A 134,348-nucleotide genomic window follows, 5' to 3' on the forward strand; every position below is an offset into this window, starting at 1 on the left:
TTGAATGTGTATCAGAGTCCTATAGAGATGGAAAGTTATTTAAAAAGAGAGCATAGAGTTTATTCCAAACTATTTATTTCTATAAAAAAAATGTCTATAATGATGTTTGGCATGTTTGTGTTCAAGCATAAATACATCCTGTTGCCTTCGTAACTGTTGACGATAGTCGCTAGAATTTTAGACGTACAGTAAGAGCTTTATACCGCTTGCTGTTTCTTTTGATTTTTTTTTTTTTTTTAGGGTTTTTTTTCGACTGAACGATCTTTGCGCCATGATATCGAACTAAAAAAAAAAAAACGAGGAAAATGCTAGTGTATTAAGTATTAAGGTGTTATTTGATGTCACTTTGTTTAACGTGGAGCTTTTTGCAGTATTTGACAAACGATGCACTTTTTTATCCGAGCTCTTTCCGAGGTCACGGCCGCTCGTTCTGTAAGGTTCCGGTACTTTTTAGCCAAAAATGCTAATCTGTCAATGCTAAGCTTTATTGTTTATATTGTTTATCTTACAACACATAGCTTTGGTTCTACTGTAGGAACCTTTTCTTGATGTCTAATGCCCCTTTTCCACCGGAAAGAACCGGGTGCTGGTTCAGAGCTAGCGCTAGTGCTGGTTCAAAGTTTGCCTTTCCACCGGCTAGAGCGCCATCACAGCGCTGAGTGTGATGTCACTGTATACGTGTCACGTTACACAGCGACGTTAGCGCAGCAGCGACAAACACAAAAGCAACAACAATGGTGGATGTTGCTTTATTGTTAATGCTCATGGCTTTGCGAACCTACATCGGCATCCAAACAAGCCGAATAAAACGTGTACGTGCGGCTCCGTGTAATCTGTATAAACGGAGGTTGCGATCGATAAAGTACATAACGTTATTTTATCGTTAACACAGAAAAAACGTTAGCCTTAGCATGTAGCTACCTACTATCATGTGTGCTGAAAATGTATCATATCGCGGTAAAGTAAAAGTGTAGTAAACATTAGTATACTTAAGGTACATTATCAAATGTGCTAACAGTAGCCCCGCCCACAGCTCCTGATGCAAGCGGTTCTTAAGTCTAGACCAGCAACGTTTTGGTGCTACTTAAGAACCACTTTTCCTGGTTCGGAGCCGGTGTTTTGGCGGTCGAAACAGAAAGAACTGGTTCTAAATTAGGCTCTGGCTCCGAACCAGCACTCGAACTGCCTCAGTGGAAAAGGGGCATTAGACTTTTTAATTTACAATTAAAGGGACCAGAACTGAGTTTAGCTCTTGGGACACAATTCAGGATCTTTTAAGCTCCTGTTCCAGGAAGAACCCAAACTCGAACTTAAAGATTTTTTTTTACTACCATGAACATTTCTTGTTTTAGCTTATTGACCATAGAATATTTCTCTACCTCAGTTCATCTGAGACGTGCTCCAAACCTTCTTATCCCATCAATATTCATATCGACAGCTGAACGACGGGAAACTATTGACAAACTCTATCCCAATGATTCCTGGTCTGGTTCCTTTCTTTCTAACTGTTGCCAATAAAGTAAACTCTGGTGGTGGTCATGCTATCACGGCAGGCACTTATTTCCAGGGATTTCAGTACAGCGTAACAGATATTGCGTCATCAGGTAGGCGTGGCCTATTTGATAATCTAACCCTAACCGTAGCTTTTGGTTGTTTATTTGTTTTCTAAAATAAATCAACCTGTATGACTGTTTTGTCCTTCGTAGCATGCTGTTTTTTTTTAAAGAGGGCGTTTTTCCAAGACCTCCGGAAACACAGCCACTTTACCTTGTGGTAACGAAACCCCTGGAATTTAGTGCCTTCCATGCGTTCACACTGGCACCGAAATGGTTGCCACAGTGAAAGACTTTCATCTACCAGAATAAAAAGACAAAAATGATGAAATCCCGAACCCGAACCCTATGAAATCACCGTTCATCATTTACGGTGAATGGATTTGTTCCTCAGTGCTGCTGTGAGTGCAGAGAAAAGTTCCTAGAAAGGTTCTGGAAAAGGTTCTGTTTCAGTTTGATCAAACACAGCAAGTCGAAAACCAAGTAGGAGAAAATACGTGGAACTGAAAATAACATACTGTTTTGAGTGAGGAGAAAAAAATGAGACAAAAATATCTCTCAGTCCAATCGGTTGTCAGCGTATCCCTTAGCTTCTTATTTACATAAAGTTCAACTTTAATTGAAACTCAGTCTGTGTCACACTGCTGACTCCGCCCACTAGGTGTCGCTAATGGTTACTACCCCCCCCCCCCCCCCCCCATGCTTAGAAACTCTCAATTTCTTTCTAAAAATGATTTATTGCTTTATGTCACTGCTGCTTAAAAGTTCCGCAAAAAAGTTCTCTATTCTAAAACAAAAATCAGGAACCAAAATTCCTATTAAAAAAAGAAACATACCTCAATCTTTCTGCTCATCAGTAAAGGCTGTTAATTTGCATATCCTTTGCCCTGCCCACTTTGCCCTACTAGGTGTTTCTTGGTCACCGAAAGAGATCCAGAAAAGGTTCCTGTGGTGTAAATGCGTATTTTCTTTTAAGGTAACGTTACAAGCTAGTCTTTATGGTGGAGATCCTGAAACCATCATGATAAACTGTACAAACTTATGTTTCTTCATAAGCTTTTAGCATGTAGAAACAGCACACTTGTTTATTTCTGTCTTTTAGTCCCATGTAGACGGAACCTACAGAACGTGCAGCCTGCACCGGTGCAAGCACCTCCGTTTTCTCGACTACGAAGGCCGTTGTAGAAATCAGTTGTAGTGGTGTTTGTTGTTTTTTAAAGTACCCGGTGTCGTGCCCTTTTTCTCATGTGGCTGTTCTATGAAAACATCTGTATCCATAAAGCTCTTACTAACACCGTCCAGACGACACGGTCCTCTGACGCCGAGACGAGACGTGTACGTGGAATAACGAATGCTACATGATATTTATGACTCGGTCTGTGGGAAAAAGATCGCTCTTGTTTTCCCAGACTAAAATGGTGGAATGGCACATTCCTGGACTACTCTACTCTACACTATTTATACTGTACAGATCAATATCAGCGTCATGATTTTCCTTTCAGCATTTATCGGAAACGGTCCGTTCTCTCTTTCACCTCATCTCCTGGATTCAGCGCCGGCGACGCTTGAGAGATGCCTCTGGAATATTTGTTTTTAATCTCTGATCTGCTTTGTGCCAAGGAATAGTTTGGCGAAAAACCTGAAATTTTCCACTCAATGCTCGGTGTCACCACGTAGCTATTACAGGAACATCTGCTGAAGCCGTTAGGAACAGACGCGTTACGCGTTCGCACATGCTAGCTAAAAACGAGCAGAAACAAAATTATTTTCAGGATTTTTTTATTTTTTTTCTATTATTATTTACCAAACATTATGGAGCTTAACAGTATTGTATAAAGTCTGGGTGTTGATGTATTTATTTAAGAAAACATTGCGTGACAGACTCGTTATCTACATCAGCATCGACGCTCCAGCACAAAACTAAAGAACTAAATGTTAGTCACAGATGACGAAGTGGAAAATGTTCACGTTTATCACCAAAGCTTTTTTTTTTTTTTTTTCCCTTAAAGTGTAAAGCAGCATTTCTTCTGAAGCTGTACCTTTTCTGCACATGTTCCTGCTGTGAATGTATTTTACATCCGTCAGCCAGGATTTAATCCTCTTGAATGCAGTGTACAAAAGTACGATTGCACTTTTTGTTTAGATTTTTGTTACCGACTGCACACGGAGCATGGCCGGCGTTTCTGTACGAACCTTCCTGTCGCTGCCTGGCCTGATAACTCCATTTATCGCTTCGGTAGCTTTGCCTGCTCTTAATTAACACCGCCATCATGCGTGTGATGAGATGCAAACGTTTACATTCTGGGTTTCATGCAATTTTATTCCAAAAACAGCCAATGAAACAAAATAAAAAAAACATACAAATCGGCATGTCTCTGTCAATTTTTTTCAACTTGTCCATCCATGAAACGACTCACTTCCTGTTCTCATTTACCTTATAGCAGCTATAAACAATTTTCTTTCTGTCACCAGCCTCAGATTTTGAAGACGCTAATCTGTGCTTGTCACATAAACTTTAAATTTGACCTCATCTGACTGTTCCATAAACATTACAGAAAACATAAACCTATGATATAAAGATGCTCTAAAATTTAAATCCACAGCATCTCATCTGACCAATCAGGATCCAGCAGTGTGGCGGCCAGTGGGGATGCGAGGATGGGGCTTCAGCGGTGTGGAAACATTGTACACCACAATCATCCTGTCTGTGTGTTAGCACTTATTTTACACGTTCATTCCGCTATACGCAGATTTAAAACTTACATGCCGGGGTGTTGAACAGAACCGATTTCTGTCAGCAGGTGGCACTGGTGTTAGTGTAGGGTCATTGGACAGTCATCATTCATTCATTTTACATTTACGGCATTTGGCAGACACCAAAATTTATTTAGTTTTTAGCTCATTTTGTACAACTGACCAATTAAGGGTGTACGGCCTTGCTCAGGGGCCCGGCAGTAGCAGTGTGGTTGATGTGGGATTTGAACTCAAAACCTTCCCATTGATAGTCCAACACCTTAACCACTAGGCTAGGGCATCCCTAGACATTCAACATTGATTTGTTATGCAACTGTTCATGCAACTGTTGGTGAGTCAGTTTCAGGGATCCAAGACCATCATCCCTTCCAACCCTGGCACCGTCCCTTGCCGTGGCGTCCTTTTGTTACAGGACGGATCATTGTGATCTCGAGTGCAGAGTGAAAACCTCCGCATGATTGATAGATAGATAGATTAGATTAGATGAAGGGTTTGGATGTGTCTCTATGAAACCTCTAGGCAGCATGGTTACAGAGCTGAGTTATAAGGCAGCAACAAAAGCAAAAGAAAACCAGGTACCAAAATGGTGCACTTTTATGGTCACATCTCAAACTAAATCAGGGCCAAATAATAACGTTACACGATTACAATTTGGAGCATTGAAGGAATTAAAGACTTTACAGTGTATTCTTCTCTATATTAAAGTTTTAGATTCTTTCTCTTTCTTTAAACAGGCCTTAAATATCTCTTACAACCCCATACAAATCATATCAGTTACCCCTTTAAGAAAAGAAGGGCAGCAAGAGCTGGCTTTAAATACCCCAACTGACAGGTGCAGGCAATCCTGGTTAATAAGCAACTTTATTATAGCAACTTTAGCCTTAGAGCTCCGGTGCACAAGAAAATAGAATGTGTTTCGTCATTTTGCGCAATGGCCACCAGGGGGAAGCAGAACACAAATAAATGACCCAAATTGTGACACGTTCATTCCTGACTGTTGACGCCTTAAACCCCGATGTACATTATACATGACAAGTCTTAGTAGTAACTTTAGTTACATCATTTTCTTCACACACCTAGTGGAATTGTATTACAGCTGTATTCTGATTCAGAGTTTCTGTTTAAGATAATGAGTTTGTTAAAGCATGAAAAAACACCCACGTGAAGTGAGACACGTGTCCAGATTTCAGATACACTGTCACGTGACTTCATATTCATATCAGAATTTTCTCAGAATTCTATTACATGTATTTTAAACTTTATAGTGAGCTGAAGATTTGTGACTCGACACATTCACAGTAGAGAAATCAGCCGTAGAGGTGTGAATCCAGGACAAAGGACTGATTAGAAAAAGTGTGTGTGTGTGTGTGTGTGTGTGTGTGTGTGTGTGTGTGTGTGTGTGTGTGTGTGAGAGAGAGAGAGAGAAGGAGAGAGAGAGAGAGAGAGAGAGAGAGAGAGAGAGAGAGTTCATCGGTTTGATACAGACTTCAGCTTTCTTTCATTATTTTGGAATGAATTCAAGATGACTATTGTAAAAAAAAAAAGCAACACACACACACACACACACACACACACACACACACACACACACACACACACACACACAAACACTCCTGCTAAATTCTCAGGCAAAAACGAAGCAATAAAAACCCAGTGCAATGATTTAGATTTTTTTTTTTTTGCCTCCAAAATGTGGTCATTTTTATTTACAACTCAGGGCAAATCACATGCAACATTTCTTTTTATTTATTTTTTTTAAATGAATAAAATGAAATTAACAAACGAACAGACGAAATAAAAGAACATCTTCCATCTTTTTGACTCTTTTTTTATTTTCTCCAAAATGTCAATTAAATATACAAAAATAGAGCTTACAAATACTGTACAAGCAAGAATGTCTCCAAAAAAAAAATTATTCTGCTGCAGAATTCTTAGTTTTACAACCATGTCTGTGAGCGTCACAAACATTATATATCAGTGTTAAACGTGGGGGGCGGGTGTGTGAGTGCAAGGGTCAAACAATTGGCGTGACGGGGCAGGACGCGAGAAAACACTGTACACCACCATTTATGAGGGACAGGACAGGACAGGACAGGATGGGGAGAAGATAAGAACTATACAATATTATGGCCAGAGCCCACGATCTGGACGATAAACCACTCAAACAAGTTAAAGATGACTCCACTGTAGATTATGTGTATTAACAAAGTGAAGAAGAGGCCAAATGGCATTTAACTCAAATCTCACACAAGAGTCATCGTCAGACGCCCAGCACCGACTGAGACATCCGAAACACTATGACAAATGAAGCCCAAAAGCAGGAACCTCTCCACATCAGGAGGGGGCAGTAGTGTGTAGTCTGAGCCTATAATCATAAATAATCATATCAAGATGCACTAATATTAAATATTATTGAGCTAAGAAGTGCAGGAAGAATAATATAAAAATCTCTCCACACCAGCAGGGGGCAGTAGTGTAGTTGATTATAACGTCAGGAAGCAAGATCGCTGTATTATTTCGTGTTTGTAGTCATCCATAATACTATGCTTAAAGAGGCTGCACTGTCGAGGCTTCAACGTTCCTCGCGGTGTTCCTCGCAGATATGCGAAAGACACGATGAGGTATTTTGCAGACAGCGGGGACATCGATTCCTGCGGTTTAAACACTGAAGACTCCTATTATTTCTTCTGTACCAGTTTGATTAGGCTTTTCATGGGTTGATCGATTTATCGGAAAGATTTAAGAGCGAACGAGTCTTCGAGAGCCTCGAAGACAAGAAGAAGAGGTTGAAGAACAAGCACCGATGCTGGGATTCGTGTCAACCGAGCGTACGTTCTCGGCCAATCCCACGGATGAGATGTTAATCTGAACACTTTGGAAAGATTTTCCAAACATCGCTTATGAAAAGCAATGGGATGGAGACCGGAATTGGACACGCAGCGGTGAAATGAGCAAAGCTTTCAGCACTGCGACAAAGAAAGCCTTCTGCTTCATATCATTTTAACCCAGAAGATCTATTTAAAGCCGCTGACCTCCATTGAAAATGCCCTACACAGCACTTTCCAGCGAGAACAATGCAGCCACGGTGAAAGCACCAGAACGCAGATTCAATAAAGGTGCAACGTGCTGACTGAAGTGCTGCAGCCAAATACACTCAATGCATTTCCACCTCTTTGTGTATCACATACAAATTGCTGGAACCACATTCTGATCCATGCTACTGTAGGACCTTGCGTACTCTGGCTACGGCTTCACAGTCGGGACCGTCACCGTTCACACGTGGATGCGGGTTCGTCTGGGGCGATCATATGACCCACATGACTTGAGCTGTGGGTTTTGTTTTAGTGCAGTGTTGGGTTGTTGAGGTTGGTATGTCTGGTTCAAACGAGGACACAAGTCTACTCCTTCTTCTGGAAAAATCTTCTTCACATGGCTCCAAGTGCAATTCGAGTCCCTTCCTAAGAGCTAGCTGATTGAGCTTGACTCTGTACACGCTAGCATGATTGCGTAATCCTGTTTGGCACTTGAAATGACTGAAAAATGTCGAGAGCGATGATTACTCGTGTCATATCGATGTATGACTTTGAAAAACGACCCCAAACTGAAACGAACGGCTAGCTAGCTGAGCGCTTGCTAGGTGTTTTTTCTTTGCAACATGTTTGTCCTTTTCTCCACTATTTACACGTTAAGTTAAACATTACAATAACAATTACCGGTTTTTGTTCGTCACTAAAATACCAAACGAGTCTCGATTGAAATGTAAAAAAAATCGGCAAAAATCAAATGAGCTAAAAAAAAACGGGAATGATCTTAATTAAATACGACGATTCTTAATTCGGGGCTTTAGTAAATGATTCAAGAGGCTTCGATCTCAAAAGGACACTGAAACGATTCCAGTACCTTCAGAACTGGACTGTTTTTGGGATCCAAAACATGTTTTTTCTTTCTTTTCTTTTTTTTGAGCAAATGAGTGTTCAGATATTTGACTATTGTAAGAATTTTGGTGGCTTTTTGTTTGGACTTGTTTCTGCTGCTTGTTATAGTACAATTTTGTACTACTGTATAACATGAAGTCTTCTTCTAACTCACATTTGGTTGAGTTCTTCCAGCCAATCAGATTGCTCCATTCCTGCCCTGATACACAAACTATAATATGACCACCAAACTGGTCTGGGATCAGCCCAGAAGAGCTACTTCTATCCATGCAGGATGCCTTCCTAATGCACTGCGACACTGGAGCTGAGCTGAAACTCTATTTCCGATTCCATTAACAGATTCTTCATGGACGAGGACTCGCTTCCTACGGTCCTTTCCGCGCCGCGAAAAACCCTCGTCCCTTTATTATATCACGTGGTATTCCTCGAATCGGAATTCTATAGCTTGTTTACATCGCTAAAGAACAAAAAAATAAAAATAGATGCAGTTAATTGAAATAATACAAAACTTGCTACCATTTTCACAAGCCATTAAGATTAAGGTTGAGTCCATGTAAAGTGCTTGTTAAAAATAAACAACAAAAAAAAACCCACACTTTTTTGTGAATCGTCCTTCTTTTCCATCGATTCCATAAATAGTCCGTGTCGCTCCTCTTGGTGTCCCCAGAAAAGTGCTTTGGTGTGGAACAGTCTGGATCTCCACTGGTTGGGTTGATCTTGGTTGGAATTGTTGGCTATCGATGATCCGTCCGATCTGCCGTGGTGCAGAAAGCAGGACATCACCACTTTATGTCGTTGTTATTGTTGTTGTTGTTGTTGTTGTGTACCGGTATAGTAGAGCAATTGAGGGTGGAGGTAGGAGGAGGAAGAGGAAAAGACATGAACATCGAGGCTACACCAAGTTCTCCACCCCAGGCAAGGGCTGCTGCGTCAGGGCCGTCGTCTCTGAGGTTCCCTGCTGCTGCGCCAGCTGTAAGACGGGCATGTTACACAGAGGACACACCTTCCTCACCTCCAACCACTTGATGAGGCACCTGAGAGCGACAGAGTGAGGTCAAAAGAAGGTCGGAAGGAGGGGAAGAGAAAGGGAACGAAGAATTAACAAAGGGTTAAATAAATAATAATAATAAAAAAAAAAACTGATATGTTCGGCTCTCTCGGCTGTGCCTAAACCGTAAATATTGGCACCTCTTATTGGCTACAGATCCACTCTGAGTGTCCCACGGAAACAAGTCTGAGGTGTGCTGCTCTTCATGATGCTCCACCATGAGGTGGAGCGACGACTAATAGTTTCTACATCCCTCAGCTTTGATTGACTGAAACATTGGAAGCGTCCTGAGAGACTACATGAGAAGAATGAGTCAGCTGTACTGTACATCATGTTCTCCAGGACTCATCACCCTCATCACGTGGGCTCTGCTCACACGTTACACGTTACAGCATCAGGTGTGAGATGAGATTTTAAACATCATTTGTGTGTTTATCTAGTTAGCCGTTTGTGTTTAGCTAGCATGATTTAAAATGTTTATCCTCATTGGATTACAGTCTACGACGTATCACGATCACAACTTTTTTAGACACTAATAAAATTCCCCAAACTTTAACCCTCTGGGGTCGACAGGCGCGCCGGCGCGTTTTTGGCACTTTTTTCCTCTTCAACGTGAAATCCACTTAAAATACTCTGTCATTCATAATCATACACACACATGTAACACATCATTCGAAACTGTGAAGTGTCTACTTTTATTTGACTGCCTTCATAATAACAACAAAACGCTGTGCTTTTGGCAAATAAAGAAAATACCCAGGGTGTGCATTCAGACATCTCTGTCTCCCTGACCATCTTCCTGAAACACGTTACAAACATGAACTGATAACTCCGCCAATACTTATCACACGAACATGATACATATGTCTAATGAAAGCCTGAAATGTCCACTTTTAAATGAGGTAATTAAAATCGAAAACAAATATTGTCTTTTTGTGTAATATGTATGTAAGTAAAGAGAGGTACAGTTTTTCTGGCTCGACCTCATTAGCGCTTAATGTGATCCCACCTACCGCGCGCGCGCCATTCATATGAAAATGACCTGAGCGAGCTATGCAAACAAGATCAACGCCCCCAAACAATGCTATAAGAAGCACAAAGTTTTAACAGATTCATTCACTCGTGTAATCATACAGATTACACAAAAAGACAATATTTGCTTTCGATTGTGAGGCGAACATGCTAACCGCTAAGCCACCGTGCCCCCCTTGAATTTATATAATTACATTAAAATTAATTTAATAATTTACTGAAAGCTAAAATGTAGCCTCATGTAGTCAAAGTGCTGCTGCTGGAAATGTTTTGCTCTCAGCGGTTACACAAAACAAATAAGACCACAGTGACAATTTTTGCTCTCAGCGGTTACACAAAACAAATAAGGCCACAGTGGACTTAGGAACCTACATTTTCACAAAATAAACTGGGGCTTTTTTTTCTCTTTAGTCTGAAACTGAAAGTAGACTTTTGTTTTTTAACTTTTGTTTTATTAAGTGCAAATTAGGTAAAAAAATATAAAAAAAAAATGGTACTGTACCTTTTGTAACTTCTAAAGTTAGTATGATTTTACTCAAATTAAGCCCAAACAAACGACTATGTGCTGCCACCTCCATAATTATTGGCACCACCTATATATATATATATATATACAGTACTGTGCAAAAGTTTTAGGCAAGTGTGAAAAAATGCTGTAAACAAAGAATGCTTTCAGAAATATAAATAATGAGTGTGTATTTCTGTCAATTTACAAAATACAAAGTGAGCAAACAAAAGAAAAATCTAAATCAGATCAATATTCGGTGTCACTACCTTTTGCCTACAAACCAGCATGAAGCGATGGCACGACCCCCACAGAGCCCTGATCTCGACATCATCGAGTGTGTCTGGGATTACACGAAGAGACAGAAGGATGTGAGAAAGCCGACATACACAGAAGATCTGTGGTCAGTTCTCCAAGATGTTTGGAACGACCTACAGGCCGAGTTCCTTCACAAACTGTGTGCGAGTGTACCTAGAAGTATTGCTGCTGTTTTGAAGGCAAAGGGTCGTCACACCGAATATTGATTTGATTTAGATTTCTATTTTGTTCGTTCACTGCATATATATATATATCTATATATATATATGTATGTGTGTGTGTGTGTGTTCCTAGGAATTTGAAATTGTGTAGATTTTGCGGTTTTAAGCGGTGAGATGATAAACATATGAAGTCAACAGCAGTGTAAACTCCACACTCATCAATTATTCACTCGGTCCTCTGCTGTATTTAGGACACCGGGAGCCGTAGGGACGGCAGAAATAAGACTGTTTTATTTCTATAGCAGTTGCAAAGCTGAGTGCTGGAGTGCATTCAAATGTTAAATGTTTACATTGATGTTTTACTGATATTTAACACCAAATCCATTTACTTTTATTATGTAAGTAAATTTTATTATTTACAATAATTGTAAGAGACTTATTGTTTACAATTTTGTAGCTTTTCATCTCAAAATTCAGACTTCTCTAACTTTAGAACGATTTCAGAATTCTGATTTATTATCTCATGTGAACGTGTGTATGTTAAATAGCAGATCTCGTCTGCCATGAGGCATCTTTCTGCTCTCAGACCCCCCACTGAGGCTGTTTTCACCCTTTGGAGAGGTAAAGTGAGAGTCAGGAGCTGGCACTGAGCCAACAGAGACCTCTGTCCTGTATAGACTGTACTGCTGATATCTAGAAGCTTCCTGTCCCACCAATGTACACACACACACACACACACACACACACACACACACTCATATTTAAATGCATTCAACTATCTTTTGATCTTTTTTTTTTTATCCAGAGCAAGAACGTCTCACAGCTACACACTGTACACATCGTACATCCAAGCACAGATATATTAACCCACTCCATGCTAAGATGCAGGTCGATATTTTTATCTTTTGGTCAGATTTCATGAAAAGATTCCCACCCCGGCGTCCCAGCCCTGACCTTTAGTCTGGTCCGATATTTGACAACATTAAAATGTTTCCAGATATTCGGAATACTCTTTGGCTACACGATAGAAAAACGCCACTGTGACATGAAGCTCACGGATTTGAATCGTCACGGAAACCGCATGATAGCGTTTTCGGGAATCTATATTTCGAAATATTGCACGATCACCATGATGTGAAAAAAGAATCAGGATTTTTTTTAGATTTTAGATTTCAGACTCATTCTGAGGATTTGTTGATGTTTATTGCAGATAACATTGTCTGATACTCACTTCCTGTGAAAGGCATGTTTGCACGGACAGATCCCCAGCTCGTCTTTCTGCTTGAACTCCTCCAAGCACACGGCGCAAATCTGCAGGCGCAAAACAAGAAGCGTGAAGTGAGCGAAAGAAATATGTTGCTTAGACACGATTTACCGGAGCGTCAAAAGTGAACTTTACGGAAGATTCGGGCTGGTGTCGGTGTTAGACGTCACCGACACGCCTCGTTAAAGATCGACGATAAAACCGCTGATGTTTGCTTTGCTTATACCATAAATTGCTTCAGAAGAACCTTATTTGATTCATCAAATACATTCAGTTTTATCTTTCATTTTTATTTGGAAACTTCTACACATTTTTTGTCCAAAACAGAAAGATAAAAAACAAACAAACACGGAAGTAACAATAAACTGTCCATAAACAATAAACAAACAGATAAACATGATTCAAGAAAACAAGTCTCGGGAATTAGACATTAAACACGGAACAGGTGAACACGTTAGGATAATGAACCAATGACAAGACAGAATTAGAAAGACTGTACATCGAGACGAAAAGACGACTAAATCGTTCCTTCTGTAAGGTGGACGGATGGGGGCGGGGCTTACAGGTGGATGTCAGTTAATACAACTGACAACGCTGAAACTAGCTCAGTTTGTGATGTCATGTGGCAGGTGCACACTGGGACATCACAAACTCGGCTAGTTTGATAAAAAATAAATAAAAATAATCAGTTCTGAGAAACTTGAAACTTTACACAGTACATGAATAAAGTGAATCATTCATTTTACTTCAGCATTTTAAAGAATATTTACATTCGTTATATGGATTTTTTAACACCGTTACAGAGTTGAGTGAGTGGAGCTAGCTAGCCAGACCGTAACCCTAACCCTAACCCTGAATTATTAATATCGATGTCATGTTAAACATATCAAAGTGCTTCTAAAGAATAAATGTACTGCTCATGGTTTTATATATATAGAAGTAATTTGGATGAAATGTGACTAGAAACATACAAAGTAAAATGAGCTAGCATGCTAGTGAGCAAACAAATCTAGCAAGGGACTGAAATCCCCAACAGCTTTTGGCCAAGATCCTTTGTAGCCACATTTGAAGGCAGTTTAATAACTTTTTTTGTGTTTGTTTACTTTTTGTACACTAATTTTGACTTAGAATTACTTGAACTCAAGTTTGGTATTTTTTCCACCACAGTACATTATTAATCATCCGACTTCCAGGCAATTTAGAGAGAGAAAAAGACAAAAAAAAACAGTTGCTTATTCCGATTTGTTCTATTCACAGAAATGAGAGTAGGCGATGACGTACTGAGGCCAGCGTGCGGCCAGTCGTTTACACTCGACACCTAGCGTAAACCCAAAGCATGCGAGCAGTGACGCCTGAACGACGAACCCCTACGGGAGAAAAATAGAGCGGTGGGAACTGAAGAGGTGAAATAGCAATCAAGCACTAGAGTGTTTTATAATGCTCAAGAGTCTGAGCTTTTCTTATAAACAAAAATCCCTTGCTGGGAGGCAAAAGAAAAAAAGAGATAAAGCATCCTGCAGGGAGGTTTTAACAATAAGCTAAACAGCTAGCTTCTTTCCAAGGATCTGCGCTTCTTAGCTACGGATATTTCCGCATGGATCACAAGAGTGTCTCGGGTTTTAACATAATTGCTGTTTTTTATTAGATTTTGCATGAGTCAGTGTTTGTAGCTTTGACAAACAGAACTTGGGCTAAGCTTCAGCTGGGGAATTCACACTGGAGCGTTAGTGCTAGCCTTTCATTAGCATTCATCCAGCAAGTCAAGGCAAGGATTCCAGACATTTGCTATATATAGCAGATGGGAGCAAATCTATCATATCTTTTTTTCAGCATGGGGCTGGTATCTGAGACATGTTTTATTCAAGGAAGCAGATTTTGTTTCCTCTTGGATTTTTAATCATATTTTATGCTCACAGACCTGTACAGTGAACGCTCCACATAGTCAGAATTTAAATAAATAAATAAATAAATAAATAAATAAATAAATAAATAAAAAGGTTTTCTTGAAATAGGAGTCTTAAGTGGCACTCGGCACTCAGAGGGAAATCTGTAGGTTTATTTTAAGTAACCGTAAGACACTGAAAAAAGACATGCTGGTCAAAGGAGGACTTTTAACAGCAGCTATGATGGGACCGAGAACAGGAACTGACTCATTACTCATAAGTAATGCATTGATAAACGGACAAAAAGCCTGACGTGTCGGTCTGTAAGAGAAAGACTATAAATATCCTGAATTGCGTGTGATGCTTGAATCGTGCTAGATACAAAATCCATCGTCCAATTTTCTTTTTGGGGGCAAACACAAAACCTGTTTGCTAATCTGTATTTGAGCTAAAATCCTAATCACGGCTCTATTTCACCTTCGTAAATTTACAAACCCGAGCCAATCGTTACAATTTATCTGTGGACCGAGGGCCAGATTTGTCCAACAAAACCCTTCAAAGCTAAATCAGTCATTGGCTTGTAACGAACTGTACTGACACGGATACCCTGAATATGAGCTGACAGAATCCTGTCTCCTGAATTAAACGTGAGATCACACATTTGGAAGTGAGTAAGCCGTGGAAGATAGGCTGTATTTATAGCCCCCACCCCCCACCCACCCCTCTCTGTGTAAGCAATCTGTATATTAGCATGCTGTTCTCAGGTTCGTCTGGCAGCACAATCTCCATCAACACCATCACACGACTCCGACAGATCACTTTTACAGCTGTGTTGCTGTTTTGCTGGCTTTAAATAGAAACACGGCGCGTTAAAGTAGCGGTTGAATATCGTTAACGCTAGCTAATGTAGCGATATGCTACAGAGAAATTTTTTCAAATCGTCACCAGTCCTAGCTGCTGGTTAGCTGTAACTCCTACTTCCTTCTAAATGACTTGTGGATTGGCTAAAATAAAACTTTTATATATATAACATATTATATATTTGGTGGAAATCTGGGTCTTATTGATTTGTGGTGAGTCAAAAAAGCACAAATTAGAACTTTGGTCCGTAGAATATAAAACCTGTATAATCCATAAACAAAAATAATCGACAAGGGATAAATAAATAATCTAACAAACTAGGAAACGAAACACAGAACAGACGCACACGTTAAGAGAACATGGCGGCAACTACAACAAAATAACACCTTTTCTACCTAGTTTCTAGAACAGTCTCATCTACGCTAGCTCCAACCATTACGCCAATACCGTATAAGAAAATATTAGCACCTTGTCATGATTTGAATGAAATAAGTTGTCACCATGGTAACTCGGTTAACCACCACCATGTACAGTAGAGAACAAATCAAACCGGTACCGTGTTCAGAATTTTTAATGTTAAAGGCGGGTCTCTCATTTTTGAGAAATGCTTCAGAAAACTGAGTCACTCTGAATGATAAACAAAAAACAAAACAAAAAACAAAACAAACGTGTAGCCAATGAGCAGAAAGGGGCGGGGCTTGTCGATAGGCACCGGAGAGAGTGTTCGGTGCGCATGTGTGACATTAGCAGAAAGCGGTTTTAACATTGACATGGAGGATAAAAACAAAGAAAGAAAGAGAAGAAAGACTTACGATAAGGCAAGAAGTAGGACGTGTTAATATAGGATCAGCTTTCCAGCGCTGGAGAGAACTGAAGGAGCAGGAAGTCGGCCACATATTCACAGGATGGAGTTTCCCGAGTCAATAACTCCTGAGCTAAACGCTGTTACTACACAAATAACACCTCTTTTCTATCGTAGTAATGTAGAGAGGCAGCTACAACCGCGTTTTGTGTAGTAACAGCGTTTAGCTCAGGAGTTATCGACTCGGGAAACTCCGACCTGTGAATATGTGGCCGACTTTACTTAAGACGCCGAGGCGCTTTTTTTCTTCTCGATAGGTGAGTAACGTTGGTTTTGCTTTGTTACACAGAACTAATATATGCCTTTGTCCTTTACATCATTATGCTTGTGTGGCATTTTTGCTTGTTTGTTTATCTACAATCGTATTGTTCTTCCCTTCAGCTATGATAAAGACACGTTTCTTTCTGTTAGTCGCCTGGGTTACGTATGTACGTGTGGGCGGAGCTATCGATACAGGGGTGGGACCCGTTTGGGTTAGGGGCGTGTTTGTTTTGGTGATTTTATATGTCAACATCGGCTATCAAACATCAGAGACCGCACCTTTAAGGAGACGTGAATGGAAAAATGCTTACCTCATGCAGGTTTAGCTCTTTGACTTTTTCCTTCTGAATAACCTGTAAATAAATAATCAGCAGTCAGTTTGAGGTATTGTGATGATTTACCATGTGGCTCAACGATTACTATGCAGGTTAAGGAATTTCTTGTAACACTGCTAGCATGTAGGCAAACTAGTACAAACAAATCGTTCTGTGACTCTGTGTGAACCACACCTCGGCATATTTAAGTATTACATGTGAAATGGACAAGCTGCTGGAGGGAAAAAGTGAAAGTCATATTCTACATCATTCATGTTAGTAAATCGAGTGCAATCAGTAAATCAGGGCTCGAGTGTGTAGGAAGCAGGCTGTCGGCTTGACGTCATCACACACAAGTGTTATTAGGTTTGAAGAAGCACCACGGCTCAGTTTTACATATTACTCAGCTTTATATCTGTGTGCGGTCTTTAACGTCATATACAAAGTGTTGGGAGTTATGTAACAGGGCTGGGTATCATCACAACTTTCTATCACTTTAAATATGAAATGCAACTCAGATGGCTGTGAAAAAAAAAATAAATAAAGAACAAAATAGCACAAGAGAAGAAAATCTGAGAAAATAAAAAACAAATTCAATGGATATTCAAAAAAATCATTCTTAATATTATTATTATTATTATTATTATGATTAATAATAATAATAATAATAATAATAATAATAATAATAATAATAATAATAATAATAATAAATCAATTTTTAAAGGCATCTTTTCACTCCTTAGTTCTTGGTTTCTCTCTATTTCTCTCCTTTCTTTTGTACGAGTGTTCGTTTAATCGTTTTATTCGAGGAACATCTGCCAGGAGAAGGAAGGGAGCTCGACCTTGTCGAGGTCGTTAAGGCTGCTGAGTCGTCAAGGACTGCAAATGCAATTAAGCGATAGTAGGGGGGTGATAACTTTAGGAACGGGCTAAACTAAGCATTGCAACAGCCTGAATGTCTATTGAAGCAACACTGAAATGACTCTTTATAATACACATAGTCAATAAATACCTGTTTATATGCATACAGCTCCTTGTGTGCCTGGTGCCGTAACCTGCAAAACACAAATGAGACTTTTTTGATTAGTGACATTAAAACAGCAGATGTTTATAAAGAAGTTTGAAGACGTTTGGAAGGTCTTGAAAATGGTGATCTGAGGTTGACCTCAACTGATGTGGACTTATATGTGTTCAGAGCCCTGTGACTTCCTGGTTCAAGGCTGGTGATGGTTGGGAAAAGGTTCTTACCTGTACGGTCAGAGCAGAAAAGAGGATCGTGCTGAGACGAGACTAGGCCAGGGGACTCGGGGGACAAGGGGACGCCCTAGATGGGATGCCAACCCAATCACCAATCACACACTTGCACACATTATGGTCAATTTAGAGATGCCCATCAGCCAACAACAACTATTTTTAGACTGGAGGAGAAAACCAGAGAACATGGAAAAATACAGGAGGAATCCAGCTCCCAAACCTCGTGTGCTTCTAGTTCTAAATAGAACCTGTTTGTAATATTAGAACTCCAGCACTCATCTTCTCTCCTTTCTGCAGAATATACTGTATGCAGTAGACAAACGCGAGGCTTGTAGGTGTGCTTTCAAGGCCGGGGATCACTTTTATGTGTTTGTGCCATCTTTGGTAAGGAGCTGCAACATTTATCATTGCCTTAGTGAGTGTGTGTGTATGTGTGTGTGTGTGTGTGTAGGATGAATCATGGGCTGTTTTGTGCGTTCGTGTTAGCTCACGACTCCCTCGTGCTACACGTATTGAGCGTGCTCAGAAGCTCTGTCAGGAAACACTTTCAGGTGGAGGTGACGTGAAGTTGCGCAATCCCAAACAAGCCGAGAAGAAGCTCGGAGAAGAATGCCGCTTCCCTGCATTGTGCGAGCCACGAGGCTGCTATTTTTGGCGCTTGTTAAATTGGCGCTTCCCAGCAGGTGCACCTTATCCTGCTGGTGTAGAGCAGCATGAATTTATCCGAGCTGTCGAGAGAGGCACATGGGTTGGGTCATGAAATCTTACAGCATTTGGCCCACTGGCAAAAGAGAAGCAAGTTTTAGAAGCCTATAAGTACATAAAAGCAACCCTGGAATGTTCTCCACCTCTCTCTGGTTCTCCACCTAACTTTATTGTAATATTTGATCCCATGGGAAACATCAATGGATTCCAAACATGATATGGAGAGATTTCAATTAAAACTAATTCAATTCCCAAGAAACAGTACAAATGAAAATACGTCTGTTTCTGTCGAGTCGGGACAAACTTGTGAGTGTGAAACTAAACAGCAACTAACAGAAGGAGCCTTGTGTTTGTCACAGATACATTACAACACAGTGAAATTCTGTTTTGACATATTTCCAGCTTTGGAAGTCGGGGTCACGGCTCAGGGTCAGCCATAATGCAAGCCCTGGAGGGTTAAGGGCCTCTCTCAAGGGCCCAAGAGTGGCAGTGCTGGGGCTTGAACCCTGACCTTCCAGTCAACAACACGGAGCCTTTCCCACTTGAGCTAACACCGCCCAAAAGTCTAAAGGTCGTCAAGGGCCACATTACAACTCAGCTTACCCTGATTTTGTGGGCGTGGCTAAAGCTGAACGTTTTTTCTCAAAACACGATTGTGAACAAAATCAATAAAGAGTTTGAAATCTGGCTGGAATCTAAGTTTGTATTGGCGATGATGATGATGATGATGATGATGATGATGATAAACCGCTAGCTATAATCTTGTCATAGGTATTTTGTCTTGATTTAATTCCTAAGTTTTTGAAAAGGTTTCGTTCTGAACTCCATGAACTTCAGCTCATTTTCACAGCTCGGTAGAAGAGTTGAGTTTTTTTTAGCCAGCCTCATTGTCACTTCTGATGTACAGAAAAAAAATTGCTGCTGAGCATGAAGGAGTGGAGAAGATGAAGGTGTGCGGTAGCATCCGTAAGGCTAAAGTCGGTGCAGGTCGTGACTGCTCGAGCGAGGATCTATTCAGTATGCTGACTAGAACACTGAAGGCTTTGAAGAGCTGTTTGAAAGTAACATGACTGATCTTATCAATGGGAGTTTTACTTTCTTTTCTATCCTTTTATTCAGTCTGAGACTTTAAACTGTGCTCTTTAACCTTCTCACGCTAAGTGACGAGCGAACGTTGCTAATTTATTCGAAAGCTTAAGACTTTCCAGAGTCCAACAACGATCACTTTATTTTCCTGTTATTTCTCTAGCCAAATAAATAAATAAATAAATAAATATTTTTGAAATAACAAAACCACCCAAAACGCCGGTGGGTTTTTCTTCCTCAAAATATTTTCTTTCTCTAAAAATAAATTAAGGAGAAAAAAAACACCACCATTTAATCTCCATTTTTCCCTGCACAGGATTAATGATGAGGGTTTGACTACGCAGTTCAAAGTCATCGCTCTCTTCAAAGTAAACGTGATAAAAGCGTCGTGTTCTCTCTCCTCGGTCCGCAGATGAAAGGCAAATCCTTCCAGGCAGCACCATCTGTCAGCAGTTTCTTTCCTGTCGAGGACGAGTCAGCTTCTCGCTGCCCCACGCATCTCCTCCTTCCTTCCTTTCACGATCCTGCTACTGGATGAAGCTGAGATAGCTGCCGTGGTTAAGGTGTTGGGCTACCAATCGGAAGGTTGTGAGTTCGATTCCTCCCTCCACCAAGCTGCCACTGCTGGGCCCCTGAGCAAGGCCCTTAAACCTCAGTCGTTAAATGAGATGAAAATGTAAGTCGCTCTGGATATAATGGCGTCCGCTAAATGATGTAAATGTAAAGATAATATGGGCAAAAACTGTAGACAGATGGCATGCTTTTTGCTAACCAGAGACAGTTTTGTTAGCCTTCGAAAGGTTTTTGGTAAAATTAATTAAATGTTCAGGGTCATGCAGCTTTTCTAAAGAAACAATTTCATATTTTGAAGGCGCTAATCAAACAATGGAAAGTCTTGCTAACTGGTAGCTATGCTAACTGGTAGTTTCTAACTGCAATTCTGAATGAAGTCTACAGAGTAACACCTTGAGGGACACGGTGACTTAGTGGTTAGCACGTTCGCCTCACACCTCCAGGGTCGGGGGTTCGATTCCCACCTCTGCCTCGTGTGTGTGGAGTTTGCATGTTCTCCCCGTGCCTCGGGGGTTTCCTCCGGGTACTCCGGTTTCCTCCCCCGGTCCAAAGACATGCATGGTAGGTTGATTGGCATCTCTGAAAAATTGTCCGTAGTGTGTGAGTGTGTGAGCGAATGAGAGTGTGTGTGTGCCCTGTGATGGGTTGGCACTCCGTCCAGGGTGTATCCTGCCTCGATGCCCGATGACGCCTGAGAGGTAGTTAGGATAAGCGGTAGAGAGTGAGTGAGTGAGCGAGTAACACCTTAGTTAGCTGTCTGGATTCAACTCTAATGCGACGTTCAGTGTTTATTAATCACACATATTGTTAGCATTAGCATCATGAGTGTTGATTTTTCGTGTGTCGATTTTTCTTCCTAGTTACACTAAAACTGCAGATAACACAAAAAAACACATCAGCACCGAGTTGAAGCTAAATCGGTGGGCAGAGCAGTGGTATGGTCCTTTACTGTGAGATTGGTGGAGCTTGATGGAAGCCTTGTGAGAACTTACCGTATCAGATAGCAGCAGAACAGAAGGCTGAGGATGAAGACGAAGATGGCGGTGCCGAATACCACGATGTAGATGTTGAGGGGGAGGTTTTGAAATCCTATATTCGGCATCCTGAAACTGTCGTGATGGAAATCTGAGGTCATGGATGTCCTGGTGGGGGAAAAAAGAGAACAAAAAAGTTTTTGTATGTTTTTGTCCTTGTGGGGGGAAAAAAAGAACGTTAAAAATGCTAGTTTTAGCGACAAAAGTAGCAAAGATCGCGAAGTCCACCGGTGAGTCTACAGTATGTAGTTAGCATGCTAGTCATTAGCTTGTTTGCTAATCTACTCTCAGAACAATGCAGTTCTATTGTTTTGTAGTTACTTTGCTCTCTCCAACAAACGACACAGATGTCAACAGTCCCCCGCGCTAATCTAGCTAGCATTATGTTTAGCTGCTAGCGGGACTTTAGTGGATAAAATCCCAAAACATCAGGTTTAATTGGCCTTTTTTTGTTTTATTAAATTGCTCAGAAACCTAAAGGCTTCGTCAGAAGTAAAGGAGGGAATATAGATAGATCTGACAGGTCTGATTAGCGAGGCTAAATGTCAGGGAGAGGCCGTGAGAGCGAGTGCCCTTTCCGAGTCCCATCCATGAATCAGAGCGCAGACGTGTTACAGCTTCATTCCCACCTCACAGCTCTTGACAGCATGCGGCCTGCTTCCTGTTCGCTCTCATCGTCTGTCTCCATAACAACAGTTACCAGTGAAGTTACGACAGACGTGTGTGTGTGTATGTGTGTGTGTGTGTGTGTGTGGGTGTGTGTGTGAGGAAGCCAGACTTTGGTTAAGTGAATGACACTGTGGTGAGAGCTTGAGAACACCAAGTCATTACACCACACACACACACACACACACACACACACACACACACACACACACACATTCTCTCTCTCTCAGCCTTCTGTGGGAAAACTGCTGTTAAGTGATCATCCTTTAAGACTCTGCTGTTGTCTTTATACTGGCGAGTAAAAGCAGTGAATCAGATCACCGAGTGGGACGACACATCCTATTTAACGACTAAAATTTAACCCCAGTGAGTTCAAAATGCGTGTAAAGTGTCCTCTGGAATGCAAAGTCCAGTCCTACGCCGTCCATCTGGACGCATTTAGAAATATGAGAACATTCTGGAAACCGGAGTTGATGGAAAGCGGGTGGATCCCATGGTACGGTATGCTCATATTTATTTGTCAGGAATGATGAGGCTTTCCTTCAAACTGCTGGAACGATTTAAGGTTTAAAATCTCCAGAATCCTGCTGGTAAGGAGCACACTAGAAAATAAACAGAGGCATCCCACACCAAACACATCCATAAATCAATAACGCACTGTTTTAGGAATAATACAGAACGTGTTCTGTTTACACACACACACACACACAGAGCCATAAAAACAGTAATAGCTCAACTATAAGCTCTCCAACAAGCTGGTTGTAAACAGTGGAGGTTTTTTGGTTGACTGTGTTTGCCAGTTAGCCCTGGAGCTAAATCCAAGCCCAACATCTGATTGTCATCGGTTAAACAAAATTAACTTTAACTGTAAGATTCTGCCTGTTTTTTTTTTTTTCTGATATCGGCGCAGGCGACGTGCCGGATCGCCACCGAATCACGCAGATCCTTGTGCATGTGCAGATGAATTTGAATTTAGCACAATTAGCACAGCATTTACTCATGCAAACACAACAAGAACATCGAGGAGCCTTGCCAAAATCGGTGCACGATATGAAAAGACAGGAAGCTGGATATGTTTACTTTAACAATGTGGCAATAAAGACAGACAAAGATGAACAAATTCAGGGCTAGCTGAGAGATTAACGCGAGGGAGGACGCTTTCTACAGACTAAACTAAACGGGGTTCAAAAGTTGACGTTTGAGGTGCAATTTTCAGATGGTGGATCTTCAGATTGAGAAGCATGCTAACATGCCAAGAATCTTTAGAGCAAGACAGGAATACCCCAGCATAGGACACCAGAAACTCCACTAAAAAGTAACTCCACTGAACATAGCTAATGAGTGATCTAACCGATCGTTTGATCTAACTAATCGCATGTTACATATTGTTATTGAGAACTGGTTTTTGACGATCTCTGAGAATATTCCTGTGGCGCAAACACGGCCAGAGTGACAGGCTGACCTATGCACTGGTACATCCTGTGTTCTTCCTGTGAATGTGCTCATTCCATCTCCATTGACTGAGATGTTCAAAGGTGGAAGAAACCCGCCGTTTTCGATTTGTGTGCAACACGGGAACCGCATCAGGAATGAAGAAATGTTGATAGTTGATAGATGAACCTCCACTAGAAACGTTCTGATCTGTAGGTACTTGAAAAAAACCAGGAACAATTTCCTGCCTATTATTAATTAGCTGTTTTCTAAAGTTTCCCTCAAGCTGAATCTAAAAGGTTCCTGGAACTATTCTCTTAAAACAAAAGTAACCTTCGATTCCACTTGTGGAAACATGACCAAAGTTCCTGAGTTGATGTTAGAATTCCTGACACTACTCTAGCAGTATCCCATGTCCTTGATCGCTTGATTAAATGCATCAGGAGCTGGAACTGATGAGCCACGTGGATCGCCTAGAGGATTGTCCTGTTCTGTCTAAACCACAACATAAAGTCATCACCAGGGAAAGGAAGAGAAAGGTACGATTTAGTGTCTCTGAGATAACGGCTATTAAACTTATCTTTTTATGATCTAGCTGGCAAAATGCCAGTAGCCACAGGCTTCATGTTTCAATCCCTTGTATTTCTGTTTATCTCTCGTTAATCTTTTAAAGCCAATTAAATGCCACCCATGATAAAAGATGATGTAGATTTCATTAATAATGTGACACTTCAGACGGTTTATAAGATCCGGGTGTGAATGTCAGTTCAAGCAGTCGCCCATGTGTTGTGTGTGAGACACAGTTCCAGAAAGACTCGAGCAACTGGTTGGCAACTGATCCAACAGATCCCTTTCTATCCTCAGCCTTGCTATTATTTCTGTGTGCCATCGTCAGGATTCAGCACGGCGGAGAGCAACTCCAGCCTCCATCCTGCTGCGGCTTACAATCCCGACTACAAAGCCGCTTTTGAACTCCGTGTCAAGCTTTTCACTTTTAAATCCAAAGAAGCAGGAAATACCCATGAAAACCGGTATTCCTGCACTTTCTCCGTCTATTCAGCATTTGATCCTCAGCTATAGGTTGGCGTCTCTTTTAGACTGGCCATCTTCACTCCACCGTTTCACATCAAACGTCTTTTTTTCCTTCAAATCCATGACTGATAACTTTACCAGTGGGAGTTCGCTTTGAGATGGTGCGATGAGTCACATTCTCTCATGATTCCGGTATAAGACGTCTGGATCGTCATGAATGTGGAAGCAGCGCTTTCAAAATCCTTCTATCTCTGTCCTAGGGGGGAGGTAAAGGTTTTGTTTTAATGACTTATCAAGAGTGGAACTCAAAGGAACTTTTGAGGATCATCGAACACCAGAAGTCGGACCCAGAATGTTAGCACTCGTCTAGTTAGCACCTGGCACATGTAACGTAGCATAGCGATCGAACCTGTTAACAAGAAGAACAGCGAAGTTCAATAAAAGAGCACTCAAGAGAAGGTCCACGTGTGGATAACTGACGCTTGTTTGGAATCGAGCACTCATTTACCCCTCCTTCTTCTCCTTCTTCTTCTTCTCTTTTGTTTCTGTATTACGTTGGTGCAGTACCACATTCCAACATATGAACGTTATCTCTAAAGCATGTCCCGCATTTCCTGAGCCACTGTGCTTTCCATAAACACTACCACTGTTTCAACAAAACACAGAGGAAAAACCCTTTTCGTCAAAGTTCCAAACAGACAGAGTACTCAAAACAGCCTGAGGATCGGGAAGACTCGTATGTGTGCAAAGAAAACCCCTGATAAAAAAGCACCTTGACGTTTCCTTCGACTGTGAAGGAAGTTCAACTGGTCAAGGGGATAATGCGTTATCATGTGTAGTACTTAAAAATTGTATAGCATAGCATAGGGTTTGGGAGGCTTTTAGGTTGTGGAGTGTAGAGTAGTGTAATGTAGTATAATACAGTATAGTTTAGTATAATTATTAGTATTAATATAATATAGTATAGTATAAGTATTAGTATAGTGTAGTACTTTTAAGTTGTATATAATATAGTGTAGTATAAGTATTATTATTAATATAGTATAGTATAATTTAGTATATTACTTTTAAGTTGTATATAGTATAGTATTAGTATAGTATAATATAGTATAGTGTTGTACTTTTAAGTGTAATATAGTATGGTTTAGTATAGTATTGTTTAGTATAGTACAGTTCTCAAATATATAGTTTGGTAAAATACTTTTAAATCTTGTTCTATAGTATATTATTGGTGAGTACAGTGTAGTATAGTATATGTAAATCATTCAGTATAGTATAAGATTTATAGTACAGTATAGTACAGTATATAATATAGTATAGTGTAGTATAATATATAGTGTAGTATAGTACAGTATAGATATAGTATACTATACTACACTATACAATACCACATACTGTACTATACTATTCTACATCTATACTGTACTATACTACACTATACTATACTATATACTGTACTATACTACACTATTGTATAGATGTAGTATAGTACAGTGTAGTATAGTATAGTGTACTATAGTATAGTACAGTATATAGTATAGTATAGTATAGTAAAGATGTAAATAAATTGTGTTCCCAGCACAGCGCTCTTCAATCCTGGATTCTGATTGGTCAGAAGGAGTTCTATTAGAGCAGCTGTAACAGTCGTGAAGTTACAAATCACAGGTTTATGTCAATGCATTATGTTCTTGTTTCTATGGTAACAGCTCATTCAATAGGGATGACACGTAACATAGATAAAAAATAAAGGAAATGTAGGACGTGTCATTTCATATGAAGCCTGTGGTTACAGAACACTCCGGGACATGCTGTTTTAGGCAACTAATCAACTTCCTGCTAGTAACAGTAACACCACTTCATCACACCACACCATCATTGATTATTTTCCTCTAACAACACGAGGCCAAGAGCTTTACTGCTTAATTAATGACCTTGTAATAACTGTTGATGCCAAAGCTTTGAGGCGAAGCTTTATTACTTCCCCCATAAGATTTGCTCATCATCCATTAAGCAGCGATAACGAGACACTAATTCTAAAGGCGGTAGAGTGAGTTTGACGTACTGTACACGTCTGTGAATCTGTCCATCGGGAAGAGCTCACTAATAAAGGAGCACACTAGCTTGTGTAAGCGTACAACAGAAGTGCTTGCTAAAGTGTTTGGATTCGCTGTTCCTGGTTTAAAACTCACTGAGGCAGACTATGAGCACACACACCTTTATAAGAGCCTCTTTCACACTGTCTGGCACCCGCAGAGTACAAAACATTTTAAATAAATAAATAAATAAATAAACAAACAAACAAAGAAATAGATAGATAGATAGATAGATAGATAGATAGATAGATAGATAGATAGATAGATAGATAGATAGATAGATAGATAGATAAGGAAAAAGGTCTGATTTGAAATGAAAGGTTCTGAAAAATAAAGCGTGCCATATGGAAGCTCGAGTACATCGACAGAGCCAGCGAGTACGGAGGATGTGTCACCATCCCGGATACAACGTTCTACTAATATCGTAAACAATAGCACACTGGGGCTTATTATAATATTCATTCATTCACTCACTTTCTACCGCTTATCCGAACTTCTCGGGTCACGGGGAGCCTGTGCCTATCTCAGGCGTCATCGGGCATCGAGGCAGGATACACCCTGGACGGAGTGCCAACCCATCACAGGGCACACACACATCTCATTCACTCACACACTCACACACTACGGACAATTTTCCAGAGATGCCAATCAACCTACCATGCATGTCTTTGGACCGGGGGAGAAAACCAGAGTACCCGGAGGAAACGGTGTGAGGCGAACGTGCTAACCACTAAGCCACCGTGCACCCCGCTTATTATAATATACTAGAATATACTATATATATACATCATAGTATATTATAGTATATATACTATAATATACTATTTCAATGAGCTGGTTTTTGTATAAGAGTTAAAGTTTTGCTTACAAATACATCAATAAAAAGTCAAAAATGTATGTCTGTCTCATAATATATAGATTTGCTAAGATTATATTTAATGGATACGATATTTAAATAAATAAATAAATATATATATATATATATATATATATTATGCTTTTAATAATTTAAAAATAAAATATTAATTATCACAATATGTACAAGTTAATAAGTCTTTATTTATTTATTTATTTGTTTGTTTGTTTATTTATGTATTAAATTATTAATCCGAGGGGAAAAACTTGTCTTGATCAAGCAATGAGAAAAGAGAAGCGTCATCACGACTCACAGCATCACACAAGATTCCCTCTGACCTTCAACACCGTCCCGCTGCTCTCTTAAATAACTATCAGTAAAATGCCCTTCACTCGGACCAGCTCTGTTTTCCTGTAGCAACGATAATAAACACCGGACCCCGGTGTAGCGACCATACGGCGAAAACACAGACGTGCAAATGTCCCGAACATCAATAAGGTCAAAATGTTTGTGTTTTAAACACGTTCGTACACAACATTTGTACACAATACGATCTCACGTCTTGTAATAAACGAGCTAATAGCTACATTCTGCTTCGAAGTTCATACTCAGTTCAAACCTAGGAAACTTTCGTCAATCTAAACAAGAAATAAGACCTGAAAAGGGAGAAAAGTCTGAAAAAACTTCTTAAACATTTGTATTTCTTATTTTCTTCCACAACCTCATTTGTCAATCGAGCGACTCCACATAAGGTCGTGACCCCTGGCTTGAGGTCGTAACTCGTCATTCCTGATCTAAGCACACGCCCCTTCGTCTCAGAATCCTGGGACATTCTCCTTGAGTGACGTCAAACCGACACAATCGCTCACAGCATGCTTTCCCATGCAGCTAATGCTCTCTAATATACACTTAAATCTCCATAAAATATGAATCCGAACCGCAGCCTGAAAAATGGTCCCGATGACCCTTTCCCCATGTTTACAGTTTGCTCAACATGTCGCATCACAAGACACTGAACAAGTTGTCCATTTCCCAGTAGACATTAACCATCATCAACGGGACATTCGAGATTTTAGAGACTTTCCGATTAGACCTGCAGGTCGCGACGTCTGCTTTAAAGCGTGATGTTTTATTGCATAAGGTCACGATGTCACAAGTTCACGATGTCACAAGTTCACGATGACGGATTTCCTGGTGACTAAAAACGGCTCATAACTGACACTGAGGAAATTATTTCTTTCTTGAGTACAACCGAAGAGTCACTAAAAAAAAAAAAAACTTTATTTAGAAAAGGGGAAGTTAGGGTCTGAGTTTAGGTATCGCCTTATTCTATTACTATTATTCCGTTTGTTCAGATCATTAAAAAGACGGGATTGAAAAGGAGAAATATAAAGAATAAATAAATAAATAAATAAATAAATAAATAAATAAATCTTAATCTTTTCAACAGAAAACATACAAATATATATTAACATTTTACATTATTTTACATTATTATATATTTTAATAATGTAATTTTAATATTTATTATATTACATTATTTACATTACATTATTATTTTATTGTATCTTCTGTTCTTTATGTATATACATAAACATTGTGTGTGTGTGTGTGTGTGTGTGTGTATATATATATATATATATATATATATCTATATATATATATATATATAGACAGAAGAAACAATAAAATATTTTTATTTTTATTTTAAAAATGTATAAAGAATCTTCATTTTAAATAGAAAAAATTCCAGAGTGCAACTTTTTAAGATATTAAGGTCACTGCTTCAGATAAACTTGAAATAAATTAATTTAGTTAATAACCTTAACTAGCATTTTAATATATAAAGTCTTCTTTCCCTCTCTCCAGCTCTCTCCCTCTATATCCCCCCCATCCCCCTCTCTCTCCCTTCTCTCTCTCTCTCTCTCCTTGTGTTTTTTTCCAGCCTTTCGAGCCAACTTCCAGGGAGCGGTGGAACAAAGGAAGCTCACTGACTGTGGAGTGGAAATTTCCACTTTGAGCCCGAGCCCCAGCCCCATCCTGAGCTTCCACCCTGTCTGAAACCTAATACAGCAGAGGGGCAGCAGTAAAAGCCCCGGGGTCTGGAGCACTCTGAGCTTGTGCAATACGCTGGAGTAGAGCTGTAAATAATCCCGGCATTCATTTATAGTAAATCAAGGAGTGTGCATGAAGATCGACTGACATCATCATCATCATCATCATCATCATCATCATCATCAACACACAGATCTCAGAATTTTCTCCAGTGCCTGCTGTTAAATACAGTCCTATGTGTGTGTGTGTGTTGTGTTTTGTTTTTGCTATATAAAGGAGTTTTAGTAAATCCTGCATAACAGCAGGTAAAAGTAAAAGCAGAACCGATGTCAGTCGAGTCCCCACATTTCCCTGGGAGTTTGTTAATTCTGTCTCTCACTTCACGCTTAAAACCTTATTACAAATATAAAACTTTTTGAAAGCAAGAAAGTTCTTAGCTCATTTATTATTATATTAGTAGTATTAGTATTAGTGGTATTAATTTGTTTATTTCTTTTATTATTATTATTATTTTTATTATTATTATTATTATTATTATTATGTTTTTCTTTGTTTGTTGATCGTTTACTCCACAATTGACTATTTATGCTTATGCAAACAAATAAATCTAAAAATAAACAAACAATTAAATAAACAAACAAACAAATAAATACATAAATAAACTTTGCTATTATTTTCTGAAATATTTGTGATCTGAGGAATTGCAATATCTATTTAAATCTGACTTGCTAATTTGTGATTTTCTCAGTTTACAAAATGTAAAAATATAAAGTAATAATAATATGATGATTACACAGTATTTATTTTTTTTTTTACTTGTTTGTTTGTTTGTATTTTTGCTTTACATGTCACTTGGCAAATTGTTTCTGCTCCAGGACTCTAAATATTAATTCAGAGTTAAAGTCTGATTCGAAATGTGATGATAATAATAGTAGTAATAATAATAATAATAATAATAATAATAATAATAATAATAATAATAATAATAATAATAATAATGTAAAACATATGCACAACAAAGTAGACTTAAGATTTTTTTTTCATAGGAGGTCCAGTTTAATACGTAAAGTGGAGGCTTGGGGTCAGTAAGGGGATTATTAATGATCCAATTTACTCACAAGATGTACTAGCATTGAGGAAGTGAGGGAAGGAGGGAGGGAGGGAGGGATGGTTGATGAAATGAATAGGTGGAGTTGAAGTGACTGTAACTCGCCCTGATATGTTTCAGATCCCATCACAGAGTGTGTTCAGGTAGGAAAAATGTCACACACTTATGAGCAACTCGTTATCTTACCACACTGTGTGTGTGTGTGTGTGTGTGTGTGTGTGTGTGTGTGTGTGTGTGTGTGTGTGTGTGTGTGTGTGTGTGAGGGAGAGAGGAGATGGGGGTGTTTTGGTCTGTAACATTAACTTTAGATGACACAAACACACTGTAGAAATGGCAAAGGCAGCTGTTCTGTTGCCCCTCGGCCTGGATTCCTCCCCCTCCCTGTCCCTCACCCTCTCTATCTCTCTCTCTCCCTCTCTCTCTCCCTCTCTCTCACCCTCTACACTCTTTCACTCTCACTCTCTCTCTCCGGCTCACACTCTTTCACTCTCCCTCTCTCTCTCTCTCTCTCTCTCTCTCTCTCAGTCTCTGTCTCTCACTCTCTCACTCTCTCTCACCACTTTCTTGGCCACAAGAACCAAAGTCCAAATAATAATAATAATAATAATAATAATAATAATAATAATAATAATAATAATAATAATAATAATATATTTTTTTTAATTATTCAAACTTAATGGCTAATTAAATAAAAATAGTATTTTTTTAATAAATAAAAACAATGATTTGATAAGAATGATTTAGTTAATTTAGTTTAGACTGAATACCGGTCCAAAATTAATTATAGATAGTTTGTAAAAACTTTTTAATACTATTTAAATAAATTGAATAAAACATTACAGTTCTGAAAAATATTTCTAATTAGTTGCCTTCCTTAAATAATAAAAATTAGGACGAAGTGTTAAGCTGTAGAGATGTTGATGTACAAACTGAGCTCATGTGGCCTCGCTGGAGATCGGTGCATCCTTGGAGCAAGCCAGCTATTAAAGTGTTTATCTTACCAAACACACACACACACACACACACACACACACACACACACACAAACACACACACACACACAGGGCTAATTTGGCTCTTAATCTAACAGCCAACTGATTGACTGACTGAAGATTTATGATTCAGGACCGGAAGAGTCGAGCTGTTATCAGTGTAAATGGACACTGTGTTCTCCGCTCGGTTTCCCGCACACAATCTGACAGCAGATACATGTACAGTGACCTCCAGGGAACGATAAACTGATAAACCGATAAACGAAATGATAGATCAGGATCCTCAAGGGTTAACCGAGTGGCTTCTGGTTTTAGCTTTCTGGGGGGTTTTGTTTAAAACTGGAATGTAGAATCTTATCTGGAAAGGGCTCGTGTTGGTGCAGGTTTTCACCCCAACCAAGCAGAAGCCACACCTGAGTCTATTTAAAGCCAGGCTCGACTGATTGAACAGGTGTGTGTGATAAGCGTGATTCAAACCAGATTAGATTGTAAGACTGCCCACCTAATTTAGACCGATACAGAGAAGGAACTAGAAGTTTTAATAAAAAAATTAGAAGTTGGTTCCATTTGAGCAATTGGAGCAGCAACAAAACAGCACAGGAACAGACTACAACACACAGTTGCAGAAGAAGAAAAAATAACCGGTGCCCCCACTGCCCACTCCCCAGGACTTGTACCACACAAGAACCAGAAACCGGGCAGTAAAAATCACTACTGACCCTTCACACCCTGGACACCACCTCTTACAGCTCGTCCCTTCTCTCAGGCGCTACAGAACTCTGCTAACTAAAACTGCCAGACACAGGAACAGTTTGTTTCCCCAGACAATCACCCTGATTAACATCTCACCATAATTATATTCCCTACTTCATATCTGAAAGTTCTGCATTATCAGGTCTGTCAGTCATCACATCATCCGTACATATCACACACACACACACGCACACACTACTGCTGCTGTACGCTATATTGTACAAAAAGTTCTACGGTAAACTCACATTGTATGTTTTGGCTTGTAGCTAAATGTATAGTATTATTTATGTTTGTACCTTTAAGAGTCACTAACAGCTCGAACCAAATCCCTTGTGTGTGTCTAAACACTTGGCCAATAAACCTTATTCTTATCTGATTCTGGTTCCTCAAGACTAATCAGAACTTGGGGTTCAGGAACCATCAGAAGTTCCTAAGAATCCCAAGATGTTTTGTTTGGACTGAAGTCAAATTATGAGTTACTTTTAGTTTCTGTCATTGCTTTCTATGTAAAAAAAACAAAACAAAACCTGAGATAACACGAGGAGGAGGATTTTTTTAAGGTTGGAATGAACACAAAAACACCGACAAGTTTAAACGTGGATGTTCAGCGCAGTCTCGGGACAGCAATACATCACCGTTATAAAGAATAAGCGAAAATGAAAGTGAAAAACTGTGTATCTTATCTTCAATCTCACACCGTTTTCACATCCTGATACATCAACAACAATCTCTCAACATTGTGCAACTACGCACACGTGGAGAAAGTGTAGCATTACAAATCCCGACACGCACGAGGAGATTATTAAAGAGGTGTCCAGAGCTAAGAGGTTTATGTCGGAGATGTAAAACATTATAGACTGACCAAGGTGTAAAAGATGCTGGATGAATAAACAGCTCTGGCTGAGTGACGAGTGCTGAGAGAAAATGAAAAGCATGCAGGATCTTCACAATAGTTCCAAAAACACGTGCGTTTTTTTTCAGCTCCGGTATCCAAGCGCACGAGCACCGACACTATTTAATGTATAAGACATCAGAAAATAATAAAAATAATAATAACAAAGCTTCAATGAAATGAAAGTGCATGATGATGTTCATTTCACACGCAGGGACCTTGTGTAGTTTATATAGTTTCTGATTTCAGATCATTCCAGTTTTTTTATTGGTTCTTTTAGAGGAACAAACATCAGAATCCACATTTGACTAGAAAGTGTAGATGTCTGATCTATCCTTCATCTGCAGAACCCTGTGAGGGAACTCGGTGCTCACAATATACCCGTGTTAAGGCGCAATAACGTGTAAAAACGCAGAACGACGCGAAGATGCGTGTTGAAAACGCGTAGTGGAAAATAAAACACATACCTTTATTCTTCTCCCGTTAGATAACCTTCTTCTTTGTCTTCTTATTCTTCCGATCCAAAGCCGTGTATTTAAATGCCACTCTGTCGGTCGGTGTGTGTGTGTGTGTGTGTGTGTGTGTGTGTGTGTGTGTGTGTGTGTGTGTGTGTGTGTGTGTGTGTGTGTGTGTGTGCGCGCTGTTTAACGCTGAAGATAAAGCGAAACCGCGCGCATCGCGTCACTTCTCCCAAGCGCTTGAAAAATTAATGTGTGTGTGTGTGTGTGTGTGTGTGTGTGTGTGTGTGTGTGTGTGTGTGTGTGTGTGTGTGTGTGTGTGTGTGTGTGAGAGAGAAGATGAAAGTCGCAGCTCTTGCAGCTTTCTCGACATTCAGCAAAGAGAAACACACAAATACACATACACATAGGCACACACATACGAGTCAGTCTCGCAGAAACGTTCCGGTGCGACGACGACAGCGTTTCTGCACGTAGCGCGCAAGCAGCGTCCCGCCCTCCTGCTCTGTGGCCCGTGTGCGCGCATGGAGGGGATGGTACAGCGGCAGAACGCAGGGAGCGCGCACGAGGGGATGGTGGTGGGTGGGATTTTTGTTCGCGCGCAGGACTGGACACACATACACACACACGCGCACACACACATACACGCGCGCACGGCACACACACACACACACACACACACACACACACACACACACACACACACACACACACACACACACACACGCACACTGCAAATAAATCCCACTAAAATGTCTCTTTCTTATTGGTTAGTGCTATTTGATGAATTTAAACTTTTATTGAATTGATAAACTTTTTTCATTTATCCTTATTTTATAACGTGTTTTTACTTACTTTGTAATTTTCTGACTATTAAAGTACCTGATGTTTATTTACTTTATGTATTCTTATTTTATAGATGTGTGTTATATTTATCATTATTTATAAATGAAGATCCTGAGGCATCCAGAAATTATACCAGCTCCGATTGTCTTCAGCGCCATGATGATTTTGAACCTCCACTGAGACGAGGGCGACTCTGTGAGGATCCTGAGACATCTAGAGATGTTCCAGCTCCAGAGGAGACACCAACTCCACGTGGCCATGAAGACAACGACCTCCTCATTTATCAGACTGTATATTTATAATCACACCCTCCAGTGTCACCCATATGAGGATGAGGTTCCCCTTTGAGTCTGGTTCCTCTCAAGGTTTCTTCCTTTACCATCTAAGGGAGTTTTTCCTCCCCACAGTCACCTGAGTCACCTCAGACTTGCTCATTTGGGGATAAATACATACACATTTAAATATATCTAATATTAATCTAGAATTTTTGTATTATATTAAAATGTATATGAATCTTTATAATAACCTTTTGTTCTATGTTTATGTTCTGTAAAGCCGCTTTGAGACGACGTCGACTGTCAAAAGTGCTATACAGATAAACTTGAACTGAATTAAATTGAATTATTTCACTATTTGAAATGTTTTTTATGTATTATGTATTTACATTTATTTATTATCATGTATTACATTCTTTCTTTCTTTCTTTCTTTCTTTCTTTTACTAAAGTTATAATACAATATAATATAAAATTACAAATAATATTTGTAAACATATATTTCTCGTGTTTATCTGTTATTACATTAACAAGTGCTTTGTCTATTACACACAAAACGCATCACACAGTAAATAAACATGATTTATGAATGTGGTTGTATTTCACTCATATCATATCGATCAAGTCATTAAAACACATTTCATGCTAACCTCAGCTCGTAACTTTCATAACTTCCGACCGTTCATAGCGTTTAATGACTGTTTACATTTTATTACTTTCTTATTATTATTATTTCACACTTAATTAGAAAGTCATGGCCTAATGGTTAGAGAGTTTGACTCCTAAGCCTGAGGTTGTGAGTTCGAGTCTCGGGCCGGCAATACCACGACTGAGGTGCCCTCTAGCAAGGCACCGAACCCCCCAACTGCTCCCCGGGCGCCGCAGCATAAATGGCTGCCCACTGCTCCGGGTGTGTGTTCATGGTGTGTGTGTGTGTGTTCACTGCTGTGTGTGTGTGTGTGTGTGTGTGTGTGTGTGTGTGTGTGTGTGTGTGTGTGTGTGTGTGTGTGTGCACTTTGGATGGGTTAAATGCAGAGGACGAATTCTGTGTATGTGTCACCGTACTTAGCCGTATGTCACGTCACTTATAAAAGTTTTTTGTTTTTATTCCATTTATGTTCTCTTGTTTTTATCCCATTTCAGTTTGTTCCAGTGAAAATGCCTGTATGATGAGGCTAATGGTGTTGATGGTGAGATTTGGTAAAAGGCTGCTACTGTACATATTGCTAAGTTAAATTCCAAGCATAACCTGTTTCGAGTTTATTAGCTTTTTTTCTTCAAATTAAAGCATCACGCTCGCTGTGGTCCATCCTGACACATTCCAGCTGCCTCCATTCCTGAGCAGGAACGCTATTTTTTTAACATTTCAGGAAGTGTATTGTAGGAGGAAACAGAGGACACGCTTGGTGCAGACGTGGAGACGTGTGCCAGTGCATGCCAATGAGGCGGCGTGACAGACGTGCATTGTGAGAAAGCTGAGTGGGTGGCATCACATGACTGCACCAGTGAGAAGGCGAGGAAGCCAAAGGAGACAAAGCAGTAAAGGTCTAATGATGAGACTAGTACAGGGTTTTGTGTGTGTGTGTGTGTGTGTGTGTGTGTGTGTGTGTGTGTGTGTGTGTGTGTTAGATAGATAGATAGATAGATAGATAGATAGATAGATAGATAGATAGATAGATAGATAGATAGATAGATAGATAGATAGATAGTAGTGCTGCTCCACTCAGATAGAGCTCATGAGGATGAGAACCAGAATGACACCAAAAACAGTGTGTGTGTGTGTGTGTGTGTGTGTGTGTGTGTGTGTGTGTGTGTGTGTGTGTGTGTGTGTGTGTGTGTGTGTGTTTGTTTTGTACACACACCAGTCTTTCCGAGCTCTTCAGAGCCATGTTGATTATAAACACTTGGCTTTTCATTGTCACACTGAGAGCAAATAAAGATTATTCCTGTAGCTCCTTCACTGGAGGTGAACTACAAGCTTCCTCCAAGAAACGTGATGACATCATGTTCGACTGCGCCGTCTGCCCTCGTCCACATAATACGTGAGCTGTATATCTACAGTATCTGACAGAAGTAAGTGCACTTACAGAAGTAACTCACTTTTTTGTGAATATTTTCTTATATCTTTTCATGTTACAACACAGAAGAAATGACACCGTGCTACAGTGTAAAGTAGTGAGTGTAAAGCTTGTATAACAGTGTACATTTGCTGTCCCCTCAAAATAACTCAACACACAGCTATTAGTGTCTAAACCCCTGTCTACAAAAGTGAGTACACCCCTAAGTGAAAATGTCCAAATTAGGCTCAAAGTGTCAATATTTTGTGTAGCAACCATTATTTTCCAGCACTGCCTTAACCTTCTTGGACATGGAGATCACCAGAGCATCACAGGTTTCCACTGGAGTCCTCGTCCACTCCTCCATGATGACATCACAGAGCTGGTGGATGTTTAGAGACCTTGTGTTCCTACACCTTCTGTTTGATGATGCCCCACAGATGCTCAATAGGGTTTTAGGTCTGGAGACATGCATGGCCAGACCATGACCTTTATTCTCAGCCTCTTTGGCAAGGCAGTGGTCGTGTTGGAGGTGAGTTTGGGGTCGTTATGATGTTGGATTACTGCCCTGCAGCCCAGTCTCCAAAGGGAGACATCTACTGTATGTCACGGTACATGTTAGCATTCATGATTGCCTTAATGAACTGTATCTCCCCAGTGCCAGCAGCACTCATGCAGCCCCAGACCATGACACTCCCACCACCATGCTTGACTGTAGACAAGACACATTTGTCTTTGTACTTAATAAGATAGACTTGTCCTTAGTCTGCTTGTCTTCAGCAAACCGTTTTGTCTTCCTTCTGGGACGACAGCCATGCTGACCAATTTGATGCAGTGTAAGGCGTATGGTCTGAGCACTGACAGGCTGATCCTCCACCCCTTCAACCTCTACAGCAATGCTGGCAGCATTCATACGTTTATTTCCAAATGATAACACCAACTATAACACATCTGCTCTCCATTCACAACTGAGACCTTCTCACACTAACGAGTCACATGACACCGGGGAGAGAAAATGGCTAATTGGGCCCATACATACATTGGGTACATACTTTTGCATGTTCTCCCCGTGCCTCGGGGGTTTCCTCCGGGTACTCCGGTTTCCTCCCCCGGTCCAAAGACATGCATGGTAGGTTGATTGGCATCTCTGGGAAATTGTCCGTAGTGTGTGAGTGTGTGTGTGAATGAGAGTGTGTGTGTGTGTGTGTGTGTGCCCTGTGATGGGTTGGCACTCCGTCCAGGGTGTATCCTGCCTCGATGCCCGATGACGCCTGAGATACATACATTTTGATTGGTCTGATGGTTCTAATGCATCATATTTATTGGTTTCAGGGTTCCGAAGAAACGTCTTTAATGTTGCAGTAAGATGTTTTTTTTCAGGACTGTTTACAGTCGTCATGACGCACGTTACGTTTCACAGAGAACACTCTGCCTAGCGGTGACGCATTTTCCAGTGTTTTACTTCACTTTATGACACACAGAATCTTTCTTCTTCAGTTCCTTCCCAGACAAACCCATTTCCACTAATTTCCACCTTCTTACGCACGCCAGTGACAGCTGGATTATACAACATGACTTATGTCTGAATGACAGACAAGGATGTTTTTTTTTTCTTGCCAAATAAATCGGAAGTGTAGGAGGGCATTTTGGGAATCATTTCGTTTCTGATTCAAAGGTAGAAATAAAAAAGAATGCATATATGTATGTATAGACTTCTGCAGGAGGAAAAGGAGATCGGTCTCTATAGTGATAATGATGATGAAGATTGACATGAAATCAGTCTCTCTTTTGCCCTCTAGGGTTTGAGATGTGACATTACATAACTGGCAGTAAATAATCCTGGATCTGTTCATGGAATCATCTAAACCATTAGAGGTTTCTGATGTCGTAGGAGAATGCATATTGGTTGTGTAATGGTTGTATATTGGTTGTGTAATGGTTGTGTAATGGTTGTGTAATGGTTGTATATTGGTTGTGTAATGGGTGTGTAATGGTTGTGTAATGGTTGTGAAGCCTGTATGGTTTACTATCACTCTGTATAAAAGAAAGGTCATGTGACCTGAATGTATTTCATTTGCTAACAGGACACAAAAGGCTTGGACTTTTAATGCTGATAAAATTGAATCATTTAATCACCACCACCACCACCATCACCATCATCATTTCCACCACCATCATCATCTCCACCACCACCGCCATTATCATCTCCACCACCGCCATTATCATCTCCACCACCATCTTCATCTGCACCACCACTACCACTACCACCACCACCACCACCACCACCACCATCATCATCATCATCATCATCATCATCTCCACCACCACCACCATTACCATCATCATCTCCACCACCACCACCATTATCTCCACCACCATCATCATCATCTCCACCACCACCATCATAGTCTCCACCACCACCCCCACCATCGCCATCTCCCCCACCACTATCACCTCCACCACCAGCACCACCACCACCACATTATCTCCACCACCATCATAATCTGCACCACCACCACCATCATCATCTCCACCACCACCAGCACCACCACCACCACATTATCTCCACCACCATCATAATCTGCACCACCACCACCACCATCATCTCCACCACCACCAGCACCACCACCACCACATTATCTCCACCACCATCATAATCTGCACCATCACCACCACCACCACCAAAACCACCATCATCTCCACCACCACCACCACCACCACCATCGCCATCTCCCCCACCACTATCACCTCCACCACCACCACCACATTATCTCCACCACCATCATAATCTGCACCACCACCACCACCACCATCAGCATCTCCACCACCACTATCACCTCCACCACCACCACCGCATTATCTCCACCACCATCATAATCTGCACCACCACCACCACCACCACCATCATCATCTCCACCACCACCACCACCACCACCAGAATCTTCACCACTATCATCATGATCATCATCATCATGTCTACCATCATCTCCACCACCACTTGTTTTGTAATAATTACATTTCTGTTTTTATAAGTAATCATGTAAACAACAACAATAATAATAAAATCAAATATAGTAACCGTAACCATGATCATCATCTGATTTCTCCTCCTCCTCCTCCTCCCCTTCCTCCTCCTCCTCCTCCTTCATCTTCTTTTGTTATTAATTCACAGAATTCTTCTTCACCCCAGAGTTGGTGATGAAGCTTCCACATGAACACACACTGATCATTTCTCTCGTCACTCTGCTCTATAAGAAATAAGGAACAGATTTTAGAGTGATTTCTAGGTTCAGGTTTCGGGATGCTGCAGTGTCTGAGGTTCTCCTGCAGGCTGCAGCAAATCCACTCAATTCCGAGACTTTGGGTGAGACGAGCTTTCATTAGACTTGTAGAGATGTGGTGAAGAACTCTGAGGACACGGAGCTCTGGGCCTATGGATGACCTTCAGAAAAAAAAAAGAATAAAAATAATATAATGCTCCTAGAGAAGTCGACATGCACACTTTGTTATTCTTATTAATTATTTTAGGGAATTTTCTCTTTCCGTTCCTTAAACATGTTTGTAAAAAAAAGCTCCTCTGATTCTGACTGTGGGGACACGGTGGCTTAGTGGTTAGCACATTTGCCTCCCACCTCCAGGGTTGGGGGTTCGATTCCCGCCTCCGCCTTGTGTGTGTGTGGAGTTTGCATGTTCTCCCCGTGCCTCGGGGGTTTCCTCCGAGTACTCCGGTTTCCTCCCCCGGTCCAAAGACATGCATGGTAGGTTAATTAGCATCTCTGGAATATTGTCCGTAGTGTGTGAGTGTGTGTGTGAGTGAATGAGAGTGTGTGTGTGTGTTAAATAAAAACACAAAACTGGGACAAAGACAAAACCAAACACGACTAGAACAACGACAACACACAGACGACAACAACAGTACAACATCAGAGGATTCCGCACTGCTTAAGTCAACGTGGCTCGACTAAATACTAATCACAATTAGACACATGAGGAACAGGTGTGCAGATGTGGGGAGGAAGAGACAAGGGCGGGGCAGACACGTGACACAAAACAAACATAAGCATGTGGCCAAAGTCGGGCTGAGTCCTGACATCTCCATCAAAAGATCAAAATTTTCTTATGATCCAAAATATCTCCACCACCAGCACCATCATCATCATCATCATCTCCACCACCATCACCACCACCATCAGCACCATTATCAACATCATCACCACCACCATTATCAACATCATCACCACCACCACCAGCACCATCATCATCAACATCATCATCATCATCTCCACCACCATCACCACCACCATCAGCACCATTATCAACATCATCATCACCACCATTATCAACATCATCACCACCACCACCACCACCATCATCATCATCATCATCATCATCATCTCCACCAACATCACCGTCACCACCATTATCAACATCACCACCACCATCATCATCATCACCACCATTATCAACATCATCATCATCACTACCATTATCAACATCACCACCACCACCATCATCATCATCATCATCATCATCATCTCCACCACCATCACCACCACCATCACCGTCACCACCATTATCAACATCATCATCACCACCATTATTAACATCATCACCACCACCATCATCATCATCATCTCCACCACCATCACCACCACCATCACCACCATTATCAACATCAGCACCACCATCATCATCATCACCACCATTATCAACATCATCATCATCATCACTACCATTATCAACATCATCACCATCATCATCATCATCATCACCATCATCATCACCATCATAATCACCACCATTATCAACATAATCATCATCAACATAATATCCACCACCATCAAAACCACCACCACCGTCATCATCATTGCATTATCATCACCATCATCATCATCATCATCATCATCATAATCACCACCATTATCAACATAATCATCATCATCATCAACATAATATCCACCACCATCAAAACCACCACCACCGTCATCATCATCATCACCACCACCACCATCATCATCATCATCATCATTATCTAAAATAAAACATTTCACCCAAAATGAATCTCGTAATCACAGCCTACAGGCTCCTGGAATCGTTTCCGAACTTTATGTCCTAATGAATAAACTTCACTATAAATTAAATCACGTAGCGGCCCTTTAAATGTCCCACTGTGTGTCCTTCACTTCTGCGGCTCGTCGCTGCTCCTCGTCCTGACCTTTAAAGCGCTGAACCCACAGCTACACAGCGTTTCATAACATACTGCTGTTTACTGCAGAGTAAAGATGAGTGTAAAATATCACACACACACACACACACACACACACACACACACACACACACACACACACACACACACACACACACACACACACACACTAAGTAATAGGAGTGGGTCTAGATCTCTCCCAAACACTTTGACACAATGCTAATCCTGATGGGATATATTCATTGTGTGAGTGTGTGAGTCCGTGTGTGTGTGTGTGTGTGTGTGTGTGTGTGTGTGTGTGTGTGTGTGTGTGTGTGTCGAGGCAGGGGTGGGGGTTAATGTGTTTATTGTGTGAGGAAGGAGTTCCTGCTCTGTGAGCAAACACTCTCCACACATCACTAATCCTCTTAAAGTCCTTTTCATTACTTAGTGTACTTACAGTGTATTTGCATGTTTCTATTCAGATCTGAGACACAAGATTGTGTTTAACGCAAGTGTGTGTGTGTGTGTGTGTGTGTGTGTGTGTGTGTGTGTGTGTGTGTGTGTGTGTGTGTGTGTCTGTTTTGGAAATGTGATCTCTGCTGTACAAAGCTCTCCATCTGGCATTATAGCTGGTGTGACCCTCACAGCTGATAGACTGGTGTTTACAGTATCTGCTTACAGCGTACACACACACACACACACACACACACACACACACACACACACACACACACACACACAAATACTGTATCTAATGAAAAACAGTGTTATTATTATTTTAAGAAAAGGATAGATTCTCTCTTTCTCTCTCTCACTTTCTCTCTCTCTCTCTCTCTCTCTCTCTCTCACTATCTATCTATATATACACACACACAGATATAGCTAGAGAAAGAGAGATAGAGAGAGAGAGAGAGAAACAGAGAGAGAGAGAAAGAGAGAGAGGGAGTGATAAAAAGAGTGATAGAGAGAGAGAGAGAGAGAGAGAAAGAGAGAGAGAGAGAGAGAGAGAGAGAGAGAGAGAGAGAGATAAAAAGAGAGAAAGAGAGAGAGAGAGAGAGAGAGAGAGAGAGAGAAAGAGAGAGAGGGAGTGATAAAAAGAGAGAAAGAGAAAGAGAGAGAGAGAGAGAGAGAGAGAGAGAGAGAGAGAGAGAGAGAGAGAGGGCTACAAGTTTATATTAACAGACTTAAAATTCTGGTTTCCATAGTAACAGCTCATTCACCTTGTGCACCAGACCATCCAAACAGTTTATAATCCTTGATGATGTAATAAATAGATTATATAAATATATAAAACTCTCTGCATCGTTGTGCTGTTATAGGAAATTAATCAACGGCAGGATGGAGAGATGAAGCGGAGTTCACGCAGCGCGTCCACCCTCACGAATCCTTGCGTACGAGCCGTCGCTATGGAAACGATAAGCCGTTAGAACAAGTGCGTTTATATAAAGTTGAGCTATCGTCAGGGCTGCTGTTCTATAACATCAGTCATCAGTTTCTGAACCAATCAGAAGGCAGGAATGTGGTCTCGATTGTTTCCAGCTCATCTCTAGCCTGAAGCTTCCTTCCCATGAGCCTGTGGTCAGGATGTGTGGTGTGTGTTAGAACCGGCGCGCCCTCAGCCACAGACGCCCCGCCGTCCACACCTACAGATAAGAATAGATGGGTGGAGGACAAACGGAAACACACACACACACACACACACACACACACACACACACACACACACACACACACACACACACACACACACACACACACATTGTTGTCTTGTCCAGCGCTGACATCCATCTGTTCATTCAAATGAATTTTGTTCTGTTATCTCACTCGAGTCATAAAACCGACATAAACATGTTATAAAAGTCTACAGTTTCTACTCAGGTTTATTATTCATAAGGTTTTATTTATACAGAGAAATAGCTGGTGTAGTGAAGTGAAAGAAAAATCATCTCATAGACTATTATAGTATCCTGGCAACATCATGACCTCTTCTGTCACATCATTATGTATTGTATATACTACAATTACTACAACACACACACACACACACACACACACACACACACACACACACACACACACACACACACACACATTATGTAATGTAATAAGCAACTAGTGCTTACATGAGCGATCTGTGACATTTTGGTCCTTCTAATGTCCAGCTAGTTCCCAGAGAAACTTCACCTCCAGTCACATTATATCAAACATTCCAGCACTGTTGAATCCTGGACTCTGATTGGTCAGAAGGTTAGTCGATTACGTTAGCGATCGTTCTGATGCGGTTTTGTAGGGTCTCATCACTATTTTTGTTTTTCTCTACAATACTAGAGGTGATAGATTTATAGAAAAGATCCAAAAAACAAAAGCGGTTATTTTTTCTCCACAGAAACATTTGTATGTTCAGACTAAATGTTGATATCGGACCCGTTTCTGCTCTCTGAGACGCTCTAAGTGTTTGTTAATCTAAGGGCCTTTTTACACCCGGTCACTTCATGTGTTGTCTCTGATCTGATAGCTATCTGATTTGTTAAAACTGTCCCGTTTACATCAGGCCACATAAATGCCTCTCGGCGAATCGGATATCGATCCGATCTTTCTACTCCCGCCCAAAATGCAAATATATTTGACCTCATTTCCGCGGTAATTGAAATAGAACACGCTTTGGTGTATGCGGTTGCTACGAAAAACAGCATTTACAGTTTGCTGCATTTTCGCTGGCAGCAGCAGCGCATTTTAAGACCCAACGAGACACCTGGGTGAAAGATCGAAGCCAGCGCTGGTGGGAAAACGTATTTGTTTCTGGTGCGATGCGAGACTCGCGAGTCACCTGCGAGTGACGTACTTCCGTTTGGGAGGAGTATAGCGCTGACGTATGTGGCTTGAACAACCACATGCATTTACACCTGTCCAGTTTCATCTGAAACGCGTCCCAGACCACCTCCTGAAGGGGTTTGAGCGATCGGATTTATATCCGTCTCGAAACCGTTTCGGAGGGCATTTAGACCTGGTCTTTTTACCATCGGATAGCTGTCTGATCACAGAAAACGCAAGAAGTGACCAGGTGTAAAAAACCCCTAAAAAGCAGCACAGATTTCTCTTCAACACTAAAATCCAGTGTAAGATCATCAACAGAGGGACAAACACACGTCTAAAACACACCGAAAGAACGACAGAGTCCTGAGTCACTTCAGATCAGACTCACAGACACGACATCAGACGTTTATTTATACGGAGTTAATAAAACTTCCCATCCGTCTGTTTCCAGGACCCTCGACATTCTTCTAATCTCGTGATCTGAGTTCACACAGAATTAATCTCTATTTCAGTTCCAGGATTATCCAGTAATTGAAATATTTGCTCAGGTTATTTGATCTGAAATGGTACAAGACTCCAAGTATTGTTTAAATCCCTGGAGCATTTCCTGAAAGTCCAGCATGAGAAAAAACTTGGACTGATTTAATGTTTGATAAAATTTTAGAATTTATGTGCAGAAGAAGAAGAAGAGGAAGACGAGGAAGAAGAAGAAGAAGAAGAAGAAGAAGAAGAAGAAGAAGAAGAAGAAGAAGAAGAAGAAGAAGAAGAAGAAGTCAAAACACATGAAGTGTTGTGGATGTGGTAGCTCAGTGGTTAAGGTGTTGGGCTACTGATCGGAAGGTCATTGGTTTGAACCCCAGGTCCACCAAGCTGCCACTGCTGGGCCCCTGAGCAAGGCCCTTAACCCTCAGTTGCTCAGTTGTAAGTCACTCTGGATAAGGGTGTCTGCTAAATGCTGTAAATGTAAATGAAGTGTGGTGTGTAAATGTGGCTGAAGAGATCCAAAAAGGAGACAGGAAGTAAATATAATATAATATAATTTTTTGATTCTGAATTCAAATGTTTTGAAACTTTAAAAATAAAAATAAATATAAATATACAGAAATTACTTGCTGATGAAATCTGACGATTTATTTATTTTTCTTCCTTTTTTTGCAAGCGCATGCTGTTTTATTTATTTATTTTTTTCCCCTTTATTTCTCTCAATGCTCTGAGAAACAGGGCAATTAAAAGAGCCTGAATTCTCTCCAAGATGATTACACAACGGGTGGTGTGATGTGGCCTGAATGTGAAACAAATAATGAGAAGTAAAAAAAAAAAAAAAAGAAGTAATCGAAAAACGTGAGAGACTTGGCTTGACTTTTGTGTAAAACAAGGCCGCTTAATTTTTTTTTTTTTTTAAGGATTTTGCGGATCAGCTTTGTGAGTCTCCGTTTGTGAGAATCGAATCCACAATGGTGCTGAGAAGACTGACAAACACTTCTTTTCTTCTCTCTCTCTCTCTTGTTTTCTTTCAGCCTCGTGTCTCCAGGCCTCCAGTACAGACTGTATTATAGCTGAACTTGTCCTGGCACCGTTCCCTCTCCTCCCCTCCCCGTCTCCACTTGTTACTAACACACCATATCTACAATTACAGGCTTTGCATATAAACTACATGAACAGTTGGCATTTAAATCTCCACCGTGTTCCCGAACTTCGGTAGAATAAAAGCCAGAGATCTAAAAAGTCCAGTTTAGTTATTTGTTTATTTATTTATTTATTTATTCATTCATTCATTTTCTACCGCTTATCCGAACTTCTCGGGTCACGGGGAGCCTGTGCCTATCTCAGGCGTCATCGGGCATCGAGGCAGGATACACCCTGGACGGAGTGCCGACCCATCACAGGGTACTCACACACTCTCATTCACTCACACACACACACTCACACACTACGGACAATTTTCCAGAGATGCCAATCAACCTACCATGCATGTCTTTGGACCGGGGGAGGAAACCCGGAGTACCCGGAGGAAACCCCCGAGGCACGCGGAGAACATGCAAACTCCACACACACAAGGCGGGGGCGGGAATCGAACCCCCAACCCTGGAGGTGTGAGGCAAACGTGCTAACCACTAAGCCACCATGCCCCCTCCATTTATCTATCTATCTATCTATCTATCTATCTATCTATCTATCTATCTATCTATCTATCTATCTATCTATCTATCTATCTATCTATCTATCTATTTAATAATGTCATCTTCAGGATGTAAACCTTATGTCCATCAGTCATTATTTTCCCCCAAACACCAACCTCCCTTCCAGACATTTTCCATAATATTCCCAAATTCCGAACCCGAGGTGTTTGAGCGAAACGTCTCTGTAAGCCAGGCTCTCGTCTCTGTCCCAGTTCCCAGACACGTGCTTTATCCGATTGCTCGAATTCCAACATTATTTGTCCATGTGATCCTCCTGCTAGGGATATCAGATAGGCCTGCAGACCAAACTGGAATGTCCTACTGTGTGCAAAAGTTTGTGCCCCCCTGCAAGCACACAAAGGTAAAGTTAAAAAAGATAGATAGATAGATAGATAGATAGATAGATAGATAGATAGATAGATAGATAGATAGATAGATAGATAGATAGATAACACAAGTCATTTACACACAAACACTAACATGCTGCCATCTTGTCCCAAGGAACTGAATGAAGCTCTGTGTAGAATATGAAGGACTCTGACTTGTGAAAAAAAGATTAAATACATGAAAACTGAAGGTACAACATGGACAATAAAATGCCTGAAAACACTTTAATCACAAAGCAACACACACATACATACACACGGATACACAAACATACACACACACACACACACACCTACAGTACATACACACACTCATACATACTCACACACATACACACACACGCATACACACACTCACATACATGCATACACATACACACACTTACTGTATAAACACACACACACACACACACACACAATCAGACATACACATATACACCACAAACATACACACACACATGCACACTCACATACTGTACATACAGACACACACACATCACAAACACACATACACACTCACACACTCACACACACACAAACACACACACACACACACCTAGAAAAGACGGGGCTCAGAAAACTGCACAGAGAAAACTGCACAGAAAATGTGGTGCTGCTTCTGAACTCTTCATCAACACTCTTTAATAATTTACCAGAATAAAAAAAATATATTTTGTACTATAAAATCGAACGTATTAAAAATAATGTAAAGGGGATGAATGAAAAAAATACACAAACACACAGAGTTCTCTTGTTCGTGTTTCTTTTAACAGCTTAATGTAAAATTCCTCCGCAGAGACGAGTCTGGAAGATAAATTTCCAATATGCAGCTGTTCCACTATACAGATGTGTTTAGGTTTGTCATGATTATGCAATCTTTAACAAAAATAACAACAACAAACATAACGAAGCATTTTAAAGCGTCTCCTTTATGAATTCATACGTCAGCTCGAGATTGTGGGAATTTACCCGTGAACCCTTTTAGCCTCTGATGGGAGCAGAAAGCTTCTTCTGTCTGATGCCAGTCACACAGACCACACATTGTGGATCCGGCGAGCTCGGGCTCGGGCTCAGGCTCCGCTCTCCTCCCCACAGCAGGGTCGGACTTGGCTCTGAGCCTCGGCTCCACAAAAGAAAATTGGAAATAAAGTGTCTTTTCATTCAGAAGACGTAGGAGTTCTGGCCTTTACGCTCAAACAGAACACACAATTTAACGCTGGCCTCGGCGCTCTTGTCGAGCTTCGGTGAGGAAGAGGAGTTACATCTGAATAAAGTCAATAAAATTAGTGCAAACTGCTAACATACTGTACGATAACAAAGTGCTTTGTGGTTGAAGTGGGATTCAACTCGAAATACTTACGGGCTTTTTACACCCGGTCACTTTGTGAGTTGTCTCTGATCTGATAGCTATCTGATTTATTAAAACTGTCCCGTTTACATCAGGCCACATAAACGCGTCTCGGCGAATCGGATATCGATCCTGTCTTTTTACTCCCGTCCAAAATGCTAATATAATTTACCTCATTTCCGGGGTAATTGAAATGGAACACATTTGGTGTGTGCAGTTGCTACAAAAAACAGCGTTTACTGTTTGCTGCATTTTCGCTGGTGGCAGCAGCGCATTTTAAGCCCAAACGAGACGCCTGGGTGAAAGATCAGAGCCAGCGCTGGTGGGAGAACATATTTGTTTCTGGCGCGATGCACGACTCGTGAGTCACCTGCGAGTGACGTACTTCCGTTTGGGAGGAGTATAGCGCTGACGTATGTGGCTCGAACAACCACATGCATTTACACCTGTCCAGTTTCATCTGAAACGCGTCCCAGACCACCTCCTGAAGGGGTTTGAGCGATCAGATTTATATCCGTCTCACATTTAGACCCGGCCTTTTTACCATCGGATAGCTATCGGATCACAGAAAACGCAGGAAGTGACCAGGTGTAAAAACCCCCTCAGATGAGACAAACAAAACATGAACCCATTAGTTACCTTTGGATACGGAAAAGTGAGCAGTGTGATCGCTCTCAGAATGAAAATGTTTCTGTTATCTGATGTGATATTATGATGCTAATGTAAAATTGTAGGTTAGACTTCAAAAAATATGACTACGTTTTGTTTTGTATTTTTCAACATTTTCAACATGGAGCCCATTCAGTAATGGACCAAATCTGACAACGTGAACGTTCAGCTAATTTAAATTTGTTAGCTAGACTTATAACGTTACGTTGTTTTGCTACACGAAAAATACAAACTTGCCGAACATCTGTGTAGGTTTTTAAATGCTTGAAATAAAAATGATGTTGATATGGCAACAAAAGATGGAATTAATGTCTACAGTTAAACACGGAGGTTTGATTGTAATTCATCAAATTCTTGCAGCCGAACCTGGACGAATCTAAAGTAACGAGACTTCGTCAGCGTCACCTAGAACACGTTCAGACGTGTTTGTTGAGCAACAATCGTGTCGCGTCACTCGAAACAGTCCGTTTTGTTTCGTGCAAACATTCAGTGAGTTGAGGGTGAATCACCTTTTCTTGGAAAGTTAGGCCACACCCACCATTCCAACAAAGGGGCAGGATGTACTGAAAGTTGTGTACTCTTCTTTGATCTATTTTTAGACTCTCTGCGTCATGTCGTGTTTTCTCTCCTCCTTAAGAAGTTCCTGTCTCGTCATTCGGATCATCGTTCTTTCCATGCGGCTCATTTTTAGCTTGAGTTCCAGTCTTCGGGTTTATTTTGACTTGTTTTCTGGCACAGGATCTGGCTAGAAGTCTTCATTAATCTGAGCCACAAACAGTGTTTTGTTAGCATGAAGCTAGCACACTAATGTTAGTGATCATCAGTTCCTAATGCATTTACTTTTGCAAATCAGTGATTCAAATTGATTCGTCTAAGAGAAATATGACTATAAACTTGTATGAAGCAGTGAATTTTTCAGGTAGCATCATAAAGTTAGAATGCTACACCCAGACCACTTCCATTAAGATGGTTAAGCTATTTTGAAACATTAGCCATTTTCTAATTTATCTTATTTATGCTAGCTAAATTGTTTACGCATTTTCTCGAGGTAGCTAGCTAGCATGAAAATTCTGTAACATTAGCTAGTGTTTTTTTTTATTATCTAGCATTAGCTAATCATGCTAGTAAATATTCTGTAACATTAGCTGACTCGATCAGTTAGGAATGTTTCCCTAACATTAGCTTGCTAGCTCGGTTCTGGAAACTACTCAAACATTAACTTGATTTTATTCTTGTGTTTTTTTGTTTGTTTGTTTTTGTTTTTTAGAGAGTTCCTTTCTAGTGTTAGCTTAGCTAGTTTAGCTAGTTAGTTTGTCAAAATTCTCTACATTAGCTGTCATTCATTATCAAATTTTTGTCTAAGCTTTGTAGCTAGCTCAGTTTAGATTGAGTTAATTAGCTAACAAGCTATTAGTGTGCTTTCCTTTACAAATTATCATACGTTAATAGGGAATTTCTTCACCTTTTTTTTTTTTGTTAGCTAGCACTTTAGATCTTTTAATGTTCAAGTTGATTCCTTACAACGATTTCAGTTAAAGCATATCTCTTGTGTGTATAGAAAAATTTTGCCTGAGGTCTGTTTTTTTCTTGTAGAACGCTGTATTTGGATTAGACGTGTGACTCTAATTTGCTTCTTCCTGTCTTCCGTTCACTAACAGCTCGAACAGCTCTGACTCATTACAAAGTGTCCTAGACATGTTGCTAAATGCTGATAACGTCCCAAAGGCTGTCACTGTCAGCCAATCACAAACTGTCATTTGTCCTTGAGGTTTTATTGACTTATTTTAGAATGAAGAATGAGATCTCGATGTCTGACTGTTATATATGTGGAAGTGTAAAGTTTGTAGTGGAAAAAAGTTGTATGTTGAGCAACACGTGCTGTTGTAAAGATCAGTGTGAAGCTTAGAGCACAGAGACAAACCTGGACCTGGAGGAAATGAGTTAAAAAAAAAAATCTAGATTTTATCTCAACTGATTAATTTATCTGCATATGTAATGTTCTTAAGTAGAAATTAAACCCTTAAATAAAAAACACAAATATTTTGTATATTTTATTCACCTAAATATAAAACAAGTCTATATTACAATTCTATGTAGTGACATAAAGTTGAATATGATATATAAAACTTAAAATATAAAGTCAAATCGAATCAATTAGATACTTGACATTAACCTACAATCATTTTCTAATCATTTTATTTGTATTACTATAATTTTTAAGGAAGAACATAAACTTCCACACTGGGTCACAGTCATCAAATCGAGCCAATAAAACGACAGGGAAAATAATTGGACTATTGCAATAAAGCATATGTTGCCTCATTTGCATATTTTTAACATATTTTAATTTAATTGCTGTAAATAAAAATGTGGAATAATGACACATTCAAGGTGTGTTGTTTATTCTCTAAATCTTATATTTTAACATTAATTTTATTATTTGTTTGAAGCATTTACATACATCAGGTGCGCAATTTTTATTTCTATTATTATTATTATTATTATTATTTTTTATTATTATTATTATTATTATTATTTTAATTCATTAATGATTTCTTACTGTATATCACTCAGAATCCCGCCTCTTGCTCTGTGATTGGCTAATCTTTCAGCAACGCTGTCCAATCAACTTTCCGTGCGTTTGTAGCCAATCTCAGCGCAGGAGGTGGGACTCTACAGCCGAGTCCCAACCAAGTGGGCGTGGTTTATGTGAGTCTGGGCGGCAGGAGGAGGAGGAGGAGGAGGAGGAAGAACTGGCCGCGGCTGGTTCTCCCGCACATAAACAGCCGACTCTGCGGGAAAGAAAAAAAAAATACACACAAAAGAAGCGCACTGCATCTGATATACACTCACATCTAACCAGGAGTGCAGGTAATAAACCTTCATCACATTATTTTCTATTTATCTGATCTGTCTTATAACTGTGAGGGTAAAAAAAAGGGGAGTGAATTTCAAAATAAATAAATAAATAAATAAATAAATAAATAAATAAATAAATAAATAAATAAACCAATAGGTAAATAATAAAAATAATAATAATAATTTAAAAAAGGACATTAGAGTCGAGGCTCAGCTGCGCTTTGGGTTCTCCGTGTCTTAACCGCGGACTAAATGTCACTGTCACTGTGTCCTTTAATTCTCCGGATACATTTGATCTCTGCTCTCCATCTGTTTCTGCTCTTGATCATTTGATTATTATAGCAGTGGTTTATAAGATAAGACATTTTCACCTGCGTCTCATCTCCAAATGCGCGCTTTATGCTGTGCGCTTTATGCTGTGCGCCAAATGACAAAGTAATGAAAATGTCCGGTGTCTTCACTATAGAAGCCAGAACCCTGTCTCTGTGTATGTGTTTAATAATAATAATAATAATAATAATAATAATAATAATAATAATAGCTCAGGTTGCGTGTCATTCGGTCCTGGTTGTTACAGGAGCTCCTACGTGGCACTGCTGATTGTCTCACTCAAGTTTCTTCACCACTCTGACCATTCAAAAGGCAGACAGAGGACAAAGAAAAGCTTTGGAGTGTCCCGAGAAAGAGCTAAAACCCTGTGGAAAAACTTGAATGAAATACCTGAGGGATGAATCAGATAACGTTTCCTTTTCCTTTATCTTTAACCATGCAGCAGGAATGACGTGAACCTTTGGTACTTTAATCTCACTTCCACTTGGAAAACAATTTCACCATCAAGACCTCAGTCTATAGTAGAGTTCAGAAAGCACACTGATTTTGTTATTAGTAATAACTTGTTTTTTTGTTTGTTTTTATTTTTACATTATTTAAAAAACTTTTTTTTAAATTTTTTCATTCTTGTGTCTGAATATTCTTTAAGGTCTAATTTTGACATTGATTTTTAAGTGCGTTTTTTTTAAGTGTGGTTGCTATGCAGTTTAATTAAACATGCCGTAGCTAGCTGATGACTCAAACACAAACTAGCTAGTAGGAAGTAGTGTGTTATTTGTTCAGACAAGCCGAATTTAAACAGAATTGATGACAAACCTTTAAAAAAAACATTGACGTTTCCGTCTGATGGACTTGTTTATTAGCTGCAATTACAATATAGTTATAAAAACAAAGAAAATAGCCTAGCGACATCGTTATCCCAGCGTTTACTGGTATTGTATTTTTAGCCGCGGTTTATGCAGAATATTTCCTAAGAAATAAAGAGGGTTCGTGTGAATGAACTGTTGCCATAGAAACGACAGTCAATCAATCAACATCTATAGACCAATCAGGAAAGCTGAGTAATTAAATATGAGTTGTTAACATGGTAAGGTCAGGAAAGCATTCTGTGCTTCGAGGTGATATGGAAAATCTGGTCAGTGAGTACCAGCAAGATAGCCTTGTGGAAAGATAACCACGCGAAGGAGGATGGAAGGTTGGCGTTTCTAGGTCGTGATGAAGCCCTGGTTGCACGTTCGCTCCTCCCCCCATTCAACCAGCTGCCTCCTTAATCTCTATCCAAGAGCAGAGGCATGTGTTGTGCTTGTTTTCCAGCCACAGGAATAACGTGCTGACATCAGTGATGAGGATCAGTATTTGCCCAGGCTGTTCTTAGCTACAGATAAAGAGAAGCACTGATTCTGGGTCATTCCATGAATTTACACTTTTCCTCTTTTTATCCTGAACATATCCCAGACTTGATGCTCGTGTTGCTAAGAGCAGAAGAAGTATAATGTTGACTCTAAAAAGTAAACATGAATCTTAGCAGGATCCGGTTCAAAATTTTACCAGACTATCTATCCCAACATTTAAGCTCCGCCTCCCAGCAATGAATGACGGATGATGAAATTATTCAATATAAAACCCATACAATTGCAGACTTGAACGAACTGATAAATATCCAGCGCAATACGACCAGGGATACAGAACTAATTTGATCCCAGGTTGTCTTTAACATCACAAAAGCACTTTTGCAATTATTACTCATTTTTTTTTTATTTGTTTGATATAATTCTGGCTAATTTGGGCCACCAATCAAATGGGTGCAAAAAATTCACAGTAACCAAAATTTGAGAAGAAACAAACCCCATTTTAGCCGGTTTGACCATTTTGCTCACCCCGGTTCCAACCAGTTCCTACCAACTGGTTGTTTCTTGAAGTACAGGTCTGCTTCCGTACACACGGGTGGTACATGAAAGGAGAATTAAAAAGAATAACAGCAGCTCTGATTTGCTACATTCATTCATTCATTCATTCATTCATTCATTCATTCATCTTCTACCGCTTATCCGAACTTCTCGGGTCACGGGGAGCCTGTGCCTATCTCAGGCGTCATCGGGCATCGAGGCAGGATACACCCTGGACGGAGTGCCAACCCATCACAGGGCACACACACACACTCTCATTCACTCACACACACACACACACACACACACACACACACACACACACACACACACACACTCTCATTCACTCACACACACACACACACTACGGACAATTTTCCAGAGATGCCAATCAACCTACCATGCATGTCTTTGGACCGGGGGAGGAAACCGGAGTACCCGGAGGAAACCCCCGAGGCACGGGGAGAACATGCAAACTCCACACACACAAGGCGGAGGCGGGAATCGAACCCCCGACCCTGGAGGTGTGAGGCGAACATGCTAACCACTAAGCCACCGTGCCCCCCTGATTTGCTACAGGTGACATTAATTTAAAAAAACAAAACTTTTGCCTTTATAAAACCACCAGCCTCCTATTTAATTTCCTCATCATGAATTTATCACAAATGGAACAATAACGTGTTTTTCCGTAGGAGAAAAAACACCGAATGTTAAGTACAATGTAGAAATCAACCCAGTTGTCAAGCTCTGATTCGACTCCGTGTAAATCTTTGTTGGTTCTGCAGTCAGTGCTGCTTTATTCCCCTAGGAAAAGTTTCATGAATCTTTTGTCTGCCTGCTGGTTTCTTTTGTCCGACAGAAGAAGGTGTTATAATGACATTCTCAGGCTTGTCTCAGGGGTGTATGAGCTCGTAATGTAGTACCTTTGGGTATATGCAGTGCTCCATCTTCAGTGTTTAACTGAAAGGTTTAAACCGACACTCCTAATGAAAAGGAAGTTTATTCCCAGAGCTCTGTTTAGTCTATCAGGTAATAGCAGCCATTCCATCTGCCCCTCTAATAGCACAATTACAACCTCTGTTTTTTTTGTATTTCCCTCTGCCTGCCTTATGTCAGGTGTTCCGTTTCCTTTCGTCTCTGTTGAAGCGAGCCTGTTTATACACAGAGAGAATTTCATTCGATTAATCATCGACATGCACTTCTCTAAAGTCCGGAGCGCATCTTTTACATGTTCACAAACTTTTAGTCCTTGTGGTTGTAAAAAAGTCTGCAGAAGCAATTTTTTTTAATTTCTTGACCTTATGAAAAGCCTGATTTTAACCTCTTTTCTGTCCCTTCCATCTGGAAGGTCTCTTAGAAGAGGAGTTTGGACGGCATGCAAAGTTGTGAAATATCTTCGGACAGCACAGATGATCCTCTCAGTAGCGGCTTACGCAGGCATCACCGACCGCGAATAGTAGTTATCGGCGCGGGCTTGGCCGGCCTCGCAGCCACCCAAACCCTCTTGGAGAGCGGCTTCACAAATGTCACAGTACTAGAGGCCTCGGACTGCATCGGAGGCAGAGTACAAAGTGTTCAATTTGGTGAGACGTTAAATTTACTCTTTAAAAATGACCCTGAGAGATTCGAAGCAATGCTGTGCTTGTGTTTCTCAGGAGAAATCATTTCACATTGTCCCTTTTAACAATATTTTTCTCCATTTGTCCCACCCAGGTAAAGCTACTTTGGAACTAGGAGCCACCTGGATCCATGGCGCTAATGGGAACCCCATCTACCACCTGGCTGAGGATAATGGGCTTCTGGAACACACCACAGAGGACGAGCGCAGCGTGGGTCGCATCAGCCTCTATGCCAAAAACGGTGTGGCCCACTACCAAACCAACAGTGGAAAGCGTATCCCCAAGGACCTTGTGGAGGAGTTCAGCGACTTGTACAATGAGGTACGAGAGCTCTAGAGCCTGGTGTTTTTTTATTTATATTCTCATGCAGTTCAGTCAATGAGTACATGTGAATTAAGGATACGCAATTCAGTCCCAAGCTCTTAAGTGGAGAATTGGGTCACAGAGTCCAACTCCAGAATTTGAGCCAGGTCCTGAAGCTCAGATTCCCAAACCACAGAGTACAATTCGGTCCCACAATCCAGTCCAACTTTACAGACAATTGAGTCTGAGTCTAGCCGCTAGTCTGAATCCATGAAGTTCAAACTGATTCCAAACTGCGTTCCAAGCTATAGAGACTGAATCGATTCATAAGTTCCAGGCTGTAGAGTTTAAATCGAGTCATGAGTCCATCTGTAGCATCTGAATCAAGTCAATGGTCTCAAACTGTAGAGTCCAAAACCCCCAGCCATGAAGTCCAACAACCCATGACCTACAGTATGAGTATCATCCTAATGAGTCTGAATTGAGTTCATAGTATCAGATCAGCGATCGATTCACGTCGAAGTTGTTGGCATGTCATTAAAAAAAGAGAAGAATCCTGGGGAAGCCTTTTATTACTGTGTTTTTGACAGGTAGCTGTCTGCTGAATGACGTCAAATATGTTGCCTCATTATTCCAAGAATGCGCAGTGTCAGATTGCAACATGAAGCTACTAGTGTGTGTGTGTGTGTGTGTGTGTGTGTGTGTGTGTGTGTGTGCGTGGGTGTGTCTACAATCACGGGAAGTTGTAACACATTGTAATGCATGTTTGGACATGTTTGGTATGTTGACATGATAGGGGTTTAATGTGTATAATGACTTTTGAGCTTCAGAAAACAGCTTAAGCGAGTCTTGAGTGTGTGAGCCATGTGGCTCTGTGTGGTTCGCTCTCATGACCGCGCATCGATGTGAGGGGATTTTCATGAGTGCTATCAATGCTCATGAGTAAAGTTCACTTTCTGAGGCAGTAACCTCACCTGACCCATATCTTTATTTTCAGTTCCTCTCTCTTTCTGTTGATACGTCTCTTGGCACAGGCGTGTATTCAGCGACTCTCCCATACAGTAAAATTCTTCACGGATGAAATGTTATTCCACGCCAATGCATTCCATCCGCACAGCTAGTGACTTTGATACTATGTGCTATTTGCATGGAAATTTGTTTCAATGATGTACTGTATTGACCTCTGCCTTATCTCTGTCCTTCTTTATCCTCCTCTCCACTTGTTCTTTCCTCTTCTCCATTTGTTCTTTCCATTTTTTGCTTTATTTGTTTTTCTCTTCCTTCCCTTCCCATATTTCTTACTACATTGCCTTCTTTCTTCATGTTTTTCTTTCTTGTTACTGACTATCTTTCTCTCTCTCTCTCTCTCTCTCTCTCTCTCTCTCTCTCTCTCTCAGGTATATGACCTGACTCAGGAGTTTTTCCAGAATGGTAAGCCAGTGGGCGATGAGACGAAGAACAGTGTGGGTATCTTCACACGTGACCTGGTGCGCAAGAAGATCATGGTGGACCCTGACGACTCTGAAAGCATTAAGAAGCTGAAGCTGTCCATGCTGCAGCAGTACCTCAAGGTGCAGTGAAGGTTCACGTTGCCTTTATGCACGAGCATGACTAATCATACATTGGTGTTCAGACTACATCTCATTAACACCGCAGCACCCCCGGTGTCTGATGTCACCAGACTTCACTATCATAAGAACCTCCCTAAAACACAGCCGCACCTAATACGTCCTCTCGTGTACCTGTCTTTCTCTCCTGCCTCCTTGGACCACAAGGTCTCTGTACAAGTTTAACAGGAAGAGAAACTAAAAATAGAGGAACAGACAGGGGAAATGATTACGCAAAGATTTCACAGATGATGCCAGAGAGAATCTGTTCTCCACAATCTGGATTTAAATTGTGTTCGTCCGTGTGGGGCTGAGATGAGTCCAGTTTAAGCATTTGCAGTCCCAGTGAGTCCACGTGGGAATCTTCTTCTAAAAAATAACCTCAGACTTTATTAACTCCATCTTTATTCACTGGCTCTGTAATGTCTCAGAACAAGTATGACTTGTAACATGAGTCCTTTTAAGATGTTACCATGTAGAACATGTTAGAAAGAGTGATTACACATGTGATTCCTTGTAAATGTTGTTCTGTTGGTCTTGTTATCTCAGGTGGAAAGCTGTGAAAGCAGCTCTGCCAGCATGGATGAAGTGTCCCTGAGCGAGTTCGGAGAGTGGACCGAGATCCCTGGTGCTCACCACGTCATCCCTGGTGGCTTCATCAAAGTGGTAGAGCTGCTGGCCCAGGACATTCCGAGCCGCGTGCTGCACCTGGGAAAACCCGTCCGCCGCATCCACTGGAATTACAGCGCACAGGACACAGAGGGCGATACTGACCAAGCTGACCACAACCAGGATCAGCGACCTGGCCTAGCACCAGTGCGTGTCGAGTGCGAGGATGGTGAGTGGTTCCTCGCCGATCACGTGATCTTTACGGCTTCACTAGGCGTCTTAAAGAAAGCCCACGAGATGCTCTTCTCTCCGAGCCTGCCCCTGGACAAGGCTCTGTCCATCCAGAAGCTGGGCATCAGCACCACAAATAAGATCTTCCTGGAGTTCTCTGAGCCCTTCTGGAGCCCCGAGTGCAACAGCATCCAGTTTGTGTGGGAGGACGAGGCATACCTGGAGAGCGTGGCTTACCCCGAAGAGCTCTGGTACCGCAAAATCTGCAGCTTCGACGTGCTTTACCCACCAGAGCGCTATGGCCACATGCTAAGCGGCTGGATCTGCGGAGACGAGGCACTGCTCATGGAGAGCTGCGATGACGAAACTGTGGCCGAGATGTGCGCCGAGCTGCTTCGCAAGTTCACAGGTCAGGCAGGGGGCGGGGCTTTAAATTGTTTTGTTATTAATCATTTATGAATATAGAATGTAAGAAATTGTAAATGAAGGTTTTCTTTTGACATGTAATCATGATCAGCTTGCTAAACATAATTAGGGCTCAGCACTGTGACACACCACCTAACAATTACTCATTATCCTGTAACTGCACACTGACTCATCACGGTATGACATCACACTTAAGTGCCCTGAAGGGCTTTAACCTGAAGCCACCCAACCATTATTCCCCTGTTAAGTCACCTGAGTTCATTCATCACTATTGTACGTTGCAGTCTGGTGTGTTTCATTGTGTTATAGTTCCCACCTCTCATGTTATTTCGAGACGCTCCTGAACATACAGTAGGTGTGGAACAACCTTCATGAGTCTCAGCTGCCTTGGGGTGGATCTGCAACAAACCAGTTCAGCGAGGATTGGAGCTCAGACTCATGGGAGCAAACAGACTACAAACTATTCAAACTATACGATTTGCCTATTTATTAGAAACAGAGAGAGATTTTTCCACTACTTTCATTAGCCCTACACTCCCTGGGTTCCTCAGACCCCATTTTGAGAACTGTAGATCTATCTGGTTATTTTTTTTTCTATAAGATAATTTCTTTTGCCTCTCATCTTTGTCTCATTTTTTTATTTTGCAGGAAGTCCATCATTTTTCATTCCTCTTCTGTCTCCCTTTCCATTTATGAAGCGAGCAGGCGCTCTGCTTGTTTCCTCATCCGTGATCCTACACTGGCCTCGGTTCAGAATGAAACACCATCCCATATGCCAAATCTCCATAGCAACCTTTACATAACGTTCACTCTCTTGTTTTGTGTAATACAGAGTGACTTCTTTCAAATCGATAAAATGTTTTTTTACAGATAGGAATTTACAAACTGTGGATAGAAGCGCTCTAAATTTGTTGGAATATTGTTAATGTTCTCTTGTTTTTCTTCCTGCTTGTTTCTTGCAGGGAACCAGAACATTCCAAAACCACGGCGGATCCTGCGCTCAACATGGGGCAGTAACCCCTACATTAAGGGCTCTTACTCGTTTACCCGTGTGGGCTCCAGTGGGGCAGACTTTGAGCGGCTGGCCGAACCCTTGCCCTACGCCAAGAGCTCCAAGGTTCCGGTGAGAGACGCAAAAACGTTTCTTAATAATCCATCCTAAAGAGTTCCATACAGTTTAAAAACTATATTAGCCTGCACCTAAAGTTACAGAGTATCTTAGTCTACACCTAGCATTACAGGGTATTAGTCTACACCTAGCATTACAGGGTATTAGTCTACACCTAGCATTACAGAGTATCTTAGTCTACACCTAGCATTACAGAGTATTAGTCTACACCTAGCATTACAGGGTATTAGTCTACACCTAGCATTACAGGGTATTAGTCTACACCTAGCATTACAGGGTATTAGTCTACACCTAGCATTACAGAGTATCTTAGTCTACACCTAGCATTACAGAGTATTAGTCTACACCTAGCATTACAGAGTATTAGATGGTACCTAGCATTACAGAGTATTAGTTTACACTTAGCATTACAGAGTATTAGTCTACACCTAGCATTACAGAGTATTAGTCTACACCTAGCATTACAGAGTATTGGTCTACACCTAGCATTACAGAGTATTGGTCTACACCTAGCATTACAGAGTATTACTCTACACTTAGCATTACAGAGTATTAGATGGTACCTAGAATTACAGAGTATTAGATGGTACCTAGCATTACAGAGTATTAGTCTACACTTAGCATTACAGAGTATTAGTCTACACCTAGCATTACAGAGTATTAGTCTACACTTAGCATTACAGAGTATTAGTCTACACCTAGCATTACAGAGTGTTAGATGGTACCTATAATTACAGAGTATTAGTCTACACTTAGCATTACAAGGTATTAGCTGGTACCTAGCATTACAGAGTATTAGTCTACACCTAGCATTACAGAGTGTTAGATGGTACCTATAATTACAGAGTATTAGTCTACACCTAGCATTACTGAGTATTAGTCTACACCTAGCATTACAGAGTGTTAGATGGTACCTATAATTACAGAGTATTAGTCTACACAGCATTACAAGGTATTAGCTGGTACCTAGCATTACAGAGTATTAGTCTATACCTAGCATTACAGAGTATTAGTCTACACCTAGCATTACAGAGTGTTAGATGGTACCTATAATTACAGAGTATTAGTCTACACCTAGCATTACAGAGTATTAGTCTACACTTAGCATTACAAGGTATTAGCTGGTACCTAGCATTACAGAGTATTAGTCTACACCTAGCATTACAGAGTATTAGCTGGTACCTAGCATTACAGAGTATTAGTCTACACCTAGCACTACAGAGTTTTTGTCTACATTTAGCATTACAGAGTATTACTCTACACTTAGCATTACAAGGTATTAGCTGGTACCTAGCATTACTGAGTATTAGTCTACACCTAGCATTACAGAGTATTAGCTGGTACCTAGCATTACAGAGTATTAGCCTACACTTAGCATTACAAGGTATTAGCTGGTACCTAGAATTACAGAGTATTAGTCTACACCTAGCATTACAGAGTATTAGCTGGTACCTAGCATTACAGAGTATTAGTCTACACCTAGCATTACAGAGTATTAGTCTACACCTAGCATTACAGAGTATTAGTCTACACCTAGCATTACAGAGTATTAGTCTACACCTAGCATTACTGAGTATTAGTCTACACTTAGCATTTCAGAGTATTAGTCTACACTTAGCATTACAAGGTATTAGCTGGTACCTAGCATTACAGAGTATTAGTCTACACTTAGCATTACAAGGTATTAGCTGGTACCTAGAATTACAGAGTATTAGTCTACTCCTAGCATTACAGAGTATTAGCTGGTAACTAGCATTACAGAGTATTAGTCTACACCTAAAGTTACAGAGTATTAGTCTACACCTAGCATTACAGAGTATTAGTCTACACCTAGCATTACAGAGTATTAGTCTACACCTAGCATTACAGAGTATTAGTCTACACCTAGCATTACAGAGTATTAGTCTACACCTAGCATTACAGAGTATTAGTCTACACCTAGCATTACAGAGTATTAGTCTACACCTAGCATTACAGAGTTTTAGTCTACACTTAGCATTACAGAGTATTAGTCTACACTTAGCATTACAAGGTATTAGCTGGTACCTAGAATTACAGAGTATTAGTCTACACCTAGCATTACAGAGTATTAGCTGGTACCTAGCATTACAGAGTATTAGTCTACACCTAGCATTACAGAGTATTAGTCTACACCTAGCATTACAGAGTATTAGTCTACACCTAGCATTACAGAGTATTAGTCTACACTTAGCATTACTGAGTATTGGTCTACACCTAGCATTACAGAGTTTTAGTCTACACTTAGCATTACAGAGTTTTAGTCTACACTTAGCATTACAGAGTATTAGCTGGTACCTAGAATTACAGAGTATTAGTCTACACTTAGCATTACAGAGTATTACTCTACACCTAGCATTACAGAGTGTTAGTCTACACCTAGCATTACAGAGTATTAGTCTACACCTAGCATTACGGAGTATTGGTCTACACCTAGCATTACTGAGTATTGGTCTACACCTAGCATTACAGAGTTTTAGTCTACACTTAGCATTACAAGGTATTAGCTGGTACCTAGAATTACAGAGTATTAGTCTACACCTAGCATTTCAAAGTATTAGCTGGTACCTAGCATTACAGAGTATTAGTCTACATGTAGCATTAGATAGTATTAGTCTGCACTTAGCATTACAGAGTATTAGTCTACACTTAGCATTATAGAGTATTAGTCTATACCTAAAGTTACAGAGAATCTTAGTCTACACCTAGCATTACAAAGTATTAGTCTACACCTATCATAACAAAGTATTAGCTGGTACCTAGCGTTACAGAGTATTAGTCAACACATAGCATTAAAGAGTATTAGCCTACACCTAGCATGGCAGAGTATTAGTCTACACTTAGCATTACAGAGTATTTTCTAGACTGAGCATTACAGAGTATTAGTCTACACCTAGCATTGCAAAGTATTAGCTGGTACCTAGCGTTAATGAGTTTTAGCCTGCATCTAGCATTACAGAGTATTAGTCTATACCTAAAGTTACAGAGAATCTTAGTCTACACCTAACGTTACAGAGTATTAGTCTACACCTAGCATTACATTGTAACCTAGCTTAACAGATTGCTAGCATATTCACAGAAAAATGATTGTTTGAAAGCTGCTTCAAAAATACGACAAAATAATACAAATTTATGAAAATAAATCCATATCAAATCACCTTTTTTTGTTTATTAACCCAAATATTATGTCAGTATCTAAATATTTCTTCAGGTTCAGATTCCGTTTCCCTCTTTCAGTCGTCTCTCTGATGAGATGAGGCTCACAGACCGATTTCTCTTTCTTTCTCTTATTCTCTTGTTCTTTCTCTCTCTTTTTTCCCCTCATCCTCACACCGGCATGCTCAAGTGCTAACAGGCAATTACAGGTCTGAAAGAACAACCTGTGCCTCCAGGAAAACGTGAGCTACAGACAGAAATCGCAGGGCTGAAAATAACTACCTCCAACTAGACACAAAATCTCACAGTTTTCTCAGATAAGGTAAAAAAAAAAAAGAACAAAACCAAAACAGGATAGATTTAAAGAAATTGTGTAAGATGTGTTTTTTTTCTTTAAACATTCAATAAAATTACTTACAAATTACCTTTACACTTGTACTCTCATTAAAAATGCTTTAATGTATATGTAAATATGACAAGGGGTCATGAATATGCATGATTATGCAAATGTAACCCCGGTGTATATTCGCAGAGCTTTAGTATCTAAGGTTCGAATACGTCGCATTGTCATATCCTCTGTGATTTATTTAACAACAGCCAAAATATATCTTCAGTGTTACCATAGCGACCGTATTATCGTTCCCGAACATGAAGCTTGGTTGAAAAAGTGTCCCGATATCACATTGTCACGTCTTATCAGGCTGTTCGAGCGGTCGAGAGCCTTTTGGCGACGTCGCAGATAATAGCTCTGCCCCAGATTAGTTTTGTGTCATAATAAATAGTGAAATATCAGGTCTGAATGATGGGTTCTGGGTTCTGATTGGTCAGAAGGATTTATTTATATCTAGACCAGCGGCTCTGACAGTAGTGCAGGTTTGGATGGATTCGCTCAGGCACACATATAAAGACACACATGTAGTGACCTTCTACCAAAGCTGGACTCATGTGACACACGTGAAGCCGAGTGGCTGGAAGCAATTTTGTGATGATGTCACGTTATGCGCCTCAACCCATAACTGTATAATTATTATTAATACTTTTTTATTTGTAAATTGATGTTGCGTTCATGTACAATCCCAATTAAAATGACCAAATCCTGGATGGACTGAGACATTAAGTTTAACCCAGTGTTTTTTCCCCCTCTATCAGCCGTTGCAGGTGCTGTTTGCTGGCGAGGCCACACACAGGAAATACTATTCCACTACCCATGGTGCTTTGCTGTCTGGTCAGAGGGAGGCAAACCGTCTCATCGAGCTCTACCACGACGTCCTCAATGCAGAAACCACAAAAGCCTAATAAGAAATACCTAATAAAAGAAACGAATCAAAGACAAACCACTAACTCGTGACTTTAAAAAAAAAAAACAACGTTTTAATGATTTCCGTATTCTGTTTAAACAACTAAATGTTTCAAATGTAGTAGGGGCATTAAACTAATAACAAACAAAAAAAAATCTTGTTTATACTGTACTTTAGATTTACAGATATTTAGATATGACTAAGATGTACTGTACACGGGTGCCGAGTTCTCCGGCCGCCTCTGCTTCTTATTTTTCTCTGATTTTTTTCTTTCTTATTTTATTTTTTATTTTTAATCAATAACTTATACGTTTATAACACGTCTGTAATTTAACTTTTTTGTAAGTGCCTTCTGTATTTAACGTTATCATTTAAAATGAAACACAGTGGCAGAGAATAAAGTGTATATTATTGTGAATAAAAATACAGAGTCACTTTTTTTTTATTAACGTACGTTTCATTAACACTTTGATGCACATCGTGGGTCTGTGACCCGACTGAGCTTTTTATTTTCTGTCTCGTTCAGTGTTCCGCATATTCGTTATGTTCACTTTTCTTTGCTTACTTTATAAACAAAGCCAGTTTTTGTACAATTTATACATTTTACACATATGATCCACATAGGAACCTGTGATATTTGCAAATTTTTAAAGATGGAAATTTACTGATATATATATATATATATATATATATATATATACATTTTTACATATAAAATATTTTATGGGGAAAGATAACTGAAAATTCGTTCATTCATTCATTCTCTACCGCTTATCCGAGCTTCTCGGGTCACGGGGAGCCTGTGCCTATCTCAGGCGTCATCGGGCATCGAGGCAGGATACACCCTGGACAGAGTGCCAACCCATCGCAGGGCACACACACACTCTCATTCACTCACACACTCACACACTACGGACAATTTTCCAGAGATGCCAATCAACCTACCATGCATGTCTTTGGACCGGGGGAGGAAACCGGAGTACCCGGAGGAAACCCCCGAGGCACGGGGAGAACATGCAAACTCCACACACACAAGGCGGAGGTGGGAATCGAACCCCCAACCCTGGAGGTGGGAGGCGAACGTGCTAACCACTAAGACACCGTGAGTGAGTGAGTGTTCAGTTTTGGACATTAAACGTTTCTGTCTGTCAGTGATGATATTATAGTAATTATATACTTGAACAACTGTTTGCATGCATTTGAAAATATTCTTGTGCTTTTGATTTTCTTTAGCGTTAGCATGGCTAGTCCCAGTCGTTCTAGATTAACGGCTAATGTGGTTGTAAAGATGTTTGCATGAAGAACAGAATGTGGAAGATGAGACGATACTTAGTCCTAGTTCAGAGTCTGGAATGTCTGATGCGGAAAACCTCAACTGTGCCATAGGGACAATCTGGAAAGATGCATTGAAGACACCGAAGACTTGTCTGATAAAACTTGAAATGAATACGGGTCATTTTACACCCATGATGTGCAGTAGAAGGGTTTTGCATTGTTTGTGCATCAAAGGGTTAAAATAGGAATTTGGTCTGCAGCGCCTCCTGGCGGTAGTTGAAGTAACTTACACCTCAAGACTGCATAGAGTTTACATTTTAGGAAGAGTTGAATGAATCGAGAGTTGAATTAATCGAGTCTTATGAGATATTAAACTTTGCGTGGCAAAGGTTTAATACTTTTTAAGTTTAAAGTTTAATACTGTATCTACTTAATATTACAAAGTTGGCAACAAAAAACATACATTTATCCATATTTTATCCAACAGCACTTGTTTTATTTATTTTTTTGTAAAATAAAAGTGAAAAACACCGCATTTCTAAACATACAAACTAAGAAAAAAAACAAACATTTCTTTTCTTTGTAAACATTTTTATTTAAAAACAATTATATAAAAATAAATAAATAAAAAATAAAAATTAATAATAATAATAATAACAATAACAATAACAATATATATATATATATATATATATATATATATATATATATATATATATATATATACACAATATATATATTGTATATATATATATATTGTATATATATATATAGTCAAGCCTGAAATTATTCATACCCCTGGAAAATTATGACTTAAAGTTACTTTTATATAACCAGCATTTTTTTCTTGATTAGAAATGACACCATCGTCTCCCAGACGATAGTAAGACGACGTACAAGAGGCATCATTGTGGAAAAAAAATATTACTCATCTTTTATTTACATTTGAACAAAAATGGCTCTATACCATTCCAAACAGTCCAAGCTGTTCTAAATCATCCTAATTACCCTGATTCATTGGGAACAGCTGTTTTAATCAACTCAACAGGTATACTGTATATACTGTAGATTCTAATAGGCATTGATTTACCCTGTGTGTAAATCATTAAAAAAATATAACTGTTGATCTAGATTTAGCCAAAAAACCATGTCTTATATTTACTCATGAGATAAATATTTATCCCACCTGTTTATTTAGTCAGTTTATCTCTTTTAAATAAAGTTTCTATTTTTATTTTTTCAAGTACTTATTTTTTTCCCCTAGACATGTAGAAGAGGGAATGTTGTGTTTCTGTGCTGATGGTAAACTGAATATTTCCCAGTCTGTGCTTTGTTTCTAATTTTTCATCATCACCCCTGGCTCTGAGCAGGACAGTGTTTATATCAGCTCGAGTGCAGGCAGTAAATCAGGCTGTGAAAGATCGAGAAGGCTGTGAAGACATGCTGTTTTTCCAGAAGAGAAGTTTCTCCACGAACGAACCAAAATGTCTTTGGGTTTTTTGAGTTGACGGAATCGACTAACGTCTTGTCTTCCAGTTTTGTGGACTGGATGTAGAAAGACGTCAGCCAAGGTTCCCACGATGCACTGGTGCCCGATGTGAAGCTTCTTCCATTTATTTATAGCTTCAGAAACATGTGAACCTTTCGTCTGGATTCAATCAATGCAGCCAGGGAACATAGTGGAATTATAGAGAAATCTATAGAAACTTCTCTGTATGATTGGATTGTTGATCTTTTTTATTTATTTATTTTTTTGCCAGAACAAAGAAGTATAAGATATTATAAAATAACACCGGTTCATTCATCATCCTAGCTCAAGTGTATGTGTGTGTGTGTATATATATATATATATGAGAAAATGATCTAAAATGCTTGCTGGTTTCTTTTTATAAACTTCCTGTCAATCATTTCATAGCCACGTTTCTTTGCTCCGCCCACTTCTCCGTGTGAACTCTGTAAGTGCTCAGTACAGCCAGATAATCCTCTGTTTTCTTACATAATCAACAAGAAAACCTTTTTCATGATCGTTTATTTCAGCTGAACGAAGGCATGAAGCTCAACACAGAATTATAACACTTTATAAACCCGTGACGTCTTAAACAGCTGACTTTCAGTAAAGAATCGAGGCATTTTTCTCATTAACAAGAAAAAAAATCATCTGCACTCATAAGAGTTCTCATAAATCAGTACGAGCTCGGCTGTCGAGCGGCTAAATGGTCTATTGTGTACGTGTGATAGTGCTAATTAAAAAGAGTTTCAGAGAAATAAAGGAGAGCGAATCCTTCCTGATCGTTCTCAGAAATCAGCATAAGCTGGACTTTGTATGTTTACAGTGTTACAGCTGAATAGCTGAGCGTCCTATAGTGATAACATGTAGGTTCTGGGGGGTGGAGCTTTGTCTATGTGGGAAAGAAAATGAGGCCTGATCTTCAAATCTACTAACTAAAATATGTGATCTTTAATAGTGCAGTAGATTTATTTTATATAAAACAAGGACTTTATTATTTGTTGAGTTTGTATAATGATATTTTTTCAAGTGCTTGGCCCCCGTGAGTCGCTCCTGTATCTGGGAAGTCGGGGCTTAATGGTTAGAGAGTTTGACTCCTAACCCTAAGGTTGTGGGTTCGAGTCTCGGCAATACCATGACTGAGGTGCCCTTGAGCAAGGCACCGCACAACCATCAGCCCCCACCCCCCTTTCCTACATTACCCACAATGCTGTTGTGCTTGCTAATAGGTGTGCAGTGGGATGTTCTTGTGTGATGCGGCAGCGCTTTAGTTCTTTCGTTCTTTAGGCTTTGCTCAGTTTCTCTTATGTTTGTTGAGCGATGCAGCGGTTCTTTAGTACTCATCTCAACAGATTAGCTTCTAAATGTTTCTCGCTTTAACTTTTACACCATCGCGATCTCGCTCCGTCAGTTCGCTAACTAGCCGAGCCGAGTCTCTGTAAATCAGTGTTGTGTAGCTGTATTACACTCTGGGACTTTAAATCCAATGTGCGCACAGACATCTCTTAAGATTGAGATCGTAGCAACATTTTCTCCTATTAAACATCATCATCTTCTTTTATTCACCTCTGTACAGCCAAAAGAACCCCACAAATGAATGAATCACACTTGAGCTGCTGTGTGAAAACAGGAAGTGATGTCACGGTTATCAGAGTAAACACAAATAAGTGTTTTCTTTTTCTGTAACGTAGGAGTTGCGAGTTCCCATGGACTGTACAGTATCTCGACTGGTTGCTAAGAAGAAGAACGTCAAAGCAAGTGACACGTCTGTGGAGCTCCTCTCGCTCCGGCTTCTCTTCTTTTCTCCACCTTTTTTTTTTTGTGGAGAGATTTAACATGTAAATCCTAAAGGAAACGACTTTCCGTGGAGTTTACTGGAGGTTTTCTTTCTTCTCCAAAGCATGAACAGTAAGTGATGAGAACATCTTTTGATTCAACACTGGATGGAAAATCTCTTCATTTCACTTTATTTATCTTGATAAACATGTTGATCTGCATCAGGGATGTGACTGGAATATTAATCATAATCATATAACTTTTTTCAAGTGTAAAGGGGAAAAAAAACGGGATTGAAAAGGTTTCACAGTGGGAATGGGATAAAGATTTGTCTTTTTAATCAACCTGGATGAAGCTTAAACAACAAGAAGATGCAAACACGCTGAAATCTCTCTGTGTGTGTGTGTGTGTGTGTGTGTGTGTGTGTGGTTCAGCTGAAAATATACTACAGTTTTTATTTTAGAGAGAGAAAGAGAGAGAGATTAAGTTTATAGATAGATAGATAGATAGATAGATAGATAGATAGATAGATAGATAGATAGATTATTCTAAATCTTCAGATTTTTATGAACTGAAATATGTTCTTATGTTTCTCAATCAGAAGTCAGTTCCTCAATTTAAAATAAAAAAAAAACAACAAAGCAAAACGGAAATATTTAAATATTTAATTCCTCGTCCACCGATGCGTACAGACGACATCTCCACTTCAACATTTAAAAACTATTCTGTTGATGGAAAATTAAATGGATGTAAAAATAAACAGTGACAGATTTTATCATCATCATCATCATCAGTAAAAGTCACTCGCCTCGTCGTCGCTCCAGTGATCTCCGAGTTCTTCGTCTTCAGTGTTTTTGTTACATCATTTTAGAGTTTGATAAAATGGTAATAAAGTCACAGGTCAGGATCTTAGCACTGATCCAGTTTCTGACTTTCTTTGAGGTTTGAAGCTTTGAGGTTTTTTAGGTTTCGCCACCCCACAGTTTCCACCATAATTATCACACAACATCAATAAATTGGCTTGAGGTTCAGAGACAAAAGGTTGGGAGGTGTCTTCCTAATCCCGTCATCTCACAGTTCTGAGCACCCCTACAACGGGCCATACCGTTACTTTAAGCTCCAAACATAGTCCTGGATATTTACCTATTTTCTGTTGTGTCTCAGCTCAGGTTCTGACAGTCCTGCTGGTGCTGGTGATGGTGTCGGTGTGTCTGAGCACCAGGTTCACCGTTCTCTTGGCCATGCCCAACACCTCCACACCGTTCAGCGTGGGTCGCATCGGAGCCGCGGCTCTCATCGCTGTCGACACGGTGAACAACAGCACCAGGATCCTGCCAGGTGGGCTCTTGGAGACTGGTACCAGTTCTGACTTTGTTTTATAGAAGTTCTGAAAATTAACCCACTGAGGTGTTTAGGTCACCAGCTGGACTTCCATTACGTGGATGATGAGTGTGACGATCTAGTGGGTCCGGGGAGGATCGTCGCTCTGCAGCACAAACACAAGTACAGTGCGTTCATCGGGCCGTGCTGCTCGAGAGTAAGGAATAAAGGAATAAAATAAAAACATGGAACAGAACTGCGTTTTTTTGGGCTTTCGTTTTATTATACGTCGTTTCAGGTGTGCGCTGTAACGGCTAAGCTAGCGGCTTACTGGAACATCGCTATGGTCAGCCCCGTTTGTGCAGATCAACAGTTTTTAGATAAAAAGGTAACAGACATATTAACAGTAATAATATATCATCAAAATAATATCTCACGCTAGCGTTTATTTTGTGTTTCCTTTCCTCACTTGTTCTGCGAGCAGGCGTTTCCCACTCTGACGCGAGTGTTCGGACCTTTCACTAAGTTGGGATCCTTCTTTGTAGAGATCTGTAAGCAGTTCGGATGGCGGCGGATTAGCATCGTTTATAACAGAGAACTCACTTGGAACACTCCGGCTGAGGGCATTCTGTGAGTGCAGTTAAGACCGGAGCGATCATTGAAGTAAAATTGTAGTGCAGCTCTGATGAAATGAAATCAATAGAAATAAATTAAAGTTGGACAGAAAAAAGTAACAATAAATAGTCCCTAGAACTACACAAACACTAAACACTAAACTTATTTTTACAGTCTTTTTATTTTTAAATAAAATTTATATAAATGAAATTAAAAAATATATTTTAATTAAACATATATTTTGAATTAAATTAAAATAAAACTTATTTTTACAGTATTTTTGAAAAACACTTGTTTTAAAAAAAAGTGCTTTATAAATAAACTTTACTTTGATTCAAATAAATAAAGCTAAAGTGAATGATTATTGAAAGGATGTAAAAATAACAAAATAAAAAACAGTAAATTACAAAAAATGTTGTAATTATTATTTTATTTTTTTTATTCATAATGATTTTATTTTTATTTTATAAATTATTTTATAAATAATTATTGAGACTATTTTTTTTTATGATAAAAAAAAATAAATAAATATGGCTGTAATCTCTTTTAAGCCTTGACTGGATCCCTGTCACGCTGCCTCTACTTTTATTCTCTGCATCATTTATTTTCTTCAAGGTACCAAGCAGAGAATAATAACATCACAGTGGCAAAGTATCTAGAGATCGATGGTCCTCCTACCCATAATTCCACTGTGCTCAAGTCGAGGGTTCTGACCGAGGTCTCCAGCTCGTCTCGCAGTAAGAAATAAATATAGATTTAATTTTATAGATTTAAGCTTCGTATCGATGTCGTTTATCATTTATACAGTAGTTTGTCTGTAACATGAAATTTTTATGATTTAAGAAGAAGGCTGTAGCAATGGACTTTTCATGCCAAAAAAAAATTGTATTTGTTAACTTTTTGGGTGAAATTATAGCTATGAACTTTTAAAGCTAAAACTCGAAAAGAAATTGGTAGCTATGAATTTTCACACCATTTAAGAAGGACCTCATAGCCATGAAGGTTTAGGGCGGTGTTTTAAGAAGAAATCGTAGCTATGAACTTTAAGAGCAACGATTTAAAAAGAAATTCGTAGCTATGAAGTTTTAGAGCAATGATTCAAATAGAAACTCCTAGCTATGAACTTCTTTGAGTAGAAACTTACATCATATCTAGAAAGTCGTGAACTTTAAGAGACACGATTTGAGAAGTATTTTATAACTAAGAACTTTTAAAGCAACATTTTTAAAAGACATTTGTAGCTATGAACTTTTAGATCCATGATATAAATAGAAACGTATAGCTCCAAACTTCCTTAAGTAGAAAGTCATGAACTTTAGGAGTCACAATTTAAGAAGATTCTGATATCTATGAACTTTTCGAGCCATTTTCTGTGGTAAAAGCCTCATTATTTTCACCTCAATGTTGTTGTTTTTTTTAAATATTTTTCCTGTGCTGTAGTTGTAGTGATCTCAGCTCATGGCGAGGTGGTGCGCAGTTTAATGATCGAAGCTCACGCTCAAGGTCTGACCAGCGGAGAATATGTCTTCTTCTGCTTCATGCCCTACAGTCAGGATGAAATGTTCGGTAGTTTCAAATGGAAACAAGGTGCCGTACTCCTAAATGATACAATAAAGTGAATTTGATGACAAAAATGTACCAAATGTCGGGATTTTTCTGATTTTTTAAACACTCAGGAGATGAGTATGACTCTGTGGCGAAGCAGGCCTATCAGGCACTTTTCATCTTGTCCATGTACAAACCTGATGATCAGCAGTACAGAGCGTTCTCTGAGAACGTCATCAAGAGGTCAAAGCAGGACTTCGGATACGTGTATGAACCTCATGAGCAGGTCGGTTTGGGTCTAATTAAATAAATAAAAATATATACTAATAAATATAACAAAAGTTTAACACAACCAGATTTTTTTTTTACCATTTTAAAATGAAATAGAAATATTAATAAACTATTTAATGTGTTTATTTAGTGCTAACTGGTTCTAATTAATGGCGTAATGTTTTAGATTCATGTTAAATGATATATTTAATATCTTTGGTTAATAAACGTAATATACACAAAATACTGAGAAAATGAAAAATATAGAAAAATATAGGAAAAAAAACAGCATTTAGATTTATTTTCTTTTGTGTAAATAAATGTAGATAAAAATGACCTTGAGATCTTTAGCTAGAAATAAAGATATTGGATTTAATTATAATTCTCATGTTAACTTTCCTCTTAACGTTTTTGTGCATATTGTTGTAAAAAATCTTAGTAGAAATAATTAAAATATTATTCCTTACAATACTATAACCAAAGTAAAGTATTAGGCCTTGCAAAATATTACAATTGCTGTCATAAGACATATGTAGGTGATGTTGTAGGCCAAAGATGTTTATTGTAACCAGATTCGGTGCTGTCAGGCCTAGTCAGTCTGAGCACATTTGTAATAACAACTTGTTATGTAGAAGGGAAAAGACCATGGTTCCCAGACCTTAGCTCATAAATTGTTATGGAAAATGAAGAACACCATGGTTCTCAGACCTTGGTCCATAGCAATAACATGTTATGTAGAATGAAAAAAACAGTGGTCCACAGACCTAGGCCCTGAAAAATAAGGGGAGGAAAATCTATAAATGGGCATTTGGTGCTCATAAACATGTTGTGCAGACTGAAGAAGGCCCAGGTGTTTAGTCTGAGGTCATGAAAAATAAGGGGAGGAAAATCCATAAATGGGCATATGGGTGAAAGGTAACGGGAAATAAGGGGAAATTTGGTCAGTGTGTTTAGAAAACATAGGAGGTAATGCCGGTAAACAAGGTGATATGGCACCTGGGCTCCTAGGAGCGCCAGGGTATATATTGAGAAGATATCTGAGGGTTTTTTTCGTTCTTCGGGGGGGCGAAGGTGTGTGTGCGCGTGGGCGCGTGCGGGCGCGTGCCCGTGTCCGCGGGTCAAGGCGGGTGGTTTTTATTTTTGCAAGGACGTCGCGAGAGTTCTTGTTTTTCTTGATTGATTTTGCATGACATGCTCTTTTTGGGGGGTTTTCATTTGTTACTTTGAATTTGGCAACTTTGTTACTTTTAATTTGCCAACTTTGTTACTTTTAATTTGGCAATTTCTCTTAGAATTTGTTGGCTGATTGACCACAATAAAGAAGTCATTCTCATCCAGGTCTGAGGAGTTTTCTCAGTATTTTTGTAGTAATTATAGAGTTAACAGTTAAGTTTAACTAAAACAGTCTTTAGTAACCAGAAAGTCTAAGTGTGGAGATCACCCTGCGATGTGTCGACTGGGAGACCGGCTCTGAGTTCCGACATATTTAATGGCACCCCAGATGGGACTTCAAAGGGGCTAGCGTGACCCGTGTCTGGGACCGGGACCACTCTCTCTGAAGGGTCACAGAGGTCGGCCATAATATTAGGGTAAGCAGACACCTGTTATATTCAAAGTCTGTGCGTAGTGAATCTGTGGCCTGAAAAGGGAGGGGTGGCCCTGGGAGGCAGACAGCTGCCCTTGAAGTCAAGAACTCCTAAGGGTGAAATATAAGAACTGGATAAAGTTGTTTTGATTTGTGACTGTGTGAGTGGCGGGGTAAAATCTCATGAGTGGATTCTGTTGTGAGAGACACACACACACTTAGAAAGAGGGAGAGGTGTGTGTGTGTGTGACAGAATAAAAATCTCATGGGTGAATTCTGTTGTGAGAGACACACACACGGAGAGAGCGAGAGACAGAATGAGGGTGTGTGTGTGTGTGTGTGTGTGTGTGTGTGTGTGTGTGTGTGACAGAAAAAAACTCATGAGTGAATTCTGGTGTATACATTTTGTTACTTATTTATATTTTTGGTATTAAGGATTGAGAATTCCTGTGGCGTACCGCCGGTGTGTATATAACTCACAGCCGGGACTGAACAGGCAGGTGGAGAAAACGCGTTGGCCCTAGATACCGCTGTCCGGCGAGGAAGGTCTAATTAAATAAATAAAAATATATACTAATAAATATAACAAAAGTTTAACACAACCAGATTTTTTTTACCATTTTAAAATGAAATAGAAATATTAATAAACTATTTAATGTGTTTATTTAGTGCTAACTGGTTCTAATTAATGGCGTAATGTTTTAGATTCATGTTAAATGATATATTTAATATCTTTGGTTAATAAACGTAATATACACAAAATACTGAGAAAATGAAAAATATAGAAAAATATAGAAAAAAAAAACAGCATTTAGATTTATTTTCTTTTGTGTAAATAAATGTAGATAAAAATGACCTTGAGATCTTTAGCTGGAAATAAAGGTAATGAATTTAATTATAATTCTCATGTTAACTTTCCTCTTAATGTTTTTGTGCATATGCTGGAAGAAGAAACCAGACACTTAGTTGTAACGTTAGAGGTCAAATTTGCTGTTTTCTTGTGTCACTATGTCACTCTAACAGGTATCGGTTCTGGCAGCTATAGCTCATGACAGCGTCTGGATTTACGCTCAGGCTTTACATGAAACGTTGAATGAGAACTCTGACCCCTTTAACGGGTTCGAGGTCACGCGTCGGATGTGGAACAGAACCATCACTGGTTAGTAAAAAAACACCTGACGTCTCTACTCTGAATTGATGCACTACTATCACAGAACCTTGAATTTAAAATAGCAGATATATTTCTATCCATAAAGGTTATTATGGGATGTTTCTTTGTTGGTGTCCCACCAGGTATCCAAGGAGACGTGATGATAGATGCCAGTGGGGACCGTGAGCCGGCTTATATGCTGGAACACATTCAGGGCAGTGACAGCCAGTGTCAGGTCTCTCTCTCTCAAACACACACACACACACACACACACACACACACACACACACACACACACACACACACACACTTTCTATCAGGATTCAGTACATTTGAGCTCACACAGCATTATGCTAATCCTCTTCCTTTTTTGTAGGTCATTGCTAACTACTTTGGTAAGGTGTACGAGGCAGTAGAAGGAATTCACATCATCTGGCCTGGAGGAAGGCAAAGTCCTCCTAAAGATTCCCCTCCATGTGGTTTTAAAGGAGAACGATGCGCCAGCTCGGGTACATTAAATGTAACTAGGGTCGGATAAAAAGTACAATATGACCTTCTGTCATAAATTAAAAAAAAAAAAAAAACGATCCCATGGTTGATTAATTTAGTAACAGTAGTAAGTGGAGTGTTAATAGTTGCAGTGTATTATTAATTTGTGTGTGTATGCGTGTGTCTGTGTGTGTGTTCACTGCATATAGCTCCATTCTAACAACCAAGGTCATTTTACAAGCATGTAACATAAATAATAATAATAATAATAATAATAATAATAATAATAATAATAATAATAATAATAATGAAAACAACAACAATAATAATAATAATAATAATAATAATAATAATAATAATAATAATAATAATAATAATAATGAAAACAACAACAATAATAATAATAATGATAATAATAATTATCATTATTATTACAACAAACATATAAACAACAACAACAATAATAATAGTAATAATAATAATATAAAAAATAATTATTAATTTTATTATTATTATTATTATTATTATTATAACAAACGACATAATAATAATAATAATAATAATAATAATAATAATAATAATAATAATAATAATAATAATTAAAACATATCATCACACTGTTTTTCAAATGAGGTTGGAATGATTTGCATTTCTTTATTTTTTTATTCCATTCGCAACCATTATAAGAAGTTTAACTACATCAGATCAACAGGGGGAGCTAGAGATCCAGATTTGCTCCTGCACCCTGAGCTTTTCGGACCCATCATGTGCTTTAACTTTTCCCCTTTATCCAACCACAGATTCATGACCTCTGATCTTCTGCTTTGATTAAAACAGAAGAATGGGGAGCAGAGAGAAAATATCGAGATTGTCCTGAATTATTCACACCTGCCTTCCAGATCTGAAACTGCGTCTTATTGGAATATAGATCCGACTTTCTTTTTTATTCTATTATTCTAGCTATTTTTAGCAATGTACTGATTTCTGTCCAGCCTTCAACGGACAGGTTAAAGTAATAAAAGTGTGAAAACTATTATGCAGTCAGGGTTTCTTCTGGCTAGACTGTATTTTAGAAAAAATAAAATAAAAAATGTGTGTGTGTGTGTGTGTGTGTGTGTGTGTTTCAGAGAGTAGATTTTCGATTGCAGTGGGTCTTATCGTGGGATTAATGGCCATAGGGAGTCTTTCGGTCACTGTTCTCTACAGGTAATTTTAGCACACAACTATTAACCTTTTAATGCACAATTAATTTTTTTTTTTCAATCACATAAAAAAGTAAGCAAAGTTTCCAGGCATGATGTAAACCTGCAGTGATAAATGATTCAGATTCAAATGACTTTATCCTAACCGTAACCCTAGCCCTAACCTTAACCCTAGCTTTAGCCCTAACCCAAAAACCTAACCCTACCCCTACCCCTAACCCTAGCCCTAACCCTAGCTTTAGCCCTAACCCAAAAACCTAACCCTAGCCCTAACCCTAACCCTAGCTTTAGCCCTAACCCAAAAACCCAACCCTAACCCTAACCATAGCCCTAACCTTAGCCCTAACCTTAGCCCTAACCCTAGCCCTAGCCCTAACCCTAGCCCTAGCCCTAAGTTCACATATCAGAAATCTTCAATAGAATATAATCAAAATGATTTTTTCACCATTTCTTCACTAAGTTGATGATTATTTCAAACCCTTATGATTTCTATCAACATCTCAGCTACCAGCATTTTTGTATCTGGAAAATATTTCAGTCTTCTGACTAATCCACCAGTGGAGGCATAGAATAACCTGCCTTGCATAAGTTACGTAAGTGTAAACGAGCCGTAAAGTTATTTTTAGATCATATTTTTAGATTCGGGAACTGAATATTAGTAAAAGAAGCTCCAGCTCCATGTGAGCATGACTCGGTGTGATAGAGATAAACTTGCATGAGAATAAACCGAGCGATGAAAGGACTTTCAGATGTAGAGATGGTGATGTGATAGTGGATTTATTTAACAGTTCAGTTAACTGTTCAAGGGAAACAAACTTTAAAGAATATGTCTGAATATGTCTTTTTTTTGTATTAGAATATTTTGTTCGGTTTCACGATCCAAGAACCTGCTCGTTCATCCGATCTTCTGATCGGCCAATCATGCGGCAGAAGCTCGATGCGTAATGCGGCGTAGATAAAGTTCAGGAGCTTCAGATAACGGTCATATCCGTGTAATCTCAGAGAATATAACAAGGACAAGTTCATCTGAAGTGAATAGAAGGTTGGAGAAATGTCTCTTGGCCAGTTTTGTGTCCACTTCAGCCTCAGGTTGCAGTTCTTGACTGAGAGAAGTCTTCTGTTGTTGTACTTATGGTTCTGTCTGTCTTAAGGCTCTGAGATGGTTTTTCTTATGTTTGGGTTTGTTCTCCTCTGATGTCTCTCAGATCAGATGTTAGATTAGATCTGAAGCTCTTGTCTTGACTGATCAGATAACTACAATGTTCAAGATGTGGAGTAACATCTCGAATCTTCTTAACAGGAAGTACAAACTGCAGCAGAAAGCCTCCATGATGCTGTGGAAGATTGATGTCGCCGATGTCATCATGATGGAGTCTCGCGGCTCGCCGGTGGCAGGAAAGGTGAGAGGTCAAAGTACAGAGATTGTGGACTATCTTCAAGTCAAGTCAAGTCAAGTCACATCCTGACCTGAGATCTTTTACTTTGTCATGAACACAGTAAAGGATTATGAACTTTGAACCTCTTTAGGACCTTTAGCTCGTGCAACCGTTTTAACCATTGCATGATTTTTTGTCTTTGTGTAGAAGGTTCACTGTAAATCACAGCCTACAGTAACATTATTGAGAACAGGAAGTTGTTTTGTGGCATTCCGTTCGAATAAAAAAATTCATTAAAGCCTAGCGAGTGCATCGGACAACATCCTGCTCTCGGGTTCACATATTATCTTTATTTCACACACGTAATAACTGCATGATAAATGGTTATATGTTGCACTGCATGTCGTTCCCTTTATGTCACTGACTGTGGTTTTGCATCTGGTCATAATGATAGGCCTTTCACTACGCTTGTTCCACGCTCATGCGGTTGCATCGGAACCATTCGGCAAGCTGATATTTCACACGTGCTGTAAATAAGTAGTTTTGGTGGCTCTCGTTTAAGGTGGTTAGATTTTCCATTTACACTTTCACTCGCTCCAAAAACAGACCCAGCTGCTGAGATGCAAATCCATACAGGCTTCACTCGAGTCCATAATTTGCAGCATGCAGGACAAAGCTTCAGCCCAGAGAACTGCAGTTTATAACGTGAGTATTCAAAGGCCTTGACATTTTTCATCATGTTAGTGCGTTAATTAACCTGGGAGTGTTTGCTCATGTTGTATAATTAACCTCAGACACGGTTTTATCAAAAGGCTCATAAATCTGTGTGGTTAAATGTTGCATAAATCTGCCATGTCCTAATTCTGTCCTGCTCGTTCATTGTGCTCGCGGTAAAGGGGACTGTTTGCTGCGTCCGCTTCCTGAGTGTGAGAAGTGTGCATCTAAGCAGTGACCTGCTGACCGAGCTAAAACGGGTGAGCACTTAAAGGAACAATGCAACACACAAGACTACAGTTGTTGGTATTATTATTATTATTATAATTATTATTATTATTATTTAATAAATATTTGTATATTATAAAAACACCTTCTAATATGTGTTTTTTTATAAGTAATTATTTGTTTGCTTTAATTGTTGGCGTTAATTCCAAGGAAATTAGTTATTAGCACAAGACATTAACACAGAGTCATAGAGTCCAGGCTAAGGCACTCTAGGTTTGGAGCCATTGTTGCATCTCAGGGTCCCAAGCTGTAGAGAACATTGAGTCTGAATATGTAGAGTCAAGGTTGAGTCGATAGTCCCAAGTTCCTCACACTAGGCCGAGTCAAGAAACCCAAGCTATAGAGTTCAGGTTAAGTCCAAGGCAAGTCCAAAGTAAAATTCAGAGTCCCAACCATAGAGTCTGACTCCACTGACTCCTTGAGATCCCAAGCTGTTAAGTCAGCACCAAGATTTGGGTCCTAAGCTGCAGAGTACAAACTGAGTCCAGAGTCCCTCGCTGTGAACACAGGTTGAGTCTAAAGTCTGAAATTGTACTGCCAAGATAAATTCCAAAGTATCCCAAACTCTAGAGTCCAGATCAATTCCAGAGAGCAATGACAACTTTTCATTTAATCCAGTTGACATGACTTAACTTCCAGATAACCTCACCGAGATAACTGAGAATCTTCACAGATGTTGGAAATAATTGAGAAACCCTGTATTTTATGTCCTAATGTTTATAAAAGTGCAGAGATTTGAGCCACCAGAACATCTGCAAGTTCGTTGGAGCTTGTCTGGACTCACCACAGCCGGTTATTCTGACTGAATACTGCCCTAAAGGAAGTTTGCAGGTTTTCATCTTTAAACTTATTTATTTTAGCAAATATTAAAGGCAGGGTCTCTGATTTTTGAAAGCCAATGTTGGCTTTTATAAAATCACCAAAACAAACACGCCCCTAACCCAAATGGGTCCCACCCCTGTATCGATAGCTCCGCCCACACATACATACGTAACCCGGGCGACTAACAGAAAGAAATGTGTCTTTATCATAGCTGAAGAGAAGAACAATACGATTGTAGATAAACAAACAAGCAAAAATGCCACACAAGCATAATGATGTAAAGGACAAAGGCATATATTAGTTCTGTGTAACAAAGCAAAACCAACGTTACTCACCTATCGAGAAGGAAAAAAGCGCCTCGGCGTCTTAAGTAAAGTCGGCCACATATTCACAGGTCGGAGTTTCCCGAGTCGATAACTCCTGAGCTAAACGCTGTTACTACACAAAACGCGGTTGTAGCTGCCTCTCTACATTACTACGATAGAAAAGAGGTGTTATTTGTGTAGTAACAGCGTTTAGCTCAGGAGTTATTGACTCGGGAAACTCCAACCTGTGAATATGTGGCCAACTTCCTACTCCTTCAGTTCTCTCCAGCGCTGGAAAGCTGATCCTATATTAACACGTCCTACTTCTTGTCCTTATCGTAAGTCTTTCTTCTCTTTCTTTCTTTGTTTTTATCCTCCATGTGAATGTTAAAACCGCTTTCTGCTAATGTCACACATGACATTTTGCTAACGAACACTCTCTCCGCCCATACTGACAAGCCCCACCCCGCCCCTTTCTGCTCATTGGCTACACGTTTGTTTTGATTTCTGTTTTGATTTTTGTTTATTATTCGGCCCGACTCAGTTTTCTGAAGCATTTCTCAAAAATCGAAGACCCTGCCTTTAGCCAACATCATGTATTTCCTGTAACACTTTAGTACAAAGCTTGACTTATTAGGTGACCGCTATTTAGAAAATTTGCTAATGTTGCTAAAGTTGCTGACATTAAATATAGCCTTTTTTTAATTTCTACTAAAGATAAATAAGCAAGATCTGTGAGATCATGAGTTAGAATAAAATCTGTAAACCTAACATAGATGATGTAACATAACATATGGGCTTTACATTGGCAGGACATTTTAAAGAACGACTCCATTAAACTTGACTGGAGCTTCAAATGTTCCCTCATGTTGGATATTGTAAAGGTACATGACTAATAGTGCAGTGTGTGCGTGCGTGTGTGTGTGTGTGTGTGTGTGTGTGTGTGTGTGTGTGTGTGTGTGTGTGTATATGTGTATGTGTGTGTGTGTGTGTGTTGTGATTAATCTCTAATGTTCCATTCCCCACGGTATTGAAATCTCCCAGCGAATATCAAGTTGCCTTCGAGGAATGCACATACTTGACACTTAGGAAAATTCTAACCTCGTTCTCAGGAAATAAAGTATTAGGGTTGAAACATTAAAAATGTCCCCATGTATAAATATATTACAGATTTCACTGTTATTAAGTAGTTTGTAGTCTAGTACAACTGTTGATGTGTGTTCTGGGACTATGGTTATGTGGGAGAAAACAAAACAAAAGTTATAAATAAGTATAAAAAGATATATATAAGAATTATACAAAATATAGATTTTATATTGAAAGGTGTGAATCTGAAGCTAGCAGACAGGGTTGCCAGGTTTAAGTGATTTACCTTTTTCAAGCTTATCTCTTCTAATTGTGCAGTACATAATTCAGTATTTCCTTTTGTTTGACATAGACAATGGATTTCACTTATTCACTGGCAATTTTTTTATTTTTTTCAAAAATAAACCTGGTGCAAAAAATACATCTCTGGCAACCCTGCTCAGGACATAAAGATCACTTTTATTAGCATGATACAAACAAGAGATGCACTATTCATATTTTCCGAAATACAACCACGTTTCCACGTTCTGTACAAACAAAATAATTAAAGGAGCAATATGTGATTTTTTTTTTTTTACATCCCAGCAAAGCCAGTAAAGAAAAGTTAAAGAATTAAAGAAATTAATTAAAGAAAACATGCAAGGATCAGTTTTAGGTCAGGTCTATCTCATAGGCCAATGTTTATAGAAAATAAATTGGTTGCAGTGCTAATTTCCGGGTCAGAAAAATGCATATAGATGCTTTAAATATAATGTAAATTATTTGCATAGACAACATTTTGACTCAGAAAAGCACTTAATCTAGGCCTCATAGTGACGTGTCAGTATGTCCATTCAACTTTTTGATCTTTCTGTAAAGTAACTATTCCAAAACTTAAAGTAAAAATATTTTCTTATATAGATGGATATTGATACAGAAGCTAGAAAGTCAGCATGCCGAACTCTGTGTATTTATTTGTTGTCTGCTATATTACTAATGAACCGTAAGAGAATACATGTGACCTCTGGTTTAGGGCATGGACTACCTTCACCACAGCCCCATACATTCCCACGGCCGCTTGTCCTCCTCCAACTGTGTGGTGGACAGTCGCTTCGTCCTCAAGGTCACTGACTTCGGCTTGAGCGAGCTGAGACATGCCGACACAGTGGACCACTGGAGCTGTGAGTTCATGTCTAGGGATTTAAGAGAGAAAAAACTACCACATATATTTGAGTTTTTTGGACGATTATTAAAGGGGCGGTATGTGATATTAAATCCGAGGTGATTTACACATTTTTCCTCATGCTGCTGCTTAAGGAAATTATCTCAAGGCAAATCTATTTTCAAAGAGAGAAAAATATAAACAGATGCTCTAATTGTTTAACCTAATTAAAGAAGCAGTATGCATTCTTTTACAGCCCACTGTTGTAAGCTAAGTGAATTACGATTGCAAATAGAAACATAAGGGTAACATTTTTTCTTAAACATTTCTTGATCTTTAAGAAAATAGTAGAACAAGTTATTGATCAAGAGGGCATGAAAAATGTGAACAGACGCTTTAAATGCTTAAACTTATTAAAGAATCAGTATGTGATATATATTTTTAATACCTGATACTGCCTGCAAGATAAAGTACATATTGGAATAGAACAAAGATAAAATGAGATGTTGAATGAAGCAAAGTTAGTGGAGCAAATTTATTGACCAGGAAAATGTAACCACACCTTTTAAATGATTGATTTAATTAAAGGAGCTGTGTGTGATTTTTGACATCTGTAAAATAGATGTATAGCAATTCTAAAAGGAACATTATGATAAAATAAAGGTCTCATAAAATGATGTTTGAAAATCAAGTGCAAGGCTTGTCATCCATTCACAATGAGCAGAGCTAATTTCTGGGCAGGAACAATTATAAATTGACACTTTAAATGACTAAACCTATAAGAAGTTCAGTATTTAAAGGCCATTTGCAGTAGAAATGTAATAAAAAAAATGTAGGATTTTTACAGATGTACAATTAAGCAGCCATTAACCTCGGAAGGGGCTAAATTCCAGTCCGGAAAAAAATGCGAGTGGTTGCTTTAATTGTTTAAACTCATCAGACAATATTACTACCACAGTTTCTTTGCTATATATGATTTGTATGTATGTCGTATTGAGAAACAACTTGAAATCTCTTTCTGAGCACTTAAAATTCTTTTTGAGGAAACTTCAAACTTTGTATCCGACCCTCAGAGACGGTGTTTGAATAAGTGAAATCTCAGTGTGTGTTTTTCATCCAGCGCTTTTATGGAGAGCTCCTGAGATCCTGAGGCAGACGGTGCGTGCTAACGGCACTCAGAAAGGAGACGTGTATAGTTTTGGCATCATCGCGCAGGAAGTGGTGTATCGCAGAGGACCTTTTTACATCCCTAACAGCTCCCTTAAGGCCAGAGGTGCGTCTGAGCCTCCGCACACTAATACCTTTAAATGCTTACGAAGGGCTCTTCTGAGTCAGGGTTTAGAAAGACGATACTGAGCCGTTCTCCAGAGACTTCACAAACTTTAAAGGAGTTTTGGACAGACTTTTAAAGACGTTTGTTTCCAATATAAACTAAAATTTGGTTATTTCCTACGCGGAAATTTATTTAAAGCCGAAGTGACCAGAGCCTTGAACTGGACTCCATTTCCCAGCAGCCACCATTCTGCTGATAACACACACCTGTTTCCCATTACACTCACTATACACACAACCCAGACACACAAACACTCGTTTCTGCGTCTCTGTTCCCAGAAGTTTGTTTGTTTTCTCCAAATCGTTTTCAAGATCTGGTTCTGAGTTTCTTTAATGTACTCCTTTGTGATCAAATAAATATTCTACGCTGGCATCCTGCTCCTCTAATTAGACTGTGGGAAGAATGTTACAATCTTATTTATTTATTTATCCGTTTATTTTATAATTCAAGGGTTAATTTTAAATATTACACTAAAAAATGCCCCAAAATATTTGGTAAAGAGAAAAAAATTCAGGATTAATTCAGGAACAAAATATTCCATAAGACATATAAAAAGTTTTCTATTTACAGTCTAGCATGTTAATTTAATAAGATGAATATTTTTTTTGTAAGGTGTTAGCAAGATTTGAGGGTTTTGTTTTTTTTTGGCTAATAAATGAAATTTAATTTGCATAAAATGTCTCATTTGCATAGAATCATCAGGTAAAGTTGCTTGTGATGTGGTGTTTAAAAAGATTTATTAATAAGTCATTATTTATTTATTTATTTATTTATTTATTTATTTAATACAAATAAACAATAAGTAATAAATTAACAAGAGAAATAATAATAATAATTTATTATTATTATTATTATTATTATTATTATCATTAAAAATGATACTAATAATAATAATAATAATAATCGTAAATTAAATATGAATGTACTTCCTAACAAGTGATATGAATTTTGTAGGATTTCTTTCTCTAATGTTTTTCCTTCCTCTGTCCCTCAGAGATAGTGGAGCTGGTGAAGGAGGGCAGCTGCAGGCCGTTGCGGCCCCACGTGGACGCATCCGAGTGTGAGGATGGTGTGGAAGCTCTGTTACTAAGCTGCTGGAGTGAGAGAGAGTCAGAGAGGCCGGATTTCTCCTCGCTCAGAACCACCGTAAAGAAAATGTGCCCCAGCGGGTCAGTACCGATGCGGCATTTCAATTCTGTTATTATGTTATCCAGAAGAAATCGGGGACAGAGCTTACTTTACTGCCTGGACTTTAAATAAGTTACATCAGGCCAGAAATGAAGACCGATGATGTGACGTGAAATGGAGCTCAGAGATATTTGTGACTTCCTGTCATGCTCTCTCTCTCTCTCTCTCTCTCTCTCTCTCTCTCTCTCTCTCTCTCTCTCTCTCTCTCTTTATAATGTCTCTATAGATGTTTAAGGAGAGGTCATGGACACATGATTTCAAGAAGAAATCAGTATTAGCTATATTTTTATAGGTACTTACTCAGTGCGTAGGGAACTAATATATAATGGCTCTGAGGAATCGTTCAAGCCTTCTTGAACAAATATTAGAGCACAATGAGATCAGAGACACAAACTAACGAGGTACTGTCATCTATTTTGTTTTACATTTGTGCTTCATTCCTAGGTACCATTCAACCTTTAACTATTTTTATTCATGTTACAAAGTTCTTTTTTTTTACCTTCTCCATGTCTGTTTATCTTCCCCATCTACCTGCTTGAGATGCCAGATTTTCGTACGTTCCTCTGAAAAGCGTGAGGTCAGGAAGTAAAAGCGCTTACTTATGAGTCACACACTGACGAGCGCTGAGTCACTGATTTGCCGCAGGGCCTCGATTACAGACTCTATATCTTAAACACCACACCTCACCCCTGATCCCTGTAGGAATAAATGGATCCACCTGAAGCTGATCCTCCGTTTTCCTGACCTTTGAGGTCACCCGTTGAGATGGAGGTATTCATCCTGGGACTCATTATGAGCAATTAGTGCGAGAGCATTTGTGACAGACCTGGTTGTGAGCTTAGACACTTCATTTCTTATTCAGTTGTGTTTAGCAGGGTGTATGTCCTATGCAAAAGGTGCCATTACTTATGAGTGGTTACAGGAAGCTGCTTCTTTTCTTTCCTCTCGTCCTCAGGATGTGTGAGTTAGAATTGCTCTGCCGTGCCTTTCGCTGTTAATAAAAAGGAGCAGAAGCGAGACACAGATGATCATTAATAACACTTAGTGCTGATGGCACTTAATGAGCTACACAAACACACGGCATGATGGGACGCCTCCGGGGACCAATGACACGCAACGAAGAAGACACGGCGTCCCCCAGGAAACAAAGCTGTCACCGTGTGTCACGCAAAGTGTCCTTCCTGCGCCTGTAGATGGGGAGAGAGGGAGAGAGACAAACAGACAGACAGTAGAGAAAGTAGTAAAGAAGAGGAAGAGAGAGAGAGAGAGAGAGAGAGAGAGAGAGAGAGAGAGAGAGAGAGAGAGATTCATATAGGACTAGAAAAGACTGAAGTAGAAACTGACACAAAGTTTTGAGACAGGTCAAGAGACAGACAGATAGCATCAAGACAGAGAGACACAAAAGCAGACAAGGAAACTGGTAGAGAGAGATAAATAGACAGCTACATATGCAGAGAGAGAGAGAGAGAGAGAGAGAGAGAGAGAGAGAGAGAGAGAGAGATTTACAGTATATAGGACAAGAAAAAACTGAGGCAGAAACTGACAGATAAATTTGTTGAGAGACAAACCGAGAGACAAAAGAAAGCAGCAGCAAGACAGAGAGATGGAAAGGCAGACAAGGAAACTGGTAGAGAGAAATAAATAGACAGCTATATTTGCACAGAGAGAGAGAGAGAGAGAGAGAGAGAGAGAGAGAGAGAGAGAGAGAGAGCGAGACCAATGGAGAAAGTAGTATTGAGACACAGAAGAAAGATAGCGTGTGTGTGTGTGAGACAGAGAGAGAAAGAGATTTATATAGGATGAGAAAAGCCTGAGGCAGAAAGTGACAGATAAAGTTGTTAAGAGAGACAAACTGAGAGACAGACAGATAGAGAAGGCAGCAGCAAGACAAAGAGACAGAAAGAAACTGGTAGAAAGACAATAAAGAGACAGATACATTGTCAGAGTGAGAGAGACAGTAAGATAAAGAAAGTAGTAGAGAAACAGATTGGTTTCATTCATTCAAAAAAATAAGGGGGTGAAAACTTTTGCACTCAGGCGCAAACAGTACAAACGTGTTGCTATGATGTTTCAGAGCTTCATCTAAATATAGGTGTTTTTCTAATAGATTATGTTTCAGTTGTATTAGTGTGTATTCTGTTGAAGAGCTCTCTTTATCTCAGTCAGCGTCATTAACAGGAGAAAGTTATTTATCTCTCGCTAAGTGTGCTAAGTGTGTATCTGTAGAGTGTGTGAGTCAGAAAGTCCTGACTCGATGGTGACTCCATACATCATCAGAATGTTATCTGTATAGACTCAGGTTTCTCGGGTTGGTTGTGAAACAGGTTTTAGAGTCAAAATGCATCCAAATGTGTGTGTGTGTGTGTGTGTGTGTGTGTGTGTGTGTGTGTGTGTGTGTGTGTTGTAGTGAGAACATCATGGATGATCTGTTGTCACGTCTGGAGCAGTATGCGTGTAATCTAGAGGAGGTGGTAAGCGACCGAACGGCTCAGCTGCAGGAAGAGAAAAAGAAAGCCGAGGCACTCCTTACCCAGATGTTGCCACGGTAACCTCTCTACATCCAATCAGTGACACATACACACTTCTGAGAATGTATGATGATCAGATACTCTTGCTGGCTCGCATTACTTTAGCCTTAAGCACATTAGCCATCTCGGTATCTCTTGATCGTATAGAGCTCGTATATTATAGCAGATATGTAGTGATGTATATATCGTTGATGAAGTTGCCAGATCCTCGCTCGCACCTGTTCTGCCGCCTGACCTGAGAACCACGTGATGAATTTAAAGAGCCTCTTAAAAGCCACTTGACTTTCCTGTGTATTTTTAGATCCGTCGCCGCACAGCTCATAGCCGGGAGGACGGTGCGGGCCGAGACCTACGACTGCGTCACTGTTTATTTCAGTGACATTGAAGGCTTTACGGCCATGTCGGCCTCCCTCACGCCCATGCAGGTGATTACTGTCGCTAAACTACAATGCTCACTAGTCTGAAGGATTTGAGTGAATAAATGAGATTTGAAGATGAAACAGGAATAGAGAACGATTAACGTACGATAAATAATGATATATCTAACAGTATAATCTAATAGTAACAGTGCAACAGCTGCAACAGCGGTCTGAACAGACTGGTCAGGTAAAGCAAGCTAACTAATAAAGGATGTTCAGCCGGAGTAGTCTGGTGAATTAGCTAACAGAGCCATGATGCTAACTGAGTGAGATTAGCTAACAGAACCATGATGCCAACTGACTGAGTTTAGCTAACAGAACCATGATGCTAGCTGGGTGAGATTAGCTAACAAAGACATGATGCTAACTAAGTGAGATTAGCTAACAGAGCCATGATGATAACTAAGTGAGATTAGCTAACAAAGCCATAATGCTAACTAAGTGAGATTAGCTAACAAAGCCATGATGATAACTGAGTGAGATTAGCTAACAGAGCCATGATGATAACTAAGTGAGATTAGCTAACAAAGCCATGATGCTAACTAAGCTAGATTAGCTAACAAAGCCATGATGATAACTGAGTGAGATTAGCTAACAAGGCCACGATGCTAAATGATTGAGATCAGCTAACAAAGCCATGATGCTAACTGAGTGAAATTAGCTAACAGAGCCATGATGCTAGCTGGGTGAGATTAGCTAACAAAGCCATGATGCTAACTGAGTGAGATTAGCTAACAGAGCCATGATGCTATCTGGGTGAGATTAGCTAACAAAGCCATGATGATAACTGAGTGAGATTAGCTAACAGAGCCATGATGCTGAGTGAGATTAGCTAACAAAGCCATGATGATAACTGAGTGAGATTAGCTAACAGAGCCATGATGCTAACTGAGTGAGATCAGCTAACAGAGCCATGATGCTGAGTGAGATTAGCTAACAGAGCTAACATACAATTTTTTTCACCTAAATCACCTAAAGACAGGCTTTTACAGGAAAATAATCAACTTCTGGATTAAAACAGGAAGTCTGCTTGATCACAAGTTGCACCCTGTTGCGTTTTATTCCTTAGTTATGTCTCTACATCACAGACCTTGTGGAACCGTAGAGACTGAAGAGCATTGCTGTCATCAGAACATCGGAAACCATTGTCATCTCCTCGGCATGTGTGTTTGAAGAGCTGCATGCACGTGTGGAATCTGAAACGTGTGTGAGAATACATGAGCTAGCGTGAGCGTGCATGGAAAGTGAAACTATAACAAAAGCCAAAGTGTTTTTTCTGAAAGGTGGTGAACATGCTGAATGACTTGTACACGCATTTTGACAACATCATCGACAACCACGACGTGTACAAGGTTGGTATGTATAAAACGTGAAAGGATGACTATAAACAAAACCAAAACTTTTGCACATCTGGTTCCTTTGATCTTCTCAGGTAGAAACGATAGGCGACGCATACATGGTGGTGTCAGGGCTTCCGTTAAGAAATGGAGACGAACACGCCAGAGAAGTAGCCAGAATGTCCTTAGCCGTGGTGCAGGGCATGGAGAACTTCGAGAGCGTACACGTTCCTCAACAGCGACTGAAGGTCCGCATTGGAATCCATTCAGGTTAGACTCTGAAGAACTTTCATGTGCGTCTACGATTACTGAAATAACATGGAGACTGGAGGATAAGGAGATCCGTCACGAATCAGGATGTAGGATCTAGACAGTAGTATGGGCTGCTTGTTGCTCTAGAACAGTGGTCCAAAACCCCCGGACCAAATGGTAGCGGGCCACCCAAGGAACATTAAATTATTTCCATTTTATTTACTGTGGTGTATTTCTCTCGGGTTTGTGCGACTTTCCATGGACGAGAGGTTAACCGGGAGCTGAGAGACGTCACCTAAAGCCGCACCGATACCGCGCATGCGCAAAATATCATGATATCTGGCCGGGTTTAGGTGACATCTGGAGCTGAGCGGCTGCGAACGGCAGTGGTGTTGTAGCTTTGGTGGAGAGAGAAGGTGTGTATCGCTCTTCTCTCTGTTCACCGGTACTTTGTCATGTTTAACAGTGCTTGGTGTACGTGTATATTGTGTTTGCTCAAATTTAACCCACAGATTAGCAACAATGAGCACGAAACAGACGTCGTTAGGAAGTTAGAAACTCTGCCGGTGTTCTGGATTAAAGTCATGGCGGAATACCCTGAGATTGTCACCACAGCACTTACATCCCTATCGCCATTTCCGACATGCTATCTGTGTGAAGCGGGGATTTCTGCAGTGACGGCAACCGAAACAAAACAACGAAATAAACTGGACATAAGTAACACACTTCGGGTGTCATTGTCTCCTATTACCCCAGATGGAACCGTCTCGTTGTAAAGAAACAAGCTCAGGGTTCTCATCGATTTAGCGTTGTAGTGAGTTAAAAAGGCATGTTTAAATACAATTAAACTAAAATTATTAATTTTAGTTTAATTGTATACCAAATATAGAAATTGTCAAACATTGACCGGTCCGCGGCGAAAAAAAGGTTGGGGACCACTGCTCTAGAAACCTGTAGGCCAGTCGTTATTCGTTTGGTTGATTGTTGTGTTTTTTTTAAAATGGTATCACCTTTTGTCTGGAGATGAATCGTAGCCTTCTAGAAGCTTCTTAGTTTTTGTTTGTTAGTTAATGATAGGTTGTAGCTGAAGCTCTTGAGAAGAAGTTCAATGGATTAAAGCTTAATGAAGGTATTTGGTGCCAGTTTTCTAAACAGGTTCATTAAGGGTTTTTAGGAATGGTTTAGATTTTGGGAGGGTTTGATAAGACCTAAGATGGTTGTAGCAAGTGACAGGGTCTAGATGTTGTGAAAAATGTTCGCAGAGTATTATTGGATGTTCAATGGTTAATGGGTTTAAAGAGGAGTTTACACAGAAACGTTTGTGAAAAGGAAAATCCTTTGGTTTGTACCAAGCGTTTTTACCAAAAATTGATTTAAGGTTCCAGATTTCCAGATAATAAAAATGTGAAATTGAAATTTTCTGTCTGTTCCAGGCCCATGTGTTGCCGGCGTCGTTGGTCTAAAAATGCCACGCTACTGCTTATTTGGAGACACTGTCAACACTGCCTCGAGGATGGAGTCATATGGTTTACGTAAGATAACATCCTGGGAATGTTATGACAACAGTTTGATAAGGTCTAGCTCAAGTGTCCTAAAGACTGCATGCACTGAAGCCACGGCATTAGATACATTTTATCTGCTAGACTTTTAGACACAAGGTTATTTGGAAGTTTAAAAAAAAATATGTTACTACTTCTTCAGCGCTGAAGATCCATGTGAGCAGTTCTACTAAATCTCTACTGGACACTTTTACAACATTCCAGTGCGAGCTGAGAGGAGATATCCACATTAAGGTACGGCACACGAGTGCAACTTCGGGCCACTCCGCTCCACAGGCTCCGTTCATGTTCTCTGAGTTCATTTAGGGCGGTTCAGATGGGTTCTAGCTTTTTAAAGGTTCTTTTCAGGGTTCTTAGAAGAAATACTGTCTATAGTTGTTCTGATCAAGCGTTCTTCTAATGCAAGGGTGTCCAATCTTATCCACAAAGGCCTGTTGTGGGTGCAGGTTTTGTGCAAGAAATAAAGCAAAAGCCACACCTGATTTCACCTGTTTAATCAGTTGTTCTTGGCTTTTGGTAGACTCTGGTGTGGCTTCTGCTTGGCTGGAATGAAAACCTGCACCATACAGGCCCTTTCCGGATAAGATTGGACGCCACTGGGTTTTGAGCTTCTATCTACAACAAGAGTTCTCTGAATGGGTTCTAGCATGGAATGAGTGTCCAGGGTTCCAGCTGTCTAGAAAAGTTCGTTAAAGTTGAATAAACTTAGTACTTGCTTTTTAAAAGGATTTGGCAAGGGTATGCTGGATGGGTTCTAGCTGTCTATACGGGTATGTCTAGGGTTCTTTCTTGTTAAGGGCGATTCATACGGGATCTAGCTTTCTAAATATATTTGATAAGGATTCTTAGACTTGACCTCTTAGAAAAGGGTTTATCAATTGGGTTCCTCAGATGGTTCTGGTTGAGATTCTAAACAGCTCTATAAAGGCTTCTTGGATGGGTTTTATCATTCCAAAGGAGTTCAGCATGAGGTCTTTGGGTGGGTTCCAGCATGGTTCTTTCCCTCTAAAGGAGTTAATTACATTGGATTTACAAATGGATTTGTTAAGGCCATGTTGGATGGGTTCCAGCTTTCTAAAGGTGCATGTCTAGGGTTCTAGCTTTCTGAAGTTTCAGATGGGTTCTTATTCGGGGTGTTTAGATACTCATAGCTTCTCAACCCTTATAAAGTCCAGCATTTGAAGGGTGGGTGAGTTTTTTAAAGGAATATTTTCTAACTAGGCATGTTTGGATAGTTATAGTATTTGTCTAGGGTTCTTTAAATCGACTCCTGCTTCTAAAGACCTTTATATAATGTTCTATATATCTTTGTGGGCTCTTTAAAGGTTTTAGATGCTTTTCTATTAGGGTTCAGCAAATATTTTTGGTGGGTTCTAGCTTCCTAAATAGTCTTATGAAGAATTTAAAATGTTTAAGTTGTTTCATCTTTTTAAAGAGTTACTCTAATAGACTTTAGCTTCTGATGACATTCCTGTTTCTAAACAAATTTCTGATTTATTTTTTAAAAGATGTTTAGTGAGCTTTTGTGTTTTAATTTTTTAGTTAAAGCATTCTAAAAGTTCCAGTTTTGCATCATTTAAAAAATTACCTCAAAATTACCTCATTTTAGTGAAGCTGAAATTATTATAAAAATGTCAGAACAGAACAAAAGCATTTGGAAGTATTTTTTTATTTTTTACTTTTTTATAAAGCTTTTTATTAGTATTTTAACCCTTTTGTCACGAAAAATTTTTGTATCAACGATAAAATCAGAAACGATCCCATATTTTCTCGTCTATTATTTTATAATTCTAGAATGTAAATCATGAAACGTACAAATAACGCGTTTTTTTAAATCCAAACATTTTTTTTTTAAATCAGAATTTATGTTTTTGTATCAAAGTCTCTGTTATGGTATGATATCTGTGTGTTTTTTGTCTGCTGCAGGGAAAAGGTTTGGTTAGAACCTACTGGCTTCTGGGAGAGCGGCGCTGAAGATACTCTATAGTACTCTATTGCTCTTCTTGAATAGAAGGTTTACGTTTCTCCAATATCACACTTCACTGAGCAAATTTCAAACTAAATTGATTTCCACACTGTATCGTTTGTCTGCGGCTGCGGTTCTACCTGTGCTGAGGAAAATGACATTATTGATGTGTTGTTGATTAAGTGCTAATTTCACCCGCCATGTAGCAGCGAGCAAACACAACCTCATTATGTTCAACACAAACAGAGTTTGAGATGCGAAAAGGAACACGATCATTTGTTAATGACTAGAAAACTTCAGTACCATTTTTTTTTTATTGTGAATTTGTAAGGAAGAAAAGTTCAGGAAATATTTTTTTTCTTAAAAAGTGCTATATTCCTTGAGATCTATTGTTAATTGTTAATGCAATATATTTTACAATAGTTTAATAAAACCTTAACTTATAACCTGTTTCTCATTCTTTTCTATTTTGTAATAGAATCTTTTCTAGAAGATAATTAATATATATAAATATTTTTTTACCAGCAATTTTTACTCTTAAATAAATTAATTAAATGTTTTTTCATTGAATATATAGTTTATATTTTATTTGCCTGTGAAATCCCAGTAAGGATCAAAATTTAAAACTTTCACAAATCAAAAGCATTTTCAATCTCTATCTGCACCGACCCCCCAAGCCCCACACCCAACACCGCCACCACCACAACCCACCATTAAAATCAGACATAAAATGACGGCCGGCGTCTCGTCTCTCATCCAGCGTTTGGTATTTAATCGTCTGGACCTCATGTTGCAAATCACATATAAAGTTAGAATAAAAAAGGCGAATTTATTATTTTATTTATTTATTTTTTTTGCCAACTCAATTCATCTCTGTCCATAATTCAATTCAATTCAGTATTCTATTAGATTTAATTTTAATGACTAGCAAATTATTTTCTTTTATCTTTTTCTCTAAAACTGATTTGGATTTGGATGACTTTGGATCTCAGGTCTAGTATCTTCATCCTCATCCTCATCTTCATGCTCATCTTCAGTACTGCAGTGTCTTACAGATAATAACAGACGATTATTATTTTTTTTTTTTGCTTGTGAACAAAAAAGAAAAAAACATCAAATCAATCTTTGCTTTTAAGCGTCTTATCTCGCTGCTTTGTCATGGAGACAGGAAACTAAGATCTGTCTTATCACACTTGATCGGTTCTCATCCCAATAGTAAACGCTGTTGCCGTTATCATCCTCAGCCATCATTAAATTACCATTGAACATTTTTAGTTTCACGGTAAACAAGTACCAAAACAAACCAAGGCACAGGACAAGAACTCAGAGGAAAGGACACATTCTTTATTCAGACGTACACATTATACATCCCATAACCGTGTGCTCCGGTACATCTGATCAAATGTACGTTATCATCTTGTGCTGGTTAATATTATGAACAGCAGCTACACTAATTCCTCTTCACTTGCTTCTCTTTTTCTACCCATCCCTATGCATCTAGACATTGTACCAGCTCCAGTTGGATGAAGATTTCTGACCTTCAGTGAGAAGATACCACCTCCATGTGGTGTTTGAGGACAACATCCTCCTAATCAATACGCAATTGTTATCACAGACTGTATCTGACTGTAGAAAGGACATGATTCATAATATCACTATCTAGCATTTATAACAGGTTATAATCACAACCTACGGTGTCACCCAAATGAGGATGAGGTTCCACTTTTGTGTCTGGTTCCTCTCGAAGTTTCTTCCTTTACCATTCAAGTGAGTTTTTCCTTGCCAAAGGTGCCTGAGTCATGAATGAATAATAAATAAATAAATAAACAAACAAACACTAAAGACCAAATGCACATTATCATCTAGTGCTTGCTAATATTATGAACAGCACTTACACTAATTCCTCTCCACTGCTTCTCTCTTTCTACCCATCCCGAGACATCCAGAAATTGTACCAGCTCAGATTGTTTTCCGTGTTATGAAGATTTTGGACCTCCACTGAGATGAGGGTGACTTTGTGAAGATCCTGAGACATCTAGAGATGTTCCAGCTCCAGTTAGACTCTGCTATACTAAAGAGGAGCTGTGAACTCCATGTGGTGTTTAAGGACAACATCCTCCTAATCAATACACAATTGTTATTACAAACTGTATATGTCTGTAGAAAGGACATTATTCATAATAACACTATCTAGCGTTTATAACAGTTTATAATCACACCCTACAGAGTCACACAAATGAAGATGGGGTTCCCTTTTGAGTCTGGTTCCTCTCAAGGTTCCATCTAAGGGAGTTTTAGCTCACCGCAGTCACCTCAGTCACCTCAAGCTTGTTCATTGGGGATAAATACAAACACATTTAAATATAAATCTAATATTACTCTTGAATTTTTTACTATATTAAAATTTGTATAATATTAAACATTTTTGTACTATATTTCTTATGTTTTGTAAAGCTGCTCTGAGACAATGTCTATTGTAAAAAGTGCTATAGAAATAAAATTGAATTGAATTGAAAATTGATTGGATATGAGACTAAAACATGATCTTATTTTTCAGACATTTCCTATTAAAACTTCAGCACTTAATCAAATAAATTTAACCCTCAAATACACTTAAATATGGAAATATGGAGAATCGTCTTTAACGAATCCATTTGACTTGCACGAACATTCATCCGAAAGAATCTTACAGATTGTCGGGGAATTAATAACGGTCCGATTAATGCAAATCAGACGGACCGCAGACGTCGAAGAAGCTCTCTAAGTAGATTTAAAATAAAAACATTTCACATGCTTATTTTAAAAGCATTATTAAAGCAACATGAAGAGGAATTGATTAAACTGTAAATCAATTATTTATGGGGCAAGAGGAAACGAGAAGAAGCCGAGATTATTCTTGAGTTTCTGGTGTGGATTTGAAGGTATAGGATTTTTAAAACTTTGCATTCAGTCAGAAAAACAAACAACATTTTAAATGCCACTGTGGCAGCTTCTTGTTTAAAAAGCATTTTTTTTTCCCAAGCTTGGTGCACTAGAGATATTTTTCCCTCCAAAGGTTCCTTTGGGTCATATTTACAATGCTACGCTAATGACCTCACTGTGTATTTGCTTTTAGAGCTTTGCTGGAACAGCAGTAACTCTCAGTACACATATACATTCATTAGGTCAGGTCAGAAAAAAGACAACGGCTGAACGTTAGCACCAGCCCCGGGGATCGTGGTATGTTTCCTCCTGCCACTCTTCATTATGCTCTCTCTTTATAATCTTCTCAGACTGGCAGCTTTCCACCATGCACAGAGGTTTAAACGGCCAGTGAGTTATTACAGGCTGTTTTTACTATCGCTTGAGTCAATAGGTCCCCGAGTGGGTTTCCCGTCATGTGTTAAATCATACATGTGCCATTGTTCTGCCAGACCCGAGCGACCTGAGAGCGATAAGAGAATTCTGCAGGTCAGACAGATTTACTCGCACGTCCTGATACTGTTCCTCAAAGCTTACAAAGCTTAAAGACCCCAAAGCACACTAACCACATAGCAGTTTTCGTTGCTAAATAAGTAATGCTTAAGAGTGCTTGCGTGTTTGACAACGACGACAACAAAAAAGAAACAATTACAGCATAAAAAAATAAATAATTGCAGTAAAATAAAATAAGAACTAAGAACATTATTAACAATTACAGGAAGTATAAGAATAAGAGCTAAGGCAATTAAGAAAAATAAGCTATAATAAAATAGAACAAAACCTACACCGACAATAACTACGGTAACTATAACGATATCAGCAACAATAACAGCAACATAAATAATATTAATAACAGACAATTAATAAGAACATGACTCCCAGTAATATTACAAACAATAAAACAATAATACTGCTTCTGTTATTTGGAATATTACAAATAAATGAGATTTTTCATATATAATCATTCATATTTAATAAAAATATTAACAGTAAATAGATTAACATAAAGAATTATAAACAAAAAGGAGAAAGGATCCAGTTTATTAAATTCATAATTACCGTATCTGAGTCATTCTGTTGGCACCAACATGCTGCTGGCTGTTTCTTTTTAGCTCCTCGCTTAAAAGCACTGCTTCTGCTTACATATGAATGACTGGTCTGTAATAACAATGGCGTGCGAGTGGGTGATCCTTTTATGTGCCTTTTAAAACCCGGGATAATTCATTAGATCAGATGTGATGACACTGGACGGATGGTGGCTACGGCGCTCTGGGTCGTCGTGCGCTTCAGGTATGTAAACCGGAGTGCCTTTCAATACCGCAATCGCTGGAACTTGAGAACATCCAATAATAATCTATGCTGACCTGCTAACAGGATAGATAGAGAATTTTGTATTTGATCAAACAATAACATTTTAGTTGTATAACCCTGACTTTTTTCTGGTGTCCCTCAAGGTTCAGTACTCAATCCAGTTCTGTTTACCCTTCTTAAATTTTCTGTTCTTCTTCTCTTCATGCCATCATCAGAGGTCCAAGCTGTTACTCAGAAGTCATTATGGGAAGACCGAAGCCCTTCATCACCTTTATCCTACATTAGTGTAGCTTTTGGAACCTTACATAATAATTTCTTTACCTAACCAAGTTGTTGTTTTTACTCTTCCTTTAAGACTGCTATATGTAAATGAGCTCATTTTTCATTCACCTTGGTTTGAATTGAGACACACCTCATCTCCACCTGCAAGACATTTAGAGAAAAATCAATGCAAGACATCCTGAAAATCACTAACGAGAAGCGACACAAAAAACAAAGCATAATTACTGCATGAGAGAGAATCGGTAGTGCTTCAGAATTCAGTGAAAACCATCGTCATAGCTCAGTTGTTTTAGCTGCTCGTCTGTACCTTTGTTAGCAAGGAATTTTATGTCCCCAGGAGCTTCAGAAACGAAAAATAACACACTGACAAAGTAACAAGATTAAACATTCTGTTTTCATCCTCGACTTTTTTTTAAAGACATCCAATGGAAAACATGTCTCAACTGTTTAAGGGTAATAGTCAGTCATTTGTGCTGTTAATCCAAATTTCCTGAGTAATGTAGCTGGACCTTTACTTAAACACTGCTGATATCGGTGTCCCTCAAGGCTTAGTACGCGGCCTGTTTCTGTTTAATCAAATTTTTCTGTTTCACTGTAATTATTTCAACGTTCTCAAATTCATATCTTTTATATAGCTTCTTCTATCACTTTGGTATGCAGTAGACACCGAACTCATGCTCTCACAGACCGCGTCAGAGACCCGAGCGATACTCAGAACTAATTACAAATGGCGTCTCGTCACAGAAAGACGAATCCCAGCACAACACAGGTGCTATATATTCCTGGAAATGCATTCTGTCCTTGAATTTGCTTGCTCTCGAGTTTTGCATCTCTGCCTGAGCTCAGGGTTCGGTTCCTCGGATGGAGGATTTTTTTTTAATCTTCCCGAATTTTAGTTACAAATCGAAACCTATTTCATCATGTGGCCATGTTCCATTCAGATGCGTTTGAAGATTCGCATTAAACAGAAATGATTCAGTGAATGTTTTGTGCATAAAAAGCAAAAAATCTCATTAGCATCACAATGGGTGAGTCTGAATACCCTACTGCCCCTTATGCCTGCCCACATTCAAACACAGCTCTGCTTTTGCTGTAATTAATGTAGCACATTCAAATTAGCATGCTCACACACACACACACACACACACACACACGCACACACTGGCACAAACGTGTGCACGCGACCGGACGCGTCTCACCAAACCGAATCACTGGGCGAACATTTGTGAGATCATCAACATCCTCATCATCAGATCATCTGTAGACCCGTCTCAGGAGCTTCTGTCTATCAGGAATGGGCCGAAGGAGGGAAAGAGGAAGCAGCTAAAATACAGAAAAACAAGAATTAGTGAGTATCCCTGAATTTCCCATCTAGTTTTTGTTGTTTGGAGAAATAACAAGAATTGTTTAAATATTCAGTCATTCTAACTTTATTATTATTATTATTATTATTATTATTATTATTATTATTATTATTATTATTGACATTAATATTCATAGTTCCAGCTGCTATATTTTAGGAAGATCAGCATTGTGCCCATGGATCTAATGGGAAAAATAGAGATGCGATGGAAACGGTTGTAGTCGTTACAGTGAAGTCGATTATTTTCCTCCAACTGCGTTTCTTAAAGTGTTTTCTTCATATTTTATCTTAACCATTAGTTTCTCTTGGTTCTTTTTCAACAACAAAAATAAATAAATAAATAAATAAATAGATAGATAGATAGATAGATAGATAGATAGATAGATAGATAGATAGATAGATAGATAGATAGATAGATAAATAAATAAAACGAGCAGCTTGTCATGTATGTGAGAAACCGCCACGTAAAAAGTTACATCTCTACATCTGAGCGTTAAGGGATAAGCCTTCAAACATGAAAGAACAAACAAAAAAGAACTTATTATATAATAACTAGCATATTATTGTTTTAAATGAATCACATGATCATATTGGAGTTATATAAAGGAGTTGTTGGAGAACTGTTTTATACTGTAGAACAAAGCAAGAGCATTAATATGATCCTGCACTGGAAATGTTGAAAAAAAAAAAAAAAGACAATTCTGTGATAAATGCAGATTATATAATAATAATAATAATAATAATAATAATAATAATAATAATAATAATAATAAAACCCATAAACTTTTAAATGCTTCATGCTTCTTCCTTTATATCAGTGATCATTATTTTTGAGAGTTGTTCTTTGTTACTATTAGGAAGGATTTAGAAAAAAAAAATCCATTATTTTCCTTCCTTCTGTAATTTATTCATTCTAAACAGAACTGATGTAAACTTTGCGCTTTTAATTTAAAAATATAAAAAATTTTTCCACGTCTCTTATCTTTCACTGTGGATCAGAGCGTACTGTATAAATGCAGGTAAACGACACCGAACAGCCCGACAGTTCTGTCTTTGTTCCACGGACAGAATTAAAATCCTGCAGAAAATCAGATAAACGACCTGTTTTATTTATTTATTTATTTATTTATTTATTTATTTATTTATTTATTTATTTATTTATTTTTCCCCTGGAGATCAGAAGCTGAACCCGTTCAGAAATAACGAGCCCAGCAATCGAGAGCGTGAGCCATCTGTAAGGACTACAGACGACTTCCTTTGCTCTCTGGAGCGAGTGTTTACCACGAGAAGGGATTTCAATAAATAAAAAAGCACTTTGTAGGTCTTTAAACTTGATACGGAGGTATTTTCGGATTGGGTTTAAACTTTAAAATCAGTCGTGTTCGGGGGGTGGGGGTAGGGGTGGGGGGTGGGTAAGTAGTAGCCTGTATTAAGTGTGCACTCAAAATGATCCTTTATTTATATCTTTTCCTACCAGGGATTTAATTGCTTGGGGAATAGATGGGAAAGGACCACACACACACACACACACACACGCGCGCGCACACACACACGCGCACACACACACACACACACACACACACGCACACACAATATGTCCACACAGGCTGTTCTTAATGAGCAGCCACTTGTGTGTGAGGGTTAAGATGGATGCAGGGATCTAGTCTGTTAGGGGTTCGTGTTGAGATGTTGAGTGCGGAGATGTTGAGCAGAGCTGGCCTTATTGAACTCCACTAATATAATCACCAACTAAAAAACTCCAACTGAAGCATTTCTGGAGTGAGTTAACGGCACAAAGGCAGCCGAGGAAGAGGTTAGAGTAGGACGGAAGGACGGATTTTTTGTTCAGTTCTCTAAATAGATATAAAGGTATAACGATATATTTGTAAATGTTTGAATTGTTGTACCACAATACTATGTAAATGGGGCAGTTGTGGATCAAGTGCTTAAGGCTCAGGGATGTTGATCAGAGGATGGGGATGTTGGGCCCTTGAGTAAGGCCCTTAAAAGTCTTTGAACTGCTGGAGTGTCACAACCCCTTTTTTACAAACCCTAAAACAAAAAACAAACCAAAAAATAAAAGAATTGTAATTGTTCTAAGTTATAACTTGTATAACTTATACGTTATGTAATTGTAATAAGTTTCTCCTATAAAGGCATGTTTAGTGTATAACTATAGAGAAAGTTTGTGTGTGTGATATTAACTTATCCTGCATTAGTTCAGAATGATCGTCATCTAAATTTTATGGACATCCGTGAGTTGTTTTTTTTGTGTGTGACTATTTTGTGTCAGCACAACATTCGTTCCTCCCAGCGGTAGTCATTAAATTTCAATTCTTAATGAACTAAAACCATTTACATGCCCCTCCTCTCTCCATCCTTCCCTCCCACCTAGTTATATTCTCTCCCAGATGTTGTTTACTGGTGTCTGTCACGGGCTGAATCACAGACCAGCCTTGTGGATTTGTCTGAATTCCCCGAACACTCAAATTCGCAAAAATAAATACGACCCAGTCAATCGGAACATGGCAACGGCGCTCATTTATTGTCTCATTGAAAGCTTTAGGGATGATAAGAAGCAGTCGACTGGCTGAGCTCATTTTAAACACTTTCTTTAGTTGTAATGAATGGGATATTGAACATGACTGATAAACTATCCTGAGCTAGCTTGTACAGGAGACTGTGGACTTACTCACATATCGTCGCTGTCGCGCGGAAACCTCCTATCTTCAAATTTTGTCAATTTCATATTTTTTCACATATCGATGCTATCGGTCCGTCCCCACGTGGGTCTGTTATTTTTTTTACAAGTTATTAACCAATCTAAAATCTTGAAAATAGCTTGAGCGCAAATCTCTTAACTTCATTGGACATTTCAACTGTCCACCTCTTCTTCACTCCGCGGGAGATTCGCGGCATATTTCTCCTCAAGAAGAGTCGCAACGAATAGACACGTCTTCTGAGGTAAATGTCTTCATAACACTGGGCTCAAAGAAAAAAATCTTGACCCCCGCTAGTCCTGGTGCTCGTCTGAGGACAGGAATTTAGCGCAAGACAATCCATTGGAACACGGACTAAACCCTGTGCATTGTAGATAAAATACAGGATTCCGCCTGACAGCGACGATATGCAGTTTATAACGAGTATTTCTATTTTGTTTTCCATGCGATCTAAACACACAAGAACAAGACATTTTGGAGTAAAGGTTTACAGCAGAGGTTCATCTCGGTTACCTAACGTCACGCTACAGTAGTTTCCTGTAGATCGTTTCTTTCTGAAAACAAAGTTCTCGACAGGAACCGTTTAAGCAAACGGATCAGACGGATCAGCCTGTCGATCAAATACCTTCTGATCAGGAAGTCGATCAACGATGGAATGAAACTGACACAATATTAGAATTTGAGTTCTTTTAGTCAAACCTCGCTGACAATAAGCTTTAATCATGTTTGGTTCACTGAGCGACATAATCATGAATCATTACTGGCTCATTCGTTCATCGATTTAATGATTCATTTATATTCGATCAGCACTTTTACAATACGATACATTTCGACCCCTTGTTTGCTAATTTTGGCTAAAATCTCTAATCGCTGCTGAAAAATAATCCACCCAAATCTGACCAGCTACTAGTTCAGAAATCTAGTTGAATTAAACCGGTAGACGATCTTCACCAGTCGGTCATTCGGTTTCTGAATGAATATATTAAATGCTAATGTTACAGTGTATTAAAGGCAAGAAAATTATTTGTTGATTCTTTTAATCAAGTAATTAATTGTTGGAAAATGACTTAGTAGCTGATAAATATTACCCACTATTCTGACCAGCTGAAAAAGAAATAAGAGTACACTTTATTTTTCCACCAGTGATTCACCAGGTCTTTGCTATACATCTAGCAATAATAATCTAGAATTTTTATTCTGTTAATTCTTATTTCTTTTATTATTCGTTATTTCCTTTATCATTAATTATGTTTACCTTCTGCTCTATGTTCATGTTCTGTAAAGCTGCTTTGAGACAATGTCTATTGTAAAAAGCACTATACAAATAAACTTGAATTGAATTGAATTGAATACTATGTATTTTGAATAGTACAGTATTTGGTCTGAGACCTGGCAACCCTGTTCATGAGGAATGATTCTTTTAAAATTGTTTACGCCCACTGATGATGTAATATCGTTAGCGTTCTCTTATCACTCATTCGTTGGGACAAATTAGCATGGAGTTGAGTCAGAGATAACGTTACAGTTGTTGATCATTCCCTTTGGAATATTCCAGATGGTTTCACTTTGGCTGTTTGCAGGAGCTCCATTCAGTCCTTGAAAGAGGTTAAATGAAGAGTTTTATGTGTTGGTTCTGGCACATCACCGGCTTGAAAGGCATTGCGCTGCAAGAATACCAGAGTGGCTGAGTGACATTTGTTTGGTTGTTTTGAGCCTGCCATAATCAGATATTGCACAGATCCCTCATTTTTTGGAGGCTTGTGTCACCCTGTGTAAACTTCCAAATGTCTGCTTTCTTTCACAGAACAGATTATTGCCAAGATTAGTAGCAAATAAATCAGACATTGGGAGTGGCATAGCCTAAAACGAACCGGGCATACTAGAAGAAAATACAGCCAACCATGGCCAAAGGGAACATTTAAATACTATTGAGGATTTAAAAATGTGGCCTGTATTTCTCTGATGAAATGATGCTAACTCGCTGCTTATGTTTATTGTTTCTCGTTTCTAAAATTCAGATCTTACCTAACACCATGGCGAACGGCTCAGCGTGGATGGACGGCGGTAATGAGTCATTTGTCGGTGATTTGGAAACGTGTGCCAAAGCAAGGAGCCCAAGTCTTCGAGTAGCTCTGTACAGCTTCATAATCGTTGGAATTTTCTGTACAGTGGTTGGAAACTTTTTAGTGGTGCTGGCTATTGCTTATTTCAAACAGCTCCGCTCTCACACAAACTCCTTTGTCATGTCTCTGGCAGTAGCTGACTTCCTGGTGGGCTTGGTGGTCATGCCTTACAGCATGGTGCGAACCGTCGAAGGCTGCTGGAACTTTGGGAAGACATTCTGTCAGCTGCATTCCAGCCTCGATGTTATGCTCTGCACTGCATCCATCTTCCATTTGAGTTGCATCGCGTTTGACCGATACTACGCTGTCTGTAACCCGCTAGTCTATTCCTTCAAAATGTCCCGGAGTCGTGTGATTCTGCTAATTGTCATATGCTGGGCTGTTCCACTGCTCATCTCCTTTGGTCCCATCCTCCTGGGGCTACACACTCTTGGTGTGGATGTACCCTTGCCTGGGAATGTATGCATCCTTCTCGTAAACCGTGTCTATGCCATCATAGCATCACTAGTGGCATTTTACCTTCCTATGGCCACGATGCTTGTTGCTTACTGGAAGATTTACAAAGCAGCCAAACGACAAGCCATGCAGATAAGTGCTTTAGAAGCTCAGATGGCAACCGGTGCGGGCAAGAGCGCTAGCAAGAAGCAAAAGCACCGCAACTACTTGAGGAGGGAGAGGAAGGCAGCGAAAACCCTCGGTATCATTATAGGTGTCTTCCTGCTCTTCTGGTTGCCTTTCTTCACCGTGAACATCGTGGACCCTTTTATTGAGTACAGAACAACCAGTGTGATATGGGATGTGTTCCTCTGGTTGGGGTATGTGAACTCATCCCTTAATCCTTTCCTATACGGTTTCTTCAACAGGTCTTTCCGTAGGGCTTTCCTAATGATCTTGGGCTGCAGGATATGTCTGCCTGGATCAGTCCCAAGCATGGACCTCTCTCATTCTAGGAAGGATATAAATGAGCGCACAGAGAAACAATAAGTCAGTTATGGTTCCACCTACAGTTCGGAAGTTGCATGTGTTCATTTGGCAGATTCTGTCACATCTTAAGAATAAATACCTTACCAAAGGACCCGATAGCGAGTGGCTAGGATTTAAACCTCACTACCTCACCGCTGAACTACAATTCTACAGACCGATGCTGGACCCGTATAGATGACTTTGTGGACCGATCAAGCTTAGGATAGTCTCAAAGAAAGAATCATGCTTACGTTAAATATCCATGTATAGATTAATGCTTAGAATAAAATATTTTGCTGAATTGACACATTTTAATGATGCAAAATTTATTGTATTAGAGGAAAGGGAATTTTTTTTCATGTATTTTTATTTTAATTATCCTTCATCATCGTGAATATATAAAAATCTCTGTTTATACAACATTTCTTCTTTTACATGCTATCATATATTTTGCTTTAACAATTTCTCTGTCTTTATTGTCTATTTTCTCAGCAAATCCCTTTAATAAATCTTTTTTTTTTTTTTTTGTAATTTATCTTCAGGTTTTAAATATTTTCCCATGCAGTGTTTGTGTTTGCTGTTGAAGAGATTGAGTCTAGTCTGCTTTTTTATTTATAATTCAAAGCTAATGTTATGTACGTATGTATGTATGTATGTATTTATTTATTTATTTATCAGATAATACACTTTTTGCTCTTTTACATTAAATGAACAACCCTTTAAGTCGCTCTGCCCTTCCAGCACATTATTAAAGATGCATAAAGATGTATAAATAAATCTGTGTACGAATTCTGTAAGTCAATAATAATGAAGAAATCTGTGTGGATTTAAATAATAAATCAACAGTTACTCATTTATTTTGGTTTACTTCGGCATAATCCTGCCGATCCTTATTCTCTCCCGTACGCCTCGTCAATTTAATCATCTCGCACAGCCGGCTGCTGTTATTGCTTGATTAAGAATAAGTGATTACACAAAGTCAGTGTCACATGCAGGCTCAAAAAAATGCACACAAGAGTGAAAAAAAAAAGTGCTGTAAAAATAGAAATGTGGAATATGGACATGTTTGCATTATATAATTAGTCTGGAGTTTGATGTACCGGACAGAGGACTGGCACCGAAGAGTCTAGGACGGAGGAGGAGGAGAGAGAGATAGAAAGAGATGAAGAGAGTGTTGTGTGTGTGTGTGAGAGAGAGAGAGAGAGAGAGAGATGAAGAGTGTTGGAGAGAGAGAGAGAGAGAGAGAGAGATGAAGAGTGTTGGAGAGAGAGAGAGATGAAGAGAGAGTTGTGAGAGAGAGAGAGAGAGAGAGAGGGTTGGATAGATAGATGAAGAGTGTTGGAGAGTGATAGAGAGAGATATAGAGGAGGAGAGATATAGAGAGATAGAGATGAGAGAGTGTTGCGGGGGTGGAGATACTCTCTTTCTATATTGTCGCTTGTTTGACGCTTTTTTTCTTCGCCCTATCTCTATCTCTCTCTCTCTCTCTCTCTCTCGCTCCTCTTTTTTTCTCTCTTTTTCTCTCTCTCTTCTCTCTCCTCTCTCTCTCCTCTCTCTCTTCTCTCTTCTCCCTTTTTTCTCTCTCTCTCTCTCTCTCTCTCTCTCTCTCTCTCTCTCTCTCTCTCTCCTCTTCTCTCTTTTTTTTCTCTCTTTTTTCTCTCTCTCTCTCTTCTTCTCTCTCTCTCTCTCTCTCTCTCTCGTCTCTCTCTCTCCTCTCTTCCTCTCGTTTTTTCTCTCTTTTTTTCTCTCTCTCTCTCTTCCTCTCTTTTTTCTCTCTTCTCTCTCTCTCTCTCTCTCTCTCGCTCTCTCTCTCTCTCTCTCTCTCTTCCTCTCTTTTTTCTCTCTTTTTTTCTGCTCTCTCTCTCTTCCTCTCTCTTTTTTGTCTCTCTTTTTTCTCTCTCTCTCTCTCTCTCTCTCTCTCTCTCTCTCCTCTCTTTTTTTCTCTACTCTCTGCTCTCTCATCTTTCTCTTCCTCTCTCTCTCTCTCTCTCTCTCTCATCTCTCTCTCCTCGCTATCTTCCTCTCTTTTGTTTCCTCCTCTTTTTTTCTATCTCTCCTCTATCTTCCTCTCTTTTTTTTCTCATTTTTTTCTCTATCTCTCTCATCTCTCTCACTCTCCTCTCTCTCTCTCTCTTCCTCTCTCTCTCCTCTCTCTCTCTCTTCCTCTCTTTTTTTCTATCTCTCCCTCTCTCCTTCTCCCCATCTTCCCTCGCTCCCTCTCACTCCCAATCTCAAAGATCAAGCTGAGAGAGAGAGAAAGATGGTTAGTTCTGTATAAAATGTTCAGATGTCTTCACAGCTAGTGGAAGTGCAATGTTCTCGCCCCCGTTCTTGCTATTACAGCATGCCATGTTCCCGCTTTCCAAACAGGAAGTCTTTATGATGATTTGCACCAACAGGCGTTCCGTTCCTTTCCCCCTAGCTCGAGCTAATTCGCAGAACTCTGTACCAGTAGAACATAAGGTGACGACATGTCAGTGAACATCAGGGAACAGTTTATGTGATTATTTCCTTTTCCTCAGTTAACATGCTTTTTCCTCGACACCTCCACCTGATCCCGGGTCGGTTTCTGATCCAAGAGGATCACATCCGTCAAAATGTGACCACGTCGCTGCCTTAAACACGAGATGTTTGTTCACAAGAATCTTGCGGTTACTTTTTTAGGTAACACTTAAAAAGCAAAACCGACTCCCACTCGAGATAAAATAAATTGACATCAGGCTTGGATTAGGTTACAACATCACGGCGGTTAAAATCAGCGTACGTCTGGTATGTCCCATGTGTCATTGCTTGGCATAGACAGATGGATCGTGATCCCAGACCTTCACTTACTGTAACTCACTGCAATAGGTTTTTTTTTTCTTCCTAAAACCCTGCAGTTCAGAGGCGCCAGAAGGACGGACTGAAGTCAATAAGCAAAGATGAAATCAAATACATACACGATTTAATTTCTATCCGATTTATTTTTAGTGTTACATCAGACATCGATGGACATCACATCTGCAAATACAAATGAATTCAGAGCAGGTTTTAAGAATCAAAAGGAAAAGTTCTTATGCAGTTGTTGCTTGGTTGCAAGGAAAACTTCCATTTCGAACCAAATAAACGGTCAAAAGATCCGTGTATAGACGTAGTGCCTTCTGTGTTCCGTTTTAAATAATAATAATAATAATAATAATCCGTTCGGGTTAAACCATAAGCACTCTACATACGTAAACGCCACAGTACATCTTGGCAAGTCAGTACATAAATAGCAAGCGGTACCATGGGATTCCTGGTTCCTCAGATATCTCACAGTTGTAGGTAGCTCCCTGTATCTAGGACTTCGGATTCAGAGAATATCTCCGAACTCTGGCATCAAGAAGGAGCTCGTTAGTGGTAATCAGATCGAGATCGTCTTTTAAAGTCACCCCAAACTTTAGGAAATGGGTTCAAATGAAATTTCTCTGGTCTAAACATTTCCCTGCAGTGGTTTCTTAGACTTTTATTCCGGTTGCTAATTTAGTCCGGTTTTAGTGGTTAAAGTCCGTCGTCATGCACGAACTTCGTATATGTGCGTTTATTTAGCAACACGGAATAAACCCGTTTTGATCCCTAGATGGTCAAAACATCTAATTAAAGATCGAAAACTAGACTGAAATTTCATCATAATCTGTACCTGCTGTGCGTCAACATTAAATTTGCTAATTAGTTTATTCAAATTTATTTATATACAAGAAAAGCTAGCGACCGGTGGCTAATTGCATGCACCTGAGATCCGATAAAACAAGGAACCAGAATTCAGACTAATTTCTCCTTCATCTCAACCAGGAACCGAACAAAAGAAAGACAATTTCTCATTAGGGAAAAAAATTAGACATCTTAAATTTCACTGTGTTTTGCAGCCATTGGTCTAAAACAATTCTGCAAGTGTTTTACGGAAGGAGTCTCCGGTGTTAGTGCTCGTATCAGCCTGAGGTCGGACTGACGAGGTTCTGCTGTTTCTCCATAACATCCTCGACATGCTGCGTTACTTTTGACTTCCTCATGATCTCGAGTTCTTGGTCAGATTATTCATTATTTTTGGTTAAGGTTTAATTATAAGTATAAACTCCCCTAAATATTGTCTTTTGTGGGGGAAAAAAAAACAAGGAAGTTAGCAGGGTACGATTAACCGATTACTTTTTTTTATTCGATAACGATAACATTTTATTAAAGTTTTGGGTGACTTTAAAGGAGTGTATTGAAAGGCCACATGGATGTACAGAAGGTGCAGTCTGTTTAGATGCCACATGATGGCACTTTGTTGTGTCTAGAAAGTAAAGCAGTAGTTTTACTTTAAAACACCTTCTGTGTTCACTTCTGAAAGTCAAATGCTTAAATTACCCCTGTGAAAATAAATGGCTGTCCTTCTTCTTCTTCTTTTAGATTAAAACCAAAACATTTACTTGTCTGGTCTTGAGTTGTACTGTATCTCTTAAAAGAGTGTGCTTTTGTCGAGATGCCCGTTTCACATGTCTGTCTGCGAGCAACTCGCCTCTGTTTTAGATGTCTGTCTCCTTCAAGCCGTAACATTCCGTCAGATCGTATATCTGATACCCGCTTGGCTCGCTGCACTCGCCGTAGATCCCCATGGACACTGTATCGATCTCGGTCCTATCGAACGATGGCTTCGAACTCTTCCCTGCACCGTTCTTGATCTTGTTAGACAAGTTGTTCATCTTCTCCTTCAGCTGGAAGGAAGACTTCTGCAAAGGAGGGAAGAAGCTCCAGCTTTTCAGGTTCAGGGAGCGACTTTTGCTCCGACATGAGAAAATCGAGCTGCTGCAAGAATCATGGAGGGAGAAACCTGGCTGATAGTCACCCCGCAAGTCTCTGGCTGGGGCCCTGAGGGCTGTACGCCATCGCTGGTCGTAGAAGCGGCGTAAGCTGCGGCGTCGACGGTGACACTGGCAGCGGAGAAGGCGGGTGAAGGCGCGCTGGAATTCTTTACTAGAGCAGGGATAGATGACCGGGTTGATGCAGCTGTTAAAGTAACCAAGCCAGAAGATGACTTTAAACACCATGTCTGAAGGTTTCAGGGCAGGGAAGAAAGATCCTGGGGTGGAAAGAGAGAGAGAGAGAGAGGGATTGTTTAATTGAAACAGGTCCTCGGTCCAACGATAAACTTACTGTCATCGGATCTGCTTCAAATGACACTTTACAGTACATACTTTACACAGTTTACATGGCTGGTTAATAAGAGAATTAAGAGAAACTGGGGCTTGATATTAGACTCAGTTTGTCTGGTTTGCCGAGCTGAGCTGAAGTGAGAGTGACGTGACATACGGCTAAGTATGGTGAGCCATACTCAGAATTCGTTCTCTGCATTTAACCCATACAAAGTGCACACACACACAGCAGTGAACACACACACACACCATAAACACACACCCGGAGCAGTGGGCAGCCATTTATGCTGTGGTGCCCGGGGAACAGTTGGGGGTCGTTCGGTGCCTTGCTCAAGGGCACCTCAGTCGTGGCCAGCCCGAGACTTGAACCCACAACCTTAGGGTTAGGAGTCAGACCCTGTAACCATTAGGCCACGACTTTAAGACTGTGCCTCCTTCCTGAAGATGTGAGAGTCTGTGATCCTTCTGTGATTAATATGGGTTCTATTAGGTAATATTACATTTGTATTATTTTGACTGTTTTTTTTCTGTTAGGCTAATAAGATTTGACAAAGCCCCATAGGAGTAAAATATGATAATAAAATGCTCATTTGACTTGGATCTGCTTTACGTTTTCTCAGCTTTCACCTGGGAACTTTCATTCTCACTCGTCCTTTCATGTTTCTGTTCGTTCCTCGCTCTCGGACACATACACACACACAAACATGGTGCACTTTGGCAGGCTGCCTTATCACCAGCTGGCCTTGTGCCCTGTATGTAGGGAGTAAGGGAACTGCCGTGTCACACTATCACATAAAACAGTTGTCAGATCTGCCAGCCTTCGGACGCCATGCAGCCATTCTGACTATACAAGAGGTCAGGGTCGCTACCTATCAGTGGCCGGGTTTATAAATGCCCCAGTAGGGCTGTTATTAAAATCACACTGTAGCACTGCTTCTGTCTTATCTCTTTGATCACGGGGCAACAATAAAGGCTTTAATGAAGGTGTATTTTCCGTCAGGTTCTTCCTTCAAAGCTCTTAGCTAGTCTCAGGATGATGATCTAAAAGTGTCGGAAATGAACAAATTACCAAAACTTTTGGCACCTTATCAAAGCTCCAGCTGTATGGGTTTTGGTTGCTATGCAACACTAAACATAGGGTTATCCAGGAGCAAGGATGGGAATCTGTGTTGAAGAATATCAGAAGCTACAGGCACTAGAACGTCATACATATGATTACCACTAACGAGCTCAAACATGACATACGTATGTGTAAACGAATGCTGTACATTTTGACGTCTTTAAACGATCAGACAAAAGATCGAAACGTATATCCGAAACGTATATCCGGTGTCGGAGATGGAACAGTGGCGTCATTAGCAGTGTAAGAATCATGCGTTTGCTTTTACTCCCTTTACCGAGTGTTGAAGTGAACGAACCCCATCTCTGGTGAGTTCGTGTTTAGTTAGAAATATTATGACCTCATCTCGGTTCCCATAAATCAAGATCCGTCACCTCGGCAGACACATGAACAAAAGGTTCTGTTTTCTTATTAGGAGTATGTTCACACTATCGCATTCCTCAACACGCGTTTTCAGCTCACTCTTCTGATTTGATACTCCTGAGCTACAAGTGATAGGAATCCTGTGAAATTATACACCGGCTGTACGAGATGAGCCATGATAAATAAAACTTATAAACTTGAATAATGTGAACTATGACAACATTTAAAACGGAAAACCTAATGAGGGATAAGTCAGGAACACTCAGGTCTTATCCACACTTTTATGGATACTTTAGGGAAGAACACCAAATCCTGACAATTACATAAAAAATCCACTGTATGGAAAATTAGTAAAAAATTGATTGTAAAATAAACAAACAAACAAACAAACAAACAAATAAATAAATAAATAAATGAGGCAAACAGCAACAGTTTGTAAAATTCAATAAAAATGCTCATATGTTTTTGAGTATATATATTAATTTATAGGGCAAATTAATTTATAATAAATTTAAAATATAATTAATTAAATATAATTAATTTCTAGCCTTTATTTTATTTTTTATTTTATTTTCATTTCTTTCTTTTTTTTCATTTCATGCTTGAAAATGTTTTATCTGAAAATCACAGATTGGAAATCAGTAAAATATTTAAAAATTCTACTTCTTGATCTTATATTTGCTTTATATTTGTTTTAGTAAGAAATATTACCCTCGTGATTTCTGTGATAATTTCCCTTGCTAATCTATTTTCTATCTCTGAGGTAAACAATACAATAAAAAGCGCAGACATCGTTTGAAGTAAATATGAAGCAATGATACTGTTAAAGCTGCTGAGCTCCTTCCATTTGTCCTACTACAGAAATATGGACATGTTACATTTCACATGTATTTTTAGAAACATCCTAAATGTAGACAAATAGCCTTAAGCTAAGTTTGGCCTTGGCCTGATTTAATTATTTCCCTTGGCATGATATTTTTTATAAATTCTCCTTCACAGTGGGGTGTTCTCAGTGGTATGGGAAAATAAAAACACATTACTCACAAAATACAGTTATGAGTCTGTAATAAAATATCAGCATGGCATCCCAGGGCCTATTGGACGGAAGCTTTATTTTGGCCTGTAGCAGCTGGATTGTTCTGCATTTTAAGTATAGACCAGAATATTAACACATTGCTTAAACATAACATTAGCTGATGATTCAGGACACAGAACACAGTCAGATACAAACAATCAACAAATTGTTTTACTTCCCAGTGAACCACAAATATCTGATTACGTCTAATCAAGGTTAATGTTGTTCTTACAGTCTGTGGTCCAAAGTATACACAGGAATTGGCTGCTTACCCAAAGTCTACATGCAGGTCACTGGAATTTCTTTTCTTTTAACATAAAGTGGGCGGAGTTATATATTTTTGGAAGCTTATGTAAGATTCGTCGACGCATCTTTCATCAAAACTTTACAGTTGTGAATGATAAAACCTAGCAAGTGAAGCGAAATAGCAAGTAATAGCTGGCTAAGTACAATAGGTGAAAACTAACCCAGCAAACTAAAACCTACTGACCAGAAGCTAGCCTAACGAAAGGAAACCGAGAACGCAAGCAAACCGAGTGAGATGTCCGAAAGATTTTAAAGTGAAAGCTAATCAAGCGAGTAACAAACAATTACAGAATAAAAGCTAAACAAGGGAGCAAAACAAAAACTATCAACTAAATGTAAGTTAACCAGTAGGAAAAAGCTAACATAACAAATAAAACAAAACAAGTGAGACCGAAAATGAACAAAGGCTTGTCTATTCAGTGCTAGCTAAGATAGCAAGGCAATAACTAGCGATAAATCTAACGAATATCTAGTAATAAAATACAACGTTTGCAAATAAATGCAGAAGACAACAGAATGCTAGTCTGCTGAGTAAAATTTGACCTAGATGTGAAAGCTAAGCTAACAAGTAAACGTTTTTACCAGCTAAAGTAATAAGGAAGCTAGTCTTGTTAGCAGTTAGTCTCTCAGGCTGATGCTATCAATCAGGAATGTTCACTGAAGTAATAGGCCACGCCCACATATATTAAAAATATACTAGATGGAATATATCATGCCTCAGATTGGAATTTATTGGTTTTTGTATTCTTATTAAAATATGAAACTTTGCTTATATATAGCTTTTAAACATTTTAATTATTTTTTATTTTTAAGTTTTGCAATGCAGCATTTATGTGTTTTTTCCCAAAAGAACCACACTTAAAGGTTCCTCGCGGGATATTGGCTTCCTGAAGGGGCTTTAATTGAAAAGCTCACTAAAAGGGAAGACACTCTTGTAACTGAAGCACCCTTTAAGCTTATAGAGTTTGAGAGCAGCAGCTTTGAGCTTTTCTCTAGATCTCTGAAACATCTCAATAATTTTACCAGTAGTTTGCTGTGTCCTCTGGTAGCTATTGGGGAAAATAAATATTTATGTGTTTTAGGAGATTTTCAGGAAAGGATTTTAATTTTCAAAACAATACAAAACACAGAGGACCTTCGTGGAGCTCCGAAGAAAACCTCAACACCTTTAAAAATGTTTCATTTAGAATCCTAAAGTTCGGAAGTTTGACAGTTAGTTACAGACTAAGATAAAACAGGAACGTCTGGTCTGGTTTTCAGTGTACAGTCGACAAGTGCGTTTACTCCTGAAGGAATTTTAACCAAGCCCTTCTAACCAAGCCCACCTGCTCTCGCAGACACTTTTGATCAATCCTACCAAATCACACAGATAATGGTATCCAATCCCACTAACCCCTGCCCACAAATTCACCAATCCCACTAACCCCTGCCCACACATTCACCAATCCCACTAACCCCTGCCCACACATTCACCAATCCCACTAACCCCTTCCCACACATTCACCAATCCCACTCACCCCTGCCCACACATTCACCAATCCCACTAACCCCTGCCCACACATTCACCAATCCCACTCACCCCTGCCCACACATTCACCAATCCCACTAACCCCTGCCCACACATTCACCAATCCCACTAACCCCTTCCCACACATTCACCAATCCCACTCACCCCTGCCCACACATTCACCAATCACACTAACCCCTGCCCACACATTCACCAATCACACTCACCCCTGCCCACACATTCACCAATCCCACTAACCTCTTCCCACACATTCACCAATCCCACTCACCCCTTCCCACACATTCACCAATCACACTAACCCCTGCCCACAAATTCACCAATCCCACTAACCCCTTCCCACACATTCACCAATCCCACTCACCCCTGCCCACACATTCACCAATCCCACTAACCCCTGCCCACAAATTCACCAATCCCACTCACCTCTGCCCACAAATTCACCAATCCCACTCACCCCTGCCCACAAATTCACCAATCACACTCACCCCTGCCCACAAATTCACCAATCCCACTCACCCCTGCCCACACATTCACCAATCCCACTAACCCCTGCCCACACATTCACCAATCCCACTCACCCCTGCCCACACATTCACCAATCCCACTCACCCCTGCCCACACATTCACCAATCCCACTCACCCCTTCCCATACATTCACCAATCCCACTCACCCCTTCCCACACATTCACCAATCCCACTAACCCCTTCCCACAAATTCACCAATCCCACTAACCCCTTCCCACACATTCACCAATCCCACTCACCCCTGCCCACACATTCACCAATCCCACTAACCTCTTCCCACACATTCACCAATCCCACTCACCCCTTCCCACACATTCACCAATCACACTAACCCCTGCCCACAAATTCACCAATCCCACTAACCCCTTCCCACACATTCACCAATCCCACTCACCCCTGCCCACACATTCACCAATCCCACTAACCTCTTCCCACACATTCACCAATCCCACTCACCCCTGCCCACACATTCACCAATCACACTCACCCCTGCCCACAAATTCACCAATCACACTCACCCCTGCCCACAAATTCACCAATCCCACTCACCCCTGCCCACACATTCACCAATCCCACTAACCCCTGCCCACACATTCACCAATCCCACTCACCCCTGCCCACACATTCACCAATCCCACTCACCCCTGCCCACACATTCACCAATCCCACTCACCCCTTCCCATACATTCACCAATCCCACTCACCCCTTCCCACACATTCACCAATCCCACTAACCCCTTCCCACAAATTCACCAATCCCACTAACCCCTTCCCACACATTCACCAATCCCACTCACCCCTGCCCACACATTCACCAATCCCACTAACCCCTTCCCACACATTCACCAATCCCACTCACCCCTGCCCACACATTCACCAATCACACTAACCCCTGCCCACACATTCACCAATCACACTCACCCCTGCCCACACATTCACCAATCCCACTAACCTCTTCCCACACATTCACCAATCCCACTCACCCCTTCCCACACATTCACCAATCACACTAACCCCTGCCCACAAATTCACCAATCCCACTAACCCCTTCCCACACATTCACCAATCCCACTCACCCCTGCCCACACATTCACCAATCCCACTAACCTCTTCCCACACATTCACCAATCCCACTCACCCCTGCCCACACATTCACCAATCACACTAACCCCTGCCCACAAATTCACCAATCCCACTCACCTCTGCCCACAAATTCACCAATCCCACTCACCCCTGCCCACAAATTCACCAATTACACTCACCCCTGCCCACAAATTCACCAATCCCACTCACCCCTGCCCAAAATTTAACCAATCACACTAACCCCTTCCCACACATTCACCAATCCCACTCACCCCTTCCCACACATTCACCAATCACACTAACCCCTTCCCACAAATTCACCAATCCCACTAACCCCTTCCCACACATTCACCAATCCCACTAACCCCTGCCCACAAATTCACCAATCCCACTCACCTCTGCCCACAAATTCACCAATCCCACTCACCCCTGCCCACAAATTCACCAATCACACTCACCCCTGCCCACAAATTCACCAATCCCACTCACCCCTGCCCACAAATTCACCAATCACACTAACCCCTTCCCACAAATTCACCAATCCCACTCACCCCTGCCCACACATTCACCAATCCCACTCACCCCTGCCCACAAATTCACCAATCACACTCACCCCTGCCCACACATTCACCAATCCCACTCACCCCTGCCCACAAATTCACCAATCACACTCACCCCTGCCCACACATTCACCAATCCCACTCACCACTGCCCACACATTCACCAATCACACTAACCCCTGCCCACAAATTCACCAATCCCACTCACCCCTGCCCACAAATTCACCAATCACACTAACCCCTGCCCACAAATTCACCAATCACACTAACCCCTGCCCACAAATTCACCAATCCCACTCACCCCTGCCCACACATTCACCAATCCCACTCACCCCTGCCCACAAATTCACCAATCCCACTCACCCCTGCCCACACATTCACCAATCCCACTCACCCCTGCCCACACATTCACCAATCCCACTCACCCCTGCCCACACATTCACCAATCACAAGCACTCTTGCATATAAAATGGAGCAATCAAAGGTACTCTTCCTAGCACTGCTAGGCTGCCACTGGCTAGTGCCAGGCTCTTGAGTAAGGCCCTTAAACCCTTCCTGCTACAGGGGTGCTGTATCACGGCTGACCATGCTTAGTGACCCCATGTTCTAAAAGTTGGGACATGCAAAGAAAGGATTTCACAGTTGTATATATGCAACAATTTATAATGTATATGCTTCACCACACTTCACACTTTATCCTGTCCAATCCAAAAGTCTGTCTGGACCAATCCCAATTACTCCCAAAAACATTCCTGACCAATCCTGAGCATCTCATTGTCTATCTCTGAAGCCTTTACTTTGGGTCCTGTGGCATCTCAGTCTCAGTGGCATCTAAGGGATATTAAGTGTAGTTTGTAAGATCCGCCCTAAGCCTAAGCAATACTTTCCTTAAAAAAAAAAAAAAAGGTTTTACTGAAAAAAATCTTTTAATCAGAAGATGTAAATATATACACTTTATATCGTAAAATTCTCAGACAAAAGGAAGTAAGTGAATTCAGCTAATTTTAGCCTCCACACTTCTTTCTTTCCCTCCAGCTGGTGTGTGTGTGTGTGTGTGTGTGTGTGTGTGTGTGTGTGTGTGTGTGGGTGTGCGCGTGTGTGCGTGTGCGTGCACATGCGTGTGTGTGTGTGTGAGAGTGTGTGTGTGACTGTGTGTGTGTGTGTGTGTGCGTGTGTGTGTGTGTGTGTGTGTGTGTGTGTGTTTCTATTGTCTGACCTCTTCAACTCAGCATGATTACAGCAAAATACAGAGCAGGTCAGATGGGAATAGTTGGCATATTTATTGGCAAAGCTCATGCTTATATCCTTCGGCAACATGCAAACCTCTGGCAGTGGAAAAGATTTAGCTAGCACAGTCTCCAGTCTGCATTAATGTGGAATTTCTACCACACTGTTTGCTCAGACCTCACCCTCAGATTCTATCAGACCGGGCCTGCAAGAAACGAGACTCAAATACTAGGAGGCATTGGGCATAATTATGTTCGTGCATGTGTGTGCATATGAGAAATGCTGCACTGGCCAACGAAGAGCAGCATAATTCAGTTAAAATGGATTCAGAAGAATTCACAGGACTTTGATAATCTTGTTAGAGCTAAATATTAGCAACATCAGCCAATTACTGTTAATCAAGACGATTTCCTTCAGAATTTTGAGAGATATTTTTACCAGATTTAATTTCAAGCCACACTTTTATCCTGCCTCTCTCTCTCTCTCTCTCTCTCTCTCTCTCTCATTTTCTTATCCGAACTTCTCGGGTCACGGGGAGCCTGTGCCCATCTCAGGCGTCATCGGGCATCGAGGCAGGATACACCCTGGACGGAGTGCCAACCCATCACAGGGCACACACACACTCTCATTCACTCACACACTCACACACTACGGACAATTTTCCAGAGATGCCAATCAACCTACCATGCATGTCTGTGGACCGGGGGAGGAAACCGGAGTACCCGGAGGAAACCCCCGAGGCACGGGGAGAACATGCAAACTCCACACACACAAGGTGGAGGTGGGAATCGAACCCCCGACCCTGAAGGTGTGAGGCTAACATGCTAACCGCTAAGCCACCATGCCTCACAATTTAGCCTATGTTTTTTAAAATAATATCCATTGTGAACGGAGTTTAATTATAGAACCCGTGGCTGAATATGTGAATGGCAGCTTGCCTTTTGTTCCTTCACCCTTTAAATTATTTCCATTTCTGACGCATGAAATCCTTTAGCCCTGATTAATTAACAGTAACCCCATGTAGAATTCACTCAGGGATGAGATAAGGGATGGAGGGATAAATCATGGCCAGGCTTACCTTACTGTAATTAGCACTGATTGTTACACTGTTCGTTATGCAACATGGTGAAAGCTTTGGCCCTTAAAAGCCTCCTTCATCCCTTTCATAAATCAGAGAATTTAAGCATCGGTTCTCCAGCTAAACAACTGTCGACCACTTCTGCTCGGCTATTTATTCTGGTACGCACGATAAATCTTTCAATCAATTCTCAAAACACATGTGAATACAAAATAGAAAGCTGTAGAGAAAGAGCTGCAGAGAGAATACACATTTACACCAGACCCTGCTTAAATGTTTGACATGGACATCTACCCAGGTCTACAGCTTAATGCGTGACCTACCAGAAGATCTCAAGGTTTCTTTAGATATTTAAGGATTCTCAGTTACTTTTTTAAAAAAAGCTCTGTTCTCAGTGGGTTCCTTGCAATGTTAAGGGTTCTTTGCTTCTAAGCAGCACATTTTTTTTTACAAAGAAGATTAAAAACTGCTGCATATGTGTGCAGTACAATCTCCACATTATTGATCTTCTTAATAACAAGAACCCTAATATCTAGACCATGTCTTTAGAATCTAACTGTTCATGCTACACTCTAAATTTATTCTTATGGCCTGTTTGACCTGTAAAAGTTCTTAGCTCCACAAAAAATCCAAAAATGGTTCTGAAAAATACTAAACATGGAGCTTATTAATAAGGAAACACTGTTGCTGTGTTCTACATAAATCCTTAATGGGATCTCTGAGTAGGGCAAGTGCACTTAGAGCATTTAACGGATGTAAACTGTGTATGCACCTTGCATAGTGAGAGAGGTAAATAAAAATGTCATTACATTAAAATAATAAATCATGTGAGGAATAAAAATGCAGTCAAATCCAACACGAGGTGATGGATTACGTGATGAATCGCACGTGAAGCTCATGCGACTGTTCTGAAACTCGGTCCCATTCTCTCTTATTTATTTAGACTTAAAAACAGAAAAACAGGAACATTTTGTTCCCTGAGGAACATCCGGTGTGTTCGCTCAGCGGTGCATCAGCGCCCTTAAGCTCTAAATATGTTCCTTAAGTGATGTTCAGGAGCATCCAAAATTCTTGATTTAAAACTTGCGTACAGTATTTTTGTGAAAACAACTTACACGTGTGATCTTAGTGTGCCTAAAGGTTTGCATGTGCTTTGAGTATTTATAGGTATTTAATAGGTCAACAGGTAAGCGCATGCGCAATGCCTTAACCGACGTGCAGTTCTACAGTATACATGTTGTCGCAGTTTGATGCTCCTGGAAAATCTGCAGTGTTTAATTAGGGCTTATTTTACTCAGTTGAAGTGTAATGAGTGGATTACGGTCTTTAGCTGTTCATCTGTATGTTTAACACTGGAGATTTTGCAGAGTGTGTGTTTGCACAGGACGCGTTCATGCGCTTTTAGTAAACAGGTTGAGGGGAAAATGCATGCGTGCGTGTGCAGAAAAGCTCAGAGTGTGTGTTGGAGTGTGTTGGTGATTATCTGTGCTACTTTAAAACGTGCATAAATAAATAAATAAATAAATAAATAAATAAATAAATAAATAAATAAATAAATAAATAAATAAATACCAGTGCTCAAAATAAAAAGAGGCAAAGTCTGTGCTTGTTAAGATAAACATTTAAACATTATATAAAGAGCAAAAAATACAAATATATATATATATATATATATATATATATATATATATATATATATATATATATATATATATATATATAAAAACATTTAAACAAAACATTAAAAAAAAACATTAAAAAAAACATTAAAATGAAATATAAAACCCAGTGTTCAGGTGTAAAAATGATGCACGAATGTGCACTTAATTATCTGTCCCCAAAAAGGCAGAACTTGAAAAGAAGGTATCCAACAAATGAAAAACAAGTAAAAATAAATGCACCACCTCCCCGTTTAAAAGTTACAAGGGGTTTTTGTACAATTTTATATTAAATAAAGATGATTTTTGGAGCTAATACCGTATGTAATTAATACAAATTAATTCTTTGCTGCTCCTGTAATGTATTTTATTTCCTTTACGCGCCGAACTCCACAATAATTCCACACAATAATTCCACACAGAAACATCACCTACCTAGAGGCAAGACGAAGAAAAACGGGAGCCAACACACAATGAACATCCCGACCACGATGGCCAGAGTTTTGGCAGCTTTTTTCTCTCTGGAGAACTTCATAAGGCGCACAGAGAGCGAGCTGCGCAGCGGATGGTTCTTGCTTTTCGAGCTCGCGCCGGCGTCATCCGGTGAGCTCCGGCAGTGGATCCGCAGTACCACCTCCATGGATTTGTTCCTTTCTCGCTTCACTCCTGCTTCCAGGCTCTTAGTGGTCCTCCGAGCCACGACATACACCCGAAAGTACATGACAAGGATGACCATGAGAGGGAGGTAGAAAGAGAAGAGCGAAGAGAACAGCGCGTAACCAGGCTCCTCGGTGATGCTGCAGATGCTCTCATCCGACGGCGGAGGTTCCTTCCAGCCTAAAAGCGGCCCCACCGAGATGACCACCGAGGAGACCCAGACAAGCACCAGGATGACCCCGGCTTTGCGTTCGGTCATGATCGCTGGGTATTTGAGGCAGTGTTTGACTCCTATGTATCGGTCTACGGAGATGATGCACAGGCTGAGGATAGACGCGGTGCAGCACAACACGTCCACAGCAGCCCAGATGTTGCAAAACACGCGTCCAAACACCCAACATCCAAACACCTCCAGAGACGCGGAGAAGGGCAACACCACGACGCTCAGGAGCAAATCCGCGATGGCTAAATTGACTATAAAAAAGTTGGTCACCGTCTGCAGGTGTTTGTTGCACAAAACGGACAGGATAACCAAAATGTTCCCGACGATCGCAGCCAGGATGAAGACAGCCAGGAAGATTCCCACCGACACGACCTGCGCGTCCAACACGGTGCCGGCGCACGTCGCGTTTCCGCTGTTGTTGTTGGAAATCTCGGCGAAAGACAAATTGAGCGCTTCATGACTCTGGTTCAGATTAGACAATGTCATTTTGAAACTCCATAAAGAAAAGTTTACACGTGTGTTCCACTGGCGTCGAGGCTCATTTTAAAGCGCAGCACACTTTCTTTTTCCATAGCTGAGAGAGAAACGCGCTCCTTCCATCCATCCCGTACCCTCATTCACTCGAGTGCCACTTTCAGCGATTTTAAATACATCCTGGAATCTTCTCCCAGGTCCAAATTCTCAAGCTGAGACTAATTCACGTGTCGAGTCATCTGAGGTAGAGGGCTCTTTAGCGCCAGACGCACTGTCAGGTTTGTCACTGGTGTTAGTGGTTCGTGTTCAGCGCGTTCTCCACACTGGACGCGCGTAACCCTTGTGAACAGGTTCTCCTCCCAAATTAGTGACGCGCCTCACCAATCATGCACTTCATCACAACACCACCAGAGGGACGAGAGCACAGGAGGATCACTGGTACAATGGGGCCAAGTGTTTTCAGGGGAAAAAAGCTCATGCATGCTCAAAAACACGCTAGACGTCGACAGATGACGTCACGAAAGGCACAATTTGCATATTATTTCCAGCATCGTGATCATATGCATTGCAAAATTTGCTTCTTGAAGAAAGACGCTTAGAAGAAAATGGAATCCACATATATGGTTTATTTACAGGATTCACACACAATTACATCATATGTGATCAGTGATTGGTTGTTGGGAACAGTGGTGGTCAGTGATTGGCCATTTAGAGTCGGTCCACAGAGTATTTTCCCTAAGTCTTGGGCATCATCAAGATGTTTTCTGGCAAATCTTAGACGCGCCTTTATGTTATTTCTTTGGATCTCGGCATGATGTGTAGCTCCTGAGGACCTTTTAGTCTACTTCACTTTGTCACTCAGGTCTTATTTAAGTTACTTATTGATTGTGAACAGGTGTGGCAGTAATCAGGTCTGGGTGTGGCTAGAGAAATGAAACTCAGGTGTGATAAACCACAGTTATGTTTTAACAGGGGGGCAAACACTTTTTTACACAAGGCCATGCGGGTTTGGATTTTGTTTTCCCTGCATGTTGTGTTTACTTGTGTTATCTTTGACTAATATTTAAATTTGCTTGATGATCTGAAGCATGAAAATGTGACAAACGTGCAAAAAAATAAAAAAAAATCAGTAAGGGGGCCAACACTTTTTCACACCAGTGTCATTTAGTGATATGATATGAACACAGAGTGTCGACTTTGTGACTCTTGAGTTTACTGCATGCATCCTGTCTTATAATAACATGTTACGTAACATGGTGATCTGTTGGATCTGTTTATGACGATGCAGTGCAGCTGCTGCCCCTGGGTTCAATACACATAGCTAAAAACCTAAAGGGACGGCCCTTAATGATACCCCTGGGGGTTGTATATGAAGGGTTAACAACTCCGGACAGGACAGATTTGAGAAAACAGCACTGCAGAGCATCATATAAAGATAAGAGGCGAATGGCGAATTTGTAAATTACTGTAAACAAAATCAGTCGTGACCAAGTTACTGCTAGCTGGGCTTCGTTTATTTATACGCTTCCTAGCTGCATGAATTGAATTTCTGTGTGCGATTTTAAAGCTTCTTTGTTTTTCCCTTTGTGTAATCTACAACGATCTCTCGTCTCTAACAGGAAAAGTTTCAAGTCCCAAACTGGTTTAGTTAAAGTTTGTTTATTTAAAGGTTGTACATAGATTTTTTTAAAGGTTCCATCAAAGTAATTACCAATATATATTTATACCTGAAGTGTTCTGAGTTGTACCGTATTTGAAGGATTATTTTTAACATTTTTCAAGGATTGATTGAAAAAATCTTTTGAAGAACCATCGAAGAACAGTGAAGAACCAAAGCCCGAGAGTTCCGTAGACTGTATTGAAGCGTTTAAAATATTTATGGGAATTTCATTAATAAATAAATAAATAAATAAATAAATAAATAAATAAATAAATAAATAAATAAATGTTAATCTTCTGAGGAAAATTTTAAAGTAGAATCTGGTTTTTTTTTTTTTTTTTTAGAAGCTAAGAACATTATTTATCCCGAGAACGCCTAAAGAACCTACAAGGAACCTTTCATTCCCAAGCGTACATTTGTAAGTGTTGAATAAACCACCGAAGCCCTCGGAGATCCGTCAGATGGAGAACTTACAGATAAGTGTTAATGCTGGACGGGATTTCGTGAGCATGAGCTCAGGGACATGAGAAGATTTCACATTATTGATTGTTGGATTTTTTCTTGTCAGTTTGAGATTAGATCTGATGAGAAGCAAAAAGAAACAGAGGCTGAAGACGTCCACTAAACACTTAAGGCTTTTAACCCCCCATGCTGCAACATGCACTAAATTAGCCCTGCAGCTAACTGGCATCTGCAAGCATCCATTTGCAAATGAGATGAAAATCTGCAGCAACTCAGTAGGAGCCAAGTTCCTTTAAAAATGCTCCTCTGAAGCTCTGCTCAGTGCCACAGAAAAACGTCATAGACATCCTGGTTTGGCCTCCATGATGCACATGTACATCTTTTATTCTTAGCTCTTATTCTCCTTACTTACATCACTTCCTCTTTTAATGCTTAACATCATTTGTGTAAAATATTGACTGACGTTTGACTGCTAGACCGTGATTGGACAGGAGGTGTTGATAGATCTTCTGGAGCAGCAGCTGTCTAGTAAACCACAGGTTTATACTAACGCTCTCCTGCTAATACCTAATCGTTTCCATAGTAACAGCTCATCGACAAGGACAAAGACAAATGAAATAAGTGGATTTTTTTTTTCCGACGAGACGAGAAGTTTGTTTAACGTTTATGGAAGGAAGAGAAGTTTTGTAACAGTCAGAGGTAAACTTTTGATTTAGTCACTTTCATGGCAGAGAAATCAGAAAAGCAAGACAGGGAGAGAGAGAGAGAGAGAGAGAGAGAGAGAGAGAGAGAGAGAGAGAGAGAGAGAGAGAGAGAGAGAGACAGTGAAAGAGAGAGAGACAGTGAAAGAGAGAGAGAGAGAGAGAGAGAGAGAGAGACAGAGAGAGAGAGAGACAGAGAGAGAGAGAGAGAGAGAGAGAGAGAGAGAGACAGAGAGAGAGACAGAGAGAGAGAGACAGAGAGAGACAGAGAGAGACAGAGAGGCAGTGAAAGAGAGAGACAGAGAGAGACAGAGAGAGACAGAGAGGCAGTGAAAGAGAGAGACAGAGAGAGAGCGAGAGACAGAGAGAGAGAGGCAGTGAAAGAGAGAGGCAAAGAGAGACAGAGAGAGAGAGAGAGAGAGAGAGAGAGAGAGAGAGAGAGAGAGAGAGAGAGAGAGACCCTATACACCCTAATTGACCGGCATGTTAACCAAAACAAGATTGCTTCACAGATTTCCGAAAAGCTTTCGATTTTTTTTTGGCACAAAGGTTTATTCTATAAAGTCCTTGAAAGCGGTATAGGAGTAAAACCTGATGCATGTGCATAAACAAGTGCGGAATCATAAAGAGCACAATCCTTCCCTCAGTAACGTGGAGCGAGACCAGTGGAGGCAGCACCCGGTCTCACTCTACACGACTCAGAGGTCCTGCTGTCCCCCCAGTGCTCAGGGTCTACAGCAGAACCTGGACCTGCTGCAGCAGCACTGACAGACCTGGGTCCTGACAGTCAGCCTCAAAAAACCAAAACTACCTTTCAAAAAAAGACACCACACAAAAACACACCACACTTCACCGTAAGAACACACAAAATAGAACAGCGTAATGAGGACAATTACTGAGGACCGAAAATGAGTCCACAGGAAACGTCAGTGGATGAGCTGAGAGAGAAACACACAGGAGATTCTACGTCTAAACGGTAGTGAGGTCTGGGGGCCGCTCACAACGGGACAGAAACCCAGCGGAAATTATACACACACAATTCTGTAAATCCATTCTTTAATCCAATATCGGCTTCAACTTAAGCACAGTGACCCACGGAGCTCTCACTACAAAGCCCTGCGGTGCCAAGAGCCGAGCAGAGAGAAGAGTCTCCTCACCCGCTGGTCCTGAACCTCAGCTCATTAACACACACTAACACTGATCTACAACAGGAGCAGCTGAACACAAGAACAACACGACAAATTATAACGCTACAAAAACAACACTACGTCACCTATTAGAATGCGGTGCTATCTGGCCCTAAATCAACAGAACACAGGAGCTGAACACCTGAGCACAGTGACTGAACACCAACACAGAACCACACTGACAAAGTACAGTGCAGAGAGCGCAAACACACACACACACACACACACACACACACACACACACACACACACACACACACACACAGGCTCACTATAGAGTGCACACGGGGCAACGACAACGCCGTAGAGACAGAGATGCACTTCCTAACAGAATGTAAAATCATATACGTGAAATACATTTTTAAAAAATGTCAGTTAGACAATTACCCCACCCCCAGTTCTCCCTCCTGCCCAACACTGACACACTGCCCATCCTGCTGGGGGAGGTGTAGGAGAGCTGCATTTTAACAGGACAATACGTATCTGTCTGTCACAACCTGAGGGACAGTGAGAGGCACACACACACACACACACACACACACACACACACACACACACACACACACACACACACACACACACACACACACACACACACAGTCCTGTTTGTTAATGTTACTATAATTATAACTGATAATAACTATTATTACTATGACTATATATACATATATATATATTAATATATACATACACATATATTAATCTCTATGATCCTATGTTGAACTGTTTGTCCTAAATAATATGTTTGTTAATAAGATTTGTTATGTTATGAAATAGAGAGAGAGAGAGAGAGAGAGAGAGAGAGAGAGAGAGAGAGAGAGAGAGAGAGACAGAGATAGGAACATAGAGAGACAGAGGCATAGAAAGAGAGAGACAGAGAGAGGCAGAGAGAGAGAGAAAGAGACAGAGAGAAAAAGAGAGATAGAGACGTAGAGAGACAGAAACAGGGAGAGAGAGAGAGAGAGAGAGAGAGAAACATAGAGAGACAGAGACATAGAAAGAGAGAGACAGAGAGAGAGAGATGCGGAGAGAGACAGAGACAGAAAGAAAAAGAGTGATAGAGACATAGAGAGACAGAAACAGGGAGGGAGAGAGAGAGAGAGAGAGACAGATAGACAGAGAGAGAGAGACATAGATAGAGACATAGAGAGACAGAGACATAGAAAGAGAGAGACAGAGAGAGATGCAGAGAGAGAGACAGAGACAGAAAGAAAAAGAGAGATAGAGACATAGAGAGACAGAGAGACAGAGAGAGAGACAGAGAGAGTGTGTGTGTGTGACAGAGAGAGACAGAGAGAGAGAGAGAGAGAGAGACAGACAGACAGACAGACAGACAGAGATAAACAACATAACAATAAATGGATAAAAAATCTTCTGTGAAACATAATAATAAGTAACAGTCTCTTGATTGTGCAACATTACATATTAAATATTAAGTACTTCATTATAAACAAACAAACAAACAAACAAACAAACAAACAAACAAACAAACAAACAAATAAATAAATAAATAAATAAATAAATAAATAAATAAATAAATGTTTTATAATATATTTGTTTCCTGTAACTGAGGAACATATTTGTGGCCAATTTCATGCTACAGTCTCCTGTTTTTTTAGTTAAAAGTATTTCGGCATTGGAAAGACCCAGTGTGTCTGGTGTTATGATATCAGGGACGTGTGTGTGTGTGTGTGTGTGTGTGTGTGTGTGTGTGTGTGTGTGTGTGTGTCACATCGTCTGCCGTTGCTGTCTGCTCTCTGACAGGTTTATAGACAGAGACGAGGCATCTGCACCTGATCCGTCTCTCTAACTGAGCTGTAATTACTCTAGCTTCTGCTTTTTTTAAGTCACTTGACACATTTTTCACTTGTTTCTCCGTCCCAACCCCCCCCTCTCCCCCAACACTTGGACACTTGGGCACTTTGTACAGCTTTAGTGCTATAATATGTGCTGTATATCGTGCTGTTACGCCATGACTCACTTCACTTCGGCTCGATATACACTGAGGACGTTTCGAGCGGCCGTCGTTAAAGCTACAGCGCACCGACACATGGATCGTCGTCCTTAAGAACTATCACGATATCTGGTGTTAGAGCTCACACCTAATAAACGTGACATAAACTATCCCCAGATTCTACAACAAGTACCTCAACTCTTCTCGGCCAAAATTGGGAAAAACTCTTTCGGCCACGTTCACGGTAATCTTAAGAAAGATCACAAAGCTTCACCGCTTGTCCGGTCGGGTCAATCCGAGTGGATCATCTTTCTCTGCTCCTAACCCCAGTGGGGTCAAACCAAGTGTCAGCATAGTGTAAGTATGGCCTGAGGGGGCATCTGGATAATTTCAGGATGAGATGTATTGTCCTACCACACACGCTAGCCCAGTACGGAGCCAGCAGGTCTACTGAAGATGCCCCTGCCCCTGAACTTCAACCTCTGTTTTTTTTTTTTTTAGCTAAGTATGGAATACTCAGAATTTGTTCTCTGCATTTAACCCATCCAAAGTGCACACACACAGCAGTGAACACACACACACACACAGCAGTGAACACACACACACACACACACACACCGTGAACACACACACCGTGAACACACACACCGTGAACACACACACCGTGAACACACACCCGGAGCAGTGGGCAGCCATTTATGCTGCGGCGCCCCGGGAGCAGTTGGGGGGTTCAGTCGTGGTGTGGCCGTCCCGAGACTCGAACTCACAACCTTAGGGTTAGGAGTCAAACTCTCTAACCATTAGGCCACGACTTCCCCAGTTTTTGCATATCCCAGGTTACATACAAGCCATAGTATGGCGCCCCTGGAGCAGATGAGGTTAAGGACCTTGCTCAAGGACCCAACATGATGTCTCGGGCAGCTTGGGGGCTCGAACCCCGACCTTCTGATCAGGAATCCAGCACCTTGACCGCTGCACGACCACGCCCTCACACGCCTGTCTATATACTCCATCTTAACAGCAACGTACATGTTTACAGACTATACCTCAGCCTTTATAAGCCTTCAGAATAGTTACACAGCCTGGGTATTAACCGTTACTTGTGTCTGTAGATGAAGGACCACCAGTGGTCAGGTCACAACGCTCTGTACACCTACAACCACAGAGTACTTTACCTGTGCAGGTGTCCACATTTTGTGCCTTCTCACAAACATCACAAGCTACGACTCTGTTTCTCGCCGCTCCTTAGCGACGACTCTAACATTCCTATGCCTTTTAACTGCAACTAGAAACGGATAAAAAAAATACAAGGCGTCGTTTGTTAATAATTAAAAATAGAATTGTTGACTGCTGTGTAAAAGGAAACAAAAGGAAACTTCAGGACATGTTGTTATAAGGAAAATAATCAACTCCCCGTGCCTCGGGGGTGGTTGATTGGCATCTCTGGAAAATTGTCCATAGTGTGTGAGTGTGTGAGTGAATGAGAGTGTGTGTGTGCCCTGTGATGGGTTGGCACTCCGTCCAGGGTGTATCCTGCCTCGATGCCCGATGACGCCTGAGGCTCCCCGTGACCCGAGGTAGTTCAGATAAGCGGTTGGAAATGAATGGATGAATAATCTTAACATGCTGTTACTTATCAATTCCACAGGAAATTAATTTAAGATGTGGTTTTTAATCTGTTTTTAATTTGTGGCGTTCAAGGAGGAAATATGAAAGTGCACGACCGGACACTCGGCAGTCGAAACACGTCCTAAACGCTGCTTCCTGTGTTCGTGGTGATGGACCGAAGGTCCTGTGACACATTATGAGTTATAACTGGGAGGTTTATGAGTGCAGCTTCATACAGTTCATGTGACACCGTGAGATGAGACAGAGGCTCGACTTCCGCTCTTCTTTCTCCTTGTTCCGCCGTCCTTGAGCCCCCCGACACCCCCAAGCCTGCGCTGGAGAAACATCCTCGGTATTTCCTTTGATGGATTATACTCAGCACTCCTAACCGAAGGCTTGCCAGAATCTCTGCATATTTGGTACGTCCCTGTACGTGTCTGAGTCCCTTGTTGTTGTAGATTTTTCACCGGATTGGATTCTGGGTAAAATGGTTCTGACTGTTTTGCACATCGCGCCTGACTTTGGGGTGTGTGTTTTTAATTACGAGCGAGGTCCAGCCCAGAGAGCAGGATTTACAAGTTAGGCTGATAACCTTCATGAAAATGTGAACTTTTCCATTCCAGATATGAGGATTAGAGGAAATCAGGATTAATTACCATGGCAACCAAAACTAACCTTGAGGTTGAAAAGAGTTAATCCTGGCGAGAATCTGAGCATGTGTGTAATTTTAAAGGGTGGTGCTTGTTATTAAAAATCACAGAGGCCTAATTAGAACATTGAAATGTTCTTCTTCTTTGTTGTTGTTGTTGTTGTTGTTGTTGTTGTTGTTCCTCTTCTTCTTCCAGTGCTCCTTCCTCTTCACCGCTTGTCCAGTCGGGTCAATCCGAGTGGATCATCGCATTCTGCCCTCTTCTGCATGTACAAGCTCACAGTTGCTTATGATTAGCTAATATCTCACTGATTGACAGGTGAGCATAAGTAAATACACCCCTCACACCCAGTCAGTTTCACTCTCTAATTTCAGACTTCCAGCTAGAGACGTGTTGGGATTCAACCCTGTGATCTCTGGACAAAATCCTTGTTAAATCCTGTGATTTGATTGGTCAATGAGAAGGTGCTGATTTATTTTCTCTACAGTAGAGCAGCTTCAAATCACAGGTTTATATTGTAAACGTTTTTATAGTAACAGATCCGTAAACAGTACGGTTGTAATACGTCGGATGCACTGGTCGTAATACGTTGTTGTTTCTATAACAACTCATCAAAGGTACTTTTGTAGTGGAAAACTGCAACATTCTGGTTCTAATACAGTATCGTTTCTATAGTAACAGATCATCACAGGGACCCATAAGGCAAAGGCTTGCATCTGTAAATGAACCGACTGCTTGTAATTCGTTGTCGTTTCTAAAGCACCTCGTCCTAAGAACATTTACAGGAAAAAAAAACACTATTTACGTTAACCATTAATCTCTGAACATGGCCTCCATGTCCGTCGTGATGGTGTCACGTCTCTCGCACAGGAGCTTAAGATTAGAGACATTACGACACGAATGAATCCCCAGGACCTGGAACTGCGCTGATAAGAACCTCATCACCGTCACACCGAGTCCACAGCCGATGCCGGACGCTCACATACGCCCACTTCCACCTCACTTCACTCTGACTTCACTCTGACTGCTATTATATAAAAGACGTATGTTCGCCATGCTGTTTTAGGAAAATATTCAATGATCCGATAAAAGTGGACAAATCCCTCCACACCACCAGAGGGCAGCACAAGAGTTTAAGAAACATTAAACAAACGTTGATATGCTGCTGATGAGATGAACCATTTTAAACGGCATCCTGGTGCTCTGAGCTGAGGGACTTGTGATGATCTCAGCCAGATGTTCCTCAGAGCACACAGCTGGGTCTCGTGGGGGACGGTGAGGGGCGGCAGGGGGCAGGATGAGGAGCGCTGCGGTCCATGGGGTTACTCTTTTCACAGATCTCTCTCAGCTGGGGGACATCCGCATCACACAGAGTGTAAGACCCCCCCCCGTCTCTCACGTACTGTACACACACAAACACAAACACACACACAAACACACTCATGGCTGGCTCCTGATTCTCAGCCTGACCTTTGACCTGGCACCGAAGCGTCACACCGCAAAAACTCAAAACACGACAGAAAGAAACGCATTCACGTGTGTGTGAAAATCTTTCCACGTGAAACACAAACGAAAGTTTTTTTGTAAGTTAACTTTATTTCATTGAACTTTTTCCTCTCATGCTGCATCCTTTTTTTTTAAAGCACAGAAACAAGGAAATTATCCCTCAGACGTGTAAATGACTGAGAATATCACACACTTCCTGTCTTCCTGTTAATGCTAATGCTGTGAGGAGGAGAGACACATCGCTGGGCTCCATATGGACGTCTGTGTAATCGCACTGTGCCGTGGAAGAGCTCCAGCGCGACGATTTGCATAAACACGACGCTGCTTTTTCTGCTTGTGCGTCACATTAACTACATTATGCTAATAACCTGAATGTAATTACAGCCTCTGGTTCGTTATACACACTATTTACACTCTTCTATACTAAAAGTATGAATAATGCTTATGAAAAAGTAGTTCCGGTTACTTTAGACGTACCTGAACATTTACTGTATCCATACGCCAAAAAGACACAATTACTGAAAAAGTAGTTCCTGTTACTTTAGACGTACCTGAACATTTACTGTATCCATACGCCAAAAAGACACAATTACTGAAAAAGTAGTTCCGGTTACTTTAGACGTACCTGAACATTTACTGTATCCATACGCCAAAAAGACACAATTACTGAAAAAGTAGTTCCGGTTACTTTAGACGTACCTGAACATTTACTGTATCCATACGCCAAAAAGACACAATTATTACAGATACGTGCCACTGAATAAGTAGTTCCGGTTACCGTGAACATGTTCCTGAGCATTTTGTGTATCTATACGCCATCAGAGTCAAACAACAACTACAGACACATATAATATAACGTCTAGGTATATTAAATCCGTTCATTTTTAAATTAGTACGTATTGTTATTTTTACCATTTTGTTGTCCATTTATTGTATTTTTCTTCTGTTTTGATTCTGTGGTCATAAATAAATAAATAAATAAAGTATTTTTTTTTTCTTTCTTTCTTTCTTTCTTTCTTTCTTTCTTTCTTTGTTTTGATACACTACAGTACAGAAGCTCAGTCTAATCCACAAAAGGTGTGTGACAATGAGCCGGAATCTGCAACAACAACAGCTACACACACACACACACACACACACACACACACACACACACACACACACACACACACACACACACACACACACACACACCAGCTTGTAAACGAAGCTCTCCCTCTGGGGAATGGGCGAGCCGCAGGGAGGAGTGAGGAGTTCTGACTGCTGACCTTCTGCACCATCAGACGCCTCACTATGAGATTTCTCATCCAGATTCAGGACGAGTTCAGAAGCCATGATTTATTCATCCACTCAGGAGGACGGCGAGAACGCTGAGAATAATACGCCAGAGGTGTGGTGCAAAATATAGAGTGTGTTTTCTCTCTTATCGTTTTATTCTCTTACAGTCTATGATGGAAAAAAAACAATAACAACAAACGACAACAACAACAACAACAGAGTGATGCATCATGGGATTATTTGGTCATTCTGTCTGACCACAGTGTATTCACATAAACACTCAGAACACACACACACTCCTATGTCCATGTCCTGAGCTTGACACTGAGTGTAATTCCCTCAGCATCAACACAAGTTCTCTCAGTTGTGCTCCCCTGAGACGGTTCTCCATGGGCTCGGTTCCTCTCAGGTCCGGATGTGTCTGTTCTCACGCTGCTCTCTGTATGACTGAGGAAACAGGGATCATTTAACTCCCTGTTTATGGAGTATGTATGTATGTATGTATGTATGTATGTGTATATATATATATATATATATGGATGGATGGATGGATGGATGGATGGATGGATGGA

General features: G+C 40.0%; 5 protein-coding genes and 1 long non-coding RNA gene across 16 annotated transcripts in view; 3 read left to right on the forward strand and 3 right to left on the reverse strand.

Moving 5' to 3' along the window:
• Positions 1–6,118: 6,118 nt before the first annotated feature.
• rnf24 (ring finger protein 24) lies at positions 6,119–33,989 on the reverse strand. 2 transcript variants are annotated; one of them, XR_003442319.2, is made up of 7 exons: positions 33,749–33,989; positions 21,362–21,511; positions 17,764–17,806; positions 16,749–16,790; positions 12,538–12,617; positions 8,837–9,276; positions 6,119–8,699 (listed from the first exon to the last, which is right to left on the reverse strand). XR_003442319.2 is itself a non-coding variant. In XM_027158064.2 (6 exons), exons 2-6 carry the CDS (start codon positions 21,502–21,504, stop codon positions 9,135–9,137), a joined length of 450 nt encoding a protein of 149 aa, XP_027013865.1. In that variant the 5' UTR covers positions 21,505–21,511; positions 33,749–33,989; the 3' UTR covers positions 6,119–9,134. The 2 variants fall into 2 exon arrangements, 1 of the variants encoding a protein (XP_027013865.1); XM_027158064.2 differs by having other exon boundaries at positions 6,119–9,276.
• Positions 33,990–52,214: 18,225 nt separating this feature from the next.
• On the forward strand, positions 52,215–65,406 carry smox (spermine oxidase). Of its 4 annotated transcripts, XM_047816404.1 has the most exons (8): positions 52,215–52,372; positions 55,925–56,159; positions 56,290–56,516; positions 57,896–58,069; positions 58,655–59,354; positions 60,334–60,494; positions 63,874–63,996; positions 64,824–64,961. In XM_047816404.1, exons 2-7 carry the CDS (start codon positions 55,952–55,954, stop codon positions 63,964–63,966), a joined length of 1,563 nt encoding a protein of 520 aa, XP_047672360.1. In that variant the 5' UTR covers positions 52,215–52,372; positions 55,925–55,951; the 3' UTR covers positions 63,967–63,996; positions 64,824–64,961. The 4 variants fall into 4 exon arrangements, with proteins under 4 accessions (XP_047672360.1, XP_027013859.1, XP_047672361.1 ...); XM_027158058.2 differs by lacking the exon at positions 63,874–63,996 and having other exon boundaries at positions 64,824–65,406; XM_047816405.1 differs by lacking the exon at positions 64,824–64,961 and having other exon boundaries at positions 63,865–63,997.
• A 4,001-nt stretch (positions 65,407–69,407) lies between these two features.
• si:dkey-37g12.1 (atrial natriuretic peptide receptor 1) lies at positions 69,408–96,022 on the forward strand. Of its 7 annotated transcripts, none has more exons than XR_007143618.1 (28): positions 69,408–69,662; positions 70,695–70,868; positions 70,946–71,067; positions 71,149–71,238; positions 71,335–71,480; positions 72,081–72,202; positions 72,906–73,052; positions 73,142–73,296; positions 75,889–76,024; positions 76,159–76,250; positions 76,392–76,524; positions 77,632–77,710; positions 79,007–79,106; positions 79,689–79,787; positions 79,979–80,056; positions 80,811–80,915; positions 82,024–82,095; positions 83,310–83,457; positions 84,541–84,711; positions 85,766–85,940; positions 88,367–88,504; positions 88,789–88,912; positions 90,190–90,258; positions 90,339–90,513; positions 91,929–92,027; positions 92,197–92,288; positions 93,981–95,787; positions 95,967–96,022. XR_007143618.1 is itself a non-coding variant. In XM_027158101.2 (28 exons), exons 1-27 carry the CDS (start codon positions 69,656–69,658, stop codon positions 94,026–94,028), a joined length of 3,096 nt encoding a protein of 1,031 aa, XP_027013902.2. In that variant the 5' UTR covers positions 69,408–69,655; the 3' UTR covers positions 94,029–94,068; positions 95,522–95,832. The 7 variants fall into 7 exon arrangements, 5 of the variants coding, with proteins under 5 accessions (XP_027013902.2, XP_027013903.2, XP_027013904.2 ...); XM_027158101.2 differs by lacking the exon at positions 95,967–96,022 and having other exon boundaries at positions 93,981–94,068; positions 95,522–95,832; XM_027158102.2 differs by lacking the exon at positions 95,967–96,022 and having other exon boundaries at positions 84,559–84,711; positions 93,981–95,517.
• A 7,894-nt stretch (positions 96,023–103,916) lies between these two features.
• LOC113650066 (trace amine-associated receptor 1) lies at positions 103,917–106,923 on the forward strand. Its single transcript, XM_027158108.2, has one exon. The coding sequence runs from the start codon at positions 104,625–104,627 to the stop codon at positions 105,762–105,764; it is 1,140 nt and encodes a 379-aa protein (XP_027013909.1). The 5' UTR covers positions 103,917–104,624; the 3' UTR covers positions 105,765–106,923.
• Positions 106,924–108,686: 1,763 nt separating this feature from the next.
• Positions 108,687–123,170, reverse strand: adra1d (adrenoceptor alpha 1D). Its single transcript, XM_027158107.2, has 2 exons — positions 121,852–123,170; positions 108,687–110,820 (listed from the first exon to the last, which is right to left on the reverse strand). Exons 1-2 carry the CDS (start codon positions 122,780–122,782, stop codon positions 110,267–110,269), a joined length of 1,485 nt encoding a protein of 494 aa, XP_027013908.1. The 5' UTR covers positions 122,783–123,170; the 3' UTR covers positions 108,687–110,266.
• Positions 123,171–133,889: 10,719 nt separating this feature from the next.
• The window catches only part of LOC125145269, a 1,156-nt gene continuing 697 nt past the window's right edge, over positions 133,890–134,348 (reverse strand). Inside the window, exon 2 of the long non-coding RNA XR_007143610.1 lies at positions 133,890–134,223. This is a non-coding gene — a long non-coding RNA (uncharacterized LOC125145269). The remainder of the gene's footprint in view (positions 134,224–134,348) is intronic.

The sequence above is a fragment of the Tachysurus fulvidraco genome, chromosome 7, assembly GCF_022655615.1.
Source record: "Tachysurus fulvidraco isolate hzauxx_2018 chromosome 7, HZAU_PFXX_2.0, whole genome shotgun sequence".
Classification (NCBI taxonomy): Eukaryota; Metazoa; Chordata; class Actinopteri; order Siluriformes; family Bagridae; genus Tachysurus; species Tachysurus fulvidraco.

What these genes read in the sequence shown, in the direction of transcription:
- rnf24 (XM_027158064.2), bottom strand. Translation starts at nt 21,504, where the DNA reads ATGACCTCAGATTTCCATCACGACAGTTTCAGGATGCCGAATATAGGA. An exon ending in AGCTGTATGCATATAAACAG is followed by an intron (nt 16,791 to 17,763) that starts GTATTTATTGAC and finishes ATTTATTTACAG; the next exon opens with GTTATTCAGAAGGAAAAAGT. An exon ending in AAGAGCTAAACCTGCATGAG is followed by an intron (nt 12,618 to 16,748) that starts GTAAGCATTTTT and finishes TTGCGCCTGCAG; the next exon opens with ATTTGCGCCGTGTGCTTGGA.
- smox (XM_027158058.2), top strand. Translation starts at nt 55,952, where the DNA reads ATGCAAAGTTGTGAAATATCTTCGGACAGCACAGATGATCCTCTCAGT. An exon ending in TCAGCGACTTGTACAATGAG is followed by an intron (nt 56,517 to 57,895) that starts GTACGAGAGCTC and finishes TCTCTCTCTCAG; the next exon opens with GTATATGACCTGACTCAGGA. An exon ending in CCAAGAGCTCCAAGGTTCCG is followed by an intron (nt 60,495 to 64,823) that starts GTGAGAGACGCA and finishes CCCCTCTATCAG; the next exon opens with CCGTTGCAGGTGCTGTTTGC.
- si:dkey-37g12.1 (XM_027158101.2), top strand. An exon ending in TGCTGACCGAGCTAAAACGG is followed by an intron (nt 80,057 to 80,810) that starts GTGAGCACTTAA and finishes TGTTTATAAAAG; the next exon opens with TGCAGAGATTTGAGCCACCA. An exon ending in TCATGTTGGATATTGTAAAG is followed by an intron (nt 82,096 to 83,309) that starts GTACATGACTAA and finishes CCTCTGGTTTAG; the next exon opens with GGCATGGACTACCTTCACCA.
- LOC113650066 (XM_027158108.2), top strand. Translation starts at nt 104,625, where the DNA reads ATGATGCTAACTCGCTGCTTATGTTTATTGTTTCTCGTTTCTAAAATT.
- adra1d (XM_027158107.2), bottom strand. Translation starts at nt 122,782, where the DNA reads ATGACATTGTCTAATCTGAACCAGAGTCATGAAGCGCTCAATTTGTCT. An exon ending in TTTCTTCGTCTTGCCTCTAG is followed by an intron (nt 110,821 to 121,851) that starts GTAGGTGATGTT and finishes TTTCCACCCCAG; the next exon opens with GATCTTTCTTCCCTGCCCTG.